This window comes from Girardinichthys multiradiatus, chromosome 13 (assembly GCF_021462225.1).
Source record: "Girardinichthys multiradiatus isolate DD_20200921_A chromosome 13, DD_fGirMul_XY1, whole genome shotgun sequence".
In the NCBI taxonomy this organism is placed as follows: domain Eukaryota; kingdom Metazoa; phylum Chordata; class Actinopteri; order Cyprinodontiformes; family Goodeidae; genus Girardinichthys; species Girardinichthys multiradiatus.
Genome location: NC_061806.1, coordinates 17,859,915 through 18,004,093, shown reverse-complemented (window position 1 = coordinate 18,004,093; position 144,179 = coordinate 17,859,915). Strand labels below are relative to the sequence as shown.

The 144,179-nt window shown below is 40.0% G+C and overlaps 2 protein-coding genes across 2 annotated transcripts; both read left to right on the top strand.

Moving 5' to 3' along the window:
* The first annotated feature begins 36,284 nt into the window (after positions 1-36,284).
* Positions 36,285-103,755, top strand: col8a2 (collagen, type VIII, alpha 2). The gene is made up of 3 exons (XM_047384664.1): positions 36,285-37,015; positions 94,686-94,874; positions 96,491-103,755. Exons 2-3 carry the CDS (start codon positions 94,712-94,714, stop codon positions 98,383-98,385), a joined length of 2,058 nt encoding a protein of 685 aa, XP_047240620.1. The 5' UTR covers positions 36,285-37,015; positions 94,686-94,711; the 3' UTR covers positions 98,386-103,755.
* Positions 103,756-106,112: 2,357 nt separating this feature from the next.
* ptp4a2b (protein tyrosine phosphatase 4A2b) lies at positions 106,113-135,653 on the top strand. The gene is made up of 7 exons (XM_047384270.1): positions 106,113-106,257; positions 131,019-131,316; positions 131,624-131,732; positions 131,815-131,907; positions 131,990-132,120; positions 133,831-133,905; positions 134,537-135,653. The coding sequence occupies exons 2-7, from the start codon at positions 131,312-131,314 to the stop codon at positions 134,643-134,645; spliced, it is 522 nt and encodes a 173-aa protein (XP_047240226.1). The 5' UTR covers positions 106,113-106,257; positions 131,019-131,311; the 3' UTR covers positions 134,646-135,653.
* The last annotated feature ends 8,526 nt before the right edge of the window (positions 135,654-144,179 follow it).

The following is a 144,179-nucleotide window of genomic DNA, read 5'->3' as shown; positions in this document are numbered from 1 at the left end:
AGTAGTAGTAGTTTATTTTCTTATGTGCCATATACCATTAAGGTGCCCAGCCCTCATGGGCTTATAAGACACACAATCATAACTCACAGATGCAGACAGAGACCAACATCAACATCTTTCATCAAACATAAAGTGTCCTCTTTATTGTAGAGTATCTTCATCACACTTATAGAACAAATCCGGACAAACATCAAGGACTTTATCAACAGTTCATTCCTTAAAATCATAGACAGGAGGCAATGAAACAGAAAGTGCTTTTCATTTTTCTTTTACATCACACAAACCACATTTTTGGTCCTCCTCTGGGATTGGGTGGAATCATCCAAATCCTAATTTTATATATAGAACTATGTATTTTTTTACATATAGTTCTCAACATGCCAAAAAAAAGGCCAAAACGCTGCATTTCAGAGGGACTCGTAATTGCCTTTCACTTTAAACCTGAAGAGCATGACCATGTCCTACCAAAAGGGCAACTACAATTAACACATTTATGCTTCTTGGGGGAAAATTAATCACCAGGTTTTAAACACAAAAAGTCTTTCATTCATTCAACCCATGATGCAAATGCTAAAGGAAAGGTTATGACTGGGTATTTTGAGAATGAACAAGCTTCTAACCCTTCAGGACTGACATTTCAGTAAAGAATGAACATCTGAGAGCTTTACTGAAATGTTATTTTCACAAACAATTACGTTTTAGTCAAGTTGCTTTGGCAGAGCCATGAGGTAAGTGGTATTTTCCAAAAACAATGACAAGTTTGACAGTTGAACACGTTCCATTTTTGACAGCTTGTCTTTCCACCTCAAGAGTGAAAGATGTGTAAGGGTGCTAGCCATTAGATGACTTTAGAGAACTCAGTAACTCACCTGTGGGATCCAAGCTATGCACCCTCCACTCAATCATAAGCAGATGTTATGGGAACACACAAAAAGCCACAAAATGCACTTAAAAGTAGGAGTGACCCTGCTTCAGGAGCCCCAGATGTATAGTGGTTGGCTTTTGGAGCCGAAGATTGGAGCCACTCCTGAAACACCACCCTTTTTCTGAGGATAGATCTTTTACTGTTTTAGAGCCTGTAAAAGAATGTAAAGCAAGTCATTTTTTTACATTCCTACATTTAAATGGAAATTTTTTTATTTTAATTCTTTGAATGCAATTATAAGTTTCAAGAGTCTGAATAAATTTTATGCAGCAATGTTGTAGGTGTTCTTGTATCACAGGAAGTAGTTCTTGTGTTTGAATCCCAGCTGTTTGCTTCCTGTATAGACTGTGCATGCTCTTCCTAAGGGTAGTCTGGTTTCGTCCCACAGTCCAAACATTAGCATATTAGATTAATTAGGCACTCTAAATTACCCTTGCGTGCATGGCTGTCTGTCCTCTGTGCGTCTGTTTTGCCCTGCAAAGAACCGCCACCCTGTCTAGCGTGTGCCTTGCTTCTTACCCTTTGTCCCTTGAAAATATGGACCACCCCAATCTGGCCCTGCAAGAACTAAACAGGTATACAAAATGGCTAGATAGAATCATCACATTTAAAGCCAGAGTCGTAATCTCACTGCAATAATAGTGAGCATAAACGCTGAGGCTTGGTCTCATCTCCTACCTTTACAGTCCATACCACTATGGTTGAGATTATGTTTGCCTTTAGTTTAAAGTTGTCATGCCCACAGTGTATGTGTTGAGTGCGTGTGTGTGCGCTGTTTTCTCCTCTGCTCACAGCGTCACTGACAGGTGTTGCTTCACAGGTATGGCTGTGGTGGATTGGGAGGGTTACGGTCCTGAGGCCCGTCTTTGGGTTTCCCAGAGTTTTATTTCAGACCCCTCTCTAATCACTGATTTGAGAGGTCTTCTGCTGCGTTCTTCCACCCTTCAGCATTGTACACTCCAACAAAATGTTCCAGCTCAAGGACCCAATCAAAGGGAAGAAACATCAACAGCGCCGCAACTCACACTCTCTGCTTGTAGGTCTGGCTCAGCTCCTTCCTTATAAACCATCTCCATTTTCCCCAAACCAAAATAACCCATCTCCTCTCCTCCCCAGTGAAGATCCTGATTCCTTGCCGTTCCAGTCAGAGTTCCAGTCCTGCCAGATTCCACTATCTAAATAAACCTTTTAAAACGCTGTCCTGCTCTCGTGGTTGTGTTCCTCTCAGAGTTGAAATTAAGATGCTCATTATGACAAAAGTCACAAGGGGAAGTGGTTCAAATAGTCCACTACAAAATAAAATACCCTAATGATGGGAGGTCGGGCAGTTTTCAGATTCTGTTGTTTTGGCTTGGTGCCCTTAAGAGAGCCAGCTCTTACTGCTCATTAAAGGCTCTTTATTTAGTATGGAGCCTTCTATTTTATCTTTAGTTTAACATTTATGGATGGTTTGCATTTTGGTTGTCAAGCTTTTTTGATAAAAGCATATTTTTATGCATTTTTTTGTTACATTTTTGTTACACTTGTTTGCCCCGGTTCCTTTTTTCAGATATTATCCTTGTCCGTCTGTGCATGTGACTGGGCACTCCTGAGTGGATAGATTCTCAGCAGTGCTGAATATCCAGCGATCCCCAATGGTAGACGACTCTTGTTTTTTATTGCAAGTGCTGGCCTGTTCATGAGCATGATTTTAGTTGGCTACTGAATTGTTTGACACGTTTTGGCTAAACTAATTAGGCAGTGTGATCAATGGAACAAGTGAAATAACTGCTTTGATATATTTTTTTAAGTGGGGGAACACTTGTTTTTGTAAAATATGGTGAACATTCACTTTAAAGCTGCTGAGTTTAGAAGCATTGAAATTCAATATTGTCCGATGCTTATTCCTAAATGACTCAGATTGATATTCTAAAAAAATTATTGATCATGCTGACCCTAATGAATAAATATTTTTTTTTAAGTTTGCTTCTGTTTTTTGCTATGTAGTCCCCTTTAAAGTTCTGTTTTCTAAAGTTTTTGTCGCTTTTGGCTGCTTTCATTAACCTGTGGAGAATATAAATGTTCATACATCTTGGTCAGATATCTGTCTGGTGAAGCATTCTGACGGTTCATTCTGAACTCAGTCACAAAAACATGTAGATCTCTGCGAATAAACCCTCAAGTTAGGGTCATAGCCATGCACTAATAATACAAAAGTATTTCTGAACACATTTTTGACCATAACCACAGACGATCCTCACACATGCTTGAGCACAGCTTAAGGAAAGACGTAAGACGCAAAGTCTCACAGATCATCCTCATCGTTCAAGCACACAACCACACCCTCATGGCATTCAACAAGTTTAATTTAAAAGGTAACTCTTAACGTTTCCTTGTTATCCTTAAATAAATGGGAATCGCTTTAAAAAACATCCTAATACGATTCTTTAAAGTCAAATATTGAGAGAATCTATGAGGCTGCTATTGGATCTGTTTGACAGGGAGGTTTTAAGAAAAACCCTCCTGCATGCATATCCAAATTACTTTTTGATTGTTACAATTACATGTGCATGGCTCTCGTTAAGGCTCCTGATGGTTTATAGTTTACGGCTGAGTACACAGGTTCAAATATTTCTTTTTCTCCTCTTTTATGGGGGGAACATTTAAGGCCGCCTCTGAGGCCATGCTGCAGATGGTTTGAGGAGCCGTATGCTGGGGGACCCCACACTGCAGTACTGGATCCTGAGCATTTTTCTCCTTGCTTTCCTCTGTTGCTCCTGCTTCTGTATTTTGTCATGCTCCTGCCAACCGGCTCTGCTCGGCTTCTCCAGAGTTATAAAAACCGATGTTTGAACAAAAAACATTGGCATGCTTTTGCACTTCTTCAAAGGAGACTTTTCTTGGTTTGGAGGCCCCAGCTCATGTCTCGCTGGATATTCCCTCACGCATTCTCGAAATGAACAACACAGAGGCGTAGGATGTTTGCATGGCAGTCGCCACAAGTCGTCAGTGATGGAAACTTAAGACGAGAGCTATGTCCGTGAAAGAAAACTACGAAACTTAACCATCAATTTATACCTGAGATGAACTGCTCTGAGTGTTCCCAGGGCTCTCATGAGCTCTGCAGTTCCCAGGAGGTTGCACACTCCATCTTCACTAATGAGAGAACCTTCCAGGCTAGACATTGTGGGCTCTGGCTTCAGCCTTCAGCCCATGCTGTTCTCACCGCAAAGAAACAAGCCAAGTTATTCACTGATTCCTTTCTGACATCCCTGGCCAAAACGTCTCCAATCCCACCCTCCTTCTGCCACCACTTTTAGCTCTCTCTCCACTACTCACCCTCATCCTTTTTCTTAAAAGCTCAGTTTCTTTAAAAAAAAAGTCTAATTCCCCCACCCCGCCATAAACTCAGCATATTGTTCTATCAACAAAAAAGTTAAATGTGAAACTCGTTCTCAGGCAACCCAATCACACAGATTCAGACTCATTCAAAATGCCGCTGGGCTTGGCATGTTCTACAAGCGTCATTGTTTACACAGCATGAGATATCTCAGGCGGACAGCAGAGAGGAAATAGCATCTGCAAAACGAACTGGGGAAGAAAGTACATCTGTGAAAACAGCATCTATTTAGGGGAGTTATTAATTACCTTGGGTCATCTATGTGTGAGGTGGAAGAAGAAAGAGACAAAAAGAAAACAAACAGAAGTAGAAGTAAAAATCTAGCAAAAAGTATGTTCCTAAATACCACCTAAAAAGTTTCATTGTAACGTTCACATAAATTAAAGGAGGAAAGGTTTAAACATAATGATTTAGCATAATGGTTGACTTTTTATCTCTTAATTTTAGAAGAAAGGGGTCAGAGGCTCCTCTTTTCATTGCTTGGCTTTTGCTTTCAAGAATCTCAGCAATGCCTTCCAAGAATCCAGCCCTTGTTGACTTTGGTTTGGGATAAAAGGTGCAGCCTTCTTTCTGAATGCTGATGCGAAAGGTGATTAACTGACCTTTACATGAGCCTCTGCATAGCCCGGCGCGTTGACCCAGACAAATTACCCGATGTTTCTGCAGGCTGCTGTCACTCAAGAAACCCAGGTGAGGAGAAAAATGAGAGGCTAGAAATTAGGAGAAGAATGTTGGTTGCTTGGTGACGACAGAAGGAACAATTAAAATGAAAGTGGAAGAAGTTAGAGATGTTTAAGGGTTTCTTTCTTGGTTTCCTAAAGTTTATCTTGTCATTTAACGCACTGCTCATGAGGCTCATATCAAAAACGACCACTGATACAGTTGATTTAGTTTTCAATTGAGCTTTAAGTTATAAGGTGAGGGTGTCCAAAGTAACTGGAACCATTTGTGCCCCTTTAAATGATTCCTTTCAGTCCCTGATCATAAGTCAGGAATTATACAAACTTGGCCAACAAGATCAATTGACCCATCACAAAAATGTATTTCTTTTAAACAGGCAAAAATACAATTTATTTTATTCAGATCTACAATAATTTACAGATCCTGTCGATGCAAAAATCAGACTCCTTAGTCCGCTTTTCTTTTTTCATGTTGTTCATTGTTGAGAACACTATGAAAGTAAACAACAACCACAACAAGATTTTAATGAAAAAAAGAATGATTGGCCTGCAAGGACAATCAACTTGCAGATTTTGAAAGATCAGCAGCCCTAATTGTAATAAAGTTGATGTATTTGGACATCCAGAAGACCTCCAAAACCCATAGATTGAACTGCCAAGTTTGAGAAACTGGTGCTTGGTCATCAAAGGGGCGCAGCTAAAAATTTACACTGAACCAATAAAAGCAAGAAGCCATGCAACATCAGTCTTTCATAGCAGGACTTTTAATGATAGTACAGTAAATTCTTTCTTTTTTTGTGAATGAGAGTGAATTATGAAACTTTGTGCACTAGCATCACTGGTTATTACTTCATGGCCTGAAGCCAGTGAATCTGTATATCTTACGGAAAGCTATTTTTCTCTCCGGTTAAGATTTTTTCAATGCCAAACTTAGGGAGGAAAAACTTGGAGAAAATAAATAAGTCATAAAAAACCTACAAATCTCTTTCATAAACATCAATTCAACAACCTACTAAATTAGTAGTTTGCTTTAGTGAGTTGGAGTGGGTTTTGTATGTCTCTAAATGCTGTTTTTTTTGCTAATAAATTACAACTGTCTATTACCATCCAAGTTCAAACTACACATATTTCTATGTAAGTAATATGAATAATAATCCTTAACCCATATAATTATTACATTCCATCCATGCATTTTCTCTACCTCCTCCATCGGGGTTTTAAGAGCGATGAAGCTGCTGCGAGCACCCTACGAAGGAGAGGGAGAGTAAATACTGGAGCAGTCGCCAGTACATAACAGAGCCAAAACAGAGATATATGAAACGAACAACCATTCATATACTGCATTTACACCTAAGTGAAATCTCAAATTGACCGTTAACATGCGTTGTTTTCACACAGTGAGAGGAAGCAGACAAACCTGGAGACAGGCCTGGTATATGTATGTATGGAGAGAAAATGGAAACTCCACACAGAAAGGCCTCAGCTGGTGACCATCAAGCTGCTAAGCATTAGTACACACCAGAGTGCTATTGTGCAGCCAATTACAACAGTTGATTACCTTTCAAAAAGTATTTATATCCCTTGGTTCTTTTCACATTTTGTCAAGTTACCACCATAAACTTTGATTCTATTATGGGATTTTATGTGTGATCCTAATGGTGTGGAGTGGATTTGTATTAGATCCCCAAGAATCTAATGACTTTAAAAAGCCACCTCTTGCTGCAAATCTTTTGGGGTATGTCTCAGACCAGCTTGGAATATTTAGAGACTGAAATTGTAATCCATTCTTAAAAAAAACCTCAAACTCAGATTAGATAGACAGCATCGATAGACATATGTTTTCCAGCCTTAGCACAAATTCTCTTTGGATTTGGGCCTGGACTTTGACTGGGTCATTTTAACACATTAAAATGTTTCAGTCTAAAATAATCTACTGTAGCCTTGGCTGTCCACTACCAGTGAAAAGTTCGGACACACCTTCTGTCTTACTTTTATTTCTACCTCTGGGAACTCCTTTAAGACTGTTGGAAAGCCGATTCAGGAGACTAACTCATATAGCTCAGTGAGAGAATGCCAGAGTGTGCAAAGCAGTAATCAAAGCAAAGAGGGGCTATTTTTAAGAATCTAAAATAGAAAATATGTTTTGAGTTATTTCACATTTGTTTGTGAGCTGTATAATTCTATATACATCTGCTTCGTAGTTTTGATGTTTTCACTATGTATCTACAATGTAAAAAGTAATAAAAATTAGGAAACACCATTGAATGACATAGGCTTTGCAGTGTTCAGGTTGCGGTGCTATGTTGGTTTTCCACCCCAACACAGTGTTTTCCATTTGGGCCAAAAAGTTTACTTTTGGCTTCAACAGTTCAAAGCACGTTCTTCCACACGTTTACCATGTCCTGTACATATCTTGTGGCAAACTTTAGGCAGGACTTCTTTGGCCTTTTCTAAAGCATAGCTTTCTGCTTACCCCTCTTCCATTAAGGCCAGATTTGTGGACTGAATCACTAATTGATGTCTTGTCAATGGATTCTTCCAGAATAGCTGTGAATCTCTGCGACTCCTCCAGATTTACCATGGTGCTTTTTTGGTTAATGCACTCGTTGTCCACCTTGTTAATTTAGGTGAAAGCCCATGTCTTGGTGGGTTTGCAGTTGGTTCTTTCCAGTTTCAAATAATAAACTGGCTAGTGCTCCATGGTATAGTTAAAGCTTGGGATGTTGTTTTATAACCTAATCCTGCTTTAAACGCTTCCATAACTTTAGAACTGACCTCTCTGCTGGGTTTCCTGGTCTTAAGAATACTGTTTCTTCTCTAACAAACCCCTGAGGCCTTCACAGATCACCTGGAGATAAAATTTTTAACACAGGTGGACTATTCCTAATCAGGGGTTTGGCTTAACTAGATTTTATTCAGGGGAATCAAAGTTAATGGAGCTGAATATAAATGCATGTTACACATTTTGGATTATTGTTTGTTAAAAAAAATTGAGAGCTGCGTTTCCTCTTCCTGCCACATCACGTTTATGCAATACATAGTCTATGACATAAAATCCTGGTTAAACAATTTGCTTTATACATACATAACTAAACTGGAAGCAGATATGAGTGATATAGGACTATGAATTAATGACAGGAGATGCAAGACAATTTTTTGCATACATGCAAAAGTGTAACTTAATGAGCATGCTCACAAGCCCAGGAACCGTGATGCAACGGAAAGTTACATGTCTGCTGATGATAAAATTCTTAAACCATATCTGTGGTGCAATAAATGTAATCTATTTTTAAAATCACGACATCAATTGACATACAGCAGAATTAAATACATTTATTACAACATTTCTGGCATTTTCTTTGCAGCGTCTGCAATTCCTATGGTTCTTGTTGGTCATACTAAAGCTCGAACACTGTATGTTAAGTTTGAATCAGCCTGAGCTGAAATCGTTTTCTCTTTCCCTGTGCCGCAGTTGATCTTTGCCTACTTGTTCCCTAACCATTTCCCTCTCTGTGCTGTAATTACCCTCTCCCCAAAAATGCCATCGGGAGGGACTTTTTCTACACAACAGCACACTCCGATGCACAGGTGTGGGCCAACAATAATATTGGGTTTAATGTAGATATCATTACATGCAAAATGAGCAGCAGAAATTCAAGGGCACCATTGTTCCTCACTTGGACAGTTTTTCAAGCACCAAAAAATGGGGTGTTTCCTTTAAGAAACCAAAACCAAGAGAGATGTGGAGGTGCCACAGTATTTGAGCTCTAATGAAGAAAAATCATCAAATCAGAAGGACATAGAGAAAGGAACTGGACTTCATATGCCGCTCATGAAAGGCTTACACTGAAAAAGTAAGAACAAGATTATGGCAAACTCATGCTTTCCAGAAAAAATGGATGAAACATTGTATTAATAACACAAAGGAGATTAGCTTGTTATACATTTGTAAAAAGTGCATAGCCACAAACATGCGTTCCGCAGCTAATGTATGTTTCTGATATGTTGAACATTACTAAATTTGTTGTCAGTGGCACAACCCCTGACAATATTGCACACAGTAAAAAATAAAGGGAAGGACACCAGAGGAGAAAGCAAGGAAAGAAGGAAACAAGGAAGGACAGATGAAGGTAGGGTGGAAAGCAAATGAGCATGATGCAAGAAAAGAACAAAGGACACAAGGAAGGAAGGAAGGAAGGAAGGAAGGAAGGAAAAGCAATGAAACGAGGTCATGAGGCACAAAGAAAAGGAAGAAGGGTGTTGTGAAAGCAGCTAATAACCCCTTAAGTACTTCATTGTGATTTAAGTGAATGTTATTTTATAAACTGTTGCGTTACCTAAATGTTTGGTATCAGATGGTCAGTCCCACTATAAAACTAAGGCCTGGTTCCTAATATCCTTTTTTGCAGAACTTGAGAATTATGAACTATGGCATTTAGCTTCAGAAATGAAAGGTTCTCCTTCTCCTCTTGGTGTTGCATGCCCTACTTCATTGGTGATCTTTCTTCTAACATGCTAGACTTTGGTCATAACAGTGACAAACGCATTTAGATAACTGAAACTAGCAAAGGAAAAAAAAATCACCAACAAAAGATTTGACCTGCTTGTGCTTTTCCAGCACATTCTTCATATCTTCTCACACAGGAGGAGAGGAACACAAAGGAGGAAGAGGGAACACAGAGAGGGTGAGAGTGCCATGAGATGCGATTAGCCTGGACCTCATGTTTATGATTTCTGTAATACAGACGCTTGGTTCCAGACATTCCCTCCATGGAAGGAATGTCTTCCTAACCAATTCCATGTGAATGGTTTAGGAGGGAACCACAGCCTATGGTCGTGTTGAAGGCTCAGTCTTTCAAACACACATCAAGAGGGAATGTGTAGAGAATGGAGGACTAGAAGCTCAAGAAGTGGGTAAAGAAAACATAGCAGAGGAACATTAACAAACCTGTCAGTAGAAAAGAGAGTGCCTGGAACCCAAAGTTTCTCTAATTCAGTGCCTTGCAAAGTTATTAAATAAAAAAAATAACAATACAGAGTTCTGATTGTTCCATACGTTCCTAACAGAGCACTTCGTTCTCAGACTGCAGGTTTACTGGTGGTTCCTAGAGTCTCTAGAAGTAGAATGGGAGGCAGATCCTTTAGTTATCGAGCTCCTCTCCTGTGGAACCAGCTCGCAGTTTTAGTCCGTGAGGCAGACACCCTGTCTACTTTTAAGGCTAGGCTTAAAACTTTCCTTTTTGATAAAGTTTATAGTTAGAGTGGCTTAGGTTATTCTGAGCTATCTTCCTTATTTTTTACCTCCGTCTTCTTCCCTCCCTGTTGGATGGAGTAAAGGGGAGTCTGGTTTAGCCTAAACCGGCTCAGTTATGGTTGAGGTGCAAACACACCCTCCATTTCTGCTACCTGTATGACACCTTCTCTTTTCCAATGGTTATGGTCAATCTGACAGAGAGAGGTATCCCCATCGTTGTGTTTTTTTGGTATAACAATGGCCATCAGTGGGCTCTAGATGGACAAACTGTCTACTTTTAAGGCTATGCTTAAAACTTTCCTTTTTCAATAAACCTTATAGTTAGAGTGGCTTAGGTTATCCTGAGCTAGCTCTGTAGTTATGCTGCTATAGGCTTAGGCTGCTGGAGGACATAATGACCACTTTCACCCTGTTTGCTACATTCTCACACTACTCTCCAATTTTTCATTATTTGTTGTCATTTCAGCTTTTAACTTTATGTTCTCTCTCTTTTCTCTTCCTAGAAGCTACACCTGGCCTGACTCTGTGTCTACCTGTGACACCTTTCTGGAGAGGGGCATTGTCCAAGCTTCTGCTGGCAACAACTTAATGCTCACCTTCTACAGATGATCCACATGGCCCTGTCTTTCAGTGTTAACCTTTTCTCTCTCCTAGACATGGCAATTGACTGAGCTTTTACTGTGACTAACTCTATGTGCTCTCTTTCAGACTCTAACCTTGAAAACTGGCTCAGAGTTTATCTGTTCTTTCTTTCTAGGTGAAACGACTAAAGGAGCTACATCCATTAACATTTACTTTTCCTTCCCATAGAAAGGACTCCTGGATCAGTGCTTCTGTGTTCTTTTTGTGTCTCTGTTCTCTTCTCTCAAACCCCCAGTCGGTCATGACAGATGGCCGCTCACACTGAGCCTGGTTCTGCTGGAGGTTTCTTCCTGTTAAAAGGGAATTTTTCCTCTCCGCTGTCGCTACAGACATGCTCAGTATGAGGGATTGCTGCAAAGTCAATGCCAGTGACTGCCCACTGTCTCTACATGCTCATCCGGGAGGAGGGAATGCTACAAATCTCTGACTCGATGCAGTCTGCTGGGTTTCCTTAAACAGAAAAACTTTTTATCCAATTCGAATAAATAACTGAATCTGACTGCACTGTTCAATGGTTAGGATTAATTGGAATGTATGTAAGTGACTTTTGTGAAGTGCCTTGAAACGACATGTGTTGTGAATTGGCGCTATAACAATAAACTGAATTGAATTTAATTGAATTGTGGCAATACATGAAAACTGAGGTTCAGTCTCTCCACCGAGTCTGGCTGACATTGAACTTGTTTTGGAGAAATTTGGGTGAAAATTGGGCAAAAATGTCTATATATATTTTGGTGGAGATATATCACAAAAACAACCTGCAGCTGTTTCTGCTGTGTAGTATGTTTAACACAAATGCAGGTTGATGTATATTCCACACAAACGAAGGATGTATCAGACGCCCTTTGTCCCCATAGTTCAGAATTATGTCCAATTATGCCTAATGTTTCTAATTTGCATACTAGATACCTAAATTTATGTTTTTGTACTTTACTAAAATTAACACGTACTTTCAGCATCTGCTTGACTGCAAAAACACAAATAAAAGAATTTTTTTATATTAAAAATGAATTGTAGTAAGGAGTTAAAAACGTATGGCTTCCCTTTTACCTCACAGCTATGTTCTACTTTATGTTGTTGTACCACATGAAATCCCAATAAAATACAATGGAATTTGATGTGATGTATTACAATAAAAAAAAAAGGTTTAGATACATTAACAATTGTGCTTTACTTGAAAAAATGCCTTTTTACTGTTACCAAGTTTTTGTATTGCGCTTCAGTTAAATTAATTTTTATAACCAACGTCTTTATAACAAAACTGACATTAACATTGAGATCCACAAGGGTGATTCCAATGTAGGCAGTAAAATTATTTTAAATTTCCATCAAAACAGAGGCTTATATCTTTTCTAGGATAGTGTGACTTAAGCTTTATGAGGCTATAAGACAAAAAAGACATATAAGTCCTCACCAAGGACATAAATCAAATCCATATAAAGATTGGCTGTGGTGTGTAGATGACATCATCAGATGCATTTTTATTATATAGGTCTATTAAAATGAAATAGGCTGTGCATGATTTGCTACATAAATCTAACGTAAAGGTTGTAAAGTAGATATGGAATTTGTTTTTATTTGAATTTTTCTTCCCTGGCCTTCTATCGTTCTGAAATCTGTTGCACTCAGACATACTCAGACATCATGTCGTTTGTACTTAAAAACTTTATTAAATTACTACAATTGTAATTGTGACAATCTGTGGCAATTTGAGAGGAATTGCACCATTAAGGAAATCACTTTTAGATTATCTTATTCTGCAATTCCTATTCACCCATGAGAAACTGGCCCGAACCTATATCTCTTCCTCGACTGCACTTTGTTTGCATTCCACAATTCAGTAGCAGTAGCATGGTGTTGGATGCAAAGTGCAAATGATTGTTTGTTTTGGAATTTCTGCGGCTTTCTGTAGATTTTAACCGGCTGTCTTAAAACATGGTATTTTGCAAAAGCAAAAGTAAAAGCCCTCACAAATAATTCTATAACTACAGTTTGAGCTTCAAAAATGCTGTTATCATGTGCTTTTTCTTTTGCTACTCTTTTTCTTTTACTACTTTTTTCTACATTTTGATATTCCAGTCTCTCTGTGCCTTATCTGATCACACTCACAGCTGACAAAAGTCGCAACCTCGTCTTGTACAAGCAACCGGCCCAAGCTCCAAAAATAATATTTATCCATCTGTCTCAGAAAAGAAAAGGAAAGAAACGGCTGCCAGTTGCAGCTAGTCAAAGCAGGAAATGTATGTGAGAAAAAGTAGTTGTCCCGAATATATCCAGGCCAGCATCTTTTCCTCATGAACACTTTGAAGTTTGTAAACAGGCAAGTGCAAGAGAAGATGGGCTGTGACCCATAGCCAGCACCTGAAGCTGTGTTTCAATGAGCTGCTTAGTCCTGTTGAGCAAATCGAGGTATGTTATCACAAAGGATTTGATTGGATTACTCTAATATTATTGTGTTAGTCTCTTTGTTACTACTAATACAAACCCCTATTTTTGGCTAAATCTTCAGTAAATGTAATAAGGCAAAATTATATTTTGGAAATAAGTGTATTAGTGGTGTAATGACATATCCAGCGAATGAAATGAGAGGATACAAAATATTCGTTTTCCAGGATGAGATGAGATCATAGCAATATTTTTGAGAGAAGTAATTTAAAATTTTTAGAAATAAACACACACCTTCCGTTGAATGGCCACCTCAATATGGTGGAGGGTTTGGGTATTCCGGTGATCCTGAGGGCTATGTTGTCCGGATTTGCCAAGGTAGAGAGGCATTAGGTGGGCATACTTAAAAGTCCCCAGCTGAGTGCCTTAATTTTGTAGTTTTCTCAGGTGAGCGAGAAGGTCATCTCTTTGTGACCTCAGGTTGCAAAAGGAAAGGTTCTGGCTATTGTCTGTTCTTGTGCAACAAACACCAGTTCAGATTACCTGGGTCTCTGGATGGTGTTCTGGAAAGGGTGCCATCTGGGGATTCAGTGGTGCTCCTGGAACACTTTGATGCCCATGTGGGCAATGACAGCAATACTTGGAGGGGTGTTATTGGGAGGAATGGCCTCCATGATCTAAACCCGAGTGGTGTTTTGTTGTTAGACTTGTGACTTGTTTCCATAACAAACACCATGTTTGAGCACAAGGTGTTTCATAATTGTACTTGGTACCAGGGCCAAAGGTTGATTTTGTAATCATATCATCTGACCTGCAGCATTACGTCCTGTACACTCAAGCTGGAAAGGCAGGGAAGGCTGCTGGACAGACCTGGTAAACCAAAACGTGTGGTCAGGGTAAGCTGGGAATTTTTGACTTTTTGACAGAGGAACCTGTCCTAGTGATCTTTAATTCACACCTCTGGCAAAATTTCTCTCGTGTACCAAGGGCCTGTCACAATGGCAACCAGAGAACCCCTGGTGGACACTAGTGGTGACAGAAGCCATCAGGCTGAAAAAGGATGCCATTAAGGTTTGGTTGTCCTGAGGACTGCAGCTTCTGTGGTTGTGAAAGCAAAAACTTGGTCATTGGAGTAATGGTCATGAGATATGGATCATGACTGAAAGAACAAGATCCCGGATTTAAGCGGCCAAAATGAGCTTCCTCTAGAGGGTGACAGAATTCAGCCTTAGTGTGAATTCACACCACGGAAGTCCTTTGGTTCACTATGTTGGTCCAGATCGAAAGCGGACTGTTTATCTTGGTGCAGTTTGCTTTCACATTGTACTTTTTACAAGTGAACTATACTGTAAACAAAGCTATGTGCGTGACAATTGTCGCGCCCTGCTGGACAGAAATAACTAGAGTGGGGTAGGGCACAGACCCGGAAATGGAGAAAAACTATAATAGAAGTAATGCTTGCTGCATTTCTGTTCTGCATATTTGTGCAGTTATTGCAGCTGCAAAATTATTGTGTGTAGAGCAGCTCATTCAACACAGATTTTGCGCATTCTATTTCTAATTTTGGAACAGTATCAGTGAATGCATACTGCAAGCCCAAAGAAACAATATGCTCTGTGTGCCCTGACCCACATTATGCTGGCATCAGCATTGCTAAGCAAAATACAGTGGATCAGGTATGTCTTCAGTACAGCATTCACTATTCACAACATTCGCTACGTCAGCTTGTAAAGTCCAAAAAGGTGTATGTTTCCTGTAGTTGGATTGGATCGAGGTCGGTTCGTATTCACACCGGAAGCGGACCGCACTAGAGTCCATTTGGAAGCAGACTGAGACCACCTCAAAAAGTTGGTTTCGGTCTGGTTGTTGGTCCAGACAAGGGTTCGCGTGAGTGTATTTACACCAGCATAAAAGGTCTGGACCAAGGGGGGAAATTAACTCTGGTCCCTTTAAAGCAGACTAAACATGGCAGGTGTGAATACATACTTAGTGATAGGTTAAGGAGCTCTATTATCCAGGGAGAGCTCAATGTATAGATGTTCCATCTCACAATGAAAGAGTCAGTTTAGGTTGTTTGGGTACCTGATCAGGATGCCCCCTGGGCGGATCCATTTCTGAGGTGTCACGGGCACTTTGCCCTAGAAAGACCCTGAAACTGCTGGGGGGACAATATATCCCATCTATCCTGGGAATGCTTTGAGATCCCCAGATGTGCTGGAGGATGTTGCTGAAAGGAGGGATGTCTGGGGTTCCCTCCTGAACCTGTTGTCCCAGTGACACAATCTCAAATAAATGGATGATGATGGATGAATAAACCCATACTGTGTTTAAAGGAATACAGTATACAAAACTTGGACTGGATCAACAATACCCCAGTCCAAGTTTGACTAGTCCATATATTGTTTATTTTATGCTTGTGTAATTCTAAGGTGTTCCTAATATCAAAAAACTAGAAAAAGCTTAGAAAAACTAAATCATACATAATAAGAAAATGCTCTAAAAGTTATGATTTGTGGGTGTTTTTGGGTTTTGTTGGTCTTATTTCACAGTTGAAGTTTTGAATCATGTTTCTGTTTATAATTTTTCTGGTCATGTTTTAGTCTTGTTCATGTTTTGTCAAGTTTGGTTTCTGGATCTGGTTATGCTTTAGTTTCATGTTTTTCTAGTTTCTGTTAGTTTGTATTCAAAAGTTTCAAAAGTGTTTTGCTCCTGTCACGTTTTGTTCTCTCCTGTCTGTTAATTAACTTTATTCGATTCACCTGCTCCAAGCTACTCTGTCTCCTTGCTTCACCCAGTTCACGCGCCATATATACACCTCCGTTCTGTTTATTCCTTGCGGAAACATTTTCTGGATCATGCTCATGTCTTGTTGTCTCTATTATGCTCATGTCTTGTTTTTTGGATCATGCCTTGCCTGCTTATCTCGCCTGCCTGTTTATTGTTTTGGTTCCTGCTTTCTCCTGTGAGTGAGTTTTTGTTTTTTGTTCATTAAACCTTTTCACTTACCATCATGCTGCCTGCTTGTCTGCATTCCGGGGTCCTACGCTGCACAAATCCTAACACTGACTTCATCTTACAATGCATCAAACTGTGTATGCTACACAGTTTGATCATCACCTAAGCCAGGTTGCCATGGAGTCTCTGGTGATTGCATTTGGAGTGAAGCTCTCACATGCCATGTATACCACACGTGTGCCACTGCCACATAATTGATGCAACTGTGAATCAGATATCACAGCCATGGCCCAATAATAACATTACTTTGTCTTGCGCTACACTATACTGTCTGCATTGGTGAAGACTTGCCCAGCTCATCATACAGTATGCTTGAAACTAAAAGAATAACTGACAGCATGACCTTTTTTCTGATTTATTCAGCTAGCCATTATCTGACCACTTGGGAGAGCACTCATACAGCATTAAAATTGTATTTCTAGATTGTCAGTTATATTGTATATATTGTCAGTCCCTAAATATTAATGACAAAAATAAATAAATAATTAAACAAATAAAACAATACATAATAGCAACATACTCCATCCTGACACAGCAAAAGGTTTAAGGATGAACATGTTTTTGTTTCTTATTCTGAACTGTCACATCTGTAAAAATTATCACAATGATTTTATAACCTTAATGACTTCAGTTTTGTTAAATACAATGTATTATTCAGTATAAGAAATCTGATTATTGGAAGCAAAATAGATTAGATAGTGAAATGTATTTTATTAGTGGTACCATTCATATACATTCATTACATCATGTTTAGAAACGAGTCTGTCATGCTTATATAAGATACTGATTAGGACCTTGGTTGTACACTTGCAGCCTTTGTGAGTGTTTCTATCAACACATTGTATGCCTTGATATTTGTACAGTACAAATGTTGCTTTTCTGGCAAGTCTATCAATGCTAACCAAAGTTGGGAGCTGAGTGCCTGTTCTCTTTCCCATATCTGCATATCTGGGGGTCTTGGAGAGAAACTGGGCAAAAAGCAGGAAAATAGAGAGAGATCAGAGAAGTTAAAAGGCAGAAAAAATACAAACTCTATTGCTTCAAAGCCAAGTCACCACATTCCCCTGTTGGTGCATGTGGGTGTTGGTGTTAGCCCAGTTCCCTTGATACAAACTGTGGTTTGTTGGCACAAGCTTGATACGTGTGTTGACAGCTTGAGTATTTATACTCCTCTTTGACAGCTTGTTTTGTTTAATTTACATTCAAATTCTTCCATCCCTGCTCCTCCTTGCCCTGTCAGTTTCTCAGGAATAAGTTAGCGTAATGAACTTTGCATTTTTCCCCACTGGATGCATTATGGATCAAACAATCACTCAGTCAGCAGCACTTAAAGGCCAACTTTTCTATTTTAGGCAAGGTCAGATTATTCATCATTTATTTTCTTGGCTCGACCAAAGTCAGATACCAATCTATTTTTTTAGCTAACATTTCTCCATACAAGGTCCCTACACATGTTTCATGCAAGAATTCTAGACTTTTCCTGACTCAAAGTTCTCAGTCCTCGTACTTGTCATGTTCCGCTTATCCGGGACCGGGTCGCGGGGGCAGCAGACTCAGCAGAGACGCCCAGACGTCCCTCTCCCCAGACACCGCTTCCAGCTCCTCCGGGTGGAGCCAAAGGCGTTCCCAGGCCAGCCGAGAGACATAGTCCCTCTAGCGTGTCCTGGGCCGTCCCTGGGCCTCCTCCCAGTGGGACGTGCCTGGAACACCTCCCGAGGAAGGCGTCTAGGAGGCATCCGGTATAGATGCCCGAGGCACCACAACTGGCTCCTCTCGATGTGGAGGAGCAGCGGCTCTACTCTGAGCCCCTCCCGGATGGCTGAGCTCCTCACCCTATCTCTAAGGGAGTGCCCGGCAACCCTACGGAGGAAGCTCATTTCAGCCGCTTGTATCCGGGATCTCGTTCTTTCGGTCATGACCCATGCTGTAGGTCTTGGCTAGAGGGGGCCAGCAGGACCACGTCATCTGCAAGAAGAAGAGAAGAAATCCACTGGTCCCCAAACCAGACCCCCTCCGGCCCTTGGCTGCGCCTAGAAATCCTGTCCATAAAAGTTATGAACAGGACCGGTGACAAAGGGCAGCCCTGCCGAAGAGTTCTCAGTCCTTTAGAACCATTTTAAACTAGAAAATACAAAAGTCCACCACTTTCTAGAGTTTTAAATTGCTTACGATATACATATGAAACCAGAGACTGTAAGGATGAAAGGAAAGAAGAATAGAAGGAAGGACACAATGAAAGACCTGATGAAGGATGAAAGAATGAGAGATTAGGATGGAAAGAAATAGCACATAGAAGCAAAGCCATAAGGAAAAGCCATGCTTAAGGACGTCTATTCTTGTCTATAGTCCCTCAGAATATCAAATTTATGAAGTGATGTACATTGTGTGGGACCTGACCTGGTCACTCAGTTACTAAGCTTCATTTCCTCTGTTGCCTTGAGTATTGAAGATGCTCAACAATGACATAAGTGGAAACAGATGTTTAGGGTGGAGGTTCCTGAGAAGACTAAAGTCAGGACACATTCACACAGGATGTCAGGTTAGAGGGTCCATAAATCTAAGCCTGTGCATTCAATAGAAATCATCTTTAAACATGTTATGCTACCAAATCAATGTCATATATGTCAATGTTACAGTATATGTTAATGATTTACATGTCTCTCAAAGGTAAAGGGTTGCATGTTTTCAAAACTGTTTAACAACAAATAGATAAAGCTAAAAGCTCAACTATAAATGAATTTGTCATAATTTACTTTTCCCACAACATAGAATTTAATGAGGCTTGTTGCAAGTCTAAATGTTGCAGAGAACCCACTTAGTGTGAAAAAAATAAGAATAAGGTCAGAGTCCATTGCTACTTTGGTTCTTTTGTTCTTCTGTTCTGAATAGACAGTGAGCAAACTGGCACTCTATGTAGCACCTTAAATGCTATATATATATATATATATATATATATATATATATACTATGTTAAGCACTCAGAAAACACTTTATATTGCAGCAACATGCACTTTTTCCTATTTTTCTTTTGTTAAAAAAATTATAATTAGAATAAAATATTTAACTTTTTCTATGGGTCCACTCAAGGCCTTCTCTGGACATCATGAAGACTGACAGTTTTCAGACATATCTATTACTGACAGAGAGGAATTCATTTGAATGCGCAACACATGTGAAACAAGAGAGGGGAAATTATCTTTTTAGTATTTCATCTGGTTTTTGCAGGGCAACCATTACCCACCTGGTGGGAGACGGCCTTTACGTGCAGGGTACACGATACACAGAGTGATGAAGGATGCCATATGCCGCCACGACCAGAGATTTGAGTATCAGTTGAAAAGCCTGATTCCAGGGGACTATGGGGGACTATGGAAAGGTTTAAGTACCATCACAGACTCTAAAGCAACATGCATCCCGTCTAGGAGTGCTGATTGGTGTGTGGCTGACGAATTTAACAACGTTTTTGCACAGTCATTACACCTGCTGCTTGCTTCTGTCCCAGTGGGAGGGAAAAGGATGTTCATTGTGATGGAGTTTAATGTGAGGAGGGTGTTTAAAATTGTAAATTCTGTAAGTCTGCGCAGATCAGCTGGTACCTTTATTTACAGACATTAAAACTCTCTCTAAAACATGGTGTGATTCACACCTGCTTTGAAAAGTTTATGGGAGTCCAGCTTCGGAAGATTCCGACCCCTAGCTGTGGGTGATTATAGGCCCATATTGCTAACATCTATGGTGATGAAGGTAAGAGACCAATGAAGAGATCAATCAAAACATTCTGATGGCTCAATGAAGTTTGCTGAGAGCACTGCAGTTGTGGGTCTGTTTTTCCACAATGATGAGATGGCTACAGGAGAAAGATTCGGCACTTAGAGGATTGGTGTTTCGATAACCATCTTCCGTTTGAACATCAGCAAAACAAGAGAACTGATAGTGGACTTCAACAGAAAACAGCAGAGGAGCTACATGATACATGATACACAGGCATGTGTGTTGAGGTACACATGTATGCTCACACATGTACTGTAGGTGTGTATATATATGTATGAGTATATAAACATAAATATGAAATTATATGTACATATGTATGGGTACATTCAGGCACTGTGGGTGTGAGTGGACTAATAAATAAATAGTATTTTTAATTATTTTTCTGTACAAACCCACAATGACCACAATGTTAAACAACCAAATGGGTATTCTGCACAGGCAAACATCAAGCTAGAGGCACACACTGCCTCAGAATCAATCAATTACAGAAGAGTGGGCTTTTTAGAACTGACCCATCAGTCTCTACATGACTCTAAGCAAGGAAGAGGCCAACACTAATTACTGAATGAGCATTGACAGTGTAACTTTGCGTAAAGTGTGTTTGATACGATAAAGATAAAGCCTACAGCAGTTACAATACATTAATCAAGCGATAATAAAGCACACATTCCACCTGATTTGGATGTCATCATGATTAACATCTGCATCTGGGAATGAAAATTGGGGTGGATATGTTGTTTAAAAAAGAACTTCAGATAATCTCTGTTTTTTTTCTGATTGCTGCAGCTGAATTACACAGCCTGCACCTGCATCAATATAGTTTCTTCAGTAAATCCACCCTGTGATCAATGGTGACAGACCCCGGCTTCATTAGCACACGTTTTGGAACTGTCCAAACACTTTGAACTATAGGAGTAAAATATTTCAAGCTGCTTTCAACTTACCAAAGAAAGTAAAGCCAGACTCCCTGTCTATAGGAAACCTTGTTAGCATGAAAATACAGTTACCTCTTGGACAACAAATATAAGGAGTAAATAAGCTGATATATACAAATATATATATATATATATATATATATATATATATATATATATATATATATATATATATATATATATATATTTATCAGCTTACTCGCAGTATTTGTGGTACAAAATGTACTGAATTTCATTGGTTGAAAGATTTACATTCACAGTCAGCGGAAAGATAAATGTTTCATATTTAACTGGGCCTCAACAGGCATTCTTCACAGTCAGGCCCTGAGCAGAAGTATGTGAAACAAGGCCTGCTTAAAATATAATTTATTTGTTCTTGTTCATGTTTTAAAGTGCTAATTCTGTATTTTTTGTGTGTGTAGATGAAGGCAACATTTAAAAAAACAATGGAGTTGTTAAACTTTTGTTGTTTAATCAGTTTAATTTCTATCCAATTACTCAAGTCAAATTAAATCAAAATTAACTGAAGGCACCAATTCTTTCCTTCTTTTTGAAAAATCGATATTCAAAATATAAAAGATAAATAGATTTTTGTATATTCCTCTGGTCAGATTTCTTTATAATTTCAGTCAAAGTTTAAATTTATTAATAATAACAATTTCATATATATTTAAAAGTTTCACCTTATGGATATAAGAAATAAAACAACAAATATATCAACTAAAAAAAATGAACAAACAAGAATACAGTCAGTCAGTCAGTCATTTTCTACCGCTTCTTCCAAAAATGTCACATCTGAGGTGTCGGTACCCGTTACATCCTATTTCTGATATGTCCAATGCTTGTTGATCCAACGTTACACTATAATGCCAAAAGTATTTGTCTGTCTACTTTTACATGTACATGAACTTTAATAACAGACTATTCCTAATCTGTAATTTGTTGATGGACCCACTGTTGCCAGCAATAGCAACTTTAACTATTCTGCAAACATCTTCCACAAGGTTTGGCTGTGTGTTCATAGTTAGATAAGAAAAACAGTATTACAGCCTCCACTCTAATTCATCCCAAAGGTGTTCAAGAAGGTTGAGATCAGGACTCTCTGCAGGGCAGTCAAGATTCTCCACACAAAACTGTACACCAGCAGCCATGGAAGTGATTATAACACTGGAATTTGTTGATGTGGTGGTGTGACCTAATACTTTTGGCATGTATATTGCCAAAGATATTGGGTCACACCACCACATCAGTGAATTCGGGTGCTACAATCAATGGTGGGTCCATCAACAAATTAGACCTTATAGATTAAGAATAGGATGTCATCAAAGTTTAAGTACATGTAAAAGTACAGAGACAAATACTTTCAATATAGTCTATTGGCTAATGGAACCTTAAATACACTAAAGGTTCATTATTTTATTGTCTGGCTAGGAAACTTGAAAGATAAAGAACTTTCTGGAAATTGTTTAAATTAAGCACCAGTAATTTAAGTATTTCGGAAAAATAAATAATTAGCTAAATTCTTTCAGGACTTACTCAATACTGAATTAACTCTTATATGTTGAGCGAGGCTATTTATCGGTCGTATAAAGCACTCACTTGTGTTAGTGTTGAGCTGTATTGACTGATGGCTGTGGCTGACTCCAGCAAATGCGACCCTTAAAAAAAGTGATTGCTAGTCCAGTGTGATGTCTGGGTGAACACCATAAATAATCCACAGTCGTCGTCTTTGTGTTGTTTACTTTAAAGATGAGGTGATTGCTTTCACACTGAGTCATCAACTGAGCCATATGATTTACAGGCACAGTTGTCAGTCTGTAACACATATGACTCAGTTGATGAATTCACTTCCATGAAATGTGGTCTATCTGTCGAGTAATCAAGAATATTTCAGGAAGAAATCCACCTGCATAGGATGGAGTGTGTTAAATATACTGGAAAAATCTGTTATATTTATCCTGAGATGGAGTTTTGCCACAAAAGCTGTTCTAATGCAAAGGGCTTGGTTTTCCACACCTACAGACACCTCTAGTAAAGGTTTCATTCATCCTCTTCAATATTCTTAATTTCTGAGATCAAATTGGTAATGTGACTTGTATTTTCAATCTTCTGGTCTTATTATTAATATAGGGGACAATGTGTGTATTTTCATGCTTGAAACATTGTTTCACAGCTGGTACATTTTTCTTTTTTTGAGTCTATATAGGATATTAACAGCATATCAAATATCATTGAGATCCATATTAGGTTTAAATTTCAGTCATAGCAGGTGTTTCTGGCTTAGATTCTGAAATTTAATAGCAATGCTAATGCTTTTCTGAGATCAGACATTAGTGCCTGAAAGTTGAAAAAAAATCTCAAATGTTTCAACTACAAAAAATCATTTAGTTGTTTTGTTAGAGAGTACGGACAATTTACCAGGTTAAGGTGGGCATTATACAGCACTGTGATTTATTGTTCACACTTACATGTGTCCGATTAAAATAAGTTTTTTATAATACAAAGATAATCAAGGTAAGTACATAATGCCATTTTCAAATGATGATTTCATTTATTTCAAGAAAATATTTTCAAATACCATGTCCCTATGTGAAAATGTGATTGTCCTCTGTCATGCTTGGTGTCCGTCTGGTCCCTGATTCTACAACGCCCACTTGCTCCACTGCAATCAATGTTATTCTACCCACTTGTGAGTCTCTCTACTTAAGCGCTCTTCTCTGCGGCATTATCAAAAGTTCCTGCCAGTAGATGTCCAGTAGGTTTTCCTTGCCCCTGTCTCATCTCCTTGTTTAGATATCGCTTCCGTGCCGCAACCTCAGAGAATTGCCCAATGCCTGGATAAGTAACTTGATCTCTGCCTCCTTGTGCATGACCCCTGGCTGTCTCATGTTTTTTGAATTCATTTCTGAAGGTCAGTCAGACACCTTTGCAATGATCGAAGTCTGCTTCGGACTCCACTACCACGCAGCCTGCTGTGACATAATCACCTCATCTTCCGTTCCCTGGTTTCTCTCTGGAGAATTGAGAAGAAATTCATAATGTTTGAGGAGGAACTGTTTGGAGACTGAGACTGTTCAGGAAGAGAACCAGCAGGATCAAGTTCCCCATTCAAGTTCTCCCTCTGAAAAAATGTATGGCTTTCTTTCTGAGTCTTATCAAAAACCCTGATTCTTTAACGGCCACTAACCTGTTCTCTTCTTTTCCATAAGTTTCAGTTTGCTCCTGCCAAGACCTTCTGACTACCACCAATTTTACTGTTAAAAGAAAATCTTTTAAAACACCCTGTGTCTGGCTGAGATTTTTTTTGAGAACTTGTTAAATTAAAAGCCAGGTTTAATTTCACTAGCAACATTGTAGTCATTATAGCCAGTCCAGACCTGAAAAATCAAGACATCACCTTAATGGAACCTGTTTGACAACATGAAGTAGGCTAAAAGATCTCAAAAGCAAACTGCCATGCTGTGAAATTCAATAAGAAATGAGGACAAGTCATCGACATCTATCAGTCTAGAAAGGGTTCCAAAGTCATTTCTAAGGCTTTGCGACTCCAGTGCAGCACAGTGAGAGCAATTATCTACAAATAGAGACAAGATGTAACAGTGTTGAATCTTCTGCCTTCAAAAACAAAAAATGTATGGTGGATTCATCCCAGAACAGCGTATAACGTTCCGCAGACTTTATTGCCTCAGTTAAGGTTAGTCTTTGTGATCCAAGAATAACAAAAAAGGCTGAGCAAAAATGGCATCCATGGGTGAAATTCCATGGCAACAAAACACCTTTTAAAAAGAACACACTTTGGGTAAAATAGTCTGTGGACTGATGAGACAAGAGTGGGAAGTTGTGCATCCACCTTACATCTGGTGTAAAACTAACACATTTCAGAAAAAGAACATCATACCAACAATTAAACATAGCTGTGGTGTTGTGGAGCTGCTTCACTACTTTTGCATTACTTGCTGTAATTGATAATATTGTGAATTCTAGAGAATGTACATGTTTAAATGGCATCCAAAAAGGCCCAATAAAAACAATTCTGGGAAGAACAGTAGGACAAAAGTCTTCTACAGTGATGTAAAATACCCATTATTGCAAATGCTTGATGCCAATGGTTGCCACGAAGGATAACGCAGCTTATTTATATAGGGCCGGGATAGTTTGAGCTTTTTTTTTCCTTAATACATAATATCATTCAAGAATTGCATTTTGTATTTACTCATATATCCTTTGTCTGATATTAAGATTTGTTTAAAAAGTGTGACAAAATGCAAAACCAGAAGAAATCTTTAAGTGGGAAAATGCTTTCACCACATTATATATAATTAAACCTTGATTATGTTAGAGACTGACAGAAGAACAGCTAATGTAAATAACCAATGAGATAAATAATCACAAAACCTGGTCCCTTCAGGGTGATGTCATAAATAATAAAGGTGCAAACTAGTGATGTGAAGTTCATAAACGAATCGATTCTTGTGAACGGCTCCTTACCTTGAACGATATGACTCGAGTCTTAGTTAGTGAGAGCCGTTCTTTGTTTTGTACTACTTTGCTTGCTTATAATTCTACTTTTTTTATTTAATTTTATTTGAAATTGTGTGATATTACTTAATCGATTGAATCCAAAAACCGAAAGGTTGGTATGTACAAGCATACACCACATGTGCTCATTGCTGACTGTTTGTTTTCGTCACGTGTCATGGCAGCAGGGAGTGTGGCGCTGCGTGCAACCTGGCTGTGATGCTGATGAATGCAGTGGAGTGGAGGAGGACAGTCAGTGTGCTCGCTGAAACGAGTGGCAAAACAAACAGTTTGCACACTTTATTTGGTTAATGTTTATAGTTAAGTGTTGTTTACAATTGCTGCATTGCCTTAATAGTAATATTTAATGGTGCAGTTGGTGGTTCTTATTTCTGCTAAAGCAACTCAAGTGGACATTTTTCTCTTCTACTTTGTTTCTATATTACTTACAGCAATAAAATGCTATTAATGTACACAACACTTGTAGTAAAAAAACTACATGGTTATTTGATATTCATGTTTTGATATTTTATACTTAATTTTATAGAAAATATATACATAAAGAAAGTTTTTTTTTTGCATGAACATAGTGTGGTTCTGTTTTGTGCCTTACAATAAATATTTCAATCTTTAGTTGTAAATTTCACCCACACGTACCAGGTTTCCCAAAAATTCTATAAATTTAAAACTATATTAGGGGTAAAATTGCTTGTTCTTTGAAATTTGCACATTTCCAAAAAAGGATAATTTAAACGGCCCTTTTGATCGTCTCTTTAAAGTGAACGGATCCTGAAGATTCGGTTCCTTCAAAGAGCGATATGTTCCATCGCTAATGCAAACGTAGATTGCTCAAGAATTGGAGGAAAACCCCTAAGCATAGTGTGATAAGACGAACTTTGCTCATCTTTATACCACCCCAGTAATTTTTATGACTGGGGTGCAGTTTTTTGAAAGTTCTGATGAGATATTAAAACTCCGGAGGTTAACTTTATTTATTTTAACATGATTGTTTGGGTTTGGGGATTCTGTTGCTCCTGGACTGAAGGAAATTGCTCCCTTGTCTCCAATTTCTGAAACAGGATTTTTTTTTATTCAACAAAAGAAACTTCAGCACACCTGTTTTACTCTTTGTTTGATGAAGATGGATGTTCTTGTTGCCCTGTCAGGACAGTGTAACAGAGAATGGCCTTTAATGAAAAAGGGGGAGAGAAAATTGAATTTTAATTGTTGAATTGCTTGAGGAATGATGCTCTTATCAGTCCGGTAATGTATTCTGGGTGTGTTGTTTTTACATCAAATCATCTAAGTCTAGATGGAAGATTGCCAAGATGAAAGTTAATTTAGTGGACAGGGAAATTACCTTTGGAAAATGTTTCAGTTTTTGGATATAGCCTTCAGATCAGCAAATACAAAAAATGTGGTTTAAAGGAATTATGATTGCCTCAGTTAAAATCTCATCAGTTTCTTGTTTCCTGTTACTGACCTTCCAACCAATGCACGTATCCCGTGTTCTTGACTTTGTTTCGGTAAGGCCTATAAACAGTGCCTTGGAAAGCATTCACACCCACTGAAACTTTGTTAGGCTCCCCATTCTTTTTTGCTTAAAGTTCGATCAGTTCATTGTCTTGCTGTAACCTGTGTTTACCTGCATCCATCTTCCAACTCTGTATAGCTTTTCTCTTACTGCTGAACAAAGGTATTCCCACAGCACGCTACTGCCACCACCATGTTACACAACAAGGCTGGTAGGTTCAGCTTTGTGCACATAGTTCAGCCACATATAGTGTTTTGAATGGTGGCTAGAAAGTTCTGTTTTGGTGTCATCTGACCAGAGCAACTTTGTCTATGTGTTTGATGTCCCTTACATGGCTCCTAGGGAAGATGAACATGGAATTTCTTGTGGCTTCTTTTCAACAGTGTTATTCTTTTTACCATCCCTTCACAATAGCCAGATTTGTGGATTGCCTATCTATTAGTTGTCCTGCAAACTGATGAATCACCAGGGTCATCCTGGCTGCTTCTGAGTTTAAACCTCTCCTTACAGATTCAGTTTAGTTGGATAGCCATGTCTTGATACGTTTGCAGGTGTGTCATACTATTTTCAGATAAGGGCTTAAAAATTAAATGTTCAAAGCTTGGAATATTGATTTATAACATAATTCTACTTAAAACTTCTCCACAACTTTATGCGCTTATACCTGTCTGCTGGATTCCTTTGTCTTCATGATGTTGACTGTTCACTAATGTTCACTAAGAAGCCTCTGAGGCCTTCACAGAAAGGCTACATTTATACTCAGGATAAAATACACTAACTCAGATTTTTATTTTTACTAATTAGGAAACCTCTGAGGACAATTGGTTGAAGTGAGTTATATATAGGGGTAAAAGAGTAAAGGGTGGTGTATTAAAAATCAATGCCAAACTTTGCAGTTTAAATTAGTAAAAACTTTGAAATCCATATATCTTCACAATACTCCACTGCCTTTTGTTAGTCTATGATAAATCCCCAATAAATTTCACAAAGTTTGTGTTTGGTATGTAAAAACTGGATGCGTTCCAGAGATATTAATACGTTTACAAAGCGATGTATGTGCACATATATACCGTAGTAAAAAAAAAAAACAGTCTGAGAGATTTCAGCACTGTTGCACTCTGGAAACAATTACCAGTAAATATTCCTCACATTCTTTCATCTCGCCACCAGCTCAGCTGATTAGTATATTCACTGGTATGCAAGGCTGACCTCAAACTTGCACACACACTCATACATTCACCCTGTCTGTCATATAATACAATACAGTAAGTCCCCCTTCACCTTCTTTGGTTGCACTCCTCCTTATACACAAACACCTGACATTTGACTCCTGCTTGGTTATTAATAACATTCAGCTCTTTAAGCACAGACTTCCCAGGAGGACAAAAACTTGACAAAAAGTAAAGAGGTAGTTAGGTTAATATAGCAGTCCTCTGTTAAAATGCAGCATGCAAGTACATTCAAATACACACGTTCAAGATGGTGCAACTTCTCTTTCCTCTGTCTGGCCTTTCTAAGTTCCACAGACAGAAGAATTACCACAGCTGTCCTCGAATCTCTTCTGAGAGCATTTTCCCAGGGTGGAAACACTGTCGTCCTTTTTTCTCTGCACCGTTCCCTTCTCCTTTCTCTTTTATCAGTGTCAAATGATTACCCGAGGGGAAACCGAAGAATATGCATCAAGCGAGCCAGAAGGAGTCTGGCCAAATTTCGTTTCTTCTTCTACCTGCTCCATCCGTTTTTCCAACGTCTTTGATGCTCATCGTGTTGTTCGAAGTGCTTCATTCTTTTTTTTTTTTTTTTTGTTTTACAACAACTATAGATGTTTCCTTTTCTTTCTATCCATTTTTCCTCTTACTCTATCTGTTGGCCCTTTGTAGGTACAGCCTGGTAAATGCCACGGATTCCTGTAAAAGGTTATAATGGAGAAAGGTGAATCACAACAACCCATTAGAAAGTTGCTCTTTTGAATTGTCAACCAACTTGAAAGAGAGTGAATAAAGCAGAACCATAAAGCTGCAGAAAAGAATGAGAACTCCTGTTCTTTGCCCAACCTTGCATGAACCTTTAACGTTGACCTTTCTAATTAGATATCAGAGGCGTGTGTGATTGAAAATGGCTTGAATTTAGAAAAGCGCATCAATTATATCGCATTATAACCTTGCTAAATTATTCAGATGTCTCACACTTTTTGCCACATTACAACCACAAACTTTATTGCTCTTAATTGGGATTTTATGCATAAAACCAACACATTGGGTTTACAATTAAAAACTTGAAAATTTGGCATGCATTTGTATTCAGCCTTCACTGTTCCTCATTAATAAAAACCAGTGCAGAGTACATTATTTCAATGTCAGTTCGCTGGATGTTGGCTGGTGTCAGTGTGATGTGTCTGCGCCTGTGGAAATCCATCAGCTCTTTGGTTTTTCAGAAGGTGGTTCTGCTGGCACCAGTCTACAAAGTCCTGTGTTCACTGTCTGTACTCTGAGTTTTCCTCAGCTGTGATGTGGCTGACTATGGCAATCATCAAACAACCTTTGTAGATAGCAGCCTGGGGAGTTGATGGAGAAGCCTACAGCATAGAGAGTGAAGAGGAACAGTACCAGCACAGTTCCCTTTGGGATCCCCATACTGCAGACCAGCCTGTCAGAGACACAGCCCCAGGGGGCACATTGTTATCCACACAGAAGTTAATGTAGTCTGTGATGCTGACATTGTCCACAGTTTCAGCTGGTCCTCTGTGTACAAGGGGTTTATACATAGGCTGGAGGAGAACCAGGATGTGATGCGAGCCCTCTGGTGTGGAAGGTAGCTGTGTGAAAGGTATTGCAGGCAGTTGCAGAATTAGCAGAGAGGGAAAATATACACTGTTATTGTGATAACATGTATAAACTCCCACAGAAGATAATATGGCCTCATGCGAACAGCTAGCAGCTTAATGTCCTTACTGCCATAGTTAAATGCCCAGAGTTGCACCATCTATCATTCACAAACACAGCCAGATCCTTCCTCTCTTATCGCCATTCTCCCAGGTTCTGTTGGCTCGGAGTGAAAAAAAAGGCAATGTTTATGGTGAGTACAGAGTTAGCATGGTTTAGCCACATCTTGGTCTCAGTCAGACAAATAGGGTTTACCATTGTGTAATTTTATATCAGTGTGAATTCCTCACACTTCCTCACTCCTGTGAAGGCCTCAAAGTTTGTTAGAGAACATTAGTAAACAAACAGCATCATGAAGACCAAATAACACAGTAAACAGTTCAGGGATAAAGCTGTGGAGAACTTTGATGCCAAGATCAACAAGCACGGGGACCCCCAGGGGTCTGTCCACTCCTCTTCTCCCTGTACACAAATTATTGCATCTCATCTGTATATCTACTGGAGTTTGCAGATCACATCACTGTCATTTGTCTGATCCAGGACAGTGATGTGTCTGCAGACAGGAAGTGGATCAGCTGGTGGTATGGTCAAAACCACCTTGAACGTAACCCATTCAAGACTGTGGAAATGATGGTGGACCTTCGGTGAACACCAACCCTACACTCCCCCTCAACACCCTCAAAACCACTGTGTCTGCTGTGGACCACTTCTGGTTTCCAGGAACCACTGTTTTTCAAGACCGGAGATGGTCCTCACACAGACAATGTTCAGAAGAAGGCCAGCAGAGACTGTACTTTCTGAGGAAACTCAAGAAGTATTCAATTCAATTCAATTCAATTCAAAGATACTTTATTGATCCCCGAGGGGAAATTAGAATTCCAGTACAACCCATCCAAACATACATCATGACACAAGACAAGGGGGGACGGGTCACCGAGGCTTTGCTGCCCACTCACAGGCGCTGCCCTTGCAGGAGATGCTCGTCATGTTCTACACTACCATAATTCAGTCTGTCCTGTATTTGTCCATCTTCAGGGTGGTTTGGGTCTTCCACAAAACATAACAGGCCAGACTGCAATGAGCCATCAGGTCTGCAGAGAGAACCACTGTCTGACAATAGAAAGAGGATAGATCAACTTGCCTACACCCAAACTGGCAGACCAGACAAGAAAAGCATAAATCAGAGGAATAGCGAATGGTACCACAGTAACTCTGGAGGAGCTGCATGGATTCACATCTCATGTGGAAGGATCTCTTCACAGGCATGGTTAAAAATTAACACGGCACATTGCCCTTAGCACACATACACATGGTGAAACATGATGCTGGCAGCATCATGCTGTGGATATGCTTTTGTTTAGCCGTAACAAGCAAACTTTTCATTATTAATGAGCAGCTGGACTAAGCTAAATGCGAGGGAATATGGGGAACCTGTTAGAGGCTGCAGAAGACTAAACGTGGGGACTAAAGTCTACCTGACAGTAGGACAACAAGCTTAAACATACAACCAGAGTGACAATAAAATGATTTATACTAAGGAATTTTCATGTGTTAGTGACCTGGTCAAAGTACAGACCTAAATCCATCTGTGGCAAAATGTAAAATCTCTGTTCACAGACACTCTCAATCCAATCTGACCGAGCTTGCAGTATCTTGGAAAGGAGAATGGGTGAAAATGTATGTAAACACATAACCCAAAAGACATGCAACAGTTTTTTGAATAAAAGTATAGATTCAATCTTTGAAAACCAAGTTCCACCTTCACTTCCCAATTATCTGTTACCTTGTGTTGGTCTATCATGTACAATTCCAAGAAACGGAATTTTGTGGGTGTCATGTGGCAAAATGTTAATGAAACCCAAGAGATATGTACCTGTTAGCAACACATTCCTTGCAGGCCTTTACTGGTGAGAATACTCTAAGAAAACACTGCCAGTAATCATTTACTGTAACACCAGGAATGCATTTACAGCCCTAAAGTAATGACTCAGGGTGAATGTACTGGAACGACAAGGTCACATTAAACTCTGAAACCCAATTTCGATCAAACCCGCAAATAACCTCACCCAGGTACACACTCCAACCATTCAAGTAACCTTCTTGAAAAACACACACACTCAATACACCCTTCCAAACAAATCCACTCCACCCTAAGCACACCACCTACAAGAAGAACAGACCCCCATACTTTGAAACACAGTAGACCTGTGTTTGACGACAGCGGGTGGGGCGAAGGGTGGAGTGTATCTGTGATGCCAACCTTCCTTTCACAGCTTATTTTTGACCTGTGTTTGGTAAACATCAATGGCAATGTGGTTCTCTGTGTAGGGTTGTTCAGTTAGTAAATCCGCCTCTGTTTATTTTTTCTCTGACTAATGGAATGGAGAGAAGGAGAAAAGAGCAGTAAAGAAGAGGGGGAAAAAATGCTGAAACTTATGACAACCAGGTGTTTTTTCCCTTTTCTCAGGAATGTTTCACCTTGTAAAAGCATGGGAGTGAGAAGTAGATTTTGAACCAAGTCTCAGAGAACGGTTTGGGGATTTTTGAAGGGGTGTGTTCTGACTAAATAGTATGAGCGAGCATTAATGTGTTTTTGTGTGAGAGCATTAGAGCTGAGATTTTTGAGGAGCCAGAGAGTGAATTTTTCATCGCAACCGTAGCGTAGCCATGACTTGGAAAGGCCGAGGCGTTCTTTCGTGTTTTGCGTGTTGACTCTGCTGAACAATTATTTGCCTCAGTGATCCTGCTTATTTGATAGGGTGTGATCACGCAGAAGTGCACACCTGGCGGCTGAATGAATGGCAAGACACACTGCCACACAGGGGTCCCATTAATGACATCATCGGCGGGCATCTGGTCACCCCACCCTTTATGTGTTCACAGAGCCATTCACTTGCACCATGGCTCTTTCACAGACGTGACGCCTTGCTGCTTGTTTTTAAAGGTGATTCAATTTTGTGGGCTCCACTGCTGAACAAAATAGGTTTTCATAAGAGATTCTATAGATTTTGCCGGCACAATTAACAATGGCATGCCTATGACCTTCCATCGGTACAGTATGGATGTCTGTGAGCAAATGAAAACCCTCTTTATTCCATCAGCACATGTTTAGTCACTTTACTTGCCTTGACGTTGCATGATATGCCACATGAAATGTTGCACACGTATATAAATGTTGTCATAATGACACTGTTTAAACAGCAGGTCCCATTAAATCTAATAGATCCAAACATGCCCCTGTAAGAGAATTTGCCTGCAGTTCTAATGTAAGAAAAAGCAGAGTTCAGCTCAACTTTGACTCTAATGATCGGCAGATTATACAGTCTGGGGACGTTTATTTCTCTTCCTGAGCAAAACATGAGTGAGAGGAGTGTAGTGAGACTGCCAGCTTTTGATAATTGCCTGGACCGTGCGCAATTGAAGGAATAAATCAGTGGGTGTTGCTTAAATGACAGCCATTCTTAAATCAGTACTAACTGGAAAATCTGAATAATTATTAAATGATGTTTTTTCAAAGTCTTTGACTGTATCTGATCTATAACTCAGCCTATAGTTTAATGCCTTCATGCCAAATCGCAGGAACAGAGCAACATACTTTTTAAGGTCCACTTGTATAGCACAGGGCCATTATACTGAATTTATTTTGCCTATCACACATTATCTCAATAAAATACAATGAAGTTTGAGGCTGTAATGTCACAAAAGGTAAAGAGGTTCAAAGGCTGTGAGTACTTTTGCAAGGGACTATAATTAGTGTATGTCCAAGAATGACTTAGGCCCTACTTTCTACTGCTCTGCCTTTTACAATGCCTAAGCCCATCCGTTGTCTTAGGGTGTATTCACACTTGCCACTTTTGGTCCGCTTGAAACGGACCAGAGTTCGTTTTCCCCCTTGGTCCGGACCTTTTGCGCAGGTGTGAATACACTCAAGCGAACCCTGGTCCGGACCAAACAACTGGACCGAGACCCACTTTTTGAGGTGGTCTCGGTCCGCTTCCAAACGGACTCTGGTGCGGTTTTTTCTTTCTGCCCTCGGTGGAGGAGGACGCTTTTTCTCTGTCTCCCGCACCCCCTCCCATATCTGCCCTGCTTCAGCTCTGTGTCTTGTCTTCTTTTTGGAGCCTCTTCTTGCATATCTTCCAAATTTTTTGTTATGGATTTGGTCAGCTGGTCTCTCAATGCAATTGATCAAATTTTCTCAAGGAGAAGACAGGGTGAAGGAGAGCCCAACTTGTCCGGACTGGACGTTTTTCTCTGGATACACAATGGACTCCTGGCAGAAGTGGAGGATTGTGTGTTTGTCGATAATGTCAGTCGAGGATGTGGAAGATGTGTATATAATTGGATGTTTGATATCAGGATTTCTGCTTTTTGGAGTCAGCGGTTACCTGGCATATCGAGAAATTCGGAGAATGTCAGCAGGTGTTCTGGCAATTGTGAGGCTGCCTGGCATGTGTGATGGGATCTTCAGGGCGATCGGCACTCAGACTGAGATGTTACGTGAGCTGAATCGCAGACTGGATCCTTACACAGGATCGCAGGCAGGTTGCGGTTCCTGGACTCAGGGGTGAAATGGGATAAATCTTGGAGAAAGTTGTTCGCTCGGATCTGGCGAAAGACCAGGAATTTGGCTGTTTGGATTCGTCTTTGAGAAGCACCAGCGAGACTCTCAAGGCTGACGGAAAATTAAGAGTCAGCCTAACCCAAATAATTATTGTTTTTCTGAATCTAGCTCCCCTGCACGGCCTTGATGGCTGGCTATCTTCAACCTCTCCTGGAAGTTATGTAAACATGACGCTCTGCTCCCTCTGCCCCCTCCCTTCCCTGAGGACATCTGTGGACCTGCTCAGAACTTTGTGGCCGGTTGATGAACATTCCAACGTACCATCAAGGACAATGGCCTCTGTGACAGTGCTTCATGGACTTACTTGCACACACTCACTTGCACACACACACATGCTCAAGATAAACATATGCACCCCCTCACACCACCTTCACCGTTCCCATGATGTTGTTTTGTCAACTTGTTGCTTCTTTGTGCTGAGGTTTTTTGCAATCTCAAACTGTATTCTGCTAAGGATAAAGTGTGAAATATGATTTTTTTTCCCTCTACTTACTTAATGTGGCCTCTTTTCTCATCTAGCAAGGGCAGCGCCTGTGAGTGGGCAGCAAAGTCTCGGTGACCCGTCCCCCCCTTGTCTTGTGTCATGATGTATGTTTGGATGGGTTGTACTGGAATTCTAATTTCCCCTCGGGGATCAATAAAGTATCTTTGAATTGAATTGTATTGAATTCGCTTATGGTCTGAATACAGACCGGCCCCGATCTGAACCAACTACAAAAAGCGTACCTCTCTTTGGACATAAAAAGCCACCGTAGCCGGTTGCAAAGGTGTGTTTTGTAAGGTAATCACACCTGATAAACTGTGTGTTGCTTAGCAACGCTACTGGCTTGTTGTGGGAAAAGGCACGTAGAGAACGTCAGCGTTCAGCACGCATTCTGCGACGGTGTTCCAACATTATAAATGGAACGTCTCAAAATCTGTGTTGAATGAGTTGCTGTTCAGCCTCACAATAATATTGCAGCTTTAATAACGGCACAAATATGCAGAATAGAGGTGCTGCACGCAGCACGTCTAGAGTTGTTTTCCTCAATTTCCGGGTCTGTGCTCTGTCCCGGCCCCGTCATTTCTGTCCAATGGGAACAATGTTCATCACCCGCGTGGCGTTGTTTACAAGTAATAGTTTGCTTGCAAAAAGTAAAATGTGAAAACAAACCGCACAAAATGAAAAAAATAAAGTTAGCTTTTGGTCCGGACCAAACAAGCGGACCAAAGGACTTTCCTGGTGTGAATACACCCTTAGAAACAAATAATGAAGCAAGCCCATTTTTAAGATGTAACACACAACATTATAATCACTTTCTTCACTAAGTGCAGATTTTGACTTGTTTTTGGCAAAATCCTAATCTAAAATAAGTTAAATTGGTATTTGGGCCAACACAGTCCTAAATAGGACATCCTAAATAAACACACAAACAATCTGTAACATGTTTTCTATGACAAATCAATACTCAGTAAGCTAAAGCGTTAATCTGAAGAGTTTAATGCATAGCCTGATTTAAAAAGTGATGGCATGAGGAATGGGGTGATTTCTTAGACATGAGTTGGAAAAAGGCATAATATGGCTAAAAGGCTCTCCCAAATTTCCATTTTTAATGTTTTTTTATTCCCTTTGCATCATCCTACCCCACCCCTCTTTTTGCGGCTGCTAACCCACCCCATCCTGCACACTCCCCTTCCTACTCCCTGCGTTCAGCCACAGACACTTGCTTATTGTGTGAAGGGGGTTAACTCAATGAAGAATCCAGTCTGTCTCAAAATAAGCCAGTGGGAGAGGGATCGGCACAGTGTAAGCCAGAGAGATTGGAGCGGAGAGGTACACAGCTTCTGGTTATAAGTCTCAGTAGTGGGACCCACAGCCTTCAGCTCCAAATACACTGCCTTGCTGCTTGCCTGCCTGACCTGACTGACTAACACGCTGAGTTTCCCTCCACTCCCTCTCTCTTGCTCCTTCCCTCCTACTTTTCAATCTGGAGAGTGAGAGTACACAGATTGGGAAGGTGCTCCTCAGACATGCGCCTGGACAGCTTGAAAATAGCACAGACAGGATTTTTCCCTCTTTCTTCACTTTCATCCTCTCCCTAGGTTTTACCATCTCCTTCTATAAGCGCGTGGTTGGACTTTGTTTTTAGATTTTCTTGCCAGACGCAGAAAAAAAAGTTTGAAAACAGTTTGCTTCACCTGTAGTAGAGAACATAAAATTTTGAGCTGTATTTTTGGTTGTTTTCATCCTCTTTGTCGATTTTCTGCATTTGCAACAGCACTGGACTAGTTTAGAGTGCCGGCTCTTTGCCCTGGAGGACGCCTCTCCTTATTTTTGGCTGCATGTTCACTGAGTATCTGATACTGCTACATCTCATGGGAGACCTGCGTGGCTGAACCAAGGAGGGTGGTAGAAGAGAGAGACCCAGCTGAAGAGCATACCTACTGCTGCCCTAACCTGCCTGCCCTACAACCCCCACGCAGAGGGAGAGGTAAGCGCTACCTGTGCTCACATTTCCTCTAGCTCTGCTTGCATCCTCACGTCCCATCATCATTTGAGTTTATCACATGTGGCTAATGTGTACCGGGCCAAGAGAAACAGGAGATTGCAGGAAAGGGGGAAAAAATTTATAAAAAACAGATTCAGCATCTCAGTCATGAGACCCAAGTAAATCTCCTCACCCCTAAGCTAGTGCACTAAGTACCAAACTTGCAGATTAAAAAGAGCGTGGCTACAGTCTGATCACAAACCTTCTCCTTGGCTACCTTCATGTGAATGTCTTTATGGTATGAATAGTGCAATCATCTGGAAAGTAATGGCATTCTTTGTGGCTGTGAATTCATGTCCTGGACTTAGATGGTCTTCATCCCACAGATTTTGGGGGGTGTCTATGATGATGTTAAACAGGCATGGCATGTCTCAGAACTGTGAGGCTACAGGTTAGTTCGAGAACGGACACAAAATAATTTGTTTCACATAAATATGTAACTGATAGTTAAAGGTTTATTCCAAATATATTAAAGGTAACAACTAAACTGTTCACTTCTTTTCTCTTTCTTCTCCTCACTTTTCTCCTCCACTGTTGCTTAATTCCATCCATTGTGACGCCTCTGGCAAGCAATGCTACATTCCTTGGGTAACAACATCCCTTCACCAAAAACTCAGAGAGGACAGATAGTTGTGACTCCAAGTCTTTGGGTGTCCCATATGTAAATTAAAAAGGCTGCGAAAGAAAAACAAAAGAAAACATTGTTATGCCAAGAAGTCCTGTTACCATAATGGTCAGTGCATCAATTTGTGTGTCACGGCATCAGGAAGGGTTCTAAGGAAAAGACTGTTGGTTCAGACTTTTAAAATCCAAAAACATTTCACAGCATCTCTCTATTTTTCTGGAACATGGTGAGGAGAATTGACCACAGGTGTAGAAGTGTGTCTGTCATACTATTGCAAGAGTTTCTGTAGGTATTAATGTCTGTTATGCCATCTTTGGGATCATGGGATACACACTAAACTTACAAAATCTTGTGTTTCATGAGTTACAACTTGTCTCTTTGCTTTGACTGAATTACTTCTAGGTAATAAACACTGGTTGATGTGATTTGTTGTTATGGTTAGTGTGTTTTTTCTTCACAAGGGCAGGCACATGGGTGATGCCAGCCTTCTCTGCTGTTGTTATAGCAATCCTTTGTCTCTGGCTTTCAGAGATTTGTAGTCTCCACCAGATGGAAGTTGGCCAGCCACAGACTGACTTGAGGTTGCAAGCAGCTCAAGTGTGCGCTTGTGCGAGCGGTTCCTTTTTAAAACCATATGTGCCAAACCTGTTCAGGCCTCTTGTGCAAAGTGCCAAAGTGTGACCAAGCATACACAAACAATGGTCCCGCTGTATACTCTCGAGGGCACACGTGGTGTTCGACTATTGTGCAGTGAAAACAACTACAATGTTTTAACACTCCATCTAAACATAAATTTTAAACATAGTAACACACTCATAAAGACAGAGCTCCATCTATCTATCTATCTATCTATCTATCTATCTATCTATCTATCTATCTATCTATCTATCTATCTATCTATCTATCTATCTATCTATCTATCTATCTATCTATCTATCTATCTATCTATCTATCTATCTATCTATCTATCTATCTATCTATCTATCTATCTATCTATCTATCTATCTATCTATCTATCTATCTATCTATCTATCTATCTATCTATCTATCTATCTATCTATCTATCTATCTATCTATCTATCTATCTATCTATCTATCTATCTATCTATCTATCTATCTATCTATCTATCTATCTATCTATCTATCTATCTATCTATCTATCTATCTATCTATCTATCTATCTATCTATCTATCTATCTATCTATCTATCTATCTATCTATCTATCTATCTATAGGATGTTATTTCAGCTATCACTGCTTTGATGACCTTCCAAGGTCATCTTCTCTGGCTTGGAAAAGATGGTGAAGTTTGTGTCCACAAGGGGGCAGTGTAGCTGCCAGTGTCCTCTCAAATACTCAGACCCACAACACTTTGGATGTTTCATGTTGTACTAGTGACTATATTTAAGATTGTGTCCTTCTACATCAGCCGTGCTACTTTCTTGAGTCTTTTTAATGTTTATTTCCTTTGCGCTCCCACCAGGTTCTTTCGTGTTGTGTGGAGATACTTAATGCTTTAGCATGTGCGCTTGTTTTCCAGAGTTGGCCAGCACATGTGCCTCCACTACTTTCAGTGCTAACAGGAAATGAAGGAGAATGCCAGTCATTCTCTAGCAGAAGTAAACGCCCTCCAAGTCCTTTAATATACTGGAATCCAAAACACCTCCAGAACACAAAAACACACACAAAGAAGTACGCACACACTTCTCTTATCAAAGCCTATTGTTCCATTATTCGTTTCAGAGCAGACAAAGTGAAAATGGGCCACTGGTATCGTTTAAAATCAGGCTTTGAGACTGTTTTTTATCAAGCGCGTTTGTTTTTCTTCCTACTTCACCAGAATTTGTAATTTTAGCCCCAAATGCTTAAACAGTCTTCAGCGCACATTAGAAGGAATACTAACCGGTTCTGGTGAAAAACTGAGTGAGGAACAGGAGTGAAGGGTGGTGGGAACCGAATATAGGTTCTAGTCTTAATCAAAGCTTGGACCAAATCATTCAAGACTAATAGGCTGGATTGGTTTTTCAGGCTAAAAAGGGAAGAGAAAAAGACAGACCCAGTAAAATCCATAAACACTTTTTTGTGCAGATGCTTGAAGGTCTGCAAATTTGCTTCCTCTTCCCTCTGTCTATACTCTTTAGGCTTGTTTTCACTCTACCAGTAGCCATCTTGGCATGGACAGTTAGATGACATGTGGAAATCAGTCTGCAATGAGCTAAAATAGTGAACAGACAAATATGTGGCCAATCAAAATGGATGGGGGTGCTTATTACTGGAGAGACTGTTATGGCGCTGTATGAGCCAAAGGGAAAGCAAACGAAGAAAGGGAAATTATAGAGTCTAATTATCTTTCATGTCCAAGTTTCACTTACTGTTCTTTGATTTATTTGCCTGCCATCCCATATCTTCGTTTATCAATATACCACTCATGGTTTCAATCTCTCATAACTGTCTGGAGCAGAGGATGTTTTTTCCACTGGGTTGGCAGCAACAGGAGGATGGAGAGAGAGAGAGAGAGAGAGACAGAGAGAGAGTAGTAGGGAGGCTTGGCAGACACCCTTTGTTATTTTTCCTCCACCTCCCATTGACTCTGTCAGCGCTTGATTCGCTCTTAGAAAGGGCTGCGATAGCAGAATGGGTTGAGAACAGCATCTATCAGTCAGGAATTATCACAGGAACTCTGGTAGAAAGCTAAACTGTGATAAAGGTAGAGCTTGTCAACAGTGCAATACCCCCCTCCCCAATATCTCTTAATCTTTTTGACCTTGTTACAGTTGTCAAAGCAAATTTCTTCTCTAAGGCCAGATATTGATTGTCATCATTGAGAGGGGAACAAGGCACAGAATATGTTTAAAGCAATGCTGTTTGGAGCCAAATCTAAATTCCTCCAATTGTCCTTTTTCTCAGAATGGAATTTTATGCTTCCAAAGTGAGCCAAGCACAAACAAAAAATTATGAGAACTTCTTTTGGTCAGAAAGCACTGCTGTTCTCAGTTAATGGACTGTGATATCTTCAGTTTTACTGCTCAGTCTCTGTTTTTTTATTTAATTTTTTTATCTAGCTGAACGAATGTTGTTTCCTTTAATATCTCTGATATACAATGATTCAGGAGTGAAGGCGGTCAAGGGGAATTAATAAACCCAATTAAGGGCTATTTTTTTCAACCGGAAGACTGGGTTTGTGGTAAATGGATTTGATGTCTATTTCTTTACCTATCACAGGGAATGAGTTCATCCCACATTAAGGAAAGCAAGGATCTCAACAATTATTAAAAGTCAAGTGAGTAGCAGGATTAGTCAGATTAGTTACAAGTTATAGCCTATCTGTGCATTTCAGTTCCATCTATCGCCATCAGAGCTCCATTTCCCTGCTCACTTGCTCACTCAGCTGTAGATCCACCCTGGTTTCCCCTAAAGTTTTGGAAAGTACTGTTGCTTGTAAGTGTCCGACAGTGTTTTTGGTGTCTTGTTGCAGATGTATGGTGTAACACCGCCTTGGTTAGGCAAGTCAAATTTACAAACCCAGAATGGCTCCAAACACCATGTTGATCAGTGGCAAATAACAGGCACTCCCAGCAATTCAATTTGCAGTGTTCCTCTGAGCCTGTGAACCAAGTGTACTGCTTGCAGTTAGTGGACTGACAGTGATGGACAAATGCTTTTACCATGTGTGGCAGGCTCGCTAAATTTTGGTTTCCCGACTTTTCCTAATAATTCTAGAAAGGTCCGTCTTGAAAATGGCTTCAACTATAAATCTACAACCAAATCCATTTTTTATCCTCCTTCAGCCATTGTGGGCTGAGAAAACAGCCATAAAATCAAAACTACTATATTTTTGCTTGTATGTCTTGCTACAGATACAGTTTGCTAGCTCTAGCTAGTACACTCTGACTGTCCAGTCAAAGGGTATGAATACACTGACAGTACCATACACCTGCTAAAGGCCTTAGTGTTGCCAGCTCAAAATGTGATTTGTGAAAGGAACAGTTTGATCAACACTTATTTTTTGCTAGACGGCCCGCAGAACTTATTGTGAAGGTTTCCAGGCAGATTTATTTGGCCATGGCAACAAAAATGGCTGAAATTAATTAGTTAAATGTTTTAAAATGAAATACACATCTGGAGGCAGCAAGCAGGGGAAAAGCAATGAAAGGAAGCAAAGAGACCATTTGAAATTATTTATTGAGTATTAATGGACAAAATATAATTAACATCAGTCTTTCATTTAGATTTCAGGCCCTGATGGCTCACCACTGGGTTTAACCATTAACAATGTTTTGCTCCATCTGTCTCTAGAGTTTAAATATTGAAAGTGTTGCAGGAAAAAGGGAAAACGGTGACAGAAGAAAACAAACAAAGAGGTATTCAAAGTTTCCGAGCCACCTAGACACACCTGACTCTTTAGCACTCACTCATTGAAATTTCTTTCAGTGTAAACTAAAAGTAAGGTACCCGGTCATGATGCGGCAGAACATGGGAATTCCACCCCACTGATCTAAATGTGCACTTTTCACAACGGGTGCACATAAAAAGCAACATACATTTTTTCTAAGACACTGCCAGATGTTGATATGTCTGTTAATATTCCACAAAATCCTGTTTATTTCCTAATGTTTATTACCACGCAATGTGTTTTTATCTAGTCACCTTTTATATCTTTTTACCTGCTAAGTAGTTAGCGCAAGCTAGTGCTAGCAATGTTCAACACTGGTGACAAAATTATGGTATACTTGATTTATAGTTGTTTGGGGTTCACAACCCTACCCTGTATGATCTGTCAAACCTAAAACCCTTAACCCTTTCCTTGTTTAATCTGCCTTGATCAGTCCATATTTGATCCAAGACTAGTTTAGCTAAAGAACATAGATTGGATGTTTGGTATTACCCATGCATTTTTAGAGTGTAGTGAAAGTGTGTTTTGTTAACCGGCAATAGTCATTGCAAATATGGGTAGCTTATATGTATCCCGTGCATGTGGGAAGGTTTAGGTTTTGCCTTCTGTTTTTGACTGTGCTACCTCATTGCCCCTTGGTTCACTGTCTGCCAAGGGTTTTGTTTGGGGCTTTCAAAAGCAGGACATGGGGCCAAGTTTTTGCAGGGTCAACTACTCAGTATAGCTCCCACAATACCTCTTTTCATCATGTTACAGACAAGCTTCCAAAGCCAATTGTTTATTTTTATTATTTCACTTCTGATCCATCATGGATATATATCTCCCTGATGGGTCAACAGTGAATAAGAGTTTGGGAGCAACTGCTTTGAGACTGTTAGAAAAGCTGAAGACTTTGTTATTGTTCAGTCTGAGCTTGATTTAGATGTGTGCGTAGGTGTTTAAAATAAAAAAAACAAAAAACAAAAAAACAGAAAATTGACTGGGCTTATTGTGGTGTTATAATCCCCTTGGAGAAGTGTAATAAAATGCATTTTATTTCACAGAGACAGACTCTCTTGAGTAGGAAATGGATGCTTTGCAAGTGACACATGCATCATATGATCACACACAGAGGATTTTTTCCCACTCTGCTGTAGAAGGCAGGTTCAGAAAAATATGCAATCAATCAACAAGGTCTGTTCCACCACTTATGTCCACGTTTTGTGACTTTAATTCCATCAACAATTTCCTGTGTCAGACCCATTTAAATAAGGTGCCGTTCCTCACATAAAGAGTAGATTCTCAATCTGGGGAATCCTCTCATACTATATAAAAAAAAAAATTTGACTGCCTGTATTTTTCTCAACCGGAGCAGAAAATTCCAAACACCTTACTTCATTGTTTTTCAAAGCAAGGGACATATTTGTTTCCTTTCCTGCAGCCATCATACACAACTGACTGATAGCTCCCAACATCCAAAAGAAGAAGGGGAATGTTACTTTATATATCATATTACTGAGGAAGAATACTAAAAGTAAAAACAGCAGGAACAGGATAACCAAGAATTTATTAAAATTGCTGTAAACCTTGAAACTAAAAAGTGCCTCAAATTTATTAACACTAGAAATGGAAATGCAGGCTTAATAAAAAAGCATGCTTCATACCTGCTTAAAAGTTATTTTCAAAAGGTACTTTTAATCTGAGGAATGAGCCTTATCGGAAACCCATATTCTAATTTATTGAATATGAATATGGTCCAATAGTACCTTTTTTGGAAAGAAAGAAATGGCATAGGATAAAAAGCAACATTAGCTTCATCAATGACTGCATCACTGGAAGGAGACAGATAAAACAGAATAAATGAGCCGGGAGTACTTTCTATGGAGAAAAAAAAACAAGGAGTACACAAACTGGTGGTAAAGTGGGCCTCTAGAGATGTCTAAGGCACAGAAATGGAATTATTTATGACCCACTTTTTTGTGATGTGTGAAATTCCACAAACGATATTATTCGAACACAGTGTTTTCAAAATTTTGGACTTGGTGGTCTAAATGTCTTTTCTTATTTAAAATTATATATATTTTTTCACATGTGCTCAGTGTGAACCTGCTTTCATCTGTGAAGAGCACAAGGCGCATAAAGTCTCAAGATGAAAACCACAACACTTGCTAAAAACGTCTGGATGATCCCCAATACTTCTGGTAAAAAATATTATGAGGTATCCTGATAGGACAAACGTAGAAGTTCTTTAAAAGTCATATGTCCCAGCACACCTGGTGAAAAAATAACAGCATTTCAGAAAAAGAACCTCATTCCAAATATCAAAAATAATGTATGATCTAGCGTTACTTAGCTGCTTCAGGACATGGACGACTTGCTGTGACAGAACCATGAATTGTACTGTCTACCAGAAAAAAACTGAATGAGAATCTTCACCCATCAACTCATGACCTGAGGCTCAAGCATACTTAGGTTATGCAGCAGAACAATATTCCACCTCTAAATGGCAAGAAATAAAGGAAGGTTTTGGATTGGCCTGGTCAAGTCAGAAGTTAAATTTGATTGAGATGCTGTGACATGATCTTAAAAAGGTTGTTCATGACATCTGAAATCAATCCAACTTAAATTCAAGAGTTGCACAAAGTTATGCCACAGAAATGAAAAAGACAAAACTGCCAGTTACTGTGAATGCTTGATGCTAGAAAAAGTATTTGGTTCAGGGGGGAATAACGTTTTCACGTAGGACCAAGTTTAACTGGATTTTGTCCACTAATTGATGAAACATCATTTGAAAACTGGAATTTGTGTTTACTCATACAGAAAAGGAAAACAGAAAACAAAATCTGTAAGAGGGCAAATAGTTTTTCACAGCAGTGTAAATGTTATATAGCACTTCACCATTCTATGTTTCTCTAAATCAAATTGTTATTTAGCTAGGAGTTTATTCATTGGTGCAACAATGTTACATATTTGCATTCACTTGAGTGGGATTGTTTTAAATAAGAAACAGCTAGTCTAAAAATGCATTAGCATTTCCATTAGGCAAGAAAAATATCAAATTAAAGACAAAGACCAAAGACATATGTGACCTGAACTAAAAGTGTGATGTCCAGTAGATGATATATTGCAGAAAGGGAAATGCAAATGAACACAAAACATCACTTCAAGCAGACAAAAACCATGCATGTCTATAATTGTTTGAAAACTGAAAGCTACAGAAGTACAGCTACCTCTGGAAGATGTTCTTTGGCCAACCAACATAATCCTTAATTACAGATGGCTTTAAATCAATTACCACTCACTTTCATGTGGTTTGCAGATGGCAATGTTCTTTCTTTCTCACTGCACTTTTCTTGCTCTTTTCTCTGTAAGATGTCTGAAAAAAAAAAAACACTGCGGCGTTGCCTCGTTGCTAATTTAAACCAGAAAAATTGTCATTTTCTAACAATAGGGCCGGGTTGTTTCACTAAGAACAGAAAACCAGCCCCAGCTACGCAGATTTCGAGCTGGACTGCTCCCAAAGTTGGGCAGAAACCGCACAAACCCTAGTCTTCCTGACATGTGGTGAAAGTGTGATAGAGGTATGGAAAACATGAGCAAGGGGGCTAGAAATAAGGGGTGTTGATTGATCCAAAGTACATCATGATGAAAATCGGATTTGGAACGGGGCAAAGTGATAGCAGAAAATGGGTGAAGAGGGGTGAAAGCTCAGGAGTGCTCGATTTACAACCATGTGGAGTTTTTAATATAGCCAAGGTTTTAAGATAATGTCAACAGAAATTTACAGGGGCCATATGTTTGTTACAGACACAGAGCATTTCTCCATGAATTACCCTTTACCACAGCCTCATTGCTACTCCAGTATTTGTTTACCCTGACGGCACAGTACTCAAATCAAGCAGCATGATCACTAATACCCCAGGAGTTCTGCAGTAGAACAACGTTTCATTGGTGTTAGTCTCTAAGAAAGGTAAAAGCTGGAATTGTGTCTCCTTTTGTCATGCAATACAGGATCTATTCATTCTGCTCCTGAAACCATTATTTCCAAAAGATGTGGCTTCTTCTGCATTATTTTTTGACTGGAAGGAAAAATGGATAACAAGGGGGAGTGGAGAAGAAAGAGAAGGATGCACTGATGTCCGCCAGATTGTTATATTGAGAGGATGTGTTCTGAATGCTATGTCCCTGCCATATGACAGCCTATTGATTTAAACCACATGTTTAAAGCAGAGACACTGAAGAGAGTGTAGGATTAGAAAGTTCTGTGGGCTATATTAGCATTGAGAAATCTTTACATTTTCTGTTTTTCAGTACTGCGCATATCAAAATCTACACTCACTGCGAAGGTATTTAGCTTTTGATACATTCTGTTTTTTTTACAGCCTGTGCCTGTTTTAGGTTCACTTTTACCCTTTTAATCAATGTCAAATCCAACTGCATTTTTTTTTTTTAAAGGGAACAGAACTGTAAAAAAACCAAAGAACTTTTGTCCATCTAAATGTTAGGCTGATGAATGTAAGCAGTGAATGTATGAACTGTGCCAAATGTCTTTAAAATTGTTTAAAAGTGTTGTTTTTGCAATCTGATAACTTGCATTTGTGAACTTTTATGACAGCCTAGAATGGATGAATTAAGCATTGGCTCTGGAGCTGCCTTTTTGCATTCGCTGTAGTTTTAGTTTTTTATGTCAGGAATGGTGGGGTCAGGCAGTTCTTATTCCCTAGATCGCAGTCTGCAACTTTGCCACAAGATGTCACTAATGTCCACAGTCAATAGCCTATTTAACAAAACACTTCAAAGGAGTTTAAGAAAGACACCTCCTGCATGCTTCTGTGTGAATTTTGAAAGGACTGACCCTGCCAACATTTACATGTGGGGCCCATATTGGCAGGAAATGGCCTTAGAAATGGGCTCACATTGTATTATAGCCCCAAGTTAATTCTGTTTAAAAAAAAAGATGGAACCCATTTTCTATACTACCATTTCAGACCCAACAAAACCCTAGGATGCCCAATTGGTTTTGTGATATACGTTGATGTCAGTCAACCCAAGTGGATCACAAACAAGATATCCACTGTAAACCCAGACCCACTTAATATCCACACAGCCTGAGCAAAATCCTTGTGGGACCCTCAGGCACATGTTGGTGGGGAGACAGCAAAAGCAGCCCCCTGCCCTATAAATGTTGTGTCTGTAGTATTTCACGTCACCCATAAATGGCTGGTTTGCCATTAACTAAAGATAACTTAACACGCTGCAACTTACACTGCCTGGCCAACAAAAAAGTGGCCACCAAAAAAAAAAAAAAGGACCACACTCGAATATTTCATTGGACTGCCTTTAGCTTTGATTACCGCATGCATTCACTGTGGCATTGTTTCAATGAGCTTCTGCAATGTCACAAGATTTATTTCCACCCAGTGTTGCATAAACGTTTCACCAAGATCTTGCATTGATGATGGTGGAGTCTGACTGCTGCACAAAGCCTTCTCCAGCACATCCCAAAGATTCTCAGTGGGGTTAAGGCATGATGGGTGCATCACTTCATCTGCCTCTCTTCTTAGCCTGATGCACCCATCACTCTGGAACAGGGTAAATCTCAACTTATCAGACGTTCTTCCATTGCTCCAGAGTCCAATCTTTATGCTGCCTAGCAAATTGAAGCCTTTTTTCCGGTCAGCCTCACAGATTAGTGGTTTTCTTAAGGCTACACAGCTGCTCAGTCCCAATCCCTTGAGTTCCCTTCTCATTGTGCGTGTGGAAATGATCTTACTTTCACTATTAAAAATAGCCCAGAGTTCCACTGTTTTTATTTTTTATTTGATTCCACCAAATGTTGAAGTGATTCCTGATCATGATCATTCATGATTTTTTTCCTGCCACATTTCTTCCTTGAAGGCGATGGGTCCCCTCAAACCATCCAGTTTTATATTGCGTTCGACAGTTCTTAACCCAATTTTGGTAGTTTCTGCAATCTCCTTAAATGTTTTCTCTGCTTGATGCATGCCAGTGATTTGACCCTTCTGAAACAGACTGATATCTTTTCCACGACCACGGGATGTGTCTTTCGACATGATTGTTTAAGAAATGAGAAGCAACTCATTGCACCAGTTGGGGTTTAATAACTTGTTGCCAGCTGAACCCTAATCGCCCATGCAGTAATTATCCATACAGTAATCATCCAATTGACCTATTTGCTTAGTTGAATCCAGATGGTGACTTTTTTTATTGGCCAGGCATTGTATATTGAAAAAGTGACAACCACTGGTAAATAGAGCATATCCTGGAAGAATTGTTTCTTACTTGTTTATGATTTTGGTGGTGGTGTGTACAAATAGCACCACTGTGTTTTTATATTACAAGTAGTACAGCTTTTTTAGGTAATATTAAAAAAAGAACACAATCTATGAAATGCTTGAAACCCTTTTGCAACAGGCATGCAGATACAAAGAATGTGAACTTCAAAGTTAAAAGCCTTTATTTGGTTTGCAGTATGTAAAAACAAGCATCTGTAAATTTCTAAAGAAATTTCTAAAATATAAGAAACACCGGGAAAACCTGTGTGGCTGTTGCTTGCCTGAAAGTGAATCGGTCATGACATCCCTTCTTGATGGATGCCAAGAAAGACCAGCTGGAACAAGCCAGGTGAAACAAAGTAAAGAAATACATAAAATCCACTGACTTTCATATAGAGACAGAACCAAATACAAACCCTTTCACCAATTGTAAGAAGACTGCATAGTCACTTTCCAAGTGAATACAGTATACTTTAACAATCCCCTCATGAGTAAAGAGCCTTTTCAGAGGGGGTTGTATGTATGCCTGTCTGATTCAAAAAACAGGTTCTCTAACATCTTTCTCCACCTCCCATCTAGTTCCTGCACATAATTCTCTTGATCACACATGTCTTGCTTTTTCTCTCTACAGTTTGACTTGTCAAAAACTTACCCAGTGAGCAAAAATAGTGATGAGAGTGCCATTAGACCAAAGACTATAAAATAAATCCTGCAGCTTCTGTTATAGGGCAGTGATCCTGAGGTGGTGGTGAGAGTTATACAAAATATTCCTAAATTGTTCAAGGTTGGGGGCTGTTAGGCTGGGGATGGTGGAGACTACCTCCCTTGACTAATGTATGAGAGGTGGTGCACTTCCTGAACAGGTCACCAGTCCATCACAGAACATATCCAGACAAAAGCATTGCAGAAAAGGAGAAACTGTTCCACCCACAGCTTTTAGGAATTAAATATACCCAAATAAAAAACATTAGCTCAGAACAGTATTAAACAAAATGAATATAGATTATGTTATAGATTATGTTTAAGAAAATTTATTGAATTAGAAAAACTTGCAAAAATATCAGGCACATCTCATTTGAAGAGAGGTGAATTCTATCTTCTGACATTCCTGGCCCATTTTGTTGTAAATCCCAACATTTTTGTCTTGCATCAGAGTTAAGACCTTTCCATAGATGGCTTAACAACTACAGTCTTCCAGAATGGCCAAGGAATTCTCTCTGGATTTTACATAAATATATGCAGGTTTTCCCTTAAATACATTTATAATACTTCCTTTAAATATGACCGAAATGCACCATAGTTGAGATGTCATTTGCTCAATGAAGTTATTTTGGCAGCAGTTCTGCCTTTGCATCTAGATTTGGACTTAAAAGCACATTTGGTCACATACAGCATGTCAAAAAATTGTAATATTGCGTAAAAGTGCAATACTCATATATTATAAAGTGTCCTTACACAGAGTGATACATTCAAAGTCTTTGTTTCTTGGCTTACAGGTAAGAAGAAAAACAAATTATATATATACAGGGGTTGGACAATGAAACTGAAACACGTGGTTTTAGACTACAATAATTTATTAGTATGGTGTAGGGCCTCCTTTTGTGGCCAATACAGCGTCAATTCGTCTTGGGAATGACATATACAAGTCCTGCACAGTGGTCAGAGGGATTTTAAGCCATTCTTCTTGCAGGATAGTGGCCAGGTCACTACGTAATACTGGTGGAGGAAAACGTTTCTTGACTCGCTCCTCCAAAACACCCCAAAGTGGCTCAATAATATTTAGATCTGGTGACTGTGCAGGCCATGGGAGATGTTCAACTTCACTTTCATGTTCATCAAACCAATCTTTCACCAGTCTTGCTGTGTATCTTGGTGCATTGTCATCCTGATACACGGCACCGCCTTCAGGATACAATGTTTGAACCATTGGATGCACATGGTCCTCAAGAATGGTTCGGTAGTCCTTGGCAGTGACGCGCCCATCTAGCACAAGTATTGGGTCAAGGGAATGCCATGATATGGCAGCCCAAACCATCACTGATCCACCCCCATGCTTCACTCTGGGCATGCAACAGTCTGGGTGGTACGCTTCTTTGGGGCTTCTCCACACCATAACTCTCCCAGATGTGGGGAAAACAGTAAAGGTGGACTCATCAGAGAACAATACATGTTTCACATTGTCCACAGCCCAAGATTTGCGCTCCTTGTACCATTGAAATCGACGTTTGGCATTGGCATGAGTGACCAAAGGTTTGGCTATAGCAGCCCGGCCGTGTATATTGACCCTGTGGAGCTCCCGACGGACAGTTCTGGTGGAAACAGGAGAGTTGAGGTGCACATTTAATTCTGCCATGATTTGGGCAGCCGTGGTTTTATGTTTTTTGGATACAATCCGGGTTAGCACCCGAACATCCCTTTCAGACAGCTTCCTCTCGCATCCACAGTTAATCCTGTTGGATGTGGTTCTTCCTTCTTGGTGGTATGCTGACATTACCCTGGATACCGTGGTTCTTGATACATCACAAAGACTTGCTGTCTTGGCCACAGATGCACCAGCAAGACGTGCACCAACAATTTGTCCTCTTGTGAACCATAATGTTGTGTGCATTTCAATATTTTGAGCAAAACTGTGCTGTTACCCTGCTAATTGAACCTTCACACTCTTACTGGTGCAATTTGCAATCAATGAAGACTGGCTACCAGGCTGGTCCAACTTAGCCATGAAACCTCCCACACTAAAATGAAAGGTGTTTCAGTTTCATTGTCCAACCCCTGTATATATAATATATACTCGTACTCGTCGTCTTCCGCTTATCCGGGACCGGGTCACGGGGGCAGCAGAGACGCCCAGATGTCCCTCTCCCTAGACACCTCCTCCAGCTCCTCCGGGTGGAGCCAAAGGCGTTCCCAGGCCAGCCGAGAGACATAGTCCCTCCAGCTTGTCCTGGGCCGTCCCGGGATCTAGTTCTTTCGGTCATGACCCAAAGTTCATGGCCATAGGCGAGGGTAGGAACGTGGACCGACCGGTAAATTGAGAGCTTTGCTTTTCGGCTCAGCTCTCTCTTCACCACAACGGACCGGCACAGTGCCCCCTTTACTGCGGCAGCCGCACCGATCCGTCTGTCGATCTCCTGCTCCATTTTTCCCCCACTCGTGAACAAGACCCTAAGATACTTAAACTCCTCCACTTGAGGCAGGAACTCCCCTCCAACCTGAAGAGGACAGGCCACCCTTTTCCGGTCGAGTACCATGGCCTCGGACTTTGAGGAGCTGATCTTCATCCCAGCTGCTTCACACTCGGCTGCGAACCGCCACAGCGCATGCTGTAGGTCTTGGCTAGAAGGGGCCAGCAGGACCACGTCATCTGCAAAAAGAAGAGACGAAATCCACTGGTCCCCAAACCGGACCCCCTCCGGCCCTTGGCTGCATCTAGAAATCCTGTCCATAAAAGTTATGAACAGGACCGGTGACAAAGGGCAGCCCTGTCGGAGTCCAACATGCACCGGGAACAGGTCCGACTTAGTGCCGGCAATGCGGACTCCTGCTCCGCTCGTACAGGGACCGGATGGCCCCTAATAAAGGCTCGAGCACCCTGTAGAGGGTATAGAGCTGGTCCAGTGTTCCACAGCCGGGACGAAAACCACACTGCTCCTCCTGAAGCCGAGCTTAGACTATCGGCCGGCCGGACTCTCCTCTCCAATACCCTGGCGTAGGCCTTACCAGGGAGGCTGAGGAGTGTGATCCCCCTGTAGTTGGAACACACCCTCCGGTCCCCCTTCTTATGAAGGGGGACCACCACCCCACTGCCAGTCCAGAGGCACTGTCCCCGACCGCCACGCAATGTTGAAGAGGCGTGTCAACCATGACAGCCCAACAACATCCGGTGATTTGAGGTACTCAGGGCGGATCTCATCCACCCCCGAAGCCTTGCCACCGCGGAGCTTTTTAACCACCACTTCAGCCTGGGTGATGAAAGAGTCCAACCCCGAGTCCCCAGCCTCTGTTTCCACCATGGAATGCGTGATGGCAGGATTGAGGAGATCCTCGAAGTACTCCTTCCACCGCCCGATAATGTCCCCAGTCGAGGTCAGTAGCCTCCCACCCCCACTATAAACAGTGTTGGCGAAGCACTGCTTCCCCCTCCTGAGGCGCCAGATGGTTTGCCAGAATCGCTTCGAGGCCAACTGGTAGTCCTCCTCCATGGCCTCACCGAACTCCTCCCAGGTCCAAATTTTTGCCTCTGCCACCGCCCGGGCTGCGGCACGCTTGGCCCCACAGTACCCGTCAGCCACCTCAGGAGTCTCACAAGCCAACCACAGCCAATAGGACTCCTTCTTCAGCTTGACAGCGTCCCTTACTGCCGGTGTCCACCACCGGGTTCAGGGATTGCCGCTGCGACAGGCACCGCAGACCTTATGGCCACAGCTACAGGCAGCAGCATCAACAATAGATGCGGAGAACATGGTCCACTTGGACTCTATGTCTCCAACATCCCCCGGGATCTGGTAAAGCATTAGAATACTGTGAAAAGTTCATTTTTTGACACTCATGCTATATCCTAATCAGCTAATCAAGTCAGTCCCTCAGACTGGGTCGTAGGTTACATATTCATGGGGAAGACTGCTGACTTGAACGATGTCCAGAAGGCAGTCATTGACACCCTTCACAAGGAGGGTAGGCCACAAAAGGTCATTGCTGAAGAACCTGGTTGTTCACAGAGTTCTGTATTCAAGCATATTAACAGAAAATTGAGTGGAAGGAAGCAGTGTGGTAGGAAAAGGTGCAACAGGGAGAACTGCAGCCTTGAGAGAATTGTCAAGCAAAATCAATCCATTAAAATATTTTGGGGAGCTTCTCAAGGAGTGGACTGAGGCTTGAGTAAGGGTCTCAAGAGCCAACACACACAGATTAATACTAGACACGGGCTACAAATGTCGCATTCCTTGTGTCAAGCCAGAGACAACATCAGAAGCATCTTACCCAGGATAAGGAGAAAAGAAAATGGACTGAATGGTCCAAAGTCTTGTTTTCAAGTAAATTCTGTATTTAATTTGGAAATCAAGGTCCCAGAGTCTGGAGGAGGAGTGGAGAGGCACAGAATCCACTTTGCTTGAAGTCAAGTGTGAAGTTTCCACAGTCTGTGATGGTCTGGGGTGCCATGTCATCTACTGGTGTTGATCTACTTTGTTTTCTGAAATCCACAGTCAATGGAACCATCTACGAGGAAATGTTAGAGCACTCCATGCCTCCCCCTGCTGACAAGCTGTATGGAGATGCTGATTTTATTTTCCAGCAGGACTTGGCACCTGCCCACACTGCCAAAGGTACCAAAAGTTGGTTTAATGACCATAGTGTTCCTGTTCTTGATTGGCAGCAAACTCTCCTAACCTGAACCCCATAGAAAATCTATGGGCTGTTCTCAAGAGAAGATAAGAGACACCAGACCCAACAAGGCAGATGACCTGAAGGCAGCAATCAAAGCAATCTGTGCTTCCATTATACCTACACACAGCCACTGGCTGATGGCCTCTATACCACGGTGCACTGATGCAGTAATTCAAGCAAGAGGAGGTGCAACCAAGTATTGAGTGCATAGAAATGGGCATACTTTCAGAAGCCTGACATTTGTTCTTAAAACATCCTTTTTTGATTGCTCTAATGTGCTATTCTAATTTTCTGAGACACTGATTCTGGGTTCTTTTTACCTGTACGCCATAATCAAAATTACAAGAAATAAAAGCTTGAAATATTTTACTCTATGTGAAATGAATCTCTATAAAATAATCGTTTCACTTTCTGAAATCACAAAAAATATTGCACTTTCATGCAATTTTGCAAGATGTACCTGTATATCAAGCTGTTGCCTATACATCCTGCCCACGTCACCAAAGCATCACAGGACAACACACGACAAAACCATGCATCCACACACACTCACTTCTAAGGGCAATTTAGAGAGACCAATTAAACTGTCATAATGTTAAAGGGTTTGACTCTAGCGCAGACAGTTAAGGAGACAATGAGATTGTTTAAAAGATTTATTGAATATGAGGTTCAGAAGAAACACTGAGGAGAGGTAACTGATTATTATACTGGTTTTGACGAAGATGAAGTGTGATGAATGGAAGAGTGAGAAGAACTCGTACTGTATGTGATGAAGATAGTCCGGAAAAGATCGGGCAGATCTACAGAAACTGAGTTTGGCAGGTAGAGGTGAATGGAGGGTTGGTAGTAATGTCTCTTGTTGCTTACCTACAGTTTACAGTATGCAGTGGAGCTGATGGTATTGGAGGTTGGACAAGCAGGTGAGCAAGAGGCGAGTAATTGATCAGTATACATAGCTAGATCCAGGAGGACATCCTGAGGAACAGTGAAGGGAATAGCAGCAGTAGTCTTTAGAGAACTTTTCCAACGATCAGAGGAGCAATGAGGCAGAGCACTGAAACAATGGAGCTTAAGAACAGGCATGGATTAGAGCCTGATAGTAGGAGAACAACTCTGAATAAAGTAGGAAAGAGAAGACAAAACTCAGAGAAAGGTAGGTCTGATTACCACACTGGGTGAGCTACCAATTTAGCATCTGCCTCATGGAGTCTGTTCCTCTTTATGCTCCCCCTGATTGGATCCTAACAAGCTGCAGCTGGAGCCACACCTGTGAGTCACATTGAAGTGGAGAGTAAAGACAAACAAACAAGCCACATACCAACCTGCACACAGCTCTGTGGACCTGACAACATGATTATTTTTGGTCTGTTGGAAGAAGCTCCATTCAAGAAACTCCAAGTGGAATTCAAACCGAATACCTTCTTGCTGCAAGGCAAAAATGTTAAAAATGGTGCCACCATGCAGCCCTTGCTTTCATTTAGCACCACAAATACCTTTGTAAACACAGCATATTTATTGATTTTAATGAAGCATTTGATCTGTTATTTTTCCTGGGTAGACTAATTGAAAAACATAATTTAAGTGGCGTTTGCAGGCAATAAGTGGGTGAATTTACTGAGGATCTTCTCTAATCTAACCAAGATAAATATATGACAGAAGTTGCCAAGCAGGGTATTTGTTGGAGTTAAGGTAAAGTTTCAAAGCCCCAGAACTCTACTGGTTATCAAACATGGTGAGGGTTACACTAAAAGAGGTACTGCTGCATTGCATCAAGGGGGTGGACAAACAAAGATGGAGAACTGCCTCCATATTCTTCAGCTTCACCCTAACTCAGCAGTTTAAAGCTGCACACAGCAGGGTGTTCCGCTGATGTAGATTCTCAGTCGACCATGACGTGACAATCCTAAGTGCTTAAGTCGAAGGCAACTGGACTTTCTTTCTTGTTTCTTGAAGACGTTTTATCTGTTGAGTCTGGAACTGGGTGTTCCAACAGAACAATGATCCAAAATAAACTAGTATAAACTCAAATGTTTCTATTTTAAAGCAGGATGAAATCAATGTTCTTACTATCACTGGGACGATGTTTTTTTTTTTTGCTGTAGGCTATTGCCATTAGCTGTATAAACACTGCACTACTTGTCATATTGATGCCACAATGATTATATTCGACCGACTATTTTGGTTAGGTTACAAACTCTATAGGCAGATTTGCTGTTTACGTTGCTTGTTAAAGAGCTACTGTGCAACATAACAGAGCAGACCAGAGCTCCTCTAAGCAAAAGCTTAGGTCAGTTTTTTTTCTCGCTGCAGCTTTCCGTGTTGATCGTTGGGGCATGTCGGACCAATGGGAGAACCACGCTTGGGAATGAACTCGGCAGAGTCTACATCTATCAATCTGCTAATTTACTCCATGTGACCCTCCTCCTGCTCGCCTTCGCCTCTACCTATTACACAGCTCAAAATACGATTATTGTAATGCTGCCAAGGTCCTAAAATTGTCCAAATAGTTCACAGGCCAGCCAGACACAACAGCAACTCCAAATCTTTACTTGTTTGTTTATTTAGTTCAGTTTTGCACGTTCGAATCTTGCATCTTACTGAGTTCATTTCACGCTTTTGGTACTTCATGGCCTGGTTGTCTTTTTGGCAGTGCTGTTGCCCTTGTCCATCATCTGCAAAATACATATAAATGCACATTCCCTGTGCACAGACTCAAACTCTACCCCTTTAAACATTCAGAAAGGAAAGTGCGAGGCTGAACTCCCGCCTCATCTGGAACCTCAGATGCACTTCAACCTCTGTACTCCTTGCTGCTTTTCTGTCGGTGTATCTCCACCGGTGCATTACTTACTTCACAAAGGGGATCTGGAATGTGTCTGTATTCACTTTCCGTGCATTTTTTCTCTGCTGCTGGAGTGGAGTCCAAACAGAAAAACCCCACATCTCTGGTGATACAGAAAGGCAACACAGACAGGGAAAGTGATTGATTGGGTTTTTTTTGTTAACTGACGGGATCAAGAGATATTGAAATTAAAGCTGTCTGGGCTGTTGTGATAAGTGTGTTAGTGCTAAAACACTTTTGTGCTCTCGACCTATTACTGTTTTGGAAAGCAAATTTTGAATCCAGATGGTAAGGTTTTTGTCTCCACTATCAGTCTAGACTCCATTTATTTACACATCTGTGCTTGCACGATAAGCAAATTGTTGCCATTACCTTACAAGTGTGAGAGGCCGGTTGTGTTTTTCCCTGCAGAGTAGATAAATAAACAGAGAGAGGGAGAAAGAAAAAAAAGACTAGAGCTCACCAGCAAAAATGAGTGCAACCACAGTGGGAGATGTGGTGAACATCAAGAAGTGGGGTGAATGGTTGGGGGGGCGGGGGAATTTGGCATTGCTGATGGAAAAGAGGTCTGGAATCGGCTCCCACTCACACATAAACACACATGCATGTACAAAGGACGGAGCAGACAGAGGCTCCCAACACTTAAACGACATTGCAAAAGCCATTTTAAGGAATTCCAATAAAAACCACAGACGTTATTAGACCTTGTTGAGGGGAGAAAGGAGAAGACAAAGTGATGACTAGGACAGGTTATGGGTACCAGGGTAAGAGGAAGAAAATGCAGCAAAAATAAGCCAGACAGTGTTTGTTTTTCAGTATGCTGTTTGATTTTTTTCTTTGTTCATTTATTTCTGCATTTCAGTATGAAATACCTACAAATAAGTGATTTGTAGGTAGAAAAAAGATGTGAACACTGGTCAGTTACCAGTTTAGACACCAAAGAGATACATAAGAATTTTTGAAGTGATGATATGTTTAAAGGTTATAAGCAGTTAATATCTTATCTGATTTTCTTGTCATTTTATTTAGTATAAATCCAGATTTGTTAGTCTCAGAGACTGAAGCTAAGGGCTAATCTAAGACCAAAGGGGACTTTTGCTGTCCTGACACAACTTCAATCTTGCAAATGTCACAATTTATATAACAATACTACTTTATTAAACTTTAAACTTTTGCCCTGTTTTACACATTTACAAATAAGCTTAGACAGGAAATGGAGGTAGGAGGCAGTGCCACAAATTATCTTTCCATATGAAACACTTACCAAGAACACAACATGTAAAGCATTTTCTGTCAGAACCTTTACCTAATTATATACATATCTATATACATATATGTATATGTATATATATATATACATATATATATATATATATATATATATATATATATATATATATATATATATATATATATATATATATACATATATATATATATATATATATATATATATATATATATATATATATTTATATGTATATTGATTTCATGTTGCATTAGTTTATATCACAAAGTTAGTCAGACTGGAAATGCTTTACATGACCTGTTCTTAAAAGATGTTTAATTTAGGAAGATCATTGGTGGGGCATGCCCTATAACTTAACTTACTGAGTAAATAATTATTAGCTGTTCTGTAAATAACCACCCAATCTAAAGGTGTAAATATGACAAACGTTTGGACACACCTTCTCATTCAAAGAGTTGTCTTTATTTTCATGACTATGAATATTGTAGCTTCACACTGAAGGCATCAAAACTTTGAATTAACACGTGGAATTATATACTGAACAAAAAAGTGTGAAACAACTGAAAATATGTCTTATATTCTAGGTTCTTCAAAGTAACCACCTTTTGCTTTGATTACTGCTCCACACACTGTTGGCATTCTGTTGATGAGCTTCAAGATGTAGTCACCTGAAATGATTTTCAACAGTCTTGAAGGAGTTCCCAGAGATGCTTAGCACTTGTTAGCCCTTTTGCCTTCACTCTGCGGTCCAGCTCACCCCAAAACACCTTGATTGGGTTCAGGTCCGGGGACTGTGGAGGCCAGGTCATCTAGCGGAGCACCCCATCACTCTCCTTCTTGGTCAAATAGCCCTTACACAGCCTGGAGGTGTGTTTGGGGCCATTGTCATGTTGAAAAATAAATGATGGTCCAACTAAACGCAAACCGGATGGAATAGCATGCCGCTGCAAGATGCTGTGGTAGCCATGCTGGTTCAGTATGCCTTCAATTTTGAATAAATCCCCAAAGGTGTCACCAGCAAAGCACCCACACCATCACACCTCCTCCTCCATGCTTCACGGTGGGAACCAGGCATGTAGAGTCCATCCATTCACCTCTTCTGCGCCGCACAAAGACACAGTGGTTGGACCCAAAGATCTCAAACTTGGACTCATCAGACCAAAGCACAGATTTCCACTGCTCTAATGTCCATTCCTTGTGTTCTTTAGCCCAAACAAGTCTCTTCTGCTTGTTGCCTGTCCTCAGCAGTGGTTTCCTAGCAGCTATTTTACCATGAAGGCCTGATTCACACAGTCTCCTCTTAACAGTTGTTCTAGAGATGTGTCTGCTGCTAGAACTCTGTGTGGCATTGACCTGTTCTCTAATCTGAGCTGTTGTTAACCTGCGATTTCTGAGGCTGGTGACTCGGATGAACTTATCGTCCGCAGCAGAGGTGACTTTTGGTCTTCCTTTCCTGGGGCGGTCCTCATGTGAGCCAGTTTCTTTGTAGCGCTTGATGGTTTTTGCGACTGCACTTGGGGACACTTTCAAAGTTTTCCCAATTGTTCGGACTGACTGACCTTCATTTCTTAAAGTAATGATGGCCACTTGTTTTTCTTTAGTTAGCTGCTTTTTTCTTGCCATAATATAAATTCTAATAGTCTATTCAGTAGGACTATCAGCTGTGTACTGTATCCACCTCCTGCACAACACAACTGATGGTTCCAACCCCGTTTATAAGGCTTGAAATCCCACTTATTAAACCTGACAGGGCACACCTGTGAAGTGAAAACCATTTCAGGTGACTACCTCTTGAAGCTCATCAACAGAATGTCAAGAGTGTGTGGAGCAGTAATCAAAGCAAAAGGTGGCTACTTTGAAGAACCTAGAATATAAGACATATATTCAGTTGTTTCAATCTTGCAAATGTCACAATAGATATAACAATACTACTTTATTAAACTTTAAACTTTTGCCCTGTTTTACACATTTACAAATAAGCTTAGACAGGAAATGGAGGTAGGAGGCAGTGCCACGAATTATGTTTCCATATGAAACACTTACCAAGAACACAACATGTAAAGCATTTTCTGTCAGAACCTTTACCTAATTATATACATATCTATATACATATATGTATATGTATATATATATACATATATATATATATATATATATATATATATATATATATATATATATATACATATCTATATACATATATGTATATGTATATATATATATATATATATATATATATAAATATATATATATATATTTATATGTATATTGATTTCATGTTGCCTTAGTTTATATCACAAAGTTAGTCAGACTGGAAATGCTTTACATGACCTGTTCTCAAAAGATGTTTAATTTAGGAAGATCATTGGTGGGGCATGCCCTATAACTTAACTTACTGAGTAAATAATTATTAGCTGCTCTGTAAATAACCACCCAATCTAAAGGTGTAAATATGATTTGGTCTCACCATGACTTTTTTAACCCACTGTGACTTTTTTGTAATAATTGTTTTGTTGTTTTGAGACAACAGGAGCCTGTTTGGGTCTTGGCCCCTTTTTGAAAAGCCGTTAGCTTTAGCCTCTGGTACCAATTAATCTGGATAGTACATACTTTTTTAAGTGAGATTTGATTATAAACAGTTAATTTCCTACAAACAGTACATAACCTCGCAGGGCTCTTCATGGGGTGTGGATCCAGTTTATTTGGTCTCAGAAAATAAAGCTAACGGCTTGTCAAAAAGGGGTCAAGACCTAAGTGGACCTCTTATTAAAGCAACTCGAATCTCAAAAATGTCATTATGTGTTTTTTTCTAAATAAATTTCAAGAACTTTTAAACTACTGTCTGATTCAGTTATTTTCAAGGGAGTTGAAGAAAAGAAAGAGGCAACACCAATAATCTTCCTGTGTGAAGCAGATACTAAGAATGGAACATGTGAAGCATTTTCAGTGCCTGAGTAAACTACACCTAATCGAATGGTAGTGTAGAAATCGCTGAAACAGTGTTCACTTAAATCTCTGTAATATTTGTGCTATTTATACAACTTTAATATCAGAAGGTTACTCTGAATGAAAATGCTTTCCATGTTCTTTTCTTCTTTGTGTTTCACAACTGAAAATTGTTGGTGGATCGCCGCCTCAAATCTCCAAATAAAAAACTCCAAAATGCAAATGTTCGAATGACTTAAATGCTTTAAAAATAGCCTTTGGATTAAGCCTTCTGACTGTTCAACCATAGACTGCTTTTAATTCACACACACCCCACCCCCACCCCAACCCAACCCCCCAGCAGTAACCTCTAACAACTATCTCCCCTCAGAATGTTTAGACCAGACATCGTGCAACAGGAAAAGAAGAGGGAGTTTATCTGTCTATCTTGTGACCCTAAAATGTCCATCCAAAGCCAACAACCACACGTGCATCAACACATTCTGCTGACTGTTATTCTGGCATTATGTCTGTTTGCACTGCTGTCAACTGAGGAGCTGTGAAAAACCATCTAAACACAACTATTTTATACCATACAATCCTGAGCCAACATTAGCAAAGCTGAATAAGTGTAAATATGGTGTAATGCAGATGTTGGATAAGAACTGTCTTATATTCATAGTTTTTTTTTGTCTTCATTTATTTTGTCATTTCATTATTTTACATTGGTAATCTTTGTAACATTTCTTTGAGAAAAAAGTCACCTTAAACAGAAAAGTCACTTTCTTAACGTACCTTAAGTGTTATATTATCAAATTGTGATAAATGTTTCTTTTATCCCTGAGCATAGAAGTCTTTCTGGTTGTAAACCTGACAAAGAAAAACAGATTTTCTTTTAAATTATATAATTTTGAACCAGGAGTGCTTTTTTTGTCCAACTATAGCTAAAAAAAATCTGTTTTGTCTAAATGTATTTCTAGTATAACACCTAACACTTAAACTCAATGTAAAGAAGTTAAATAAACTGTCTCAACCATCCATCCATCCATCCAGCCTTGACAGAGAGTATGGATGTTCTGATAAGTTTTTCCGTTCCCCTTACTATGTTGTCCAGGTCCATTTTGGCTGCCATTTTGCCACTAGAGTACATAACAGAGATGTAGGATTTCAACACACTCTTAACCACAGCTCTGTATAAAATGTTGTGAGGTTTCTGGCAGGAAGTGATGTTTGTTTCAGTTTGCTCAGAAAGTTCAGTCTTTGCTGGACAAGATTCATGATCCCAGTGGGGTTCTTTAACCAAGGGAGGTCATGAAAGATCTGCACTGAAAGGAATTTCATGCTGTCTGTTCTTACTAATGCACAGTTACTGATGCTAGGGTACAACTAATCAAAATATTTTCCCACTTGTGCTTTGGAGTGCTGCTACTCCTACTGAGGTACCATATGCATTTTGGCTGCTGCCCTAGGTAATGCTCTTTTTGCCCAATATGTCAGTTCAGTTTGCAGGTTGCTTAGAACCTAAAAGTGCTCCTTGAGATGTTCAAAGCTTGTCATATTGTTCTATAATCTCACCCTACTTTAAACTACAAGTGTATTCCTGACTTGTCTTGTGACAATGTCTGTCATGATGCTGTTTGTTCTCTAAGAAACAAACAAGAAACCAACAAGGCCTTCACAAAGAAGCTCTATATACACTGAGAACAAATTATGTATTTTTTTTACTATTTGGATTACTTATAAAAGCACTTGGTAACGCTGGATTTTATTTAATGGCATCAGAGAAAGGGGGGGCAGAAAATATGTTCATCACACTGTTCCAATATTATCTGTAAGAAGTTAAGAAACTATGTATCATTTTCCTTCCATTCATCAACAATGTACTGCTTTGTGTTTGTCTATTACATTAAATCCCAAATGAAATAAATCACACTACAACAAGTTTGTGTTTGTAAAATGACTAAATGAAATGGATATTAATAATAATATGTTTTTGTGTTATTTAAGTGAACTGACTCTTTAAGTAACCGTGACTAATATTTTAAATATCCATGGAAGTTCCTTGAACCCTGTTGAATCGATTTGAACACAACTCTGTTCTCTCTCCCAATTTCAACATCAAATTTTTTTGTCTGCATAGTTGTATTAGTAAATGCTGACATTGGTAGATGCATCCACCTTCAAAGATGTTTTAAAGCCTTCAAAGATTTTTACAGACCAGTTTTAAAAGGACTTGGATTTTACAGTCCTAAAGCCCTAAACCTAAGTAAACACCCAGGTTTCCAAACCATACACAGTTGTATTAAAGCAATGCATCGGACATATCCCATGGTTGTGCTTTCCAAGCAGTGGATGAGTGATTTGAAAAGAAAGAGGTTTGTGGGTAAATACTGTACATACATTGGAATTTAGGGACTTTAGGTTCAACAGCAGGCTGCGAGAGATTGTTGGTCTTGCTTTTTTATGGGTCAGAAAACTTCAGTTTGTTAGCCATCATTTTCACATGTTCTTTAACTACAGGGGTTGGACAATGAAACTGAAACACCTGGTTTTAGACCACAATAATTTATTAGTATGGTGTAGGGCCTCTTTTGCGGCCAATACAGCGTCAATTAGTCTTGGGAATGACATATACAAGTCCTGCAAAGTGGTCAGAGGGATTTTAAGCCATTCTTCTTGCAGGATAGTGGCCAGGTCACTATGTGATACTGGTGGAGGAAAACGTTTCCTGACTCGCTCCTCCAAAACACCCCAAAGTGGCCCAATAATATTTAGATCTGGTGACTGTGCAGGCCATGGGAGATGTTCAACTTCACTTTCATGTTCATCAAACCAATCTTTCACCAGTCTTGCTGTGTGTATTGGTGCATTGTCATCCTGATACACGGCACCGCCTTCAGAATACATTGGATTGCACATGGTCCTCAAGAATGGTTCGGTAGTCCTTGGCAGTGACGTACCCATCTAGCACAAGTATTGGACCAGGGGAATGCCATGATATGGCAGCCAAACCATCACTGATCCACCCCCATGCTTCACTCTGGGCATGCAACAGTCTGGGTGGTACGCTTCTTTGGGGCTTCTCCACACCGTAACTCTCCCAGATGTGGGGAAAACAGTAAAGGTGGACTCATCAGAGAACAATACATGTTTCACATTGTCCACAGCCCAAGATCTGCGCTCCTTGCACCATTGAAACCGACGTTTGGCATTGGCATGAGTGACCAAAGGTTTGGCTATAGCAGCCCGGCCGTGTATATTGACCCTGTGGAGCTCCCGACGGACAGTTCTGGTGGAAACAGGAGAGTTGAGGTGAACATTTAATTCTGCCGTGATTTGGGCAGCTGTGGTTTTATGTTTTTTGGATACAATCCGGGTTAGCACCCGAACATCCCTTTCAGACAGCTTCCTCTTGCGTCCACAGTTAATCCTGTTGGATGTGGTTCGTCCTTCTTGGTGGTATGCTGACATTACCCTGGATACCGTGGCTCTTGATACATCACAAAGACTTGCTGTCTTGGTCACAGATGCGCCAGCAAGACGTGCACCAACAATTTGTCCTATTTTGAACTCTGGTATGTCACCCATAATGTTGTGTGCATTTCAATATTTTGAGCAAAACTGTGCTCTTACCCTGCTAATTGAACCTTCACACTCTGCTCTTACTGGTGCAATGTGCAATCAATGAAGACTGGCTACCAGGCTGGTCCAATTTAGCCATGAAACCTACCACACTAAAATGACAGGTGTTTCAGTTTCATTGTCCAACCCCTGTACTTCACAATACAATTCCTCCTCTGAGCAGAGATTTCAGGTTTGTTCAATGAGCCACATGATCACCTCCCTCCCCTCTGTTAAGTAACACTTTGGACTTTTCAGCTTAAAAACAATGACAGACGTCCTCCATCTGGTTGTAGTTTGAATCTTGTGCCAGTTTGAGTGGGAGTGATACAGAAACCTCTGAGGGGCTTGGGAAAACAACTGCTCACAGTTGAGAACGCTGGTTGCATTTTCAAGCTACTGTAGCAATAAACATAGTGAAACTTATTCACGGACACATGGACATATGTAAAGAAATGCAAATTTATAACTACATTAAGTTAATATTATGTGAAATATGGGGACTGGTACGTTCATGGGAAGTCTAGAATGGAAAGATGTCTAATATGAGAGACAGAGAGAAAGTATGTCCTGTTCTGGAACAATGACAAGAACAGTGATGGAATGTCCCATGGTTTTCTGAATGGATTTTGTCTCTCTACACCTGTGGAACTAATAGCAAGCCAGTAAAGTCAGATGTATTATGAAAATAATGAAAGAATGCCAGAAGGTTGTGTTTGGAGGTTCATACCTTAGGAATGGCGTGTAGTTTGGCTAAATCCGTGGACTTCCATTAAACGGAAGGTTTGGAGAACAAGATAACAGCTTCGGCAAAGTCTCCACCACTCCATCTCTTTCTCCTTCCCTGTTTCTCATTGATGAACTCCAGCCAGATTGGTTGATTAAAACATGCAAATGCAGGGACAGCTCGCAATAATTTGAACATTACATTTCACTCACTGGTTAAACGTGTTTTTCACTCCTGAACAAGAAACCTCAGCAACCTTGGAAAAATGGCCATATTTTAAACTAAATGAGGAGAGTCAAGCTGTGTTGTGGATTGAGAAACATGTGTCTTTCACGTGCATTAAGGTTTTTTAAAGCTAGTTCAAGTGTTTCAAAAATGCACGACTTTCTTACTCAAGCAGTTTTTTTCTTCTTCTTTTTGTCCTCACCCAACAACAGTGTTATGCCAAAGGTTTTATGAGGGCAGTGAGGATAAGGAGCCAGAATGTGGTATGGAAATGGGCCTGGTAGCATTAGGGGATTGGTTGAGGCTTTCCACTGATGGAACCACTCCCCTTTGTTTCTCACTCCCTATTTCTTTGAAGTCAGGGGTGATTTTCCTCTTGGACTTTTGCAACTGTGGAAGGAGATGAAGCAGTTAAGCCTACAGTTGAATCTTTTAACGTATACAATGTACATGTCTCTTATTACATCCCTTTCAAAATTTATGCAAAAGAGACAACTTTGTTTAACTGTAATTCTACTTGCCATTTATAGTGTGTAGTCTTCCTTTGTGAGCAACATCAAAAGACATGGGTGTAGAAATAATATAAGGGAGTTGATTCTGCAGTTTGGTCTAACGTTTTATAATCATTTGGGGAGATTGCATACATTTTTGTTGGAGACATCCATGGTCCTTATTAGTTTAATATGAATTACTTCCGTCAATTTTTGACTTTCTTATATCACCACAAACTGGTCAAAGGTCTCTGTTAGCTTTAAAATACATTGTTATTTAAAACATTCTTGCTTCTCAAAGAACAAATTCTAATGATGTTAAATCCTTATACTTCGGCATATTTATGTTGTGCTAATATATCCACACATTTAGCCCGATTATCAAAACAAATGTTATACATTCACCATAGAGCCAGTGCATTTTCTATCATGGAAACACTTGATTTAAGGAAAAATGTTCTGTGCTGTTACTTAATGGGCCAGTGTGGTTCCAAGTTAAAAAGGTATAACTTTCCAATTAAATCTTGAAAATGGTTCGTTTGTATTCAGCATTTGGTAGTAGATACAACCATCCACACACGTAGTCACAATTTAAAGTTTATTTTTGTTTGGACTACAAGAGTAGCTGAGAAGAGAATATTTACTTGCACATGCAAATTCGATGAAGAATTGCTCCAGCCAAGATTGAAGTCCATGATGTTGCAGTTGAACAACCAAACAGACTTTTTTTCGTCCAAACTTTGGCTTGATCAATAAATGAGTGCACCTATGACACTTTAGAAAATAGTTTGGCATATCATAAAAATGACATTGTTTGTACATGTCACTCTTAAGAAGTTATTAACTTGAGGAACTTCGGCAATAGAACCTTATCAGATGTTTCAAAGCTCATAAACTCAGAAAAATACTATCTTACCAGTCTTTAGTACAAAAACATAGACAACCATGTAACAACTTTCCTGCTACGTTGGAAAGATTTAGAAATACAAACCATGACCAAAATATTCACCAGGATATTTGAAAACAGATAAGCATTTGCTTGTTTTTAAGTATCCATGGACTGCCAAACGTTGGGGGACAGGTTCCTATCTGCAACAGTCATTGGACAAGAGGTTGGTACACCCTGGATCGTTCAACAGTCTATCAGACAGCAAAACAGAGACAAACAGGACAAACATGCACAGGGAGAACATGAATACTCCATGCATAAAGACCAAGATCAAGACCCACGCATGGGAAACTAAATTTATTTGTGTTCGTGCTTTTTAATGCTCTGAATTCACATTGATTTTTCCTGTGATACAAACTGCTTAAAAAAGTTAATTGATAAACTCTTGATCCCAAGCTTCTGCCTCTCTAACCATAATAGATCTTGTGTAAATTGTATGTGGGTCTCTACTTTAAAAAGTAGTGGCTTGTTTACCGGCTTGATTACAAAATCCCTTCCGCCCTCTGGGTAAATCATTATTTGAAAAAACTAAGACATCTGAAGATAATGTTTGCATTATTTTCAGAGAAAAATTAATTTCAGTTTATGAGAAGGCAATTGATAACAGTTTACTGCATAACTGATTGATACTTTGAAAATTGTCATATATTTGATTCTATTTGCAAGCAGATCTTTAAAAATGGTTCTCTTCATATCTAGCAAGAAAATACACAGAGTAGACAAACAACAAAGATTAAAAACAGAAATCCTTACAGTGGCTGACACCAGACATGACCCTTTGAACCTTCAAAGCACTTCATAATTGGCTACATTTCCGAGGTCACTATCGGTCACAGTGTGCGCACAGCTGGAAGTTTGGAGGCAGTGATGGTCTGGTGGCGTTTTACTGACAGATGCTAAGTTGCCATCCTTTCTCAGGAAGAGTCTTAAAGTTTTCAAGAGATCTCGGAGAACATTTCGTGAACAGAAAGAGGGGGTTCTAAGTCTTACAAATGCATCTCCCCGCAGAAATGTCAGTTCATGCACAGTCAGCTGAGTGGAAACAATGCCAGTCTTTATTTCCCTGTAAACTTTGGGTCACCAGAGTTACGAGTGGGCAGACTGATTTGACTTTGTAGATCAAGTTCCTTTTAAAACTGTGGCTATGTGCTGGGCTACCCTTTATCACTCAAACCTTCCTTTCACTTGGACTTTAATCTTTATTCCACTTCAATATCAAAGACAGAATTGCCAATGTGGGAGAAATAAAAGGACCAAGGGAAAGAGATGGAAATCTGGGGGGTGGGGTTAAAGTCGGGAAATAATTGGGGAATACGGTTTCTAAAGCTGCATTTTTTTATGAAGCTGGAAGATGGCATTCAGGTTTGGAGATCAAATGTAGGGTTTTTTATTTTCTCAGACCACAGTGAATGAAAGAGCTGAGTTTTCCTGCAGCAGTCTGCACTCAACCATCTAAAGATGTTGAGCAGTTCTCTCTTGCCAAACCTTTCCCTTTTTCTGCAAAATCTCTCATCATTGAACTACTTTGTCAGTAGCTGCCAATTTAGACTTTTTGTGCAGCTTGGCGAAAGCACTTTACATCCTTTAACCAGTATGCAGGTAGTCTGTTCTGCTCTAGGAGGTTCAAACAACACACTGTTAGACATGTTGCTCATGTGGCTAGTACTGCATTATATAGCTGACAGTTGTAATCTCTTACCATTAAGTGGTCAAGAGGAACTACTTTCCTGCATATAAAATGTAAAAGATCATTAACAAGGGTGTATCCAAAAGGAAATATTTTATTTCTTATAAATTATATAATTCAGATTCACATACAAGATCACAACCTAATTTGTCTTGGGGTAATTAGCCAGCCTTAATCAGATCATGTGTCATGTCCACATATGCACTGTCCCCTTCACACTTTTGTGATGTCCAATACCACAGCTGATGATTATCTGACAATTTGCAAACCTAGTGAAAGTGGCTGCTCAACACCAAACCAAACTAAAGAAACTGCATATGCGCCACTAACACTAAACAGTGTTTGAATTCCACAGTCTCTGAACAACTTGAAAGTTTTTGGTTGTATCATAAACGTTTTTATGTAAAAGTTGGACTTTTTTGTATGTTAAAATTTAACACTTCTCTATCTGTACATAACGCTCGACCTTTTGCTATAGCCAGGGCTTGACATTAACTTTTTTGTTCACCAGCCACTGTGGCTAGTGGTTTTCCAAAGTTACTAGCCACTCTGCATTTTCACCAGCCACAATTGTGTTGTTGAGAATTTGTTTAATATGATTAAAGCTGACTATAGCATGCTAAAGTTTACTTTAACTAGATTTACAACATTTTTAAATGTAAATGACCCTTTTACACAATCATATCAGACTACATAAAATGTTTACCACTTCGGGTCATTATCAGGTATTCAGCTCAGACAAGGTTCTGTGTAAAGCTCCTTTTATATGAAAATGTGCAGTGATCAGTGTTGCCAGGTCTAATGAGAGAAACAAGCAACCAGCTCTATCAAAACAAGCCCAAAACAAGCCCAACTGGCTTTACACCACTGTGTAAAACAGAGGCCGCTTGTAAACAGCATCAATGTATACATTTGTAATGGCATTATACAAAAGCAACAGCAAAATTATTATTAACACTTTTACCATAAACATTTTGAATAACTTAAAATTCTGAATAACAACTGATCAAAAAAAAAGTCCATTTTGCATACCTAACAGCAAAATGACAATAAACATAGTCAAGAAAAAAAACTTTCTTTAAAGTCTGTTTAAAAGAAAAGGAATGGTGAGCACATATTTCACACTGTGGAATCAGAAGGGAGGCTCCCATCTCAGGTCAGATCCTGTCTTGCAGTGCGCTCTCTTTCTCCCACTCTGCATTAACATTTTTCCCATATTTTCCCCATTTACTGCATCTCATTCTGACGCTGTCTCATCACTCGTTTCTCTGTCACTCTGGGCTCTAGCGTGAGTACTCTGGTGGGAGTTATAACCAGGAGGCAGCGACGTGGAAAGGACAAACTATCTACCACTTGTGTTTTGCTTTATTGTGGGAGCTGGGAGATAACCAAGGGGTTTCACTCGGAAGGAAGGCAAAGCCAAAACTTCACGTTCAAAAACAAGCCCACAAAACCGCAAACCACGAGATTTGCAAGCGACTTTAGAGAACAACAAGCCCAAAGTCGCTTATAATAAGCGGACTTGGCAACACTGGCAGTGCACAAAGTAGAAACATTACTTCCACATTACCGCCCCCACCGCTTCATAACTGCGTTCTCCACAGGGACAGTCTTTCTAAAGCGACGTCGGTCATGAACGGACCAGAGAGCAAATACTGTACGCAGGCAGTGCTCATGGGAGTTGTAGTGTCGTAGTATCGCATTTCAACTTGCTTATTATTTCGGATCCCATTTGAGAAAACTACAATTAAAAACTGTATATATAATTCAACCGGCCAAAGTGACTAGTCGGAGTGGCTGTGTTACCCGCCACTGTTAAAATTCACCTGCATTTAGCAGGTTGGCGGGTGTTAATGTCAAGCCCTGGTTATAGCGCTATATAAGTGCAGACCATTCAAGAGTACCAGACATTTTTACTTCTTGGCATTCATGTTATTCAGCCTGATCTAATTGCCAAATATATGATAACTATCTTTAATTGACAGCACCATTTTTTTAAGTCATGCTAAACGTTTAAAGGTTTATCTTTTTAATTAAAAAACCTCAGTCTTGTCAAGGTGAAGTCTATTTAGCAAAGTTCCACCCATCTGCTCTTAGCAAGGGAATCTGCCAAGTGAAATAAGAGTGAGCTTGACATGAAGGGTGCTTTAAGATCAGCACCATGTTTCTATGTTTAAGTCTCTTATTTTAAAGAAAAAAAAAAGGTGACTTCTAGGATTGTTACCCGAGTAATGAAGACTGCTGGTTTGGCCCACCAGTTTTAAACTGTTTGTGTGGCAGCATTTTGAAACACAAATGATTGGGAAGCATTGTGAGAATGCTTCCCAATCAACAGCTGGGTAACTCTTAACTGCAATAAACACTAAACTTAGCATAGGCTTCAGGGTTTCCTCTTGGCACTATAGGCGGTTACTTCACAGTGTTTAATCTTTTCGGATTGCTACAGCTCAAGTTTAAGTTAAATTCTTTAAAACTGAACATGATTGTTATACACTGAACAGACATTCTCTAAAAGGTAGTTTGAAATTCTTAAACCTTTAGCATTTTCAATATCTTTTGGAAATAGGATTAGCATAGAATTAGACAAGCATATAAAGTGCAGTGCATGAACTTGTCCCACCTGGCCTAGACTGAACATGTAAACCTTTACTCTATTTGTTACAAATAAATTGAGGATTCTATATTGTTAAGAGCTTGTCTCGTTGTTATAAACCCAGTATTCTGAATCGTCTCGTGAGCCGGATGTATCCTTACACTCTTATGACGCATTTGGAGGGAAGTTGTGTTGTTCGAATTATGACCAATTAGAGCTTTTGAGTAGTTCAGTGTGAGGGTAGGTTATCTGTTCATTTTCTTTTTAACAAGGAAATGAGAATTTATAAAAACTTTATGAAAAAACTTTGAAGGATTTTCAATTTTGGGGAAGAACTGGTAATGTTAAGAAAAAACAGCACAGCATATATTCCAGATGTTTCAAAGGCAATACCCTATTTTTGAACAACATGTGCACCTTGTACTGCCTGCGAAGAAGGCAGCATTGGCCTTTTTGTCTGGTTTGATTTATTTGCTCTGGATACGTTCTGTCTCAGGAGTCGAGACTCTGCCTCCCCTTTAGCAGCTCCTCATCCACCCCCAGAGAAGCCTAGGTATCCAAGGATGAGTCCCATTCCCCTGTCTGTTGTGTAAGTTTTATTCCTCTCTAACTTTCATATTCCTCCCACGAAGCCCTCCCGTTGTCCTCCGCATGTCAAGCAGAGACAAAGACGCTGCTTTATCCCTCCTTTGGTATGGTGATTATCTAAGCGAGGGCCCATGAATCTAAACTAACTCCAGACTCTGAAGAATGTCCCCTTCGTCTAGCTGCCAGGCCTGAGATAAACACATCTGATCTCAGAAATCACCTTTTAATGAACCATGAGATGCGTGTGGACTGATGCCGTCTCTTATCATAACCTCTTGAATTGGGCTCCACTATGTTAGACAGACTGGTGTAAACTCAATTAAACCACAGAGCATAGATCCCACGGTGCAGAAACACACGACTCAATTTTTTCTTAATAGTTGATTTTTATTTTTCAAAATGATATGGTTATTAATGCATCTTTACTTGCACGGACTGGATGAACAGTTTTGTTTATTCCTGGCAGAAGATTAGAAATGGATCTCATTCAGCACTACACAACAATCACAATGATTACAATAAAGATTTATTTTTCTGTTGTAATCATAAACTCTGCTGTCAAGTTTATCATTCTACAGAGCAAATCTGTATCTTTTCCAATATAGATTTATCTTATTTGTATGCATTTTGTTGCTTTTATTAAGTTTTAATAGTTTGTCTTGAACATTCAGATAATACAGACCTTACAGGTCATGTCTGAATGATAAAACTTTGAGAATTTTCCCCTCCCCGTGAACTCTCCCGTGCTGACAAGTCTTTCATCAATACATCTCATCTCGCTGCAACCGAGGCATTCCACTGTTGTGTGTTTCAGATCACCACCTGATGACTGGAGTGTGCAGATAAGAGAAGAACAATGGGTAGATCTGGTTCTTATATTAAAAAAGGCTAAATGTTATCATCAAAAAAGGCAAACTAAACAGTGGAGCTGTCTGAGGTGGACAGAGATAGGCAGATCTTTCTCTTTAACCCACAGCATCAGATGGCTGTAAGGAAATACTGAGTTAACGCCTGAATCTCAGAGGAATCCTTATCTTGTCCTCTTCCAAGCTTGAGTTTACTTACTCTTCTTCTCCTTCTCAGCTACCTCACTAAACAATGCTTTTTTCTTCTTTGCCTCTTTTAAACTCCTGGTAAGACTGTACATCCATAAACATGACAAATGAGACCCAGTGTTGTTTGATCAGTGATAGGGTGCATTATTAACCAGCAGGAAAACCAAATTTTTCATAGAAACCTTGCTTTATTTATATTATGTTGTTTTATTAGGTACAGTATGTCTGTTGTGTTGGCATAAAAATAGATCTTCATCAAACTTTAAATTAATGCATTCTTGATATTAAACTAACATTCAGGTTGAGCCAAAGAAAATGATTTTGCAAATAGCTTGCACAATATGTTCTCTTTCAATGGAATTAAAATAAAGTATTTTATAATACTGTACAAAATATTTAACCTCTTCTTTGCTTCAAGGAGCCAGACATCATTTTGTTCAATGATCCAAAGGTTTAACAGAACATTGGCTAGGCTTTTTGATGGTCTGTCAGCTTTTCTGTGGGCTTCTTTTTCACTTACAATAATTTGCCTTATTTGTGTACCTAAATACTGTACATTTTTCAGCATGTACATGCGGAAAGTGGAGAAGACAAATCAAGAAGTGCCTGTCTTGAGTCGATCATCAATAAAATGCTCTGTTTTCAGCTGGTATCGTTTTGGCAATTATCTTATTGGTATTACAATATTATTTTGTGTCTAAAACAATTTATTTTAAGGCCTTTTATCCACATTTTGTCAGTGGTGCCAATAATTGTAAGAGGTGCTCCATGCAGTTGACCCCCTTAAAAAAACCAATGTGAAGCATATATGTAGAGCTTGCAGGTACACGTGTACTGCAAGTTCGACCACATCTCAGCATAAAATCACAAGTTGATTCCGACATCTTGTCTTACATGCTCGTATGAATTAAGACTGGCCAACATCCCAGCACTCCACTTGTCATGAGTGCCTGACACTTCCCAGAGCTCTCAAGCTGTGTGTGCTGTGACCTGTGGTGCTCTTTGGTGGCTTTTACTGCCTTCATAGCACCATGCCTGTGCTCACTGTAGACAGTGCCCAAGGGACATATCAACTGGTTTTCTCACAGCTTTTACATGGCCCAGTGTGTACTTCCCCGCAGCTAAATAGCCCCTTAATATGTTTCATACTAAAAAAGCAGGCTGGTTATGACTGCAGAGATGTAGCTACAGTAAAACTTACACTAATCACATGCTCGCTCTACCGACACTGGATTGCTTTTTTCAGGAGTTCTGCAAGACATTGCAGTCTTTAAAAATTACAGCATTAAACACAAGGAAATTCCTGTTTCTAGGGGTGGTGACTTGCTGCACTGTGGTTTTTAAAACCTTTTTTTTCTTCAGAATTTTACTTTCATATCACATTTACAATGCAATATAGACATAACTTGTCTGCACAGACTCTGCTATCGTGCTCAGACAGACACAGAGCTATGTTTATGCAGCCTAGCAGTGGATCCTCGTAGGTGTGAGGCCAAAACTGGCGGGGTCTCCTTACACAGCCAGCCATCTTAGCCAGCAGCTAATAAAGACCTGCATTGATCCTGATGGGTGGGGTGGGCTTGGGCACGGACCACAGTCAGAGGAAGCAATGTGCTGCACGCTGGTGGTCTGGATGAAACCCATGCATGCGTGTCATGGTATGAGGAGCTTTTTGTATTCATTTCAGCTGGCAGCGGCTGAATTTTAAAACAGCCAGCTGGAGATCTAAGTGAGTGATCAATCAAACGGAGGCCAGTGAATTGTTAAACGGCCTTAAATTGGATCCAAATTATCTAATGAACACCCAGTTAAAATTAATGAGGATAGGTGAACAAGGAATTTTCTTGAAAGTAGAGATTTTCCCCACAGAGCACAGAGAGAAAAATTAAGAATACGGACTAAAGAAACCCTGTCTGACTCCAAATAAACTTCTGCCTATACAGATTCCTCAACATTTAGCTGAATGTGCTGCAAAAAGTTGTTTATATAAAGATTTCCATGCACTTATACAAAGCAATATCAGGAAAATACACAACAGCACTCAGGGGTTCCCTCAAGAGATCACTTACAACATCCCAGCTCCTGAACCTGTCTACAGGATTTATGATTGCCTTTTATGGCTACTGGATTTGTGTAACATTTATGAAGTCATATTCCCAAGAAAATCAAACTTACATGCTTCTATGTTAAAAAGCATCTTGTTTGGCTGGTTAGTTTTATAGAGAAACAATGCACGTACAATGCAACGACTAGCGGACCATGAAAAACAGCTGTGTGTCTTGAGTCTACTTTTGCACATTTGGTTCCGCCAATTCTAAATACACTTTGCACACCTTTTGGTTGACAATGAAAGTCTGAGTTATGCCTGTGTTTTACAAACCTTCGTACTGAAGACTTAAGCCTTAATACAGTTTTAAAGCTTACCTACGGCAGAGCTATTAGGAATAAAGTAAAAGCTGGTTTCTGCTTCAAAATGGGGCATTGAATAGCATGGGGGGTTTATAGGCATTGACTTGGTTTGACATGACACTCTCCCCAAACACTGGACAATCATGGATATATATTTATGTATATTCAAGTAAGCCTGTTATCATTTCTTTTTAGTTAAAACAATCCTTTCTAACCCCCAAAACCTTCAAAATCACCAATATACACCTTTATGTAGATGTCTTTACCATTCACTTTTGACTTTCATTTTAGAATTGTAAGAACAGAAGCCCATGCCATCTGCAAGGATAAAGTGAGTATGGATGGATGGATGGATGGATGGATGGATGGATGGATGGATGACAACCCAGAGATAGTACTGTACTATTATCATCATATTACATATTTTTCTACCAAACATCCTAGACTTCTCAAAATTGCCTATTAGAGATGTAATATTACAGAATGACTCAGTGTAGTGTCAGTGCCAGAAAATCCCCAGTTGGAGCGTTCAGGGTGCAGCGCAGTAGCCTTTAGTGCAGAGGCATTTCAGCTCCTTTGGGGGGATTTAACCGAGATTTCCTGCCCCTTATTAAATTCTAATCTTTCTTCTATGTCTCTTTTTCTCCATTTTGGACAGGAAAATAGGTCTACGTCTGTGTTGTGCTGCCGACCGACAGTGTTTGCATGTGTTCAGTACGTGCATGTGCATGTGAAGCTGTTTTAGCAGCGAGCAGAAGGAGCATGGGAAAAGATTGGTGGAGGATGCATTTCAGGTGGTTTGACTGGGAGATAAAATCTAAAGTTTTAATCTTCCTCTTTCCATATCTGTTTCTTTTTTATTTTCACTCCCTTGTGATGACTTCATGTCACTTTTATAGTTTATCTACCCCATTTGTAGCTCAGGTCTTATTCAAACATCATTAAGTTTTTTTACCTTGAGCTTCAGTCACCAAGTGCTGTAACATTAGAGTGCTCAGTGCTCAGTGCTAGTGCCTGACAGAGTGATCTGTAACAGCTCAGTGTCTTCATGGAGAGTAAACCTGAACAGATGCAGACTACTAGTGATTCTTACCAGGCTTCCTAACTGGAAGTTCATCCCAGCTCTTGTGCAGTTTAGGATTTTTTTTCCAATCCTGGCAAAAAAATAGAATGGAACAATTTACAGTGCGTGATTGTTAGCCCCCATTTTTAGGCCCCCAGAACATTTCTCACCTCCAGCACACGCATTGCTAATTATACCCGCATGCTCCACTCCCAAATAGACTTTCGCTAGTTGTTCCTCAACCTTTAAAACACCGTTAGGGGATAACCTAGATGAAATGCAAATATCTAATTACAAAGCTTCATTTAGTGAAAACTGTGAACAGTTTGTGCAGTAGCTTGTTCTGAACTTATGTGTTTATCACAGCTTTTTTGGTTTTCTGTACATTCCAGGATGTGTTATTACTGAGACTGTTAGAGGTGCTACTCTGGCAAAAGTAAAGCTACTGTGGATAAAGTAAGATTAGATTGATGTGTTCTATTAAAAAGATGTATGTATACCTGTCTCATGATGGTTTGTTTTATTTTTTGGTCCATTCTGTGAAAAACCAAATTGATGGACCAGTTTCAAACAAACCAACATGACATCTCACACTGTCTGTCAGTTGATAAGTACTATTCTGTATAAAAATTGCACATGAACAACAAATCCTGGAGTCATGATCATATTGCCATAAACGTAAGATGTGTGATAATGTGTGATAATTTTAGGTAAGATCATTCCATGCTGATTCACTCACCATTTACTTATAGATGGATGTGGCCAGTGAGGGTTTTTAAAAGACAATAAGAGGGCCGTGTATGTTGAGGCTGGGCATATTTCACCAATGTAAGTTCCCATTTAGGATTTTGTCATTTGATCATTATAAATGAACGAGCCTGAAATGAATGAGCAAATATTAAAATCTTTGGTGACCACTTGAAGGAGAGCCATTTGGTTACCTATTATTTTGTATTCTTACAGAATATATGAGAAAAATCTCAGGCCCTGTTTAGATGACAACAATCCTTTGCAAACAGGATTTAGTTTTCAATTTCTGTTAACGCGACTACACGATAAAGCTTTAATTACCGTCTCCATTCACATGGCAACAGTAGAGATGTGAAGATGGTGTAATTCCCCCACCAAGCCACTAGTAGACAGTATATGCTTTGAAACTCAACAACGTGCGAACACTTCCCAGTTACAAAACAGGGAAGAAAATGTGCACTTTGTTGGAGAACCGTTGTTAGATTTAAAAGAGTCAGCAGCACAAGTACTCTGCAATCCACCATTGTTATAGATGATATCTTTGTCTTCTGTGGGATTTAAGCTGGTCGGTAGCGGTTATGTTGCGCACACGCATGACCTTCTACTGATTTCAGTGATAATGCACATGAGCCAGGGCTTCCCTGTAGGAAAGCTTTCATTTTACCCATCAACACATCAACGGAGACCGGGACATTTTCAAACCATCACACTCTGGAACCTGTTTTCAAATTGTGTCATTACTGTTAAACGAACAGTAGGAACACAACTAAACCTTTCCATTTTCACCAGAAAGCGTTGTCATGTAAACAGGGCTTCAGTTCAAGAAATACTTGGACAACACAAACTGGCCTTTGATTTCTAAGTACTACTCTAACATTTTTTTAAATAATCTGATATTCAGTTGTTTTTCCCTTTTTGGCTCTTTTAAGTTCTTCCCTCTCCACCTTTTTGCTGGTACATTTAAATTAACAGGAAAAGTATCGGCAAGCGCGGTCCTGCTTTGGCAGCAAACAATAAGAGTATTCACACCAGCAGTGAGCTGGTGCTTAAAGAAGAGGGAGGAGGAAATTGGATAGGGAGGTTGGGGTGGAAATGCCCTGAATTTGCCAGGGGAGACTTATATGGCACAAAGAGAAAGCAGTCATTCTGATTTACAGAAATTTCTGGATGTCCTTAAAGTCTTCCTGCTGTTGAGGTGAGGTCATCTCCTCAGTGCCCTTTAACACATAACTCCCTTTATAGCAATGTCGTCAACATCCGTAAATGTGCATCGGTCTGTCAAGTTATTTTTCGCTTGATGAAAATTTGTTTGTTTTTTTAAAAAGCTAATGATGTCAGTTTTTGGGCCTGTGGAAGTCTGTTTATATTGTCCTTTTTGAGGCAGTGAAAAGCAGAACACTTATTGCCTTGGAAAGGTGGAAGCAGACAACCCTTTATAGGATAATTTTTCTACTCTTTTTCTCTCGATTACCTAATCAGAGGCTTGTATAGAACTGAGGTGAACTGCTGGGGCAGGCGGAAATCTAGAGAGGCCTGTGTTTCCCTGCAGACTCTGAGGTCGACACAGACATCTCAGTTACAACCCCCCTTCTCCCTATCCATACTGTAAACCCACTACCTCGTGAGTCACTGCACTACACTACACTACACTACACTACACAGCACTACACTACACAGCACTACACTACACTACACTACACAGCACTACATTACACTACACTACATTGCACAAACTCTTTTTTTAATCTCCAGAAAAGATGAGATGATATAGCATGAACTGGCAATGTAACAGAGATCAGTCAGGCTAATATACTGTAATGAATGCCTTTTCACTGGCCTGAAACTATGTGCTCGGAGACGAGGAGCAAATAAGGGTAAAACGCACATGTAAGTGTGTAACGTATAACATGTGTGAGGCCCTAGAATTTTTCCTTATATTGACTGCTTCACCTTTCATTCTGTGCTCAAACACTTTCAACTCCACGATACATCAGACCCTATTTAATTATTAGCATGTCTGGTTCTGCTCTCAAAACACTCATGGATACAAATGTGTTCCCCTAAATGAAGTCATCAAGTGAATTACCTGCAATCTGCCCTTCTCACATCTCTTCTCTTTCTACAATCTTCAATCTTTATACATTTTGTACCTATAATTTTCCTACAGTTTTACTAATCCATCAACATGACCTCATTCCTCTTGAAATGTCTCTTAACCTTTTTCCATTTCTCACCGACTAAATGCTAGAAAAAACAAGCATGGTCCACCCATATCATCTCTCTAAAGTGATGTGGTTCTACTCTTTTTCCACCTTTCTACTGGTTATTAGGTGTTTAAAGTCCAAAGCAATATGAGTTGCAGAAGCTTTTGTAGTATGGTAATGTCATCCTTTTTGCTTCTGTCCATATTTAAAAATCATGGAGTCAGAAACCAAGGGTGCACAGTGAGTGTGCTGCTTTTGCAAAGCTGCTGTCACACTTAAGGTTAGTGTTACATGGATCTAAATATGAGGAAATGAAGGAGATCTTGTAGAACATAAAGTCTTATGCGTCTGAAGTATAGTTAATGCTTTTGATTTGTTCCTGTTGAAAAAGTTAATGTATACAGGATATCAGTCGGATGGAATTCAGTGTCCTTCTACAATATGATTTAGCATGTTTGTTTTCAGTGACATCCAGATCCCATACAACCTGGCAGCCACAGAAAAAAGTTAATTACTCTGGAATCTCCAAGTTCCTTTTTGATTTCTATGGATTGCTATCAAGACCCCTCTGGATGTCAGAAAACTGGCCTTGATCCAATTAGACTAAAATACCATGTGACACAACCACAAAATGCAATGATGAATTTTGACAGACACGTTCTGCCAGAGCAAATAAACATGAGCTCTGAGAGTACTTGCCATCCAAGGCTAGTTTTGGCATGTTGTGAGGCAGAGACATTAGATATTGTTGTGGTCTGTAGTTTTGGTGGCATTCCAACACAAAAACAAATGTGAAGACAGTCGTGTGTCTTCCTGTTGGCTTTAGGCATTAGCGTTACTTGAATGGGATTAGAAATCAAAAATAATTGAAAAGGGATAGGAAAAATAAAAAAAATGAAGCAAGTGCTTATTCTTTAAATGTTATTATAAGTCATTAAAGTCATCTTTGCATGAACGAACCATCCACGGAACGGTTTGTGGAACAGAGGACAGTCTAATCACAGCATAATTAGTTTTTAACTTCAAAAAGGGTCTTTCAAATGTTTCTTATGACAAATCTTAGTTCAGTTTGCTTTACCATATGAATACTTTTATTTCAGTTTACTTAACTAATGATTTAAGGGAAACACAAACTGCTGGAGGCTGGAGATTTTTTGTTGGCAGAGAAAAAGACAGTTTTTCCTGAATAGCAACCAAATAAAACCTGAAATTCACTTTTTAACCACTGCCACCTTAAATAACAGATGTGAATTTCTCATTACATATGCAGATCTTTGGCCCGTTCACACACATCCATAGTTATATTATATGAATGGTCACTCTGTTCTTCAAGTACTTATATTACAAAGTTGAGAAATATGCTTTGGGTTCAAAGACACAAAACTGCGACCACAACTTAAATAATATGCCATGATCTGACACCTCCAAGTGCTGATCAGACTAAGGAAGGAATTACCTCATTGAAATGATGCTGACTCGAAATAAAACCACAAATTTCTCAGTTTTCAGGTACTGGTCCTTTCTCCTGTTTATTTATCATATCATAACATTTTTAAATACATTTTTATTTAAGATACTAAATGAAACTGACTGCCACATGAAGTTTTGTACTTACCTTGCTTTAATTGGTACCCTCCATGGCAACATTTATTACTACATCTAATGATTTAAAATAATGTATTTTAAACCTACCCATAGCTGTATTGACTACTATGACGCAACTTGGAGATACAACATATTGCCAAACATATTCTACTTTTGCATGTACATGAACTCTGATGAAATCCGATTCTTAATCTATATTGATCAGTTTGTTAATGGAACCACCTTTGGCAGCAACAGCAACTTTCACTATTCTGTAAACATCTTCCTCAAGGTTTAGTCGTGTTTTCATAGTTAGATGAGAAAACCAGAATTGCAGCTTCTGTTGTAATTTATCGCAAAGGTGTTCAAGAAGGTTGAGGTAAGGTGCAGGCCTGTCAAGTTTCTCCACACCAAACTCTATACACCTGCAGCCATGGAAGTGATTGTAGCACCGACAATCATTGATCTGGTGGTGTGACCCAATATCTTTGGCAACATAGTGCATTTTCATTTGACTGAAGTCTCATAATCTACTATCATATTCCATAGGTGTCATACAGTTAATATAACGTATTCCTAACATTGAAAAATTGCTATTATTATCCACCTCCATAAATTCTCAAAAATTCTTGAATCGGTATAAACAACCTTACTTTTAAGGCACTTTATAAAAAATAACTTTGCATTTTTTATACAGAAATATGTAGTCCATTGAATCCAATCATTCAATCCAATTCTGCAATTACATGTATTACAATTAAATAGTAATTATAGGTTTGCTATCTTAGGAACCTCCTCAATGAACTTCCAGTTTGGATGACAAGATCAGAAAACCCTAAAAAGTTACCAAATGATGCTGAGCACAAAGGGTTGGAGGTAAACGTCAAATCTTGTACAACTTTACACAAGAATTGATAAACAAAAACATTTAATGCAAAGAAATGGTGGTCTGTCCTGGCTTCCATCTGTACAGGCAATGCTTTCTGCTGGGCTTTTTGGTTCTGTTTCTCTGTCTGAGATTCAAAACTCCTGCAGCTCACTGGTAGCCTGAGCTTTTAGGGAAGGAGTTGTCATGAAGTGCTTATCAACCAATCAGAGAAGGATTAAAGGAAACAAATGACGGTGTAACATTACACAGTTTAGAAAACATGGGTCCTATTGTTTTTTTCTTTAGATAAGATATTCTTTAGATAAGAGAGTGACTAAAAATGACTTAAAATATTTTCTCCTGGCATTGAGCTGTTTTAATATTTAAACTTTCAAACATGTAATCATTCTATTAAATAAAAAGACAGTTTCACATTTTAGTTTGCACTAATCAGTATAGTTATAGCTAAGTATAAATAATTTTAGCTCTCAATTTCTAAAGTAGCAAAAGACGATATTTGAATGTCTTTATCATATGCTGAAAGGCATTTATACAAAACTTTATTGTGCACAACATTTATTGAAATCATAAAATCATTAATATTTTGAAGATTCCTGGACATCATTGGCAAAGGATGAGAGGCTGATATGACTTTACCTGGTCCATTTTTGGAAAGCTTGAAGTGAGATGGAGAAAAGCCATTCTTTTGGGTGAAAGGTTAACTCCGATGTGTTTTCGTACACTACAGTTTATGAACTGGTATAAAAATGGAAGTACGTTGAAATGAAATGAGAACAAGTGTGAAAAATACAGGGGCAAAGGAGGAGAAAAATATGGTAAAAATAGAAAACATGGTATTGAAGATTGATTTTCATAAAAAGCAAAACCAAGTGTGTGTCATCATTAACACCTAATCTGAAGGTGAGCTAAAGAGAAATCCTTTGCACTATAGACAGCTGATTAAAAAGAAAATTCGGTTCTGAATCACACTTTTTTATTGATTCTTAAGATGACGCCTGGTCATTTGTTTGGTAGCAATGAGATCTAGTATAATAGCAATAAACAATATGAGATGACATTCTACAAAATGCAATCATCCCTCATTTAAAACTAGGTTTGGTGATGGTGAAGGTATTTTCTAAGGAATGACAAATGCATCCCACCACAGACCATAATGCTGCAAAATTTGATTCAGGGAAGACACGTCAGCTTGATGATATGTCCAGCAAGCAGTCTGGGGGTTTCAAGCCAGTTGCAAATTTATGGTTGGAATTCAAAATAAAACTGATCTGGGACAAGATTCTTTTCTGCAAAATGTACAGTGATTTGCAAAAGTATTCAACTTTTTCACATTTTGTCATATTACCAAAACAAACTTTTTTGTATATTTTGCATAATTGTGAAATGTAAGGAAAATCAAACATTGTTTTCAAAATCCTTTACAAATAAAAATCTAGAAAGTGTGGCATGCCTTCGTATTGAGACAGAACCACCTTTTGCTGCAAACTCAGCTGATAGTATTTGTGGTTAAGTATCCATGAGCTTAAATTCTTTCAAATTTCCTCCTTAAGTTTAGTCAGATTGGATAGTGACTCTGAACAGCAATTTTCAAGTATTGCCATGTGTTTCCTAACAAACCTCTGAGATCCTCAGAGAACAACTGCTGAGGTTAAATTACACACTATGAGCTATATTTTCTAATTAGGTGACTTCTGAAAGCAATTTTTGCACAGGATTTTATGTAGGGGCATGCAAATTAATGCAAATGCACAGTTTGGTATGAGTCACACCATTAGTATCATTCACTTGTGGAAATTCTGTGCAGATATTGCATAGAAAACCTAAAAATCTGTCTTTACCTTTTTGTCAATGGAATTAGGAGCCATTTTGCAGGTTCTAAAGAGCTATATGTAGCAGACTACTGCTCTATCCACATAATCCCAATAAACTACATTGAAGTGTGTGGTCATGATCTACAAAATATAAAAAAGATCTTATGTTGTAAATACTTTTGCAAGACAGTTTGTGGGAATTGTATTATGCTAAAGGTGGCAAATCAGTTTTGCAAAGTCCATACCTCAAAGTAGTCAAGCTGCAACAAAAACCCCAAAAATATGTGGCAACTTACTTATTACTTATTGATTAAGTATCCAGTCTTGAGCATAAGAAGCTGATCAATTTGAACTTCAAAAACTTTTGACACATATTTTAAAAAGCCAGAATGTTCAGATGTTACATGACAGAAAAAAGGTTGTGTCATGTCTGGGATTTTCTTTTCTACAAGATAAAACAGCTGAGTAAACATCCTCCAGATATGATGATTTCATGTTTTCTTGCCAGCGTTTGTGCAGCCTTTTGAGCCCCTTTTTAAGTTTAACGGCTTTTCTTGGCATCATGCACGTGTGCTTGCCTTCTTAGTGAAAATATTTAAAACCTGTAAATGGTGTTATGTCTAGACTGAACCAGTGCAATTCATGCGTGTGAAAACTGCTCCCTCAGGCTCTCTTGGTTTGCTTGAAACTGCTTGCTGATTTGCAAAGTGGGGGAAAGTTTGGTGAAAAAAGGTGGTTGTGGTTGAAAAGCCGCCTGCCAGCCGTGTAGGTTCATGGTTGGAGTTAGAATTCATTATAGTCACCGCTGTGGCTGAGGTTTGTCAGAATTGGGTGAATCAACTAAAAGCTTTAGTCAGGTTTAGGGTTTGGTTCTGGTCTTTGGTTGGAACCGAAGCTATTCGAACACCGCTAACCCAGGTTGTTGTATTCTGTGATTTCGTAAAGGTCGACTATGTATGATGGGAAAGAAATGATCCCACCACTCAAGCCCAGGCTTATATTTTTACCACAAAAGTATACACCTCCTCCTCCTGATCATGACACCAAATCATCATGCTTCTGTTTATCTGTAATTTCTCTGTGGCACGTGGTTTGGGAAATTTCAGGCAGTGTAGACCCACACAGCTAAGGGGGAAATGTGGGCCCTGCTCATTGGGTCTCACCTCCCCAGCGCTGTTAATTTAATTATTGGGTAGACGGAGTAGTTACATGGAAATGTGCACTTGGCTCTCAGTCAGCAGTGTTGTCTGTGTCTTTGTGGCACATCCATGCAGTCCTCTAGAAGTGCTGCTGAATTACAGTTTGGAACTTGTGGCTCATGCATCGGTAGCCCTGTTGTATCTTTTGGATATTGCATCGGTGCAATATAACACACGTTCATAAAAGGTGATGACTGCAATGTCAGGCGGTTTCAAGATATAGGTCTGAGAAAGGGGAAGTTTATATAAACCTTTTATAGTCTACTTCCCTAATTTGTGTGGCACTGTGGTATTTTTTTACTCTTGTACTGAGTAAGTTACTTTCCTTTGAACATATTTTCTCATGTTACAGTCACAAGCTCTAATGCACAGGTGTCAAACTCCAGTCCTCGAGGGGTCCTGCAACCTTTAGATGTGCCTCTGCTTCAACACGCCTAAATCTAAGAATTACATCATTAGCAAGATTCTGGAGAACTTTACTGCATATTCATGAGGTAATTCGGCCATAGATTCAGGTGTGTTAGTTGAAGCGAAAGAGTAGGTGGTCCTTTTTCAGTAATAAAAAGAATATGGCTTGCACTACTATTCACTCCCCATCACTCCGATACCCCTGAATAAACTCTAGTGCAACCAACTGCTTCAGAAGTCACCTAAGTAATAAATAGAGTGCATCTGTTCATAATTTACTCTTCAGTTATTTCCAGTTGACTAAATCCAGTTCTTTGAAGGCTTCAGAGGTTTGTTAGAGAACATTAGTAAACAAGCTGCATCATAAAGACCAAGCAATTCAGCAGACAGGTCATGAAATAAAGTTGTGGGGAACTTTAGGGTTAGGCTATAAATCTGCATCTCTGCTAGGCAATGTTTAATCATCTGAAAAGAGTTGTACACAACTGGAAACCTACCGAGACATGGCCGCCTACTAAGCTCACAGGCTAAGCAAGATGAGCATTCATTAAAGAAGCAGACAAGGTTACAATGGTAACTCTAGAGGAGCTGCATAGATTCACAGCTCAGGTGGGAGAATCTGTTGACAGAACAACTTTTTCTCCTACAACTGAACTGTAAACTAGAAAACTAGAACTGTAAGCGGTTATGAAAGGGTTCCAAGCCATCTCAAGCAAGCTGCCCCTGACCCATAACACCCCCAGAATGGCATGTCTTGCCATGTCTCGTCGCGTCCTGCCACATCCTGCCAACCCATTACACATCAACCGTTCACTATAATTGCATTTTCATTACTTCGGATTCAAACTTGTTTGCAGAGACCATTGAGCCTTAAAGGCTTAGCCCTTTCAATGAATTATAGAAAATTAATAAATTGATGAAAAATATAAAGTTAGTCCTTAAATTCCAAAAATATTGCTAGAGGAAGCACTTCATTACAAATCGTACTATATGAAAATTCCATGTCTTTAGACTGATGATTTGTTTTATAAAGAAAATCTTAATTCCCATTTTGAAAGTGAACACAGCGATTAGCCTAAATTCAAACTTTTGTAAAAAATCGCCAAATTCTCCAAATTTTCTGAGATGACCATGTCAGTATCTAGTACATGCTGGATTTTTTTCATGCTGCTTGTCCAACAATTTGTGAAAAACAAAAATATTAACTTTATTTACACCGAGTTTTACACTGTCGTACTTTGAGGACAAAAAGTACAGATTCATACTATGTTAAAGAAAATTTCTAGCCATCATATGTGGGAGCAATATGCATAATTTCATTTGAATTGTCCGCAGACTGTAGGAGATATCGAGATTTCAAAAATACTGGAACTTCTAAAGAAATAGTGATGAATTTTGAGATTGAAGCAATCATAAAATCCAAGGAATATTTCTTGAAAATATTAGCTCATTAGTACACCTTTTGGAGTTAAAAAAAAAAAAAATTTATTTTCCAAATTTTTCTTAAAAAGCCCCTACCACCTCCGTCAATCATATGGCAGACACCCTGTAGTCTATGCCATGGCAGGCATTTGAGTAGTGGTTGGATTCTTTTTTACAATGCTAGTATATGAAATTTGTTACACTATTTACAGTATTTTCTGCACAACAGCTACTAATGGAGAAAAAGAATATTATGGCTGTTTGACAGAACTAGAGGAAAGTTTATATAAAAAGGCAATGTTTGTTCTTAAGTTCTCTATTGCTAGAGGAAGCATTTAATGATTGAAGTACTATATAAAATCCCATGTCCTTAAACGGAAAGTAAAAACACACTGTGCATTTCAAAGCATTTTTCCTATAGAGATTATTTAGCCTAAATGCAAAAAGTCATTAAAAATTGTCAACATTTTTCAATTAATTTTAATGAACTAAAATTCTCCAAAACCACCTTGAACAGCCACCTTAATGTGGTGGAGGAGTTTGAGTGCTCGAATGATCCTAGAGGCTATGTTGTCCAGGACTTAAATACCCTGGCTCCGTCTCCCATGGCAAACAGGCTCTGGGTGACGGTTCAGACAAAGAGCAGACCAGATGCCTTCATGAGGACTATTACAATGAGGCGCATGATGTCGCCAGGTACAGCGACGCCAACATCCCACCCTGAAGCCAGGACTTGGGTTGGGACTGGTCAGCTGGCGCCGCTTTACTCCTCAGCCGGGCCAAGCCCGAAGGAGATTAGCAAGACCATCCCTCAGTGGGCCCACCACCTGCAGGGGGAACCATGAGGGACCGGTGCAAAAAAAGATCAAGCAGCTCGACAACCCGATCTCCAGATGGTTAACATTGCTCTGTTCATAACTTTCAAGGACAGGATTACTAGGCGCAGCCAAGGGCCGGTGAGGGTCTGGTTTGGCGACCAGTGGATTTTGTCTTTTCATTTTGCAAATGACTTGTTCCTGCTGACCCCCTCTTGCCAAGACCTCCAGCATGCATTGGGGCGGTTCACAGCTGAGTGTGAGGCAGCTGGGATGAGAATCAGCTCCTCCCTGTCTGAGGCCAGGGTACTCGAACGTAAAAGGGTGGCTTGTCCTCTTCAGGTTGGAGGGGAGCTCCTGCCTCAAGTGGAGGAGTAGTATCTCGGGGTCTTGTTCATCAGTGAGGGGTTCATCAGTGGTTTATATCAAAGCATTTTGAAAACATGTTAGAATCATATTTTTAACCCAGCTCTTTGCCTGGGTTAAAATGTTGTCATCCAAGTCATGGATTATAATTTTCAATTTTCAACAATTTTCAAAAACTATGAATTACAAAAAAAGGGGTGCCAATACTGTAAAACCAGTGGTTTTGTAAAAAAAAAAAAAAACAACACAAAGATTGTTTTTTTCTTAACGTAGAGCTTTTTCTGCTAAATTAAATGTACTGTACGGGATGAATGTTCATTTTAATTTTCAGACTGAAATCGTGCTACTAAATAAAAAGAAACCTAGTTATTTGAAATGTTTTTAAGTGTCTTTAAGAAGGGGTGTCTATAAACATTGAGAGCACTGTATCCCATTGCAAGCTCTTTTGCTCACAAAACAGTGGGCATCCAGACCTGCCTCTTAAATTACTGTTCATTTGACCAAAACCACAGTCCCCACACCAGACGCGCTTCCTTGCCAGCCAGCCAGAAAGTCGGCCAGCCACCAAACACTGTCCCACTAATACTTTCTTCCTTTCTCCTATTTATTTTTCTTAGCATCTCTTTCTTTGCATTCCTCATGTCTTTTTGAGTGAAGATCTGTCTTCTTCAAAAAGTAAAAACGAACATGAATTACAGATATTTATGGTGAATCCCAAATAAATAGCTGTGGAATTCTTTGATAAATGGCTGTAATTCAAGAATTTGGCTATCGAGCTTTACTTCCCAAAGAAATTACAGACTTGAGGCTAATCTCAACAAATGTGGTGCCAATAAACACACCTCTTTTTTAAGTGTTTGGATTTAAGGTGTAATGTAGGTTCCCAAATTGCTTCCAATCCTGTTGCCAATTAACCGTTTTGTGTAATGAGATGTAATTGTCAAATTAGAAAATGTCAACTTATTTTCGTTTAACTGCTGTGCCTGAGAGTAAACTTTCATTGCGTAAACTTTTCTCTTGTGCTGAGAGGAAAACAACCAACAGACAACCACACACGAAGTAACCATCTGATAACTACGTGAGAAGAAAAAGAGGAATAGAAATTTGTATTTAATTGAAACAGAAACATGATGCTGCTACTGCGCATACTTAGACCAGTAATATTATAGATAAAATGTTGTGATAAATACACAATACCTTTTTCACGTTTTGTCATGTTACAGCCTCAAACTTCAGTGTGTTTTCTTGGGATTTTATGTTAAAGACCCACACAAAATAAGTGTCTTTCAAGGTTTTGGCAAAAAAAGAAAATAAAATCTGAAAAGTGCGTCATGCATTCGCATGTGATCGAGCACCTTCTTCTGCATGTTTGCTGAATCACTAGAATGATTTATGATAAACTTAAATTTCAATTAAACTCCTCATGGCTTTCTTCTAGCTATGGTTTTTTTCTTACCATTTCCAGGACTACTTAATGAACATTTTAGGCAGGGTGATTATTAGAAATTAAAACTCCTAGATTGGTTCATTGTATTTGTTGCTGAAAGCTTGCTGTTTTTCTGTTTTCTCTTTTCCACTTAAGTATTTAACACCTGCCTTTTGTGAACTCGTACGGTGCTGTAAAATTATAGCACAGCTGCGTGTTAATTGCCTCAATAAACTCCTATGTAAAAATGCTTGCTATGCAATAAAAATTCCCCTCCTTTGCATAATTTCCTTGTCTAATAAAGTGGTTATTTGGCTGGGATTTACAAGCAGCCAGCCTGAGCCTGCAAATACATTTTGCATTCCAAATCATTAAAAAATAACTCAGGAGATTTAATGCTTGGGCCAGAGTTGGATTGGAAATGTGGTCATTTCACAGGTTAAAGCCAGTTACACACACTTCCTGTTGCCTGTTTTTAGTACTAAAAACATGCCAAGTGTCCTCAGGTGGTTTTCCTGTTCACATAGGTCCATGACTATAAAAACATTTGGCAAGGGGCAGTGTGGCTGTCTCTTCCTGAGATTAATTAGAGTATACAGAAATGCATACAGTAAATGCTTGAGGTCATTCAGATCTAAAATTGTCCCTGTTGACGGTCCAGTTAAAACAAAATTGCATGCTGTAAAGAAAGAATATGAGTATATATCTTTGAGTTTGAACATAGGAAATTAGAATATGACAGTCATGATAAAAAATTTGACTGCCACCATTTGATTTGTTCTATTTTCTTTCCAATGACCCAGACTATATTGTGATCTTGTAAACTGTTTTTTAATAATATTTAATAAGGCTTTCTTATTTTTTTTATGTTCTAGTACTTAATCATGACAAATATGTTTTAAACAGACAATTTTGCATTGTGTTTCCAGTCATGTTATTGCAAGTATACTTTTGCAAAACATTTAACTATACCTAATTTATTACTTTTTTTTTACATTTACTGATAGCACACTTGGTTACAACTGGGTTTGGTTAAATATTCCTTTGGAACACTCAATCTCTCCATGTTTCTGTGATGAACTAAATTGTATTTTGAGCGTATTCTGAAGAATTGAAAAGGAATTTTCACTGCCCACCTTATTAAGTAGACCCTACTAGTACCAGGTTGGATCCTCCTTTGCCTTCAGAACTGCTTAATTCTTTGTGGCATAGATTGAACAAGGTGTTAGAAACAATCTTTATAGATTTTAGTCAACATCTTTAGTCCATCTCTTTATGACAATTTTTTTACCCTACCATCTAAATGTACCTGCTGAAGTTGAGTCATCAGACCAGTCTGACCAGTCTGTAATTGTCCAGTTTGATGAGCCAGTTTGAATTATAGTCCAGATCAGAGATGGTATTCCACATAACTTAGTTGTAATGAGTGATTATTTAAGCAACTGTTGTCTTTTTTCTTGTTGTACCAGTCTGCCCTCTCTCCTATGACCTTTGACATTAAACCAACCAGGTCTTTCTAACCAAAACTTTCTAACAAAATTTTTGTTCACTGTATATTTTTTCGGAATCGGACCATCCTATGTAAACGCAAGAGGTGGCTGTGCTTGAAAGTTGGCAACCTCCTCTGACCCTGCCTACCATTTCTTGTCTGACTTGCTGCTGTTTTCAATTGCTTCCACGTTGCTATAATACTACTAACAAGTGATTGCTCGTCCTCGTACTCGTACTCGTACTCGTCGTCTTCCGCTTTATCCGGGACCGGGTCGCGGGGGCAGCAGACTCAGCAGAGATGCCCAGACGTCTCTCTCCCCAGACACCTCCTCGAGCTCCTCCGGGGGGAGCCCAAGGCATTCCCAGGCCAGTCGTGAGACATAGTCCCTCCAGCATGTCCTGGGTCATCCCCTGGGCCTCCTCCCGGTGGGACGTGCCTGGAACACCTCCCGAGGAAGGCGTCCAGGAGGCATCCTGTATAGATGCCCGAGCTACCTCAACTGGCTCCTCTCGATGTGGAGGAGCAGCGGCTCTACTCCGAGCCCCTCCCGGATGGCCGAGCTCCTCACCCTATCTCTAAGGGAGTGCCCGGCCACCCTACGGAGGAAGCTCATTTCAGCCGCTTGTATCCGGGATCTTGTTCTTTCAGTCATGACCCAAAGTTCATGGCCATAGGTGAGGGTAGGAACGTAGATCGACTGGTAAATCGAGAGCTTCGCTTTTCGGCTCAGCTCTCTCTTCACCACAACGGACCGGCACAGCGCCCCCATTACAGTGGCAGCCGCACCTATCCATCTGTCAATCTCCCGCTCCATTCTTCCCTCGCTCGTGAACAAGACCCCGAGATACTTAAACTCCTCCACTTGAGGCAGGAACTCCCCTCCAACCCGAAGAGGACAAGCCACCCTTTTCCAGTCGAGAACCATGGCCTCGGACTTGGAGGAGCTGATCTTCATCCCAGCTGCTTCACACTCGGCTGCGAACCGCCCCAGTGCATGCTGTAGGTCTTGGCTAGAGGGGGCCAGCAGGACCACGTCATCTGCAAAAAGAAGAGACGAAATCCTCTGGTCCCCAAACCAGACCCCTCCAACCCTTGGCTGCATCTAGAAATCCTGTCCATAACAGTTATGAACAGGACCGGTGACAAAGGGCAGCCCTGCCGGAGTCCAACATGCACCGGGAACAGGTCCGACTTAGTGCCGGCAATGCGAACCAAACTCCTGCTCCGCTTGTACAGAGATCGGATGGCCCCTAGTAAAGGGCCCCCGATTCCATACTCCTGGAGCAACCCCCACCGGACATCATGAGGGACACAGTCGAATGCCTTCTCCAGATCCACAAAACACATGTGGACCGGTTGGGCAAACTCCCATGAACCCTCGAGTACCCTGTAGAGGATATAGAGCGGGTCCAGTGTTCTACGGCCAGGACAAAAACCACACTGCTCCTCCTGAAGCCGGGGTTCGACTATTGGCCGGGTTCTCCTCTCCAATACCGTGGCGTAGGCCTTACCAGGGAGGCAGAGGAGTGTGATCCCCCTGTATTTGGAACACACCCTCCGGTCACCCGTCTTATGTAGGGAGACCACCACCCCAGTCTGCCAATCCAAAGGAACTGTCAACCATGATAGCCCCACAACATCCAAAGACTTGAGGTACTCAGGGCGGATCTCATCCACCCCCGAAGTCCTGCCACTGCGAAGCTTTTTTAACCACCTCGGTGACTTCAGCCTGGGTGATGAAAGAGTCCAACCCCGAGTCCCCAGCCTCTGTTTCCACCAGGGAATGCGTGATGCCAGGATTGAGGAGATCCTGGAAGTACTCCTTCCACCGCCCGCTAATGTCCCCAGTCGAGGTCAGCAGCTCCCCACCCCCACTGTAAACAGTGTTGGCGAAGCACTGCTTCCCCCTCCTGAGGCGCCAGACGGTTTGCCAGAATCGCTTCGGGGCCAACCGGTAGTCCTTCTCCATGGCCTCACCGAACTCCTCCCAAGTCCAAATGTTTGCCTCTGCCACCGCCCGGGCTGCGGCACGCTTGGCCCCACAGTACCCATCAGCCACCTCAGGAGTCTCACAAGCCAACCACAGCCAATAGGACTCCTTCTTCAGCTTGACAGCGTCCCTTACTGCCGGTGTCCACCACCGGGTTCAGGGATTGCCGCCGCGACAGGCACCACAGACCTTACGGCTGCAGCTACGGGCAGCAGCATCGACAATAGATGCGGAGAACATGGTTCACTCGGACTCTATGTCTCCAACATCCCTCGGAATCTGGTCAAAGCTCTCCTGGAGGTGAGCGTTGAATACATCCCTGGCCAAGTAGTCTAGACGTTCCCAGCAGACCCTCACTATGCGCTTGGGCCTGCCAAGTCTGTCCGGCTTTCTCCTCCCCCAGATCCAACTCACCATCAGGTGGTGATCAGTGGACAGTTCAGCCCCTCTCTTCACCCGAGTGTCCAAAACATGCGGCCGAAGGTCTGATGATACGACAACAAAGTCGATCATTGACCTCCTGCCTAGGGTATCCTGGTGCCAAGTGCACTGATGGACACCCTTATGTTTGAACATGGTGTTCATTATGGACAATCCGTGACTAGCACAGAAGTCCAATAACAAAACACAGCTCGGATTCAGATCGGGGAGGCCATTTCTCCTGATCACGCCTCTCCAGGTGTCACTGTCGTTTCCCACGTGGGCGTTGAAGTCCCCCAGCAGAATAATGGAGTCCCCGGGAGGGGCACTATCCAGCACCCCCGACAGGGACGCCAAGAAGGCCAGGTACTCCGCACTACCACTCGGCCCATAGGCTGAAATGATAGTCAGAGACCTCTCCCCAACCCAAAGGGGCAGGGATGCGACCCTCTCACCCACTGGGGTAAACCCCAACACTAGACGGCTGAGCTGGGGGGCGACAAGCAAACCCACCCCAGCCCGCCGCCTCTCTTTATGGAGATGAATATTCCACTCCAGAGTAGAAGAAAGTCCAGCCCCTCTTGAGGAGATGGGTTCCAGAGCCCACGCTGTGCGTGGAGGCGAGCCCGACTATTTCTAGTCGATATCTCTCGACCTCCCGCACAAGCTCAGGCTCCTTCCCCCCCAGCGAGGTGACATTCCATGTCCCTGGAGCCAGCCTAAGCATCCGGGGATCGGGCCGCAGAGGTGTCCACCTTCGTCCGCCGCCCAATCCTCTTTGCACCGGTCCCTCACGGTTCCCCCTGCAGGTGATGGGCCCACTGGGGGATGGTCTCGCGTCTCTTGCTCGGGCTTGGCCCGGCTGGGTCCCGCGACCCTGGAGCCAGCCTAAGCATCCGGGGATCGGGCCGCCGAGGTGTCCACCTTCGTCCGCCGCCCAATCCTCTTTGCACCGGTCCCTCACGGTTCCCCCTGCAGGTGATGGGCCCACTGGGGGATGGTCTCGCGTCTCTTGCTCGGGCTTGGCCCGGCTGGGTCCCGCGAGCAGCAACCCAGCCACCAGGCGCTCTCCGACGAGTCCCGACCCCAGGCATGGCTCCAGGGTGAGACTCCGGCTCCGCCGTACCGGGCGATGTCACGTGCCTCGATTTTGTAGTCGTCATGAGGGGTTCTTGAACCGCTCTTTGTCTGACCCGTCACCTAGAGCCTGTTTGCCATGGGAGACCCTACCAGGGGCATTTAAGCCCAGACAACATAGCCTCTAGGATCATTCGAGCACTCAAACCCCTCCACCACGTTAAGGTGGCGGTTCAAGGAGGGGACAAGTGAATGCGGGATATTAAATTGAGACAAAATTTTAAGACTTGTTACCAGGTGGCATCCTGTCTTGGTTCCATGTTGGAATTCACTGAGCTCCTGAGAGCAATCCATTCTTTCATAAATGTTTACAGAAGCAGTCTGCATGCCTAAGTTCTTGATTGTATACACCAGGGCTATAGATGTGATTGGAACACACAAATTCAATGATTTGGATGGGTAAGCGAATACTTTTGGCAACATAGTGTACTTTAGACAATTGAAATACTTCCAAATATTAAAAAATACAATTTTATGAATGTTTATCAATTCACAGTCACTAAGTGCATTTAAGCCCATTGATATGATTCCAGCCAATGTTTCGATTTATTGGTGCATAAACACATCAATTCCAAATATCTTCCTTTCTCTTCTGCAGATCTTTGTGTGTATGAGAAGCCTGGGATGTTGGTGAACATGCTGTTGGCTCCTGTCTGTGTGCTGCTGATGCTTGGGGGTCGTGCTCTTGCTGGAGGTTATGCCCCCATGCCCGTCGTGAAGTACATGCAGCCTATGATGAAAGGACCCGTTGGACCTCCATTTCGAGAGGGCAAAGGACATTATGTTGGTGAGTGATTCCTGTTTGTACATTGTTTATTTTCCCATCCTGCTAAGCACAGACTGGATAGTTATTCTGTCCTATAGATCTATTGTCAGTCAGTCAGTCATTTTCTACTGCTTATTCCATAGTGGGTCGCGGGGGAGCTGGTGCCTAAGATCTATTGTCTTTTTGTAAATAAACTTAATATTTGAAACCTGTGTCTAATGTATACAGATTTCCCTCCTCTGTAATTTGGCAGTGTTCTGCAGGGGCTTATTAAAGGACTGATTGCCAAATGTTAGTTCAAGTGAGTCAATGAGGCTAGTTGTTCCTTTCACCATCTGGATGCCGTTACTTCAGTGTTTTTATCACATATTTCCCAGCAAAGAGTGTGATGGAAATCAAAATAAATTACTAAAGAAAACACTCAGATGAATAAGAAGAGAGAATGGAGATGGGTGGTAACCATCATTCTACAGCAAATGCATGTTATCATCCCCCTTTATTATCAAATTGGATTTAAAGTACACACTACCAGTTCGGGATCATGTGAGAGGTGAGAAGTGCAATCAGAGACCCACTTTCAAAGCAAATTTCAAAGCAAATATAACTGAGAACAAAGGGTGTTTTACACAAAATGGAAAACACCATAAGTGAGATGGTGTGAATTCATGATGTTGACATTTAGCATCTGTTTCTCTTTTAGAAATTTAAAAGATCTGTCAGAAAAGTTAACAAGTCCATAGGGGCATAGATCTGAGAACTAAAAACTGTTCTTCCGTAAACGGTTCAAATTAGATGCAATGGTTTTACTGCCACTCAGTGGTCCAGAGTCCTCACTACATCACAAGTCATCTGACTTTGTTGCAAATATACTTTCTACTGCAATGTGTTTGCAGTAGAAAGTACCCCCCCAACACACACACTCACACACACCCAACACCACCACCACCACATCCCACCCCATGTACAAGTGGCAGCAAGTCCCCCCTGCAGTGCCAGTAGAGGGAATTAGAAGCTTTAGGTTATAGTTGGAATGTCAGAGCAAATGTTCTTGGGGTAGATATTTTCATGGAAAGGTGCTTTGACAAGGAACTTGCATTTGTAGTTAACTTGTTGAGAAGCCAGGTTCCTTGTTGCCATGCATGACAACAAGGTTTAAGTTCAGGCCAAACTTTCACTTTACAAAAGGCTGAAACAAGCTTACATTATGGTCAAAATATATTTCAAATAAAGTGGGATTGCCAGACTCTAGAATTACATTGTATTCTGACATTATATCTCAAATCCATTAGTTTTTTCAATATTCTGATTAAAGCTTCAGCTGTTTTATAAAAACCGAAAGTGTCTGTTTCATGCATTTGTCACAGACTCAACTGCTATATATAGTTTATTTGTAATTTATTTATTCATAACATTTTGAGGAATCTATATATTTTTAACCCATGTATATACATAGTTACAAATGTACAAATTTTAGTAAGAAATGTGTTTACATAATTTGGTGATAACGTGATGAGACTGTACACAGATGTGTAACATCTTTTAAAAGTATTATAAGAACTCTGTAAAATTATTTTTAAATGTCTTTAATCCTTAGCAAAAAAATATAATTATTCTAACTACCTGATTTTTCTTTCTAGATATGCCACCTATGATGAAGGGAGAACCAGGTCCTCAAGGGAAACCAGGACCAAGAGGCCCCCCTGGGCCACCAGGCCTACCAGGAAAACCTGGACTGGGGAAACCAGGTCTTAATGGACAACCAGGACCTCAGGGGCCTCCAGGGTTTACAGGAATTGGTAAGCCTGGACTTCCAGGTCTCCCAGGAAAGATTGGGCCAAATGGAATGCCAGGACTTAATGGTGAGGTTGGACCCCGTGGTGAACCAGGTCCCCGTGGACTTCCTGGGCCCCCTGGTGTCCCAGGCCCAGCTGGTTTGTCTCTAAATGGGAAGCCTGGACTCCCAGGTATCAGAGGTCCTCCTGGGGCTCGTGGTGAGCCAGGATTAAAAGGTATTGTTGGCCCGCCAGGTGAACGTGGAATTAAGGGTGAGAATGGTAATGGAAAACCAGGACCTACAGGTATCAGGGGCCCTCCAGGTCTAAAAGGCAGTACAGGGCCACCTGGGTTTCCTGGTATTGGCAAACCAGGACCAAAAGGTTTGCCTGGACAACCTGGACTTAAAGGTGATGAAGGATTCCAGGGGAATCAAGGAGAACCAGGACAACCTGGGCCACCAGGTCTTCAAGGTCTTCCAGGGCCAGCTGGGTTGGGGAAGCCTGGTCTAGATGGACTTCCAGGAGCACTGGGTCCAGTGGGCCCTAAAGGGGAACAAGGGACACGGGGAAATCCTGGAAATCCTGGCCTGCCTGGCTATGGAAAACCTGGTCTAAATGGGCTAAAAGGAGAAAAGGGTCATGGTGGATTTCCAGGTCTCCCAGGGGACAAAGGGGAACAAGGAATGGTTGGTCCAATTGGGGTGCCAGGTCTTGATGGACAACCAGGACCACAAGGCATTCAAGGTCCAATGGGGCTTCCAGGAAAACATGGAATGCCAGGGCCAAAGGGAGAACTAGGACCTAAGGGACCACCAGGACTGCCTGGACTTAAAGGTGACCAAGGCCTCAGTGGTACCCCTGGGAGACCTGGTGTCCCAGGGGAAAAGGGCATCCCTGGACCTAATGGTCTTATAGGTAAATCGGGCCCTAAAGGTGAGCCAGGACAAATTGGCCCCCCTGGGAATCCAGGGTTGACAGGTGCTCCAGGGCCTAAAGGGGAGGCAGGTTTTATGGGGAATCCAGGCCCCAGGGGCCAGTCAGGAATTCCTGGTCTTCAAGGGCCTATGGGTCCTATGGGGCCACAGGGTGTCCCTGGACCAAGGGGTGAAGCTGGACTTCCAGGGGCTCCAGGGTTAGGCAAACTGGGTGAGAGGGGAGTAATAGGTCCACAAGGCCCACCAGGAAAACAAGGGCCTACTGGGCTTAATGGTCTCCCTGGTCCACCTGGTCCTCCTGGACCTCCTGGTCCTCCAGGAAATGGCCAAACGTTTACTTCAGGGACCACTGATACTGGACTGGGTGGGGAGGAAGTACCAGGGGACAGGAAGGGCCCTGCATACACTCAAGTTCTTTCTGCCTCACTAGCACCAGCTTTCACAGCCATTCTCACCACGCCATTTCCACCTTCCGGCATGCCAATCAAATTTGATAGGACCCTGTATAACGGGCAAAATGCTTACAGCTCTTCAACTGGGATCTTTACTGCTTCTTTATCTGGCGTCTACTACTTTGCGTACCACATGCATGTAAAGGGAACTAGCCTGTGGGTGGCTTTGTACAAGAACAATGTACCAGCTACTTATACCTATGATGAATACAAGAAAGGCTACATGGACCAAGCATCTGGCAGTGCAGTCCTAGAGCTTAAGGAAGGTGATGAGGTATGGGTTCAAATGCCCTCAGATCAAGCAAATGGCCTTTACTCTACCGAATACATCCACTCCTCCTTTTCAGGATTCCTGCTCTGTCCCACATAACCTTTCCTTAAAAAATGTTCCTGTATTTGTGCCTCAGATCAGACCTATACCCAAGATACCTGCAGCCATAATAGAAACACAAACCCCATAACATTTTAAAAATATTACAATCACCTTATCCCTCTCACCCTCAACAGTCTCAGTTTGAAAATAAAATTGTGAATTGTATATGAAAATTTGAAAGGCAGGGGAAGGATTGTTATACTGTGTTCTTTTATTTCAATGTCCTTCAAATGTATTTTTTGGGTTGTATTTTGTGATGTTTTTTAGCTTATATTATTTTAATTATTATATTGTCATATTTTGTTGTTATTAATTGAACCTTGTCATCAGTGTCACTTTTGTTTGTTGGATTCAGACTTGTAAGTGCCTTACATCATAACGTGCGAGTAACAGACATTCCCGTGTGACTGCACATACTGTCAGACAATAAGGTCAACCGAACCTTGGGCAGGAGTGGGATGAGTTTCAGGCAGCAGTTACTTCTGTTTGTGTAATTTAAATAATGAAATGAAAAACCTGCAGAGAGGCCAACACTTCAACACAGGAAATGCTGACAAGTAATTATATCAAAAGAAAGGCATTTGGTCCTCTAATACATTTACTTTGCCCCTTTTTAATTTGCACCCCAACTTCTTTATTTCTAGAGAGAGAGATAAACTTTATTATTTGTTGGTATATGAGCCACTTGGATGCTTTTCTTTTGTTTCTCATTTTTTTAAATGTTAAAGAGAAATTTGGTTGTTAATAGTCTGTATTTACACGCAGTAGAACGGATACCAAACACATTTCCAAATGGACTGTAAAGACTGCCTTCTGTTGGATTAGCTTGGAATAGCAGTCTTGTATTGATTATTTTTTTCCCATTTGCACTATGTCACATTGCACCAGAGGCTACCTTTTCAAATGCTATATCTTTCATTCATCTGATTCAAGAGGGTATTCTATAAGCTCATAATTATATATCCATTCCCAGTTGGAAAAACAATACCAGAAATGTGCCAGTCTAATTATTAGAGAAAACCTGTGAAAAGGCTGGAAACTAGAGTGTATTTCAGAAATGGAGGAGCTAATAAATTTAAAACAAAAATACTTATACTTCTTCTTCAAAAGTGTTATATTAGAGATGTGATTTTGAGTCTAACATTGTTTTTTAGAACAAAGTTATATTCAAATATACAGTGCCATCCATGAATTGTGGCATTTCTGGTAAGATATGTAAAATACATTCACTTTTTATTGCAGTAGTATAATGACAGACTGAATTTTTATTTTTATTTTAGAAATATTCAATCTTTAAATGGATCAAGCTTATTCGGTAGAAGAAAAAAAGTCAACTATAAGCAATTCAGGTTTTTATAAGAAGTAATCTGTCAAAATTATTTTAACCCCTGCTCTTGACACTGTACAGCCCCTTTATACAGGTAGTATGGCACTCCTTTAACATTTTACAGGGTTTGGGCATGCAAAGGTGAACTGAGATGGCCATGGAAAAAGGATGATTTTGATTTTGTGTCAAGTGAACCATTTCTGGGTTGATTTTCCTATTAATTCTCATAACGTTCCTAGGGCAGGCCCACAGCATCACAGACCCTCCACCATATGTAACAGTGGGCATTGGATGATTTTCCACATTCATATTTTGTCTTATGTCAGCCATACAGTCTAAGTCTCATCTGACCAAATTACATGGTTCACACTATTAAAGTTTGAGTTGCATTCAGCATAATGCACATTTACATTTGTGCTAGTAGGAAAGAAAAAAGTATTTTTCCTGGGTAGATAGTATCTAATGGTTGTTTTGGAGCAGTAGTGTCCAAACTTTTTGTCACAGGGGCCAAATTCATTAAGTGAAAAAGTACTTGTGGGCCAAATTTTTTATTTATTTTTTTTTTCGTATTGCAATATTTTCACAAATAAAGTAGTCAGATTTTTTTGTAAATGTGCAAAGCATAGTAGATCCAAAACAAAGGATTGTCCATGTTAGTATAATAAAAAAAAAATACATCCACTTTGCAGATTCTTTTGGGCTTGATTTTAAAAAATAGGAAATAAAAGTCTGTTCTCAGCAATAAAAACAGGATTTAGGTCACTCTTTTTTTTTGGAAAATGCTTGCTATATGTAGTTAATTTTAAGAAACTAGTCAAAACCCTATTTGGATGAAGTAAAATCTGCTTTTGAGTAAAAGTCACTGAATGGATGTGGTCCTATTTACAATGAGAATGCAAAAAGTATGGATTATAAAAGACAAATCCATTTGCAGAGCCATCAGTCCAGGAGTCATTTGCAGCCCTTGGACTGATGGCTCTGCAAATGCCCCGGTCCAGTTATCATTTGCTGAGACCCCTGTTTTGGAACCTTGGTGACCTTGGAGAGTTTTTTAACCTCCTTTACCATTCCCTTCACTGTGCATGGTGGCAAGATAACCATCATCCCTGATCTAGCCTTGTCATTCATCTTTTTGTTGTTGTTTTAAACTTTTTATCCATTGCTCTGATTGTAAATTTGGACAAGTTTAGGGAAATAGCTCCTTTGGCCTTTTCTAACTTATAATGATTTAGACACATATGTCTTACATTAATGGCTTGTTATCTTGTGTTTCAAATTTCAAAGACTGCCCCCTGCGTCCCATGAAATGTTTCCCACATGTAAATAGGAAGTGGTGGATTACTCAGTAAACAGGGAGGCTGATCAACCAATAGTAAACTATGAATTACAAAAATATCTCTGTTACATTTATATCACAGAGATGGTTTGATATATCAGTAAGTTTGGTATTGGTAAGATTAAAAGCAAATATTTCTGAACAGGGAATTATTTGACCCTCTCTGAATAAATGTAGTCAAATTAAAGGTTGGATTTTTCAAATTCTTTTAGGAGAAGATTATTTATTTTTATGTATGCTTAGCTGTGGTGCCAACAAATGTGGAGGGTACTGTACATCCAAAAGTGCCAATCATTTAGCATTTTCTAAGTGAAAAAGCAAAATGGCCGACAGAAGTTCGCTGGTTGTGAAATAAAAACCCCTGGTTTATTTCCAAAGAGGTAGCAGGTCAGATGTAGTCAGAGCTGAGTGTTTACTCACTACTACTGGATGAAGCATTAAAGATACGTTCCTTCTGTCAATACACGAGTGGGTGTGGGTGGTGGGGGGCATTGGGCTATGTCATGTCGTCCCCTTCAAAAGTCAGGTTATGAATATTTCAGCAAAGATTATAATAAACTTGAACGAGGTTACAAAATCTTTGGAAAAGCTATGATTCTGTTAGTGTTCCTCAAAAGCGCTTGAGAATCCCAAACTACAAATGCCTCAGCTTCCTCTGGGTTTTGACAGGAATTCCACAGGAGGTTTTACATCACTAGTCTCTGCCGAGAGGAGAAAGATAAATAGCTACTGAAACAGATGATTCATGTGACATGAAAAACAGCCAAAACTGAAACAAGATACTGATGATAATAGTGAGAAATATTTCTGATTAACACTGAATAAACTGTTTTATGTTTTGACTCAATAAATGGAATCATGGCTTGCTATAATTCTGAGTTGGACCAAGTCAAACAAGAATAGTAAACACTTTGAAATGTGTTGATTTCAGCTGTTGTAGGCTAGCTATAACAAAAAGAGCACGGCCTGGAAAAAAACTGTCAATATTTACAGTTCCTAGCAAAAGTATTGACAACTTGAACTTTTACACATTTTGTAACATAGCCAAAAAACTACTCTTTTATTGGTCTTTTATGTGATGGACCAGCAGAAGTGCTGCACAACTGTGAACTGGAAGGAAAATTATATATCATTTAAAAACAACAACTTAACAAATAAATCTCTGAAAATTATAGTTAGCATTTGTATTCAGCATCCTGGAGGCAATAAGTTGTAGAACCACCTTTCACAGCGATTGTTGCGATTGCTCTACGTCTTTTGGGGAATGTCTCTACTAGCTTTTTGCACATCAAGAGGCTGAAGCTCAGTCAGATTGGATAGAAAGTGACTGTGAACATCGATTTTGAAGTATTGGCACAGCTTCTCAACTAAATATGGGTCTAGAAGACAGAATTCCCATAGCATCATGCTGCCACCACCATTTTTCACAGTAAGAATGATGTGTTCAGGGTGTACTTTTCCCCCATTCATGACATATTGTATGACTGAAAGGTTCAATTTTTGTCTCAACCGACCAGAGCATCTTGTTCCAAATGTTGGCCGTGTCCCTCGCATGGCTTGTGGCAACATGTGAAAAGGTTCAAGTGATACTTTTGCAGGGCACCAAATCAGAGAGAACACCAAACTCTGTTCTTTTCTTTGTCTTAACACAGTCAGAACTTGCTTACACTGCCCAAACACTGAAAAACAACACCCTTACACCTTAAATAAAGGGGATGATCCTCATGCCAAGCATTGAGCTCTGTAGTTAGATGGACTGTATGGTGTTTAACTGATTTTTTTCTTTTGTCCATATTTCATCCACATAACTATCATTAAACAGTAACCCTTAAAGTTGCTCTGGAAAAGCAGTTCAAGGATCGTGCCTAATCAGTATTTTATACCAATGTAATGCACTTACACTTGCCTTCACATAGCATGAGCACAGCGACAACTGCTTATGTGTCATTGTTATAAGGTCTGTCACACATTCTAAGACTTGTTTTTGTTCTATATGTTTTTTGAGTTTTTTTGTTTGCTCGTCTTTTAGTTTTGAACAAAAGAAGCGCTGATGAGATTCACACGTGCTTATTGCTCTCTGTCCTTAAGTTTTCGTAGACAATGTCACTTGCTTGCTGAGTTTGCATCGTGTGCAAATCATTTAACAAGTGTCAGTAAGATCCTCTGTCGCAAATTATATCTTTGAATTGTTTCCTTTTTGTCTTTATTAAAGTAAAAAAAAAATATATATATATATATATATATATATATATATAAAATCACAACAGTTTGGCTTCGGTTCTTTAAGGGATATTTGTTTGTTTTTATTTTCAGTAAACACAAACGGCCGTTCCCATTTGCACATGAAATTTATGAAGATGTATTTATACATTACTGATAATTTAAAAGGAATGCCAAAACTGACCACCGAAGCCTAAAACATACAAATGGTATTTAATAGCATTGATGAGTTAAAAGCAATTATAACATGCAGTTAGCATTCTAGAGTTGTTTGTGAAGGATTATTTGTGGACGTTTATTTTCTTACATGTCACGTACAATGTAGTAGCATATGTTTTTTTTGTGTTATACATCACTATTGCTTGCACTCTGCAATAGAATATGGGTATAAAATGCACTCCTTTTGATTGAAAATGTTTGCTTATACTAAATCTACAGTACTTGATTGTATTGATAACACATCAATAAAAAGAGAAAAAAAACATTTTGTACTCTGGTCTCATGCCTTGCTTTTTGTTGCTTATTGTAAAAACCATGCAAGATTTACAACAGATGCATCTATGTGGCTTAGAATATCATTAAAATGAAAGTATATTTCAGTAATTCAGTTCAAAAAGTGAAACTCATAGATTCGCAAGGATTTATTTTTTCTTAATTTTGATGGCTTACAGCTAATAAAAACATCAAAACTTGGTCTATCAGAAAATGACTATATTACATAAGACTGCTATGTTATGGCCTGCACAATCATTGGGATGATTGCTCACTAGACAGTAGCCCAGCAGACAGTCAGAGACACCCTCTACAAGGAGGGTAGGTCTCACCAAAACCTGATAGTGGAATTAAGTGCAGTAGGAAAAGATGCACAAGCAACAGGGATAATCACTGCCTTGAGAGAATTGTACAGCAAAGATTGTTTAAAAATGTTGTGGGAGATTCCCCAGGGGGAGTCAGTTCTTCAGGAACCAGAACAAACAGACGTACCCTCAATATGGGTTACGACATTCATTCCTAAATCCTCTTTTCAGATTATAATAAATGTTCCATTTAACTTGGTTCCATTTAACTTGGAAATAAAAGTCCCAGAGTTAGGATGAGTAAAAAGGCACCGAATTCAATTTGCTTCAGGTACAGTGTGAAGTTTTCACATTCAGTAAAGATTTATAGAGCCATGTCATCAGCTGATGTTTGTCTATTGTGTTGTATCAAGTCCAAAGTCAGTGCAGCCAAAGGTTAGAGCGCTTCATGCCATGTCCATCTGCTGACAAACTTTATGGATTATTCCATTGTCTACCTGGACTTGGCACATGCCTACACTGCCAAAAGTACAAATGACTGTGGTAACACTGTTCTTATTTGGCCAGCAAACTCATCTGACCTAAACCACAGAAACAATTTTCAGGGTTAACAGAGGCAAAAATGCAGGTGGGCTGCAGGCCACGATTAAAGCAATCTGTGCTTCCTCAAGAACTCGGCAGAAGCACAGGCTGATTATCACCAAGCCACGCTAATGTAGTCATTTGTGCAAAAAGAGCCCAGACCTTTTACTGAGAGCATAGCAGTGTGAGATGTCTGTAAAAAATATATTTTTTTATTTGCCATGGTAATATTTATTATGTGCAGCATAATCTTATAAATTAACAGTAATAGATGCTTGGATTATTGAAATACATTCCTCTGTGTGCAATCAGTTTATAAAATGATATGTTTCACTTTTTGAATTGATTACTGAAAAAAGTCACATTTCAGTGATATTCTTATTTATTGAGATGCACTTGTATGTATAAGAACACTTGTTCCAGACCAGATTTAATGCACAGCAATGATTCAGTAGGTAAGGATTGCTGCGCAAATTGGTTGTAGAAAGCTGTTGCCATAAAGGAAACTGTCGCTGGAGGGAGCTATAGAACTCTACCAAAGGCACAGCTAGACGCATCTGAGGGATTAGTTTATATCCCTGGTGGATGTGCCAATAAACCTTTGAGCCAGTTAAACTCCAAAGATGTACAGTAGATACAAAAATAAGCACCTTGCCAAAAGTACCTTGCTGTTAGATTAGGAAAGCACAAAAAATTACATAGCTCAATATTTAACATAGCAATGTAAATATGTAGAAATTATAATTATTTTAATATGATTTTATAATTAACTGACGTATGGTAATCACAAATGTTATGGACGTGTAGACGATAGAGAACACTAAATAATTAAAAAGAGGCATAATTTAATGCATTTGGAATTTGATTCTGACACGTGACAAGTTATATCTATATATAAAATAAATAACCCATGAGCACAGGGATGAATTGTTGTTCTAACTCTCTGGAACTGTCGTCACCATGGTAAGTTGTCATTATTCACCCGGATTCCTCTTACGTCTTACTGACGCAAGAACCTGTGTGTTGCATTTGGGTGGTCCCGGTAAACTGATGCACCAATCCGCTATTATTATTTGGGTAATTCTTTTTTTTATGTTAATTTTATTTTACAACACAAAACAAAATATTTTGCGTAATATATAAAGATCGAATATGGAGATTTCTTTCATTTAGTTAGTTTCTTCTTTTGTTTCCAGGTTCAAAATTTTGCCGTCAAGATTAAACCCACAAAATCGATATTAAAGTCAAAATTTACTTTAAGAAAAATTACAATGTCAATGTTTTGTCTACTTTCTCAAAGCAACATACGGCAAAAAAAATAATATATATATATATATATATATATATATATATATATATATATATATATATATATATATATATATATATATATATTGCGTCACTAAGTAGTCCACATTATTCGTATTAGAATTTCCTACAGTCATCGAACGCATCAAGAGGCTCCTCCCCCCGACAGAGCTCGACTTCCAACGAGAATTCAGGGTACTACATTAACGAGGAACAAAAAGGCGACCTGACAGCGGTGTCTGCACTCCCTCCACTTTCTCCGGGGTAGTTACGGGATTTCAATGTTCAGTCTGATCCTTGTAAGTAGTCGGCGAAGAAATAATCAACGTTGTCTTTCTATCGCTGCTATGATTAATTAATAGTTGGATTTTACATTATATAAAAGCTTCTACGATACAGGACAGACGAAGGAAGTTGCATGAGGGCTTGTCTGATACGGCGAATCACTATGTTAGCCTAGCTTAAATAGCCACAACAGTCGCCGCCTTTACAGTTAAAATGCATGTTAAGACAAGGGAATGTTACCAGGTTGTTTATTTCCTCGCTGTTATGAGGTACGCAGATGGAAAAGGTCGAACTTATTCAGAGTTTCTCAGGTTTAACGTTGCTACTGGTGATGGCAAAATGCGGAGTTAAGCTAACCTGCTAGCTAATATAGCGGTACTAGCTTGCTATTGTGGTCACTGCCGAAAGGAACACGGACAATCTCTAACGGGTTTTATCTAATGTCGAAATGCTGGTTCATTGTGGACGTTACATGACTGTAATTGTCAAAGTTGAGTATTGCCAATAGTGTCATATCTACATTTAATTATTTATTTGCACATTGAGCTGGCGAAACAGCTCAAGCTTAGCCGATTCTGTTGGACAATCTAGTTTGCCTTTAACCAATGGGTTTGGTCAACGTTTTTGCCGTTGGTTTAAGTGTAACATTGATCGCAGCCTTAATATAATCTCATCTGAATTCATAACACGTGGTTGTCTTTTTTTCTCTGGTATTTGGTACTTTTGGTAAATGACGTCAATATTTTTGATATAATAGTCTTAGACGTTTTTTACCTTATGTGACATATATTGACCCAAATGCATGGTTGACGATGTGTTCGAAGCTGTAGTCCAGGCCACCATTTACACTAGGTATTGTCCTTTAACTTAAATCCATTTTACAGACCTTTTTTCTGAAGATGCATATAGTTTGAACAGTTACTGCACAGTTACAGTACGTAAAGTAACCCAAATTCTGGGTTACTTTACGTGATCCAAATTTACATTCGATTATGTCAAAACTTGATATTACCAAAGAAAAAATTAAGATCAATAACTACTATAATTTAACCTGTTTAGATATTGCATCGAAACTTAATTTTGTGATATATGTTAGCAACATTTTCAGCAAAAATGTAACTAAACTTACCCTAAAGTGATGCAAACATTAATTGTGACTAATAATTAAGACCACCAGTTTTTTTTTTTATCTCATTAATGTGGATTTTAGAAGCTCAAATCTACTGTAGCAAAGAGCAGTTTTTGAGGAGGTGGTGGAGTCTGTGGCAGTTAAATCCAGTGAAGTGTTGCCACAAACTCACTGATGGTAACATACTTATTCCACTCAGAAATCAACTTGATCAAGTGAAATGACACCTTGTTTAACAGTTTGTATAGGCAGTCATACTATCATCATCTGTCTGATTTGATTCTTTCAAGTGTATTTATTTTTTATGTTAAAATGCTGCTGGCACCTAGTTAGATAGGCCTGTAATTTAGCCTTTTTCTGGTTTCTGACAACAGAAAGCACTCTAGCATTTTAGCTGAAGTAAAATGAGGAAATGCAGTTGCGGGAGGAAGTTGAGCAGCTGTGATACAAAAGCCTCAGCAAATTCCCATGCCTCACTAATCTTTGATTAATGGCCTCTCAATGAATCCGGTTTTGGAGCTGGTAGTAAATTATAATGAGTAGTTGATATGTTATAGATGCTCTAAACATCCTTGCCAACACTGGTGGATGAGTGAATGAGTAACAGGTAAGCTAATTATACATTCCTGCTTATAAGTGAGTCACTGCAAGGTGACCCACTTAGCCTGTAGTGGCAATAGAGGGTGAGGTATAGCAACTTAGGATATAAAGAGCTTTTTTACTGCTTTTGTTGACATACACATTTTCCTGGTGGTGTCTTAATTGTCGCAAAGGTTTGTTTAATGGAAGACTGGAATATCTGACATTCTGGGTAATGTCACCTCAAGTCTTTGTACATGACTCACACTCACACAGGTCATTTGCGCTGGTGAGCTGGCTTTCATCTTAAAGCTAATTGGTACATGATGCACTGGGGAGTCTAGACACAGCATTTCTGGAATCTCTTCTTTGAAAGCACACCTTGCAGTCAGATGGGCTATGTGGTCCCACGCTGCAAGGTACATGCTTATGAACGGATATCCAGAAGAAATCTTTGAGCTGGAGGGAATCCTGTGTCATGCAGGTTGTCGTGGGAACCCAAACTCTCATGCATTTTCAACGTTTGTTTTTGAGGAGCATTAACCCATTTCTCACACAGACACTGTGGCATCTGTGTTAATTGGCTTAAATGTGCATAAAGTGTGCCCTTCAAAAATGTTCTGCTTTACTATTTGGTTGAGACTTGGTTTGGAGCAGTAGTCAAACTTTGATGCCTCAATTTGGAAATGGGACAAATAAATAGCGATATCTTTTAGAAAGGATATATTTGAGAGAATCTTGGCTACCTTGCTTGGTAGGAACTTGCAGGAACTTGAGCCACATCATACATTTTTCTGTTAAAGAGTTAGTTTTGCAGCATTATGTTTCTGTCATCTCCCACTTAAACTTCTTTAAAGACTCATATTTTGATTTAATTTAAAATGGAATTATGGGAATGATTGTGTCTTCCAAACACAAAACGTAAACCCAGTCACTCATTCTTAAAATTGGTGTTTTACGGTGCTCACATTCAAATAGGTTAATAAATAGAGGGAGAACGAGTGAACACCCCTGTCAATGTCTCTTTTGGAAATTAAATCCAATTCCCCAGGATTGTGTATCATTAACTCAGTGTTTCCCATGTCGTTATATTGGAGGGGCACCCTGCCCCTTCAATGACCCCCTCCGCCGGCATTAGATGCTCAAGTTAATAATTATATCAGGTTTATTTTCTAAATGACGTAGATCACAAAAGCAGTCATTTAAGGTTACCTTTCCTGCAAACAAGATGTCCTTTTATGAAACAAACAAATTGATCATGCTATTTATTTTCACTGTCATTTCTGCCTCTACAATTTTTTTGCTCTCTGTATTACTCAAGGCAGAGCTCTGACCCGATGTGCGCACACAGGTGAACACATACTCCCGCCAGTAGATACAGGCCACACAGTAAAAAAATGTCGCAACCACCTGCAAAACAAGCTAAAATATGAGCGTTTTTTAAACAAGCCCAGAGTTGTGGGGATTGCAGCACTCACTCTCCTGTGAGCAACAGCCATAGCTCTCCTACTCTGTATCCAACTATGGAGAATAGCCTAGGTGCTTCAGGCCCCGCCCCTTACAAGCAGCAAAAATCAACACATCCACGGGTGATATGTTTTGACCCAACTTAGCTGTCAGAGGGGAAATGCTCTCCCTGACTGTACAAAACAGATCTTGGTAATTATGTAAATACATATATATATTATATGTATACATAACAAGTAAAGAGAGTAAAACAGATGAAGACGGAAAGATCTCAACAAAGATGGAAATAAATACATAGATAAAGATGCATAAAGAATGATTATTATTAGTAACAATTTTTTTTTAGCAGTAATGTTTGGTCGACTATGTAGAAACTGATTAAAGTAGTCAATCTGCTATTAAAAGATAGACATAAAAAATTGTGTGTACTTTGACTACACACACACAACATTCATAGAGGAAAAACTAATTAATTTATCACTTTGAAATAATGGGCTGTAGTGTGGACCAGACTTCTGTCTCCTCTGCTCTGCTACAGGTGAGAGCAAATGGAAAGGCTGAGTTGGCAAGATTTTTGTTTGTTAAAATTACACCTTCCCCCAGTGTCAAGTGAGTTTGTCTAAGGTATAACATGTAACCACTGAGACTGAAACACTGTTATTAGTTTTTTTGCTGAAAATTACAGCATTTTTATTTTCTGCTACAGTAATAAAAGGGTTGTGTTTTATCGATGTAAAAAGGCACTGGCGGGAGGGGAAGTTCTCAGCCTTGGTTACCGTAACTCTGAAAGGCGAACCCCATGTATTGTAACATAATGCCAGCTTATCAAAGCGTGTTACTGGGGGAGAACACCACCTGTGTTGTTGCCTGTTGGCTTTAAGCCCATCTAGCCACAGGGATCCTGTGAGTGTTGAAAGTTAGGGCTGTGAAGGCCAGTGTTCACGGGCGTTACATATTTGACAAATTTTAATTTTATTTATTTTATAAAATTTTTAGGGAAACAAACTTGCATAATAACAATTTTGGTTTTATTAAGGATCATTCTTGTGCTATGAAGTTGTTCAGATCATGCCAGATGGGAAGCGGTAGGTCCTTATCCACTTCGGACCCATTGAATAAACTAACTTATATAATTGTGCAAAAGTGGCCATGAGCCCTCTGTGTATGCTTTTCTTGTTTTCCTGTGCAGCGTCTTGGTTAATGAGTCATGCCACATTCGGCAAGGTATTCGTTTACAGTTGTTGCCACAGAGTTCGGATAAAGCAAAGGCAGAGGCTTCTTGGCACTGTGAGACTAACCCCTCATGTAGATGCTGCTGTGGGGCTGCCTGCTAAAACTATAGCAACGGGTAGGATTTGGACCTTGCTTTGTGTTAACTTTTGTCTGGCTACTGCTTTTAGAGTGGCATTTATCTTATCAGTTTTCTGTTTTGTAATCAGTGTTGGTGTTAGTTCTTTTTTAAAAGAAGCTGTCTATTCTTTTGATTCAAAAGCTGCTGCTGAGTGAAAGCTGTTGTGTTTGGAAAAATCGCTGGCGGACCACATGTAAACAACAATCATTCTGTATTTCTCTTATCACCTAGGCACTCATTTGCTTCATGCTGCAGCTGTTTATGTTCTCTCTCTTAAGCAGCTTATCAGACACTTAAACTGAGTGGCAACTTCTCCCAGAATGATTCTAAACTTTCAGGGTCTTTATGACCATAGTCTATGAACAAAAGGGATTTGTAACCAGTCGCTGTGATTGTACAATTCCTTAGTGTATTTTTCTGTTAATAAAGCTGCCATTTTGTGTAAGATATACCTTGCTATGTGCACACATCAGTTTTCAAACATTTAGGTTTAACGCTGCATATTCAGTCTCTTTCTTATCTCAACTATGTGGATGTTTAAAGACGTCATTGTTTAGATCTCTTCACGAGGGATATCAGAATTCTCTGTAGAAGCACTTGTTGCTACCACAGAGATAATTGTTGATATAGCAACAGGTAACTCCTGATGCTCTCTCAGAAGGCAGCATTTGTTTCCAAATGTCAGAAAAATTGATCTTACAGTGGGACCAAACCTCTTGGCAAATATTTGAGTTGCCGCTCTCTTGTTTCTGTCTTTTAATGAAGTAGATCTTTATTTACCGTGCCTCACATTTACTTCCTGTTGCAGTACATATCTCTGGATTAATCACCTAAGCATATCAATAATGTTTAGATTAATCCACTGTCCAGATAACTGACCAATAACAATTTTTCCTCTTAAATAATAAACTTTCTAACTTAAGTTAATGGTTTGCACAGACAACTGCATGCAACAGTTTGGACTTTGAGCATCCACTATGGACGTACTAACTAACCCGTTCCCTACAGTTTGGGCGCAAGTCATTCTGTAGCATCCGCTCATTCCTAATCTTCAAATCCAGAGGAAAACTAACAAGTTTTAAGACATCAAAAACAGAAAGGGCCTCTGATAGTATACAACAACCTGTAATCACTGTTTTCCTGGCTTATGTGAAGTAAGACTAATTTAGATTTTACTTTTACTTAAATGTTAGAGCTCTTTGACAAACTAGGGGTAATCCAAGCTATTTTACTTGGTTAAGTCACAAATTGTTGTTTTGGCCTTCTGCTTTTTGTTTATCTTAAAAGGTCAATGATTCTAAGTTTGTAATCATGTTTTATAAAACTAAAAGCAGCAACGCAAACCTGTTCCACCACTAAAAGCAGAAGCACACAGTGGAATCGAAACAATGTGCGTCTTTAGCTTTACAATAATTATTGGTCAATGTGGTTGACAGTATAATTATCAGAAGAGAACTAGCAATACTTGATGCTTAGTTTCTTTCCAAACTGAAAACACCCAAATTTTATAGTCAGTAGGGTGCCTGAATGGTTCTTTAATGCACTTTGTTTTAAGTTCAGTAAAATTCAGATAAAGGTTTGAGACATGCTGTAATGCATAAATGGGGATAATCTTGTCTGCTGCATCTTTCAAAGAACCTTTGACCAACATTTCATTATATGGTCTATAGGTTTTGTTGGATTGAAATAGTTTAACAGTTGCGTTTGTATGCCTGCAAAAGTTAGGATAGGGTAACAAAACATTTAGCTCACTTGAACATAAGCAGAATTAAGAATCCATTTTTCAATGTTTATATTATCCTAAAGGTTGAAAGGCTTCACAAATCAGACTGATTTATGCAATCTGTAATTGCTGTATAAAAATGTACTTCAGATTTGAGTTGTTTTTTTTTTTTGTTTTTTTTTCTTCCGTGCACTTCTTAAACGAAATTGGTCCTAATTCCAAAAAACCTTTAAAATGCCTCTTCAAAGTTCCTTTTAAAGAATCTCTGCTCAGTGTAGAATATTCCACTTCAGAATTGACCACTCTTGTATATTAGAGCTTGAACTAAAAAGTTTCAAAAAGGATTCCTGAGATAGCCCTTTAGTTTAGTGCTGATAGGAAGTTATGATTCCGGTGCTAGCTTCAGCATCAATACACCATGTGTGTACAGCCTTATCTTGTACTTGCTAATCATGGGTGTCTTGTCACTCTTGTCTCTTTCTCTTTTCTATATGGTTCCTCACATGCTGTTACACAAATGTTTCAGAAGTAATTGGAGGTTTTTTGGTGCTTATCTCTGTGAGTGTTTTCAGCCGGCTGGCAAGCAGTCTTTATTAGTAGAGGAGGGCAACTCGAGGACTGTTTTTCTCGCTTCAACAGAAGAGTCTCAAACGTGAATGCAACATGGCACCTGCCATATGCAGCCATATGCCCCAATCATATAATAGCTTATGGTAATTCACCAAACAAAGTCATGCTGAAAGTAACTAGATGGCACTCAATGAAGCAGGTTTTGAGAAATATGATGACGTTTTAATATTGTGATGATGTGCCACTAGATGTGGTTACAATTGTAGTTTTATTGCTTAGAACCTTGTTGTCAGTCAAAACATCTAGTGCATTTCGTATGAAGATTGTCAGCAAAAACAAGAGAAATTTGCTTCTTTTATAAATTGAAATGATTTCAGTCTTAGGTGTCACTTTTTGTGCCTAGACTTCTCTAATTGCTGGTTTGTCAAAGCACAGTTCTGGCTGGTACCACCCTTGTCTTGTTCACTTTTCTTTGGTGAACCTTCCTGGTGTATTCAGAAATAATTTCACACTTCTATGATTTGGGTATATTTGTCATTTAATTGTTTAGGTAAATAAGTTTCTGGAAACAAACAAGCTCAGAATCTTCCTCTCCTGCTCACAGCCAAACAGACATCCCACCCTCCTTTGACCCACAGCTGTCCAGTAACATCTCAAATGTTTTATCTTCCACCTCAGCCCTAGACCCTTCTGCTTCTACATGTTTGCCGTCAACCATATCAGAAGAGGCTGATGCTTCCTTTGCTTCCACCTGTGTGTTTCAAGAAGACAAGTGAAGACGCAACTGGAGAGACTGAATCGGAATAAGACTGCAGGTCCAGATGGTGTCAGCCCTAGAGTCCTGAAGGCCTGTACAGAGCAGCACTGTGGGAGACTGCAGCACCTCTTCAACCTTAGCCTAGCCCAGAAGAAGGTTTCAGTGTTGTGGAAGACCTCCTGTCTTGTTCCGGTACCAAAGAAAACTCACCCATCAGTCCTCAATGACTGTAGACCTGTTGCCCTGACATCCCATATCATGAAGGCCCTAGAGAGACTCCTGTTGCCCACCTGAGTAAGCAAACAATAATCTACCAGGATCTGCTTCAGTTTGCTTATCGCTGTGGAGTTGGAGTTGAAGATGCCATCATACACCTGCTTCAACAAACCCACTGTCATCTGGACAAAGCCAGTAGTACTGTGAGGATCATGTTCTTTGATTTCTCCAGTGCATTTAATACAATCCAACCTGATTTGCTTTGTCAGAAACTCCAGAAGACTCAGGTGGAGGCCTCAACAATCTCCTGGATCAAAGACTACCTGACAAACAGACCACAGTTTGTGAGACTGAAGGGTTGTGAGTCTAACCAGGTAGTCAGCAGCACAGGAGCACCACAGGGGACTGTACTCTCACCATTCCTCTTCACTCTGTACACCTCAGACTTCCAGTACAAGACAGACTCCTGTCATCTGCAGAAATACTCGGATGATTCTGCAGTCGTGGGGTGGATCAGAGATGGACAAGAAGCTGAGTACAGGAAGGTGGTGGACCGCTTCGTGGCATGGTGTAGAAACAATAGTCTCATTTTGAACGTGACTAAAACAAAGGAGATGATTGTAGATTTTAAGAGAAACAGGAATAAGTCAAAAACTATTTCCACCATGGGAGAAGAAATGGAGGTGGTGGAGGAGTATAAATACCTCAGTGTTCACCTGAACAACAGACTAGAGTGGAGATGCAACTGTGAAACCATCTACAAGAAGGGACAGAGCAGATTGTACTTCTTGAGGAAGCTTAGGTCCTTTGGTGTTTGCAGCAAGATGCTGCATATCTCCTATAACTCTGTTGTGGAAAGTGTGATCTCTTCTACCATTATCTGCTGGGGAAGCATCAGAGCCAGGGACTTAAAAAAACTCAACAAGCTGATAAAGAAGGCTGGCTCTGTTCTGGGGACTCCTCTGGAACCTCTGGAGATCATTGTGGAAAGAAGGATTCTTCATAAAATGAACAACATTATGGAGAACCCTGATCATCCTCTTCATGAGACTATCCTACAACAACAGAGTGTCTTCAGTCAGAGGCTTCTTCAGATCTGCTGTAAGACGGAGCGCTACAGGAGATCCTTCCTGCCCACAGCCATCAGCATCTACAACGGCTCTTTGAGGAAACCTTCATAATATGAGCTATAACAACATTTAATTTCCCTTTGGGATTAATAAAGTATTTTTGAATTGAATTGAAAGGTTATGGATAAAAACATTGCTTTGGTTTGTCTTGTTTGGCCTGGATGTGCTTATGTTCTTACGTTTTACGTTTTTGCTCCCTTTTGTAAGTTCCTCAGCCCTTTTCTTTCCCCTCTGGGCACTATCATAAGGCTTTAATCATTACTTTGTTTTATCTGTTCTTACTCAGAGACTGTAACGCAATGTGATAAGTGGCTTTAGCTATGTAAGTGCATGTGTGTTGGGTGTTTCTTTTCATAGAAATAGGGAGGGGCATTCATGTCCCCCACCTCCTGTTTCTAGCTCAGTTTAACAGGGACACACAGAGCCAGAACAACAAGCACTCCAACTGAAGATTAGCTTCTGTCCTCTGGGAATACAGCAAGGCAACCTGTTGTGCTGAACATGGGATAGTCAGCTTGCCCATTTTTCACAACATAAGCACAGCACTGTTGATTGTAGAATGTGCAAGATGGTGCATAAATCAAAAATAACCTAGGATTTAAGATAAAATTCTGCCACTTAAAGTCAATGACATGGAATTTTCTATTTAGTATGTAAATTCAAGGTTTGCACACACTTAAAGTATACTATGCTACCAGTAAAACAGTGTATCTAATCAAGAAGTTCCCAAAATAGGCCACTACTAAATCTTGGGCTTTTGAAAATAGACATGCTGATGTTGTCTGTTGTGGGGGACCCTAACAAAAATAAAACAGGAATACACACAAGCCCACATTTTGATCATGTTTATTGAAATTCAACTTTTCATCTTCTGTGCTCTTATTGGATGGAAAGCTCAGTTTGGCCATGCAGCTTCAGTTGCTACTGTTTGATGTGGTGCTTTTAAAATGGTAAGAGAACAATTCTCCAAATAGTTGCCCATATGGACCTTATCTCTGGGTTCCCACATTCAGCTAAGGTGATAAGGGATTTTGAAATGTTTAAACTGGTGTAGGCGTTATCACCTACAGTACACCACGGACATGTGCAGGAGTGCTTGCTTTGCCAGCTCTTCAACCATGCTCTCCTCTTTGGTTAATACAATTGTCTTAACACATTACTTTTCACGCTGCACAATATATCGGAAATATATCAGAATTGCAATATCAGTGTGTGCAATATTCACTAGGGACTGTTTGGAGTGCAAGAATTGTCGACTAATATATTGTGTTGCGAACTTGCATTTAAATGATAATATTTAGGAAGTTAGCAGATGCTCACACTGTACAAGAAAGACATTGCCCCCAACGAGAGGAAAGAAGAAATGGGCATATTTCACAACTGATATTATCACCACAGTGTTGCCATTGTGAAATGTTTTAACATGGTGCAGCTCTAGTTATCTTGAGCCCAGGAGCCTTAGTATAAACTCTTGTAATTGGAAATAGTTCAGAATCAGCTTTATTACCAAGTTCGTGCATACAAACAAGGAATTTGACTCCGGTACACTTTGCTCTTTTGTTCTGTTTTTGCATTACAGAATATACAAATTTACAATGTACAATATACACATATCTAATAGAAAAGGTGCATTTGCAACATCTGTATGCTGTTCTGTACTCTATTGAATGTTCATCAGAGAAACAGCCTGGGGGAAGAAACTGTCTCTGTGGCGGCTGGTTTTAGTAAACAGTGCTCTGTAGCGGCGGCCTGAAGGTAAAGCTCTAAACAGTTTATGTGCAGGGTGTGTGGGGTCTGCAGAGATTTTAGCAGCTCTTTTCCTGACCCTAGACCTGTATAAGTCCTGGATGGAGGGAAGGTCAGCCCTGATTATTCTCTCTGCAGTCCTGATTATTCGTTGCAGTCTGGACCAAACCACACTGAGATGGATGAAGACAGAACAGACTGAATGATGGCAGTGTAGAAGATGACCAACAGCTCGCTCTGTGGAAGGTTGAACTTCTTGAGTTGCCTCAGGAAGTACAGTCTTTGCTGGGCCTTCTTTTGAGCAGTGTCTATGTGTGAAGACCATCTCAGGTCCTCAGAGATGGTGGTTCCTAAGAACCTGAAGTAGTCCACGGCCGATACAGTGTTGTTGAGGATGGTGAGGGGGGTGTATGGGGGTGGTGTTCTCTGAAAGTCCACCACTATTTCCACAATCTTGAGTGGGTTCAGTTCAAGGTAGTTCTGACCGCACCAGTGTACCAGCCGATCCACCTGCTGTCTGTATGCAGACTCATCACCGTCCTAGATCAGTCCAATGACAGTGGTGTCATCTGCAAACTTAAGGAGTTTCACGGACGAGTCCGATGAGGTGCAGTCATTTGTGTACAGGGAGAAGAGGAGTGGGGATAGAACACACCCCTGGGGGGCACCAGTACTTATTGATCTGGTTCGGGAGAAGATGCTCCCCAGTCTCACCTGCTGCTGTCGGTCTGTCAGGAAGCTGTTGATCCACTGACAGGTGGAGGCTGGGACGTTGAGCTGGGTGAGCTTCTGGTGGAGGATGTCTGGTATGATGGTGTTGAAGGCCGAGCTGAAGTCTACAAACAGGATCCTGGCGTACGCCCCTGGGTGGTCGAGGTGTTGCAGGATGTAGTGTAGACCTAAGTTGACAGCATCATCTGCCGACCTGTTTGCTCGGTAAGTAAATTGCAGTGGGTCCAGCAGGGGTCCTGTGATGTCTTTCAGGTGCTTCAACACCAGCCGCTCAAAGGATTTCATGACCACAGATGTCAGGGCTACAGGCCTGTAGTCATGTAATCCTACGATGGTGGGTTTCTTGAGAACCGGGATGATGGTGGATTGTTTGAGGCAGGAGGGGACCTCACATTTCTCCAGTGATTTGTTGAAGATCCTTGTGAAGATCGGAGCAAGTTGATGTGCGCAGGCTTTCAGACATGATGGGGAGACGTTATCAGGTCCTACAGCTTTCTTTGCTTTCATGTGCTGAAAGAGCCTGTTTACCTCTTCCTCGGAGATCTTTAGTGCAGGCAGAGGATCTGATGGTAGGGGGTTGGTTGCTTTATGGGAGGAATTTGTTCCTGAATGGGATGTGGAGGGGATGATTTGAGGTGTGAATGGCTTCTTGTCATGTCTGCAGTAGAAGCCATTCAGACGGTTGGCCAGGAGACGACTCTGTTCAGGATGGGTGGGGGGGCTCCTATAGGCAGTCAGGTTTCTCAGACCAGTCCATACAGCTGAAGTGTCACCAGTAGAAAGGTTGTTCTTAAGCTTCTCACTGTAGCTTCTCTTAGCTGCTTTGATCTCTTTTGTTAGTCTTTTCCTGGCCTGCCTGTACTTCGCCCAATCTCTACTGCTGTGAGCTTCTTCCTTTTCCCTGCGCAGATTCCTGAGGTGTGGAGTAAACCATGGCTTATTGTTCCCAAAGGTGCAGAAGGTCTTGGTCTGCACACACATGTCCTCACAGAAACTGATGTATGATGTCACCACATCAGTTAGTTGGTTTAGGTCACTGGCTGAGGTTTCAAAAACAGTCCAGTCTGTGCATTCAAAGCAAGCCTGTAGCATCTGCTTTGATTCCTCAGTCCACTTCTTAACAGTGTGAACATTGGGTTTGGAAGCTCTTAGTCTCTGTCTGTAGGTTGGGATGAGGTGGATTAGATAATGATCCGAAAAACCCAGAGCAGCCCTGGTAACAGCATGATATGAGTCCTTTAAAGCTGTGTAACAATGGTCCAGTGTGTTTTTGGGACACTTACTGTCTGTATTTGGGGAGTTCATGGGAGAGGTATGCTCTGTTAAAATCTCCCAGTATTATGATGAAAGAGTCCGTGTATTTTTTCTCCACATCTGTAATCAGCTCAGCAAGATGTTTTTCCGCGGCAGAGGTGCAGCCATGTGATGGAAAATATGAACCAATTATTATAAACGAGGAAAACTCTCTCGGTGAGTAAAATGGTTTACAGATTATGGAAAATGACTCCAGATCCGGGCTACATGTTTTTCCCAGCACTTTTACGTCTGCACCAACTTTCATTTATATAAAAGCAGATTCCGCCTCCTCGCTTCTTCCCCGATAGCTCCGCGCTGCGATCCGCTCTGAACAGCTGGAAGTCCGGCATCAGCAGTGCGCGGTCCGGGATGTTTTCACTCAGCCATGTCTCGGTAAAGCAGAGAACCGCTGATCCGCGGAGGTCCGTGTTTTTACCGGTGAGAAGAAGCAGCTCGTCCATCTTGTTGCTTAGAGAGCGGACATTTGCCAGGTGGATTGAAGGCAGTGGTGTGCGAAGTTCTCTTTTGCGGAGCTTTACCAGCGCGCCAGCACGGTTTCCCCTCCGCCGTTTTCAGCGCAGAATCCCATATAGAGCCGCAACTCCGCTTGCCAGGAGCTCAGTGAACCTCGGATCAATGAAAGATGGTAAAAAAAAAACCAAGAGAGGACTCTCTGATGTTGAAAAGTTCGTCTCTACTGAATGAGACCACAGGATTGTGGCCCGACACCACAGAACTGTGGCTCGAAAAACATAAAAACACACAAAATACAAAAACAAAGAGAGAGCGAAGCTCCAAGGCTGCCATCGTCGGCGCCATCTTGATGGTCAAAAAGTTGTAGCTGATTTTAGACTGGCTGCCTTGGTTCATAGGTAAACTCCTTTATTTGCTGGAGGTGATGTCTCCTCATTGTGGAGCTGCCCATGTCTGAGATTTTGGCCTCTAGACCCCTGGGACTTGCAAGCAAACCTTCCTTAAGCTCTGAAAATGCTGTTCACCTTGGACACACATATTTTATGCTTAATATGAATACAGCATTTTTCTTAAAATATTCTTTTTAAACTCTGTTGCATCTAAGTATACTAAATTTGCTAAATTAACAGTAGACTCCACTACTAGGCCAGCATTAGATTAATCAGTGACTTTGTCTCTTTGTTACCTGCTCTTGAAGGGAATGTCACCATTGTGCATGTTGCTCCGTAGGGTAAATGTTCACTTGTGGACAGAGCTGAGAATGGTCTTATATATCACCTGTAGAAATGTTGCATGCATTGTGTATCATTCTGCATTTTTAATTTATTTGTAGATTTGTGTTGAATGCTGCCCACCCACACAGAGGCTGTAAAAGAAACCTATTTTTGGTTTTCCTCGCATTTCTTGCTGGTATCTATTGCCAAAATTGTGTTGTGAATTATGTTTTTGAATCGTAGGTTTTCAGAACCACATTTGTTGTATTAACTTTTGTCTCCCAATCAAAGAAAAATGTCTTATGGTCACTGAAAATTGAGCATTCTTTATTAATCTGGTAGATCTAGTAGACTCCAGATACGGATTATTTACCTGCTGTTGTCTTTTTGTGACACTTTTTTTCAGATTATCTTATTTGGGGGGGAAAAAAGAAATCACATGATTAATAAAATTTTGACAGTTCTGTTGACCTTGAAAAGAAGGCAATGTTGAAACAACTTCTTCACCTGTAACATCACAATGTTCAAAATTAAATAACAAGCTGATTAACCCTTTGTGACCCACCATAGAACAAGCTCGCCAGAGCATATTTTTACATTTGTACATGCCGTAGAACCATTTTTGTGGAGGATTTCAATTTGCTATACATCAATACAACCCTTACATCCTAAATTTTAATATTTTGTATATAATAACTCCATATTAACTAAGTAAATTGCTAAAAATGCAATTAACCACCAGAAAAATTAAAATCGTTTTTTTTTTTTGCACATATTTTCTTAAATACAGAAATATCATAGCTGTATTCCTCAAAAATTGCAATGTAAAAAAGTTGCACAAAACCCTTTCAAACCACAGGAAATTTATTTGGAGTGTGTCTGTAACTTCATTTTTGAAATACACTAATTTTTATGAACAGAGACAAAAACGATCAGAAAATGTACATTGTGAACAGTTTGAAAAAAGATAATATGTACATCAAAATAAACTATTTACAGAAGAGTAATTAAATCTCTAAGTGTGCCAGATACCTATGAGCACACATATATATTCATAAGACCATCTTCAAATAATAAAAAGTACAAAAAACAACGAAAGCGAAAGTGCGAGCGAAGTTTACCGTGGAAAAACTACAACTTCTGGGAAAAAAAGACCATTCCTGGGAAATGACATGACTTCCGGTTGTTGCGGGCATTGGTGTGAAAGAAAACCATGTGATAGTTCATCCACCAATGTCATCACACGTATTCTGATGTAGGAAGTACACATTGGTCTGGATTTTAATGTTTGTTTTTTGCGATTTATTTATTTATTTTTTTAACTGGATTTCTGCAACAGTTTCTGGAAAATAAAAACTGTGCTCTGGGACACATGGTGAGTAGAACTTTTAAGTGGAACTCTCCAGTTTCATTTGCAAAAAAAAAAGTATTGCTCTAGCTTTTCTGGTCGCAATTCTACAGGCGTTTAAAAATAGATATGCAAATGGGAGTGCCGGCGCTTCCGCCAGTCATAAAGGGTTAAGTAGTGAAATTCATCTTTGGTAAAACATGGCACTGGTTTTACAATAATAAGTAAAATACTACATAATGGTGATAAAAGTTGGTATTTAGAAAAGTTTGGAGAGGAGGTAAAGAGTATTGGGCCAGACTCTCAGCATGTCACAACCTGGCAGGAAACGATGTTTTAGGAAGCAGTAAAAGCATACTAATCTAAAGTTAAGGAATGCGCTGAATTTTTCTATACAACATAAAAGGGAGCATTGAAGTGGAACATTGCGCAATGTTTTTTGTTTTTTTTCTTTAATTATCTTTAAACCGAACAAAGGTTCTGTTCTAGGAAACATTCTGAAACGACATGTACTAGTGCTTCCCACATCTGTTCTTGGAAATGTGGCAGAATTCCGTCAACAAAACACAGTCACGCAGCATCTACTGCCTTGACGTATCACTTTCTGCCCGAGCCTGCTGTTTGCAAATCCCCAGGAGAGGGCAGGTCGTGAGAGGCGCAACAACAGTCTGGGATCGCCGGAGCTGAATTTTGCATTTACGCCTCAATCTTTCAATACTGGCTTGTCCAGGCATGTCTTGTATTTTAGTGTTGTGCTTGTTACACTAGATTAACTGGTGAAGCTAAAAAAGGAGGAGAGGCTTAACTAGAGTTGCATATTATTCTTTTGTCTTTGCTTTCTTGTTTATTGTGTTTGACTTCGTATGCTTTCAAGCATGATAAATGACAGAGGGAGGGTTTTGCGTACATTACTTTTTATGTGTTTCCCATTTCCTGAATGCTTTCCCAAATGGTCTACTTTGACAGCCAAGTTCAGCACTCCATGTCCTTGACGTGTTTTTTTTTTTTCTTTGAGCATGCAGGTATGCTCCTTCTGTTACCTAACGTCATATTAAAGTCATGTAGGACATTATTATTATTGGATTATTACTAGATTTTTGGTATAACTTTTTTGAAGTTTATTTTTTTTAACATGGCTTGACCAGATTGTTCCGGAAGTCTTTTGCAATAACTTATTTTAATTATGTGACACTTGTAATCTTGGCACTTCGTTTTGAACTTTGGACATTTTAAACCAGAGAAACACTATTAATATGGGGAACCATATGTTTTAAATTTGTGCTTTCTAGAAATACAATACATACAGTTTTTCTTTTTTTTATGATTGTTATTTCATTGGTTTGTAACCTTGGATTTACACTACTTGTTCTCTGCTGCTACAGGGCACTTCGCCAAGGTTTGCTTCAGCCCTAATTTACATTAGGAGCGGTCTAATCCACCCTGCTGCGAAGCCCAGATGTGCTCCGAGAAGCATGCGCTGGAAATGCGAGATCAGCGCAATAAAAGCCAGTGTCGGTACAGTGTAATCTGTGTAGATTGACTCTGAACTCGTTTCAGGGTCTGGCAAAAATGGTCTCTGGCCAAATTTGGGACTTTGAGATTTGTTTGGTCTAAAAAGAAACTAACTTGCAGCACAATTTTAAAATTTGAGCCTTTTCATGTTTCTAACAAGACATGATGTCCTAGAGGCAAGCAGAAGGCGATGAGAGTACACCAGAGATTGTTTTAAGCAACCCAAGTCATTCTCCTTGGCTTAATTTGAGAATTTTGACTTTACAGATTCTAGTGACATAAAATTTTTATATCGGCTATTGTAAGTTGTATCATCATCGTATCAGAAGTTCATGTTTCTACAGGCCCTGGAGGCATCCCTGCAACTCCTCCTCCTAAACACCAGCTTTCACTGCTAAGGAAATGTGGCCAATATAGCCAGAATAGTACTGGAAAGAACTAGTGTAGGGGGGGAGAATGGTGTGGTCCTCACTATAAAAAAGGCCTGATCTCCAATTACAGAATTTTATGTATGTGTAGTTTGTGTAATTTCTTGTTTACTTCTTCATTAAGTATAACTGAGAGCTGCATCTCACCTCTCATTCAAATAAATAAAACAAATATGTGTTATAGTGACTAGAGACTTACTGTAAAGACACTTTTAGCGGGTTAATTGTTGTCGTTGAACGTTTGCATTTCTTAGAACATACTCAGAATTATTATTATAATGATCCTTGGGCTTGTCGCTTTTGCTCCACCCAAGAACAATAAACCATGAGTAGAACACAAGTTAGTGAGATGCCCTTCATTTCAACATGGATGACGTTGGAGATTAGAGAATGAAACGTTTTTGGGTCAGCTCTGTATTAACTCTTTTAAAGTGTTTGCCTTTTGGTAGAAATCAGCCATTGGTTGTACATTATTTAAACAATCCTTGCACCATATTTCACTAATTCTAGCTTTGAGAATCAGTTTGTACTCTCTGTATTTCCGCCATATGTGGAATGACATAAAAACAGTTTATGTTGATATATATCGTATCAATTGTAGGCAAATTTGTCTAATTGTACACCTACAGGGGTTGGACAATGAAACTGAAACACCTGGTTTTAGACCACAATAATTTATTAGGATGGTGTAGGGCCTCCTTTTGCGGCCAATACAGCATCAATTTGTCTTGGGAATGACATATACAAGTCCTGCACAGTGGTCAGAGGGATTTTAAGCCATTCTTCTTGCAGGATAGTGGCCAGGTCACTATGTGATACTGGTGGAGGAAAACGTTTCCTGACTCGCTCCTCCAAAACACCCCAAAGTGGCCCAATAATATTTAGATCTGGTGACTGTGCAGGCCATGGGAGATGTTCAACTTCACTTTCATGTTCATCAACCAATCTTTCACCAGTCTTGCTGTGTGTATTGGTGCATTGTCATCCTGATACACGGCACCACCTTCAGGATACGATGTTTGAACCATTGGATGCACATGGTCCTCAAGAATGGTTCGGTAGTCCTTGGCAGTGACGCGCCCATCTAGCACAAGTATTGGGTCAAGGGAATGCCATTATATGGCAGCCCAAACCATCACTGATCCACCCCCATGCTTCACTCTAGGCATGCAACAGTCTGGGTGGTACGCTTCTTTGGGGCTTCTCCACACCGTAACTTTCCCGGATGTGGGGAAAACAGTAAAGGTGGACTCATCAGAGAACAATACATGTTTCACATTGTCCACAGCCCAAGATTTGCGCTTCTTGCACCATTGAAACCGACGTTTGGCATTGGCATGAGTCACCGAAGGTTTGGCTATAGCAGTCCGGCCGTATATATTGACCCTGTGGAGCTCCCGACGGACAGTTCTGGTGGAAACAGGAGAGTTGAGGTGCACATTTAATTCTGCCGTGATTTGGGCAGCTGTGGTTTTATGTTTTTTGGATACAATCCGGGTTAGCACCTGAACATCCCTTTCAGACAGCTTCCTCTTGCGTCCACAGTTAATCCTGTTGGATGTGGTTCGTCCTTCTTGGTGGTTTGCTGACATTACCCTGGATACCGTGGCTCTTGATACATCACAAAAACTTGCTGTCTTGGTCACAGATGCGCCAGCAAGACGTGCACCAACAATTTGTCCTCTTTTGAACTCTGGTATGTCACCCATAATGTTGTGTGCATTTCAATATTTTGAACAAAACTGTCCTCTTACCCTGCTAATTGAACCTTCACACTGCTCTTACTGGTGCAATGTGCAATCAATGAAGACTGGCTACCAGGCTGGTCCAATTTAGCCATGAAACCTCCCACACTAAAATGACAGGTGTTACAGTTTCATTGTCCAACCCCTGTATTTATTGCCAAAATGTATTTCAACAAACCTTAAAACAAATACAGAGCCTGTGAATACTTCTGTTTAAATCGTTGCTGGTAAAAAGAAAAGAGGAATGCAGTAGACATTTCTCTCATTTTGAAATTTCTGAAACGATCCTCCTACAAACTTGCCAAGTATGCTTTAGGAGGGACAAACTGCCTTCCTGACTTGTGTTCTTCATTCAGGGGTACAGGTGAGTTCAAGTGAAACGAAGCGTGTTGGAACAGCTATAAACAATGATCTAATGTTTCTGTGTAATGGAAAAGCAAGCTGGATTTGAGAGGTCTGCAAATTGAGGTCCTTGAACTTTGGTTACACTATTTTTCCAGCATGTGAATTAGTTGTAGGTGCTGTGAAAGTTTGGCTAGAATTAGCCCCGGCTGGAGGTGAGAGCCACAGATGATGTAACTGAATGGACCAGCTAGGGTGTCAGACAGAAGTGATCCTGACTTGAATTTTAACTGTACGGTCACTTATTTTGTTCTTGTTCTCTGTTTTGTCTTGTTTAATGTTGCAGACACATTGTTATGTCCTCTTTCAGTTTTCTTGAACATCACAGATGTAGCAGCTTTCTTCTTGTAAACTTTATTTTCTTGAACTCCTTGACATTTCCAGGTATATCGGTTATCTGTTATTTAGTACTTGGAGAGGTCACAGGGACGGACATGTCTGTGACACTTTGCTCTATTTTAGTTCTTACAGATGGTGTCTGCATACGTTGTTAAAACAGACAGCCTCCACCCATCCCTGTTTTCCCTTAGATTTATGTCAAAATTGATATTGACAACTACATTTTATGAAAGCTCCCAAATAAAAGGTAATTGGGGGCTGACAGCATCCTGTGGCTTTCAAATTTAGGTAAACCATGAAATGTCACTTCTGTAATACACGTCCCACGGACAAACCCCCACCCCTCCTCCTCCCGCCAAGGGATGAGGATCGGACACAGAAAATTGGGCCTCCAGCTGCTTCGAGGCAGTATGATCTGGTCCTGCCCAGTCTGGCTCCAGACAAAACTTCAGCGAGGAGACACACGACCTCAAACCACCAGACGGAGATGCATAGAACATCTTTCACAAGGAAAAAGATGGCCTCAGACATTCCTGTTTGCTAAATGTCTGTTTTGCCATCATGTCGTTCTAGTTTGTGTATCTGTGGCTGGACATTTAACCTCATATTGGTGTGTGTGTGTGTTCTAATTTTAGTACAACACCCCTTCTCCCTGTGTAGTAAATGCATTACCCGAGCCAGCTTCTATCTGTTTACCCTACTTCTCTGTGTTGTATTGTATATTGTGTGTGTTGCAAGAATCGTGGTGATAGACCACCTGACTGCTATCGGATGTCAAGAGACGCTCTCATTGTTAGTTAAGGAGTCATGTTGCATGAAAGTGCTGAACCAAATGAAAGGTTTTCAATTAAATCAGCCGCTATCAATTCTACTTTCTCCAGGCCCTTGCATAAGTGATAACTTTACCACTTAATGTTTTATGTGGATATTAATGGTAAAGATTAATTGTAACTCTGGTATAACGCTACTTTTATTCAGATTTTTTTGACTTTGTATACTTTTTCCTGACTGCTGAAGTCTTCTAAACTATTGCATTGGCAGCTGTTACCCATGCCCTGATTCTCGTTATCCTGCTTTTTTATCGCATGTTGTGGTTCGCAAGTCCCTCTCTGTTCTCAGATAGTACTGTTCTTATCAGGTACTACCACTACTCCTACATTTACCACTTTATTCTGTCTCCTTCTGCTCTTTTTCATTAAAGGAGATTTTAGTGTACAGTCAGCTATTTATTTTTTATAAACTCTGACTTTTTGTCTCTGTATCTCCTTTCAGTTTTACCACTGCTTCATCCGGCGCACACGTGATGTGGGAATAGGGCACAAAGTAGCCCACTGTGTTGGCCTCTCCTTGTACATAGCGACCTTTTGCCCAGTTCAGAATATAAATTTGTACATGGTCATGCAGGCACAAAATAGCAGCTGCTATGTATTTCTTTTCCTGTAGAGCTGTCTGTGTGTGTGGACATGGTGTGGGCCTACGATGCAAAGCCTTTCTAGCTGAAGAATGAATTTTATATATCCCCAAAGTACCTGTGTAATGTATATTCTTTATTTATGATATAGTCCTTTATTTAGAATTAAGAAAGATACATTTGGAAAACTTTTCTGTAACAAAGACAAATATTACATTGAACTATAGGAGACAAACAATGGCTTGTAAAAACTTGATTGGGATAGGTTAAAAAAATAGGTCTTGGATTTTCACAAGCATAAAATACCTCTACCATTCATTAACTCATTCATTCACTGTGAACTCAACCGTCAGCTGTTAACATGTTTTCACTTAAAGCTCTCATTGCTTATTGATGCATCACGTCTTGTTTCCTGTGTGGTTAAACGTGTTCTTTCTTCTACAAACACTGCAAATGCATCTTGTTCTTCCGACATCGACACGGTTCGTCGCTGCAGAACCAGTTTGCAAATTTCAAGTATAATTTGCATGCCTTCCTGACAGTGTTGTGATGACAGCCTGCCAGGAATCTGGTTTGGTCTGATGTTGCCAAAATTTACTGACTTCCTCTTTAAAAACTTTAAAGACCAAGCCCCTGAAGTTGTCTTTATCTGCATTGAGGAACCAATGAAATCTATTTCATTTTTTTTTTTTTACCTTTTCTTTTGGTCTACTGTACTACATCCATTCATTATACATTTTCTTGAACAAATCAGGTTACATCTGAAAATATGGAATTCAAATTAAACAAAACATATTTAGGGGAGTGATATTTCAGGAACAGTTTATTCTAAAGGGACATTGTTAAAGGGGAACAAAGGCATGACATTTTAACTGGAACTGTATCTTTTCTTGATCATTTTTTATCGATGAGACATTCAAAAACGGGGGAGATGAACATGCACATTTTGCAGCAACCAATGTATAAATATGATTTATTTTTATACTTCTTTATTTTATAAGAAGTTGTGTAACAGTTATCAGAATTGTTTCTGGTTTTCCGTCAACACCGTGAATTTTGTTTGCTTATTAGCATGTTAAGCGGCTATAAATCTAAAAGGGAAGCAGACATGCTCAGGCCTGCTCAGATCTCATGACAAAAAAAACAAAAAAAAACTCTGCTACCCTTTCATTCATTTGTACCCATGCTGACATTCAAATTGTGTCATCCTGTCCTTTTCTCTTTCTAACCCTGCTGCCAGCTGAGTCTTTATAACAAACAATATGAAGTGTCATTTTTGAATCTGCTTAACCATCCAGTCTATTTGGTTTTTGTTTTCTTTTGCCATAACCTGTCATTATGGGAGTCATTGTGTTGTCTGGTTCTGGTGTTGGTATTTTTTTTTCAGCCTTTTTGTTTATCTCTTGTATCTTTGTAGCCTAACGTTTCAAATGGTAAAACCTCTTACCAGCCTCGTCTTGAATCAGAAGTTCAATAAATCTTTCAAGTCCCCATTCTTGAACTGTCTACATGCAACCCCCCCCCCCCTGTTCTGCTCCTGGCAGCTTGAGGGTAGTAATTAAAGGCGTCACGGAGGATCCTGGCTGTCACAGATTGAAAGCGGGGGGGCAGGGGGAATATTCAGGGCTGTGTTTGAGTGCCCCTGTAGCTGTTGCCAAGTACAGAAGATGGAGGGAAGAACAAAATTTCAGCTCTTAAGAGTGGGTAGATGCATCTCTTTGACTTTGTGGCTGGTGGTTGACTGAGGATAAGCAACAGCAGGCTAGATTGGTGGGAGTAAAGGAAAGATGTTGCTGTGGTTTCTAAGGATGGCATTATGTTCCTGGATCTCTTAAACGGATTTTCTCCCCTTTTAAAACCTAGAAATGTAGCAGGTTCAACTGGGACACTCTGAAATGTGCATTCACTGTGTTTTAGTTGAATAGTCTCCTGAGCTCTGACTGAGTGAGAGAAACGGTGACGGAAAATCAAGACTGGTCATTCTTGTGGAGTTAAAAAGGGAGCATGGGACTGAGGTGCTGGAGCTTATTCAATCTTTGCCCACCCTTTAATCCTCACCGTGTGACTATGGTCTGCGATGCATTGCTAAAGTCTGAGCCTTATACCGCCCACTTCTGTGTGTACCTAGTGGTGATAGCCAGCCCCCCCCCCCCCTTCACACAGGCCCTCACACACACTTCTGTCTAATGTTGCTCTGAGATGTTTTCAGCCAGTTTGCGGCAGCTGGCTTTAGATTGTCGAGGACTTGGCAGAACTTTGACTGATTGTTCCCTTGCTAGTTGCAGACCAGACATTACCTGTTCTGAGACGGATCCCTTTGTGTGTGTGTGTGTGTGTGTGTGTGTGTGTGTGTGCGTGTGTGTGCCCTGCTGTGCATATTATTAGTTTCCATGTGGGTGACAGGTGGTGAATTTAGAAAGCGTTGTAATCCAAAGGTGTTTCACATTTAAAAAAAAGCAATGTTACTGATTAAAAAATCAGCTGCTGGCCACTGCTCACTTCATATTGGGTGTAATAAAGGCCGGTTTCGTAAGAACAGCTTAAATTAAAATGAACTTGATATAATATTTTGGGAAGCTTTGTCATTCTAAGAGCAGAGGAGGGGATGAGTCTAGCAAATTGAGCTGGGAAAACTGCAATTTTTTAATTAAAAATTTGTAGGAGCCCCAAAAATCATCTAAGGAAGTTATCCATGCGAGTTGTTATTCATTTTTACTGTAGAACTTCGATGTCGACAAAATGACAACATGTGGGTACAAATTGGCAAAAGGTAACGCTGACCTGGAGCCACTCATGCTCACCCAAACCTTTGGACACGTTTCAGCTGCAGAAACATGTTTCAGTTCACTGACCTGTTCTAATTTAAGGGGGTTTGTGTTACCTGAAGCACTCTAAAGATAAGGTCCTAAAACAAGCTTTTTACTTTTATAATCAGAATCAGCTTTATTTCCAAGTTCGTACATACAAACAAGGAATTTGACTCCGGTACACTTTGCTCTTTTGTTCTGTTTTTGCATTACAAGAATATGGATTATAAGAAATAAAAATAAAAAAAAGTGGAAACCGATGCTTGGGGAAATGCTTTTTCTTGTTTAATGACAGTTGTATTTGTAATTCTGTACTAACTGGGCTAAGGGCATAATGGTCTGGAGCATGAAGGGTAAGAAACTGAGTTATTTTAGTCCTGAGTCTCTTTACTTATGTTTAGTAAACTGGAGCAGATTATTTTTAGACTTTCGTTGACAAAGAGGTGAGGCTCTGACTCAGTTTGGATGACATAAATGACCGTTTACTTTTGAACACAGGAAATGTAGATAAAAAAACTGAAGCACATCTTCCAACAGACTGAAACAGGTGCTGCACAGCTGAAGGACATCAAACTTGCAAAGGACTGAAGCTCAATGATCCTTTTTCAGCTTTCTTGTGCAAAGTTCAACGTTTCAACACCATCTGTGTCTCCATCAGTCACCAGTGAAATATCAATTGGCAGGTCACACAGTTTAAGAAGTGGTTATTACATTCTAAAAATAACATTTCTGTGTTTGTGGCGCTGATTAGGGGTTTGACCAGATGGACGTCAATATCCTGTGCAGATCAACTTTTGATGTTCTGTAGTGTGAGAAATGTGCACTGGTTCTGTTGATGCAAATGGATCTGCATTGAAAATAAAAGGCTAAACGTGTGACCTCTTTCCCCTGCCTTCACAGACTTTCTGTGCCGACTTCAGCCGTACCTATATGGCGTGTGTGACCGGAGAATTCTGCCAGGCACAGCACCTCACCTCAGTGGAGAAGTGAATCGGCCGCCCCCCGAGGGACTACGCTACCCAGAAACCCCCCTGACTGCCAGCACATTAGGAACTGCTGACCTTTCCAAAAGGCCCTCCTCTGGGATATTGCGTAGTCCTTGGCCTGACTGCCCTGCCACCATCCCAACCAATACGAAAAATACTTGCTTTTCACTTTCTCCTTGAACAGCCAATCACAAACAGCTCTCCTGAATGGGGTAAACTCATTGGATGACTTCTGGATAGTCTCATCCATTTGTTTTTTTCAAGTTTTATTTTTTGATTTGCTTTTCATTTACATTTTTCACATCCCCCAAATACTGTGGACTGTTTCTGTTGCTTTATTTTCTGTGAATCATCCCACAGTGAAGATCTGTTCTCCTGACCCATTTTTCTTCACGTCTTGTCTTTTTTATTTATTCTACCCTTCCCTGATCACATAAAGCTCCTAGCAGTCTGTACATCTGAGCCAAAAGTCGCTTTTTGTTTTATAAGAGTATTGTATTGTAATTGGTTTTTTTTAAGCCGTCTCGCCAACATGAACCGCCCTGCTGCAGTCGAGATTAAACATGAGTCCATGAGGTTCCTAATCACCCACAATCCCACCAATGCTACGCTCAACAAGTTTACCGAGGTGAGGCCTTATTAGTGTTTGACTGTATTCATATTTGCTTTTAAAGCCCTCAGACTAAAATTCATTATTTGATGGCTGTCAGGAACTGAAAAAGTTCGAGGTGAACACTTTGGTGAGAGTTTGTGACGCCACCTACGATAAGGCTCCAGTGGAAAAAGAGGGCATACAAGTCTTTGTAAGCATCTCTTTGCAGGTTTGTCTCTACCTTCAACAGTGTTTCATGTTAATTAATTCACTTTATGCTCTTTTTATTTCAGGACTGGCCCTTCGATGATGGTGCCCCCCCTCCCACACAGATCGTGGACGACTGGCTCAAGCTGCTTAACACCAAGTTTCGAGAGCAACCTGGCTGCTGTGTCGCTGTGCACTGTGTGGCAGGGCTGGGAAGGTGTGCATGTTGTAGTCTAACTTTTTCCAGACAAAAACTTAAGTACTCTTCATGCAAATATTGTTTTTACCTCTGAATTAAACTCACGCTCACTGTACTAAAAAAGGGGTGTGAAATGAAAATCTGAAACGGGTGGCATGCATTTGACTTTGTAAAACCGCTTTTCGGTGCAATTGTAGCTGCAAGTGTGTTTGGTCATGTTTCAATCAGCTTTGGCTTTTTAGAGACTGAGGTTTTTGTCCAGTCTTCAGAACCTGACCTGAGATTGGATGGAGAGCATCCATGAACATCAGTTTTTCAAATCTTGCCTCCGATTCCCAATTGGATTTATTTGAATAATTTTCATTCCACCTTGTGGTCATCTGTCGCATTAAATGCACCAAAAGACGCTTTAGAGTTTGTGATGCAATTTCTGTTCCACATGACAATTCTATCCAGTTTTATATTACTCATTCCTTGTCTCTAGAAAGGAAAGAAATCAAAGGGTTCTCAGAGTAGCATCAGCTAGTCCAAACTAAGCATTGAGAACTTGCCCATGCTTATTTCGGGACTTTTGTTGGTCAGACGAGGCTCGATTTCATCCCTTGTAACATGGCGACTCCATCTAGATGAGGTCAGAGAGTTCACACACTGCTGCCGGAAGGACACAATTGAAAAGTGTCAGAAAAGTCAGTTTTTCTCTAATCTTCCCATCGTTCAGCTGTTCTCTTCACCACCTGTTTCTTCTTCACCAGACATGACACAGCTTGAGTTGATTGTCTATGTTCTCTGTGCTGAGTTTCATCTTGTAACTCGAACTGTTGTTTTCTCCTCCTGTCCCCTTAAGGCTTTGTAATTAAAGTCAACTGATTAGATAATCTAATCTACCCTTAGTTACAATGCTTAGTTCTGTCCTCCGACTACAAAATAAGGCAATTAACTTTTCATACGATCCGCTTGTCATGACATGAGGTTGCACAGGTAATGTGAAGTTATGCCCTGTTGTAGTCACATCTCAGTGTGACTGCGAATTACAGTTAAGTCGTGTCAAATAACACAAGTGTGAAAACATTGCAGGCAGAAGCGGATGATGTGGGCGAACTAGTGTGAAAATGTGTTCTCTAACCACAAGTCCTCAATAAGCCCAGCAGTTTTCTGTAGCTTCTAGTGGTTTTTTTTTTTTTGTTGTTGTTTTTTTTTTTTTTGCATTGCTCTTGACATTCCAGAGTTTATGTTTTTCCAAGTGTTGGTTAGACTGGTATTTTCTGAAAACACCACCAGTGTCATTTAGCTTTACTTACTGAACTCATCTGAGTGAGTTTTGTACAGAGAAGATGCTAGGCGATATCTTCACACTTGAAGTCTCACATGCACTGCTCCTCTTTAAAATGTCCGAGCTAAAAAAGTAGCTGAAGCAAATGTTAGAGCTGATATCAGACCTGCGAAGTGGTTCAGGGAGGTGCTATATTTATTTACTTTTCCTCATTCCATCTTCCCTCTGGTGAGAAAGGAGAAGGCCATTTTACTGTAACTTATCACAGAGTTACGAGTACAGCACCTCAGCAGGGCACCTGTGAACTTGTACACCCCTGTAGATTTCCCAGGCCTGTTTCCCAGGTTTACCTTCCTCCCCCTCTTTTATTACCAAGGAGCCCTGGAAACCTCCGTATTTCATCTCCTGTTCTCACTGTTCTTGCTTTAACCACTCTATTGAATTCTTTTACGTTTCAGAGCTCCAGTCTTGGTGGCCTTAGCCCTTATTGAGGGAGGAATGAAGTATGAAGATGCCGTGCAGTTCATAAGGCAGTGAGTACTCGACTTGCTTTTGTGCTTTAGAGACTTAAAAGAATAGTTGTTTTTTGGACTGAGGTTATGTTGAAAGACTGTTAGCAGTAAATAGTTTACCTGCAGTGGATAAGTACATTTGAGTCTTCATTTAGTTCAAGCCCAACTGGTTGTGGAGGCTGAAGCTTGCCAGGAACAAAGCAGGCTTCTACAGTCTTAAAACGAATGAAGTCTCTTAGCGGTTTACACCCAACGTTTGAACAGTCCTCACCTGGGCATCAGTTATTGATGAACCCAGTGATTATTCACACAGGAAAGGCAGATAGGAGGCGGTGTGCCGCACATAATCTTCCTACATGAAACATTTTCTGAGAGACAAAATCTAAAGCATTTCTGGTCAGAGCAACTCCTGATGTCGAAGTAAAATGAGCTTGAACTTAAGCTAGCTGTTAGCTTTAGCCTTCAGGTTCAACCATATTTTTACCATTAGGAATGCCAAGTTTTCTACTGCTCTCGGTTCTTGTTGCCAGTCAGAAATGGTCAGAAAGCAAAGAAGTAAATTACTTTAAAATGTAAATCATTCCCGTCAGAGCTGCAAGTGTTTGCTTTTCTCAATTAGAAAACTAAAACTTCTGTCCTCTGCTTTTTGTAGGAAGAGACGTGGAGCCTTCAACGCCAAACAGCTTCTTTACCTCGAGAAATACAGATCCAAGATGCGTCTGCGGTTCAAAGATAACGGCCACAACTGCTGCGTGCAGTAGGCTGCCCATCTGTGCATCTGTTTTTGATGCACATCCAGTTTGGAATCTTCCAACAACGGGGAGATCTTTAACAAAAAAATGAGTGCTACCAGTAATTGTTGTGATGATTTGTAAACACTGAGTCATGGTTAAGTGATCTGAGAGAAATCGAATGATCGAACAAAATGAAACTACATCTGGGGAAATCCACCAGCCGAACCAATGAATGGAAGGTCAAAGCACACAGATGGGCCCGCCTCCCGGTTCTACAGCTCAACCAAACCACGGGCCAGAATTGTTTTCCACTCGAGTCCATCCTGTACTTGTCTCTACTTTTTCACTTAAGTTGTAATCATGTGATATTACCTTCCATTATGTGAATTTTTATTTTTACACATACATGGTGATGAAATGTTTGATTCTGTTTTCATTTTCTTTCATTATTAGGCCTTTAAAAAAAAAAAAATTTTTAACTTTGAACACATTTTGATTGTGTTTTTGTTTTTGCACAAAACTCAAAAGGTTCACCTGAAAATGCAGTAATGTTCTTTTTTTTTTTTTGTGCTCTTCACTTGCTTCAAGTCACTTTCAGTTTAGGGATTCACTGAGTCTGAATACATCATATTTATTCGCAAGAGAAGTGTGGCAGTGTTGAGTTTGGCAGGGGTTAGGGCACTTTGTTATCCAATTTATTTTTTTAAGTAACTATGTAAGAGCCATGTTTTTTTTTTCCTTCTAAGTCTTGTTGTAGTGCAATAATCAGTACACCTCAGATATGCCCATCAGACCCTGCTGAGCATCCTACGCACACATTAACATTCACTCTACCAAATGATGGGGGGGGGGGTGGCTACAGAATTTCCCAAAAATATGCAGATTTTAGCTCATACAACCTGAGCCCAGGATGTGGTCTGACAAACAGGGTGGAGGAGAATGAAAATGGTCAGTTTTTTATCATTGTACCCATTTTGAAGACATCCCCCAATTCGTATTGGTTCTTTAAAGATAAATAAATTGAAATAGAAAGCATTCTGGTGTGTTTTATTTCACCACAACTGAGCACTTGATTTCTCTTTAAGGACATATCTGGAGGCTGTTTACAAATTTGGGCTGTGAGATAGCCATTTTCTTCGTGGCAACATTTGTGATGTGCTTGTCTGCATGGCAAACTGTTTTCTTTTTTTTTTTTACAAGGTATTTGCTCATCAGTTATGTCGGTCAGAAGCTGCCCTACATGTTCTCTCTCTGATGGAGGGTGACTCACCACCACGTGGAAAGCACAGGACACCGTGGTACTGAGAAATGACTCACTAAAGCTCAAAGGGATCACGACTTCAGGCAACGCAGGAGCCAGATCAAAGCGCTCCCTCTGCTGTTTATATTGGGTAATTGCACTCAGAAGTTCAATGAAGATTTCCGTCAAACGGCTTTTGCTCATTGTAACGAGGTAAAATTTTATCCTGAACGAATTAATGAAGTACTTGATGTAAAACTGATCATTGAAGTAGCAATGTTTGCATATTTATGACTGATGGCGCGTCAGTCACAGTTTATGCTTTCAGCAGTGTTGCAGAACTAAATAAATCATCACCAGAGCCTGCTTTGAATAGAATGAATGCCATGAAATTCCAGAAAATCACAGATTTGATTCCAGCTGACGTGTAGCGACTTTGTTGTAGAGTAACAGATGAAGTTACAGCGTAATAGGAAGACAACTGGTGGTACAAGGGTTCAGGTAGGAGTTTGTCTTCAGTGAACTAGAAGGCAAAAATTCCACTTTGATGCACTTGAGTTGTACAAGAGGTGTATTTTTAAACTCTGGAAGAGAAGATTATTGATAGAGGCAAGTCAGGAGGTAAAACCTTCACAGGTGGATTCAAGTAGATTTTCTTTTCCAGTGAGTGCCATGTTTTCCATCTGTGGGTGTTACAAAGAGCTAAACAGATCATTGTATGGTAGCTATGAGTCAGCATGCTCTCATACTGAGTCATGCTTTAAAAGATAAAGATCAAAGCCACATACCTGTTGCAACAAGGTGAGGGCGGCTTTTTATTCTGCGACAGGCCAGAAATGTCTTTTTCTCTCACTACAGTTACCAGTTTCTTGGCCATGTGAATCAGGATCACATTTAGGTCCATTTCTTTTGGGTAGCTGCAAACAATCGGAAATTTAACAACTGTGTAAAACAGGTGCTTCAAACCGTGTGGCAAAACTAGTATCTTTTTTTTCACATAACGTCCACAAACTTCAACTTATTTTATCTTTTCAGATTTGATCCTAACAGCTTTGCAAATATAAAGACTGAAATCTTTGTCCAGTTTTTGGTAAAAATAGCATACGGTCAACCATACTGGATTGATGGCTGCAATGAATGTCAATTTTCAGATCTTAACACATTTTCAAATATATTTAGATCTGGGCTTTCACTGGGCCATTCTATCACTTGATCTTTTTCAATTTCTATTGCATTTATGGCTTTATGTTTATTGTCACTGTTCTGCATAAAGTGGAGCCTCCAGCACAGATTTATTTTCTTTCAGCATTCCCAACAACTCTAATTAACTTCCCCATTCCCTGCAGAAGATATGCATTTCCTAGAACTGATGATGCTGCTACCACCATGTGTCAACATGGGACGGTGTGTTCAGGGTGACGTGAGGTGTTAGTTTTTTTTTTGCCAAAAATAGCTTTTTCCATATAGGCCAAAAAGTTTAGTTTTTCCGTCTCACTGTAGCCCCACTCCTATAGCACGATGCTGCCACCACCATTTTCTGTGGATGTGATGTGCTCAGGGTGATGTCTTTTGATCACACACAGCATTTTGCCAGTCAAGCTGTTTATCTTTGTTCTCATCTTACCACTGAACACTGGATCTTATGTAGGGGTCTGAATGCATGTGCAGATAAAGCACCTAGATTTCAAAGCCTTGTATTGTATCAGTTTCCTTACACTTCACATTTAAGCACTACTTTGTGTTGGTTTAACACATAAAATCCCTCCAAAATACACTAAAATATTCAACTGCAAGGTATCAAAATTCGAAAATAAAAAAAAGGGGTTCAAAGAGTATGAATACATTTGCAAGGCGCTGTACCTGAGAATGTTTTCAGGTCAGTTGCAAAACTACTGTTCATATGACTACAAACAGGCACTGTGAGTCAAAAAATAAAATGTATGAAAAATAAAGAAACTTTGTTACAATATCAAATTGTGAGTAATGACATAGGAACAGGAGAAAGCTATTATCTACATAAAAAAAACAACATGCTCATTTTGAATTCAGTCGTATCAAGTTGCTAAAATAATTGCTACACGGTCATGTTTATCTCAGTGTGGCATCACCTCTTTAAGTAACACTAAATCCACAATTAAACTTTCTTATTCTCATCACCCTCTCTGTGACATTCGCCTAGCCTCTGACCTGGAGATTGATGTCGCAGAATATTTTGAAGGATATCTTAATTTATAGGATTCAACTACCGCAGACTGAGAAGATCAAAGGAGACATTGAATACTCATCCACATTTCTGAAGCTCTGATTTAAATGTTTTTTTATATTACTTTTACATTAAACTGTTTCTTGCCAGATGAACTATTGCACAATTTTCTCTTGCAGTTTTGCAGTTTGTTCTGCTTTATTTATTAAGCTCATTTAAAACAACCCATGTTGACTAACGTGCTGTAGACTGAAATAAATTACTGCTCGTTGTTGTATTGTCTATGACATAACATCTGGAGGTGGGAGCTCTGGACTACAGGCTAGACTCCATTATTATGAAGCCATCTAATACACAATAAATGTAGTTTGGCACTGTGTAGCTGAGATAAGGCATGACTTGGTGCCCTGAAACCTGTATGTATCGTTTATGATTACACTGAGTGATTACATTACAACACATTACATTACAGCAAAATAGTTGAGTGCATTTATCACAGCAGTAACACACTTTGCAACGCCTGCTTTTCTTAATGGCAATTTTCCCAGTTCTTTATATTTTTAATTCCCCACTTGTCTTACCCAGTTTGCTCAAAACCTCCACATTTGTACCACTACAAGACACACTAAGATGTTTTTTTTTTTTAAATAGTAAACTATTTTAGCTAAACTTTTAGGTTAAACTGTCAGAACACAAAGGGAAAATCAACCATACGTGACATTACAGTGAATCAGTAATTATTACAGTGAATGCAACATGCAGGTCTTTGGGCTATTCTGTGAAAAAAACAGAGCACCCAGCAGAAACCTAGCCAATCAAAGGGAGACCATTCATATCATTAGGATGAATGTTGGCTTTGGACTTTTAATGATTTATTGGAACATTTTTATTGTTTGCTTTTAGCAATTAAGAATGTCCTGGCATAATTCTGGTTAGTATTCCTTTAGCCAGAAATGGTAGAGTTCATTTAAATTTGTTGGTTTCCTGTCATGAACTCTGTTTTCAAGCATGTTTTCCACATTTAGGCAAGAGCTTTGGAAAAACCACTGCAGAAGCCTAATCTTAGCCTGATTTTCTCGTCTCAAAACCAGTTTTGGTGTGTTTAGATTAAGCCTACCATTTCTGATGAAACGATCGGTCAAATGACCAGCCAGAATTATTCCAGATGCTTGCTGATGGGAAAGCTGTGAATTTGAGGTGCAACTCGGTGAAGGGAAAGTAAATCTAATAATACTGGGGATGTATGCATATAGTTATATGCATAATTTTGACCCTGTGTGGATTAGAATTAACTAAATAAATACTTGTACAACCAGTTGTTTTTAAAAATCATTGTTGGTAAAATCATTTAAAGCCCAGAATCACATTCCATGCCCTTCTGACTAGAACTCATAACACAACCAGGAACACTGGGAACAGTGCTAACAGCTGTGCCACAAGGAATCTTATTAAATCTCCTCAAGACTTAAACCATTTCTACTTCTGCCTCCCATGTGAAAATGAAAGCGTTCCAAACCAAACTATGAGGAAAAAGATTAATTGATTAGGTTTTGAGGACTGAGATTGCCATTTGATAACATTAATATTTTTGGTCAGGAGCCAAGATGCTGTTTGCTTCCTGGGGTGTTTGGCATCGTTGTTTGGTTAAAACCAACTTCAAGCGATTTCCTCTTCAGCATAAGGCAAAATGAGCGTGTCAAGTTTTTGGTATTCAAACTGATCCATGATCCTTGGTTATAACTACGACCGACTCCGTAGTATGAGAAAAAGAGTGGGACTTTGCAGGAGTTTAAGTTCACATGGTCGTCTACTAATTGTCACAGTACTCACAGTTAACTGGAGGCCTTCCTTGATTTCACTGGAGCTGATCATCAGGTGAGTCTTTCTTCGTCATTTTTAGCTATTCTTCAATTAATTCAAAAGGTAGTTTTCAGTTTTCCTCCACAGCTTTCTCATTTTGGTTTCCACTTTGAAGCATTCAAGATCATTTCAGCAGAGCAGGATATCTTTTTCTGCACTAATTTACATGTTGTCCCTCCTCCAGCCAACTTTGTAATCATAGCACACAGATCTTCTGAACGATGTCTTCAACGATCTGTTTGACACCTTTTTTTTTCACAGACTGAATCACCTCACTGATTAAACTCCACACTGCTATTATTTTGAACACAACCCCATTTCAATTAATCATTCAGTTACATAAAATCAGCAGCAACATGTCATAACTGTTAGGTCTCTTGGCTTTCTATTCCTCCGCTACACTTGTAACGGCTAGAAAACAGTGTTTGATTAAGCCTGTGATGTTAGATTTCCATAAACTTGAACACAACAGCATAAAATATCTGAAAGAAATCTACTTGAACTACTCGTGGGTGGACCTAAAGAGCCGGAGAGCTGTTTTTTATATTTGCTTTACATATGCCACCGGAGATGAAGGCCAAAGAGGCTTTGACTGCTCTACAAGAAGATCTTGATCTCTGGCAGTACTCCCATTTTCTGCAGAGCCGATCTAGGCCAGCACCACTAAGCTGCCGACTCTGCGAGACTCCATTGTGAATTGTGGCCCTTTAAAAATGCATGCTCGCTCTTGGCTCTGTATCTTTAATGAAGTGTGTCTGAAATATTTGATAGCCCCGTGCTCATTTGAAAAACAAATACGTTTATTTCCATTAATATTTGATACGGAAATGAATATATGTAAAACACATACATTAATTAGTCTGTTTTGATCAATTGTCTCTGTCAAAACCAGGAGTGTGTGTTTCTGCGCAATTACTCCCCAAAGGCGAGGCTGCGGCAAATCTTTCCAGTTGCCTCAGAACAAAAGAACCATTTAATTTTCCAAGATTTAACTGGGCTTTTTTATGTGTTCACTCAGCAGTGGGGCTGATTTGTAAAATGGGTGTCACATTACAGTGTTTGCATTTTGAAAAATGTGATAAATAAGGAAAATGAGGAAACCTGGTGATGCAGTGTTTGAGGTAGGGCACCAATTTTACCTTGTAGGCTCTGAAAGCTGTTCCTTTCCACTGTGTAGGTGGTCTAGATTATTGCTGAAAACACTGAAGGGAGTACAACTTGATTTCTAAAGGAGGGTGGAGCTGAAAATAGGACAGTTTGTTCATTTATTTCTAAGTACTTATTTGCTTCTAGTTGTTTTCTGTGCAAACAGTTTGGTGATTACACAGAAAATTGCTCTCATAATATTAATACAAATAATAATTTATTTGCATTGCCCTTTAGGTTAACCAAAGTGCTTCACAGTGAGTAAAATAAAATAAATCACATAAAAACGATCAATACAACAACGATAGAGGAAAAAAAAGACATAGGAAAGGAAGTAACAAAAAATAGATGTAAAAAGTGTCACACTTCTAAGTATTAAAAGCCATCTTAAATAGATGTGTCGTCTCAAGTCGCGACTTGAAGAGGCCCAGGTTAGAGATAAGTCTTAATTCGGCCAGGAGTTTATTTCAAAGTCTAGAAGGTGCCACAAAAAAGGCTCTATCACCCCAGTGCTTATGTTTACACATGGGCTCTTCCAATAGGTACTGATTTTAGGCCTGCAAGACCCGGCCATGCACACAAACAGTTAAAAGATCACACAAATACAATGGAGCCAAACCATTTGGAACTTTAAAAACAAGCATTAAAAGTTTGAAATCAATCCTAAACCTAATGGGGGGCTAGTGAAGGGATTTAAGTATCGTTGTGATGTGATTCTGTTTTCTAGTGCTTGTTATAAGATGGGCAGCAGCATTCTGGATGGTTTGGAGCCGACCTAATAAAGACTGGTTTATACCAAAATACAAGGAGTTACAGTAGTTCAGACGCAAATTAATTAACGAGCAGACAGCCTTTTCAAGGTCATCACAATTTAAAAACCTTTTGGTTTCTGCTCAGAGCTGTAAGTAAAAGAAGCTAAGATTTCTAACGGTAGAGGTGTAGCTGAGAGAAGAATCAAGGCCAACTGTGTGTACTGTTCCCAAATACAATACATTCAGTTTTTTCCTCATTTAAATGCAAAAAGATTTTGAGCCAGCCACTGCTTTATATCTAACATTCAGGTCTGTTAACATCCATCCGTCTGTATCTTCAGCGGTCACTGGGCGGGAGGTGGGGCATTCAAAGTTTAAGTGTAAACATTTGTTTTGCCAAATATGAGTTTGGAAAATTTTTTCATCCACCAGAAGATCAGTTGTTAGGATTTGACTGGCTCTCGTAAGATTTTGTCAACATTTAGGTTTAACCTCCATAACCATCCTCACAGGATCCTCAGTCTGAGCGTCTTAAAGTATTAAAGGGATAATTCAGATATTTTTAAGTTACTAGAAGTTCTCTCACCTATAGTAGAAAGATGTCATGTCACAGTGAGTTTGTAGAGAAGTGAAGAAATCCTCATAGTGACAAAGGCTAAAAGTAGTCAGACAGAGACCTTAACTGATTTGAGCCTTTTAAAACATCTTAAACTAGGAAAGTATATATACGTAGGATACAGTGCTGCATTAATTGATATTAATCATTTAAATTGTTTTAAGTGACCTGTTGTAAGTTTCTCAGCTGAACAAAGTCCAAGTTAGAAAGCAGATTTACATTGGTTGAGTCTCCTGCTTGCATCAGTCCACCTCATCTGCTGCGACTTGTCAGTCTTTTCCAAGTCTACCAAGAGTAGAGTAAACATTTTTTTGACAGGACTGTATTTCATCAGCAGCAAACTTCTAATTGTCTGGGAATTATCCTGCCACATTTTGAGTTTCAGTTGTTTTAAATGGCTAAAGTTAGCTAAAACAAACATGGAGGTTAGTCTGACTGGCTTTTAGGCTTTCACTTCTCCGAGGAGTAATTCACCTTACCACCAGTTTACTGCATTTTGATATTTTTCTACTGCAGGTAGGCGAACTATTGCTGAGAATCACAGAACCTGAATTTAAAAGTCTGAACTATCCCTTTAAGTACTTGTTTTTGCTGTGTATTTTAAATAACAAAATGAGATCCCACAATAGAAACCAACTCAGGCTGCTAAAACTGTTTAATCTTTGTACATCATCCAGTGTAAAGGTTGCAGTGCAAACTCCACACAAGATCAATTAAATTCTTATCCAAGGCTCCTATTCTTGTGAAATTGCACGTTTTCCGTTCTGTTTCAACCAAAATCTAGCCTTTTAACTTCATCAAGTGAAAAAGGCCCATAACTACACCAGGCACCAGGTAACCCTACTCCGACAGTCCTATAATGCTAAACCTATTGAAAATATCCCAACATTTGAATCACCTAAAATTCCCCAAGGAAATCAGTCAGCTATAGGGATTTAGACGCTAGTTGTTTGAGGATGCACAGTCTTTCAGTGATGCCCTATTCCTTCTTATGTGTCCTGAGGATAAAATGTTACAATAATATTTATGAAGGAAAATGTCTCTCTAGTTGATTCTGTGACAAAATGTCTCACTTGTGGTGCTTAATTTCATTACAACCATAGCAAAATTAAGTATTAAATGAATGCAGTCTCTTCCCTTGCCTCCCGATGGAGCTGAAGACCTGTCTGTGCCTCGCTGTAGTACCGGTATTAAACAGCAGGGTGCAGTGCTAACACACCGTCCTCTCAGGTGCCAGTGGTGGGCTGCGGTGTTAAAGTGTGTGATGTATTCTGTTGCTGGCAGACCCCTCGGACAGCTCCAGTCTGGTGAGTCACTCTGCCACTGTATTCAGGATGTTTGGACTCAGCAGCAGAGGCCACGCAGTAATTAATAACCACATATTGGTGTTGGTAAAACAAGCACAGCGAGGGAGGGAAAAAGGGGATGAAAAGGAGCATGTTTGACTTCTTTGTGACTCAACCTGCCTGACTCAAAGAGCGGAGATTGATGGGAGGAAAATATGTTTCTGTTTGCAGCAACAACAACAGAGGCTGACAACAAATTATGTTTGCCTTTTTTTTCTAATTTCTTTCATACTCCTTCACAGAGATGACGTTTACTTTAACACTGTTTGTTTTCTACCAACGGTTGACACGGCTCTTAGATGCCTTGCCAGAATAAAGGGGGAATAAAAGGTAAGGCTTTACTGATATATGAAAAAAAAAGAAAAAACCTTCTGTGCTTGTTTGGAAGGGAAAGGCTT

Bases quoted from the DNA above. Each gene is read 5' to 3' on its own strand.
- ptp4a2b (XM_047384270.1), top strand. The intron at 131,733-131,814 runs GTGAGGCCTTAT...GATGGCTGTCAG, and splicing joins CGCTCAACAAGTTTACCGAG to GAACTGAAAAAGTTCGAGGT. The intron at 133,906-134,536 runs GTGAGTACTCGA...TGCTTTTTGTAG, and splicing joins GCCGTGCAGTTCATAAGGCA to GAAGAGACGTGGAGCCTTCA.
- col8a2 (XM_047384664.1), top strand. From the start codon at position 94,712: ATGTTGGTGAACATGCTGTTGGCTCCTGTCTGTGTGCTGCTGATGCTT. The intron at 94,875-96,490 runs GTGAGTGATTCC...TTTTCTTTCTAG, and splicing joins GGGCAAAGGACATTATGTTG to ATATGCCACCTATGATGAAG.